At 60.8% G+C, this 129603-nt stretch overlaps 13 protein-coding genes across 18 annotated transcripts in view; 4 read left to right on the forward strand and 9 right to left on the reverse strand.

The window, feature by feature from the left end:
- The window catches only part of LOC116500088 (LIM homeobox transcription factor 1-alpha-like), a 4436-nt gene extending 470 nt beyond the window's left edge, over positions 1 to 3966 (reverse strand). Inside the window, exons 1-6 of the mRNA XM_032204996.1 lie at positions 3792 to 3966; positions 3131 to 3288; positions 2960 to 3037; positions 2174 to 2306; positions 1625 to 1783; positions 1 to 1269 (exon numbers count right to left, since the gene is read on the reverse strand). The exon at positions 1 to 1269 is cut by the window's left edge and continues 470 nt beyond it. Of these exons, the coding sequence (XP_032060887.1) occupies positions 1115 to 1269; positions 1625 to 1783; positions 2174 to 2306; positions 2960 to 3037; positions 3131 to 3288; positions 3792 to 3966 (858 nt within the window). The 3' untranslated portion in view covers positions 1 to 1114. The remainder of the gene's footprint in view (positions 1270 to 1624; positions 1784 to 2173; positions 2307 to 2959; positions 3038 to 3130; positions 3289 to 3791) is intronic.
- A 19341-nt stretch (positions 3967 to 23307) lies between these two features.
- LOC116500056 (hepatic lectin-like) lies at positions 23308 to 25866 on the reverse strand. Its single transcript, XM_032204951.1, has 7 exons — positions 25824 to 25866; positions 25261 to 25274; positions 24867 to 24957; positions 24531 to 24605; positions 24084 to 24235; positions 23651 to 23763; positions 23308 to 23443 (listed from the first exon to the last, which is right to left on the reverse strand). Exons 1-7 carry the CDS (start codon positions 25864 to 25866, stop codon positions 23308 to 23310), a joined length of 624 nt encoding a protein of 207 aa, XP_032060842.1.
- A 103-nt stretch (positions 25867 to 25969) lies between these two features.
- On the reverse strand, positions 25970 to 30104 carry FBXL12 (F-box and leucine rich repeat protein 12). Its single transcript, XM_032204952.1, has 5 exons — positions 29998 to 30104; positions 29722 to 29794; positions 28706 to 29429; positions 26725 to 26846; positions 25970 to 26116 (listed from the first exon to the last, which is right to left on the reverse strand). The coding sequence occupies exons 1-5, from the start codon at positions 30102 to 30104 to the stop codon at positions 25970 to 25972; spliced, it is 1173 nt and encodes a 390-aa protein (XP_032060843.1).
- An 81-nt stretch (positions 30105 to 30185) lies between these two features.
- Positions 30186 to 32162, forward strand: UBL5 (ubiquitin like 5). Its single transcript, XM_032204970.1, has 5 exons — positions 30186 to 30210; positions 30583 to 30643; positions 31059 to 31142; positions 31253 to 31290; positions 31932 to 32162. The coding sequence occupies exons 2-5, from the start codon at positions 30588 to 30590 to the stop codon at positions 31973 to 31975; spliced, it is 222 nt and encodes a 73-aa protein (XP_032060861.1). The 5' UTR covers positions 30186 to 30210; positions 30583 to 30587; the 3' UTR covers positions 31976 to 32162.
- A 285-nt stretch (positions 32163 to 32447) lies between these two features.
- Positions 32448 to 43373, forward strand: PIN1 (peptidylprolyl cis/trans isomerase, NIMA-interacting 1). The gene is made up of 4 exons (XM_032204969.1): positions 32448 to 32539; positions 33884 to 34084; positions 39916 to 40026; positions 43170 to 43373. Exons 1-4 carry the CDS (start codon positions 32452 to 32454, stop codon positions 43277 to 43279), a joined length of 510 nt encoding a protein of 169 aa, XP_032060860.1. The 5' UTR covers positions 32448 to 32451; the 3' UTR covers positions 43280 to 43373.
- Positions 43374 to 57074: 13701 nt separating this feature from the next.
- LOC116500058 (microtubule-associated proteins 1A/1B light chain 3C-like) lies at positions 57075 to 58260 on the reverse strand. Its single transcript, XM_032204953.1, has 4 exons — positions 58209 to 58260; positions 58058 to 58113; positions 57707 to 57813; positions 57075 to 57294 (listed from the first exon to the last, which is right to left on the reverse strand). Exons 1-4 carry the CDS (start codon positions 58258 to 58260, stop codon positions 57075 to 57077), a joined length of 435 nt encoding a protein of 144 aa, XP_032060844.1.
- Positions 58261 to 65341: 7081 nt separating this feature from the next.
- OLFM2 (olfactomedin 2) lies at positions 65342 to 77032 on the reverse strand. 3 transcript variants are annotated; one of them, XM_032204966.1, is made up of 6 exons: positions 76997 to 77032; positions 69765 to 69914; positions 68796 to 68951; positions 67434 to 67656; positions 67038 to 67144; positions 65342 to 66105 (listed from the first exon to the last, which is right to left on the reverse strand). In XM_032204966.1, the coding sequence occupies exons 1-6, from the start codon at positions 77000 to 77002 to the stop codon at positions 65428 to 65430; spliced, it is 1320 nt and encodes a 439-aa protein (XP_032060857.1). In that variant the 5' UTR covers positions 77003 to 77032; the 3' UTR covers positions 65342 to 65427. The 3 variants fall into 3 exon arrangements, with proteins under 3 accessions (XP_032060857.1, XP_032060856.1, XP_032060855.1); XM_032204965.1 differs by lacking the exon at positions 76997 to 77032 and adding an exon at positions 73217 to 73375 and having other exon boundaries at positions 67434 to 67653; XM_032204964.1 differs by lacking the exon at positions 76997 to 77032 and adding an exon at positions 73217 to 73375.
- A 572-nt stretch (positions 77033 to 77604) lies between these two features.
- COL5A3 (collagen type V alpha 3 chain) lies at positions 77605 to 95393 on the reverse strand. Of its 2 annotated transcripts, none has more exons than XM_032204959.1 (67): positions 95274 to 95393; positions 93673 to 93840; positions 93352 to 93565; positions 93117 to 93279; positions 92536 to 92658; positions 92292 to 92438; positions 91411 to 91524; positions 91169 to 91330; positions 90967 to 91014; positions 90805 to 90846; positions 90663 to 90725; positions 90407 to 90481; positions 90254 to 90337; positions 90116 to 90172; positions 89946 to 89999; positions 89806 to 89859; positions 89613 to 89666; positions 89480 to 89533; positions 89351 to 89404; positions 89220 to 89264; positions 88989 to 89042; positions 88828 to 88872; positions 88650 to 88703; positions 88527 to 88571; positions 88399 to 88452; positions 88244 to 88288; positions 88102 to 88155; positions 87935 to 87979; positions 87655 to 87708; positions 87350 to 87457; positions 87204 to 87257; positions 87065 to 87118; positions 86896 to 86940; positions 85855 to 85908; positions 85728 to 85772; positions 85515 to 85568; positions 85367 to 85420; positions 85199 to 85252; positions 84987 to 85094; positions 84768 to 84857; positions 84619 to 84672; positions 84380 to 84487; positions 84160 to 84267; positions 83776 to 83829; positions 83577 to 83630; positions 83305 to 83412; positions 83144 to 83197; positions 82960 to 83013; positions 82822 to 82875; positions 82635 to 82688; positions 82401 to 82508; positions 82213 to 82266; positions 81969 to 82022; positions 81781 to 81834; positions 81617 to 81670; positions 81399 to 81506; positions 80426 to 80479; positions 80282 to 80335; positions 80089 to 80196; positions 79923 to 79976; positions 79666 to 79701; positions 79478 to 79531; positions 79162 to 79405; positions 78958 to 79070; positions 78727 to 78795; positions 78364 to 78600; positions 77605 to 78274 (listed from the first exon to the last, which is right to left on the reverse strand). In XM_032204959.1, exons 1-67 carry the CDS (start codon positions 95338 to 95340, stop codon positions 78128 to 78130), a joined length of 5316 nt encoding a protein of 1771 aa, XP_032060850.1. In that variant the 5' UTR covers positions 95341 to 95393; the 3' UTR covers positions 77605 to 78127. The 2 variants fall into 2 exon arrangements, with proteins under 2 accessions (XP_032060850.1, XP_032060849.1); XM_032204958.1 differs by having other exon boundaries at positions 92283 to 92438.
- A 1840-nt stretch (positions 95394 to 97233) lies between these two features.
- Positions 97234 to 99033, forward strand: RDH8 (retinol dehydrogenase 8). The gene is made up of 6 exons (XM_032204954.1): positions 97234 to 97339; positions 97829 to 97990; positions 98077 to 98256; positions 98340 to 98433; positions 98521 to 98704; positions 98809 to 99033. The coding sequence occupies exons 1-6, from the start codon at positions 97234 to 97236 to the stop codon at positions 99031 to 99033; spliced, it is 951 nt and encodes a 316-aa protein (XP_032060845.1).
- Positions 99034 to 100354: 1321 nt separating this feature from the next.
- On the forward strand, positions 100355 to 105401 carry LOC116500060 (suppressor of SWI4 1 homolog). Its single transcript, XM_032204955.1, has 14 exons — positions 100355 to 100381; positions 101182 to 101352; positions 101449 to 101550; positions 101764 to 101814; positions 101890 to 102060; positions 102137 to 102213; positions 102312 to 102419; positions 102491 to 102614; positions 102715 to 102793; positions 102881 to 103010; positions 103096 to 103253; positions 103459 to 103758; positions 103951 to 104005; positions 104342 to 105401. Exons 1-14 carry the CDS (start codon positions 100364 to 100366, stop codon positions 105399 to 105401), a joined length of 2604 nt encoding a protein of 867 aa, XP_032060846.1. The 5' UTR covers positions 100355 to 100363.
- A 106-nt stretch (positions 105402 to 105507) lies between these two features.
- Positions 105508 to 108115, reverse strand: EIF3G (eukaryotic translation initiation factor 3 subunit G). Its single transcript, XM_032204968.1, has 11 exons — positions 108039 to 108115; positions 107752 to 107801; positions 107218 to 107310; positions 107036 to 107124; positions 106896 to 106955; positions 106616 to 106720; positions 106341 to 106530; positions 106124 to 106231; positions 105907 to 106043; positions 105698 to 105804; positions 105508 to 105580 (listed from the first exon to the last, which is right to left on the reverse strand). Exons 1-11 carry the CDS (start codon positions 108056 to 108058, stop codon positions 105565 to 105567), a joined length of 975 nt encoding a protein of 324 aa, XP_032060859.1. The 5' UTR covers positions 108059 to 108115; the 3' UTR covers positions 105508 to 105564.
- A 580-nt stretch (positions 108116 to 108695) lies between these two features.
- DNMT1 (DNA methyltransferase 1) lies at positions 108696 to 121197 on the reverse strand. 3 transcript variants are annotated; one of them, XM_032204963.1, is made up of 34 exons: positions 121162 to 121197; positions 120721 to 120763; positions 120132 to 120194; positions 119762 to 120026; positions 119432 to 119504; positions 119155 to 119245; positions 118992 to 119032; positions 118635 to 118686; positions 118241 to 118324; positions 118046 to 118155; positions 117818 to 117936; positions 117611 to 117703; positions 116949 to 117100; positions 116648 to 116835; positions 116188 to 116377; positions 115688 to 115785; positions 115409 to 115556; positions 115208 to 115323; positions 114873 to 115074; positions 114633 to 114769; positions 114360 to 114533; positions 113694 to 113915; positions 112880 to 113072; positions 112662 to 112752; positions 111926 to 112060; positions 111504 to 111786; positions 111276 to 111417; positions 110884 to 111050; positions 110624 to 110801; positions 110115 to 110310; positions 109330 to 109493; positions 109126 to 109242; positions 108954 to 109044; positions 108696 to 108785 (listed from the first exon to the last, which is right to left on the reverse strand). In XM_032204963.1, the coding sequence occupies exons 1-34, from the start codon at positions 121179 to 121181 to the stop codon at positions 108739 to 108741; spliced, it is 4485 nt and encodes a 1494-aa protein (XP_032060854.1). In that variant the 5' UTR covers positions 121182 to 121197; the 3' UTR covers positions 108696 to 108738. The 3 variants fall into 3 exon arrangements, with proteins under 3 accessions (XP_032060854.1, XP_032060852.1, XP_032060851.1); XM_032204961.1 differs by having other exon boundaries at positions 114633 to 114766; positions 120132 to 120239; XM_032204960.1 differs by having other exon boundaries at positions 120132 to 120239.
- A 6311-nt stretch (positions 121198 to 127508) lies between these two features.
- On the reverse strand, positions 127509 to 128653 carry S1PR2 (sphingosine-1-phosphate receptor 2). Its single transcript, XM_032204967.1, has one exon. It carries the CDS (start codon positions 128608 to 128610, stop codon positions 127558 to 127560), a length of 1053 nt encoding a protein of 350 aa, XP_032060858.1. The 5' UTR covers positions 128611 to 128653; the 3' UTR covers positions 127509 to 127557.
- Positions 128654 to 129603: the final 950 nt, after the last annotated feature.

Here is a 129603-nt window from a genome sequence, read left to right on the forward strand (position 1 = left end):
GCAGGAGGGCATTGTGGTGAAAGAAATTGATTCTTTCATGAGAAAAAATGGGAGAAAATGGATTTCTGCTTGCTATCCACAGCAGAGACACGCTTTTCTCTTGACTGAGTCCTGCTGTCACCGTCCTCAAAGCAACAACCAGATGTAGCCTGCTGGAGGTAAGTGAGATAATGCAACGCTATTTCTTTCTTGTCGGAGGGAAGCAGGGCGTTAGGATGCCTGAAAGAGGAGCCAGAGTGGGAAATCCTGCTATAGAGAAGAGGCTTTCTAGCAGGAATATTTTTAGAGTAAAACCATTTTGCTTTGCTGTTTTAAAAAGGAAACAAACAGAAGATAGTCTCTGTTCCGCCCATAAAGGGAGTAGAAGTGCCCCTTTAGAGAAAGAAAGACAGACGTAAAGGCAACAGAAAGCTCGCTGTGGATGTGTTACACTTCTCTTGGCATCCTTGAGCATGACAGAGCACGAGTACTCCTGTTTCTTGAAGCAGATACCCGAGCACAGCCGTTTCATTCCAGGGCCAGGCTGTCATGCATTTCTGAAATGTCAACCATTAAAAAACCGTACTGTGCCAACCCGTCGACAGCCACGAAGAGAATCTCTGAAGCAGCAGTGGCATCCCTTAGAGATGCCTCAGGACCTTGGCTTTTGCTGTTGAAAATTAACCTTGTCCCATAGGCTGGGAAATGAGGCAAAACAGCCCGGCGGGCAGCTCAGCTGCAACCAGGGCTTAAATAAACAGAGTTTGTGTGGGAAGGGCACCTGCTACTTCAGGGGGCCGCCCTGGTTAGCTTGGCCAGTCTTTGTTTGAAGGACATAACGCTCAAAAGCTTAAACACTGGACAAACTGCTAAAGGTACAGCTAAACAACATCATACCATTGATCTACTCGTGGCTAGAAAAAAGGGAGAGAGGCAATCCAAAGTCCTTCAGGCTGTGAAAGGTCCCCGTGGGTTGGTGCTCGTGTGTGGCGGCCCCAGCTGCCTCCTCCGCTGTGCAGTGCTCGAGGAATGTCTCTGACGGTCTCAGTCTGGTTTCTCCTCCCTCACCCCCACTTCTGAATTTGGAGCAGCATCCACCCGAGATCCTCGCGAAGAGCCGGGAGCTTTTCTATGGTCAGGAGGTGAAGTAGGAGCTCTGCATGGAGTAGAGTCGGTCGATGGGATTGCCCACGCGGGCCTGGAGGAGGTTGGCCTCAGCCGTGGACAGCAGGCAGTCTCCCAGGTGGCTGATGCTGTCGCTGTCCATGTCGTGGAAAACTCCTTCTGAGTCTGGAAGAGGAAAGAGAGGGAGATAAGTGGGGATGTGGCACAGGCACATTGTACGGGGGGAGCTGGTGTGTGGCTGCAACACAAAGATAAACCACTGTGAGCACGAGGGGACCCCACACCGGGACCAGCACCGGGCACAGCTCTTTCCTCCCTCACCCAAATGTCTCTCCTTGGAGAGAAGACCCCAGGCTCACTCCCCAGACCCCAGCAGAGCTCAGCCCGAGGCTGTGGCCTCGCCAAACTTCCTCTGAGCTACGTCCAAGTCCCGTGGACCATTGGCAGGGTTGGATTCGTGGCTTGGGCAGCTTTGGTGCAGGGACACGGCTTCGGTGCAAGCTCCCCGGTGCTCTCCTACCGTAGGGGTGCAGATGGTCTCCTGGCAGCTGGGGCGGTGTGAGCCCTTGTCTGTACAAGTCTGTGCTGTAGCCGTTCTGATCCAGGGGCAGCAGCTGCTGCTGGGGGATGCGAGGATAGGGAACCATCAGCCCGTCCAGGCCGTGAACGCTTGCACCGTCTAAAGACACAAGCAGTGGGATGGGTTGGAGAAGGGGCGCGCAGCATGGGTACAAAAACGTGACCCCAAGTGGAGTCAGCACTGCACGAGGCTCAGGGCATCCCTGCAACACGGATGTAAGGTTATAAACATCCATGCAAAGTTATAAAAAGGATCCTCTTCCCAGGAAGAGGACAGGCATGCTGCATCACGAGTACCCCTGAGTCCCACCAAGCATTTCCCAGCACCATTCCACCGTTGGGGTCACTGACAACTTGCACACCAACTCAGCCACAACCTGCCTGCTCCCTGCTAATCCCCGTGTGCATTCCCTCTTCGATCTGTTCGAGCCGATCCCCCCGCCCCAGCCTGCAGCCCCCGGTGCTGTCGACGTGCCCCCCAGCTCCTCACCTTCGCTGTCGTCGTTGCTCTGCCTGCTGTTGCGGCCGGTCCCCCTCCCGCTCCCCAGGCGAGGGTTGCCCAGCTGGTCTTGCTCCTGCTGTTGCTGCTGCTGCTGCTGCTGCCTGCGAGCAATCTTCTTCATCTGCAAGGAGACCGAGACCCCAGATTTGAGGCTCTGAGCAGGGGGGAGAGGCAGCAGATGACTGCCACCTGCCTTTCGTCGCCACCGAGCATTGCCATGGTATATCCCTGCCAGGCTGCTCGGGGTGACTCCCCTGCAGTCACCATCCTCTATACCCAGCCAAGACAAGCCCTATGAGCAGCAGGGCTGGCAGGAAGGGCTGTAGAATCTTTCTGGGAGATGCCACGCACAATTTAAAAAGCAAAGGGCTTCGGTTTACTGCAAGGTCAGGTTCTGCTTTCACCCTGTGCATTCTGCACCACTGGAAAAGTTTTCCCTGCAACTTCTAGAGGGAAGAAGTGGGAAATCCTTCCAGTCTTCCCAATCTCACCGTGAGGGGGGAAAGTAGCATGTAGCAAAAGAATAATAAAAAAACAAAAGGGAGAACAGTTAAGCTTTGCAAATGTCTATAGGTTTCTTACATTCCTCTCCAGGCTTTTGCTATTATTAGATCCCTGTTGCACAACGAGGTGGACCCGTGGTTTGGTCCCGTGTAGCTGTTCTGTTCTGACCAATTTTCTCTTTTCCTGTTCTGTATTTCCTTTGAATTGGATGAGTGTGTGATATCCCAGGTGTGTCGGGAACACTTCTGTGGGGCAGGGACCATTGCTCACCTTGGCTCTTTGGTTCTGGAACCAGACCTGCACCACCCGCACGGTCAGGCCCGTCTCAGCTGCCAGGGTCTCCCTCACCTGTCCGCAAAATGAAGGGAAGGAGAGCAGAATCAGAAATTAATTGCGCTTAAAAGGGTCCAGGCCTGCAACTGTGTAACGGCCCCGTCATACCTTCCTGCAAGGCTTGGAGGAAACCTCGAAGGAAGCCTTGAAGGCCCGCCGCTGCTGCGTGGTGAGGATGGTGCGCGGGCGCTTGGAGCGCTTGTGGTCTTTGCTCTCCTCGCCGCCCTTGCCGTGCGAGTGGCTGCCGTCTTCATCCTCACTTTTCACTGCAAAAGAAGGTCGGGAGCTGTGGCTCAGCAGAGAGCGGCCTTTCTAGGCCATCTCCCAGGGCAAGGATTCAGAGAAACGGTCAGTTTTGCTCCTCACGAGGAGCAACTTGGGTCAGAAGTGCAGAATGAAGCCAGGAGAACTCGCAGGCTGAGTTGTGGCTCAGAGGAACACGGTCAATAAGAGGTGGTGCTGAGGGACCAGCCTGGCCCCTCACCTTCCATCCCATAATGTCTCAAATCAGCCCAGCCAACGCTCTCCAGACACACCAAATAGATCGAGGTACCCCCTGGGCTGCCCCTCTGCCCTCACCGAGGGGACAAGGTGCCACAACCTCCACCCACCTCCTCCTCCTCTGGAGCCTCCCCTGGAGTTAATTAGGGACTGGCAGCAGAATGAAGAGCTCACAGGGATGAGCTCACCCCTTCCAAAAACCACCGTAGCCTACAAACCCACCCTGCCTGCCCCGCTCCCCACCCTCGGTGCTGCTCCAGCCCCTCACCAGACTCGGTGGGAGCGGGGCTGATAGCGCTCAGCATCTCCTTCTCCTTCTCGTAGTCGCTGCGGCACAGCAGCTGCCCCTCCTTGAGCACAAACTCATCCCCCCGCTGCAGGCGCCGCTCGCACTCGCAGCAGTAGAAGCAGTGGACGTGGTAGACGTTCTCCAGCACCCTCATGATGAGCTCGGATGGGGCGATCGCTTTCAGGCAGCTGCTGCACTTGGTCTGGAACAGCCTGCGGGGAAGGTCCTGGGGTTAGGCACTTGCACGGGGCTGCTGGGGCAGAATCACATAACCACAGAATATCCCCGGGGTGTGAGGGACCCCAAAAGCTCACCCAGGTCCAAGCTTTTGGTGGGAAAAGGGAGCCTGGATGAGATTATCCAGCGCCCTGCCCAACTGCACCTTGAAATCCTCCGGTGATGGGGACGCCACCACACCCCTGGGGAGGTTCCTCCAGGGATTGTTCTCATTGTAAACCGTTTCCTTCCTGCATTAAGATGAAATCTGCCATGGTACAGCTTGTACCCATGGCTCTTTGTCTTCTCCACATGGCTCCTCGTGGAGACAGAGCTGTCATCCACTTCGTAGCCACCTTTAAGTACCAGAACACCATGATGAGGTCCCCCTGAGCCTGCTCTTCTCCAGGGTGAAAACACCCAACTCCTTCCATCCCTGAGGGGCTCAGGAACCAAGGAAGGAAGCGGGTGGATGTGTGGAGCCGCACATCCACCAAAAAGTGTCCTTCTCAGGGGCTTCCTGACCACCTATAACCCCAGGGAGGAACGCAAACGTGCTTGGCCCATCAGGACAGAGCTGGGTGTCCCCTTTTCCTCTCCAGGGCTGTTGGCTGCCTGGCTTCACCAGGTTCGTGGCAGATTTCACTGTGGACCCCCCCGGGACAGTCCCCAGGGCTTGGCAGAGCCTGGCGCGGGGAGTCCCACCGGGAGGTGTTTGTGCCCCACTCCATGTCCAGAGAGAGGAATAAACAACTGCGAGCGCCCCGCGCACCGAGCAGATGGTTCTGATGAAGTAATTTGGGATCTAAACAAATGTGAGCGGCGGTGGCTGCCGGCTGACAGCTTCTATTTAGCCACTTGACAAGAGAAAGTAATAAAATAGGGATTAATTAGGCTGTTGTTTAAACACACAGGATCTTCCCCACCAGCAGGGAACTCATAAACTGGGATTGAGAACAAGACTAGGTTAATCCTCCTGGCAAACTCTGTGGAGCAGGATGAAGAGGCTTACAGGGGTGGGCTCATCCCTTCCAAATACCACCATGGATTTGTGCTGTGCGGTGGCTTTCGGCTGCGGTGTCTGGGACATTCCAACTGGAATGGTGTGGGATTTCTCTCTCCTTTGTGTGAGTGCGTTTGCACGCATGTTCCTCGCCTTGCCTCTCCCTCTCCCTCTCTCCCTTTCCTCTTTGTCTTTCCATAATTCACACTTGAAAAATAATAACTGAATTTGAGACGAATTGCGGGGAGTAAAGAGCAGCCTTTTAGCCATAGCCTCAGTGTCTTACGGAAGGAGCAAGCTGGGAGCGTGTTCCGGGCACAAGCCCAGCCCAAATCTGGGCTGAGTTCAAACCTGTCCCTTTCCTAACACCGACATCCTTCTGTAACAGCAGAAGTGAAATAGTAAAAAGAAAAAAATAAAAAAATAAAAAAAAAAAAGGAAAAAAAAAAAAAAACACAACTCAACAAAAAAACAACCCAACCCATCAAGAGAGCCAATCTGCAGTCGTGGCTTTCTGGGACCGGTCAGGAACAAGTGACATGCGACCAACTATTCAGTTATTAATGTTCCTGGACTTCAAGCCCGGCTGGAGCGTAACGATCGTGTAGCTGGAGCCCTTGCCTGCTGTGTTCTCACCCAGGGGTTCCCACCTTGATCCTGCCCGCTGGCCGTGGCACCAACCAGCCACAGGTGGAGGGCTCCAGGTGGAGAAGGATCTGCCCACGTCACTGGCAGGGGCTCCAGAGGCTGACCACGTCCTCAGCCCCCATTTCCAACTTGAATCTGCCTTGAATCAGTGGCTAGACTTTGTCACGTCTTTGTTTTCTTGAGAGCCACTTATAATTTGTTATGCCAGTTGTGGGAAATCACACCGTTCTTTCAAAGTTCCTGTCCCTTATCCCGCAAACAACCAGTTTAGGAGCAAGCGTTGTATTTCAGAACTGCTGTCCCCAAAGAAAGCTCTGCCATGCCTCGTTGTGTGCTGCTGTGTAGCTGAATCTGCAGCCACACATATAATCTGACTTTGAGACAAGCTGGCCCCACGCTCCCACCCGGTCCTGCTGAATTTTTCAGAGGTTTTCTCCTGTAGGGAGCCCAGGTTCAGCCCAAGAGCCCCAAATCCAGAGAACGGAGGTGGTAAGACCACAGGCCCGTCAAACCAAAGCTTTACATCAACGTCTTGGCCTGCCTCCAAGCAAAGAAGGGGAGAGTTTGGGAAGACACCGATGGAAAACTCTCTATGTGGATCCACGCTTGCCTTTCCTCAATTATTTGTACCCAGTTAGGTGCCCAGCACTCCTGGGGCCTTTCATATCTCCACCCTCAGTGACATTGCTGGTTGCTTGGGCAAAATGTCCAGAAAATTGCCCGGAAACAGCAAATAAAGGAAAGCTTTGAACCTGGGTGCAGTGGGATGTGTGGAGCAGAGCAAGGAGATGGAGGTACAGAAGTTGGGGCTGGGAAAGGAGACCCATTCCCCCGCAAGGCAACAAACCCATTCTCCCCACCGCTGTCGGGACCAGGCAGTTAGCAAGCCTCATGTGAAGATCTTGTCATGTGCCAGATTTCCCCGAAAAGGGTTTTTTTTTTTTTTTGTGCAGCTACCAGGTGAGGGAAGTGCCGTTACTGCAGCGTAACTCAATAATGCTTTTGGCACTGCGAGGCTCGCACACTCCATCTCCCAGCTAAGCCCCGAAAACAAATCCACTCTGCTTTGTACTAATTGAAGAAAACATTCAGCAAGCAGCTCATAAACACGGTGTCAGCTCGCATTACACAAAATTAAAATTCTCAGCCCCTCCAACACCAGGAATTCCTAAAGAGGCTGGTTTTAATATTGCCTGAATCCGTTTAAGTCAAGGTAATATTGTTTAGGTTGCCATAGGAACAAAACACATCTCCGTGGCTGGCAGTGGGTTCCGAGGAGGCTGGGGAGGCTGAGTGGCGAACGCGGCTGCCCGATGTCTGGGAGCGGCTGCCTGGAGAAACCACGCCGAGGGATGGTCCAAAACCAAAGCGGGTTCCTGGGTTCGTAATGAAAAGCGCGTTGAGGAGCAGCAGCGACACGAGCAGGATGTCTGCGAGGAGAGGGAGCAGCAGCAGGAGCCCTTCCGAGGGCTCGTAGCTCGCTGCTGCCTCATCCCGTTTTCTGAGAGGACCCTTGTGCAGTCTCAGCCTCGTGGTCCATGTGCGTCTGTGTTTGTCCTAAAATGCCCCTGCTGACCCCACTTTTTGGCTGGGTCTCCACATTCCCAGGTCCTCAACGCCTATGTTTCCTCAAGAAGCTGTGTCTGATAAGATTTCTTACTGGAGCTGTGATAACGCTATAAATTTTTATTCCTGGGGATGTTCAGAAACCATCCAGCAAGCAGAGGCACGTGCCTGCACACAGCATTCACAGTATGCATACAGACACATGTCCCACATCCTTACCTGCTTGCCTCAGATTAATTTTACCTTTGCAAAAGATAAGATTGGATTTTCCTGCTGGGGAAAGGCTCACCTTGATGGAAAAACCATCCGGAGCTGGGAGGCGGATGGGTTTATAAGCCTGAATGTCTTTGGGGATTGCAAGCTGCACGGCTGCTCACAGGTCAGCATCGTGAGGGAGAATTGGGGCTACAGGGATAGATTTTGGCAGCCAGTTCCTGAAGCTGGTGGATGCTGGATGCAAGAAGAGCAGTGTGGGGAGAAGAGCAGCGTGCGGCGACCACGCGATGTAGGGCATCGACCTGTACTGCTCTATGGCTCGGAGGCAGCGTGTCTGTCACCCAACAAGGGTGGAGATACAGCACATCTTAGGAGCTTTGCTGCTGGAGGCCAAATTCACCAGCTGCCAACGCTGTTTCTGCAGGGAGCTCTTGGAGACCAGCAGCAGGGCTGCATGGCTGGCACAGCTGCAGAAAACCCCAAACGCTGCGTGCAGGAGCACACGCAGCAGCTCACTGATTCACAGTCTGGAAGTCCCAGTTCTGTTGCTCTACGGCTCCTTTCATGCCTGGGCATTCGAGCAATGCCCAGCACGTTTTTGAAGCTGAAATCTTGCTCAGCATCAGGAGTTATGCGATATGGAAAACAGTTTCTTTCCACTATTCAATTCCCTTGCTCTGCTGACACTTTCAAACGAGCGTCCTCACTCTTTATTTACCACTAATTTGCTTTTCTTTTAATAACAGAAACCGGCCAAACAGCTGGTCAGACGAGCACGTTGTTCATTTTCCCTTGGAAGTTCAGTAAAGTTTCTAAGCGTTGAGCCCAGGCACGAGGCATCACAGCGAAGCATCCTCTGCGTCCACCCCTGCATATTGCCAAGGAGCTGCAAACTGCTTTGGGGACTTCCCACCTCTTTTCAGACATTTCATGGACTGTGTTTATCAGATTCCAGTCCTGGTAAACCACCCCAGTGCCTGGCTGTCTGTTAATCCTCGCCGAGCATCCCCGTTGCGGTGCAGGATGAGAGCCTCTGACCTGCAGCAGCAGCACAGGGGATGCTGACCCAGGCCTGGGAAGGGTAATTTGGAGCGCGTACGATTGCATCGCTGGGATTAAAAGGTGTTAATGAAGCAAGGAGTAAGCTGGAAGGCCTGTGCTTCATGGAACTAGCTTATTTAGTTAGGGTTTAGTCAAAATGAAGCAGTCCAGGCTTAAGCAAGGTCTGTTTACTTAACACTGAGCTGCAAAATCCATTGTAGCTGGCTGAAATATTGAAGTGGAGCTTGCAAAGCCGCAGGCCAGATTTCGGGCTGGGGCTGGGGGCTAGGGGCGTGACGGGGACGGGGACACACAGGGGAAACAAGGAGGCAATGACAGCACAATATGTTCTTTCATTCCCTCCTGCACCAGCCACATCCCCTGGCTCGGCCATACAGAGTGGCACCGGGGCACGGTGGGGAAAAAAATTCCTTGTGCTGAATCTCTGGCTTCTTGCAGCAACGTTTGGGGCAGAGAGAGGGGAAATTGGGGGACAACAAGCTGCCCTCGGCTACCTCCAAAGCTCTTTGTGGGCTAGGTGAGTAGATTTACCCCCAGAAGGGCACTTTGTGCACAGAATTGTGCAAGGCACACTCAAACCTGACCCTCGCCATCCATCGCTGGGAACACAACTTGGAAGGATGAGGGCAACGCCACGGCCACGGAGAATGGAAGGATTTGGGGATGTTGGTTATGAAAAGCAACCAGTCCACAGCATCTCACAGGTGTGGTCTGGCTTGTCCCGACCCCGTGAGTGCACCCAGCATCCATCCAGGAGCCAAGAGGTGTTAGGAGCCCTGCTCCCGGGGCTTGGTTCTGTTCATGTCAGAGATGGAAACCGATGCTGGGAAAAGATCCGAACCAGAAGCAAAACAAAACAAAACAACAACAAAAAAAAGCAAAACAACACCAAAGAGGTTCCCAAAGCCGGAGAGATTCATAAATATTAAAGTGACACGAGTGAAATGCTACTGAAAGATTTAATACTGTGCTGCTGCTCTGTCCCTCAAGGGGTTAACCCCCCCACTGCGAGGATATTACTGCCAGCACGGTGGCACCGAGCCATCACCATATAATCTGATGAACTCTTTTATTAAATTTCACAGGCCTGTCTTCTTTATTAAAATCTCCCAGAATTCATAGGGCGCCTGTCATATCACTGCTGAATGCTAACAAAAAATGCGTGTTTCTTCTTTTATTATTTTTTTTTTCTCCCCCCCCCCTCCGAGGACCGCCGGGGAGGGTTGCGTTGCGGTGGCTCTGCCAGGTGAAGGGGAGGTGGCAGGGGAAGGCGGTGGGAAAGGCGAAGGGAAACCTTCTCCCTCTGCACCCCATGGGTGCTCCCCGTGGGCACGGCTTGATGGCAAGGAAAACCGGTCCCAAAATTGAGTTTTGCCTGCAAAAGCCATCTCCATGCAGGCACCCCATGGTGGGAGGAGCGGGGTAGGACCACACTTTGAAAACAGGTCCAGAAGAGAGGGATGGCAGCGGGACCGTGCCTGGAGCTGCTGCCCCCTGCCCCTAACACCCTGCTGGACATCCGAGCTGCCCTGAGAGCGCCCTGCAAAGCTGGGGATGCTCTGGGTGATGTGTGCAGCAAATTTGGCAGCTCTCGAGCTTCTGTGATCACCCTCACCTCTACCATGCTGTGGCAAAAAGGTTCCTTCCCGGCTAGGATCCCATACCAAGCCATCCCTGAGCTATGGGAAGGTGGGATGCACACCTGGGCTGCTCTGGCACTAGGCTTCAGCTTTGCTTTCGGGTCCTCTGGAGCACGCTTTAATGCTTTTTTTTTTTTAAATACAGATCATGGGGGTCCCATCTTGGGCTGACCAGGGGCAGGCAGAGCGGGCTGCGGGATGCCCAGAGCTTGGGCGCAGCGTTTATTTTTCTGTAGCTCGTTGAAAGTTGCTGCTGCAGCTCGGAAGCTCTGGTGGGGCCTTGCACTCGGTGCATATTTTTATCACTTGGTGCATATTTTTATCGCTTGGTGTGTATTTTTATCACTCGGTGATGTTCTGCCAGCTGCCTAAAGAACAGAGCAGAGCCCGATGCTGCTGCAGCACAGAAGAGGTGAGCCCAGCCCCCTGCCTGCATGCCCAGGAAGGGGGGTGCTTTCCTCTCCCTTTGCAAACCAGCTCCTCTTCCAAGTGTAAAGCTTGACATTTGTACTCAGCCTGGTTCCTGCTTCTCACCGAGCTCTGAGGAAGCTCCAAAAAACAGGCACCGCACCTCTGACGGATGCTTCAAAGCCCCGCACGGCGAGACACCCCCTCGAGGATGCTCCTCTCCCGTTCCCCTCTCTCCAGCCAACAAGACACGACCCGAGAGCTCGCCCAGGCTACGAGGGCTCGACGCCGGAGTTATCAATTCCTATTGATTTTGTCCTGCCTTATTGCGGGGCGGCGGGCAGCTCCATTAGTATGCCCGGCAGGAGAAGGGCTCCTGCGCTAGTAGCTAGGGGTGATATTACCCACCCCGATAGTATCCCGGCTCAATATCCTGTTTCTCCTTTTCTCATTTCCTGTTTGCAGGTCTGAATGCGAGCGTTGTCACAGCGCGAGGGGGGCTGGCAGGGGTGGGGGGAGACAGCAGGACAGTGTGTGCCGGGGAGGGGAGGGGGGGGCATTAACAGGGGGAGCTGGGGAAAGGGGGGGGGGGGGGGGGGGGAGGCAGAAGGGCTGCCGACACTTTTATTACAGATTTAATAATGACAAAAGAACATCATTAAACATTCATTAGAATTATTTAATTAAATTTTACTTTGGAGGGGGAAGAGGGGAGAGAGAAAGAAAGAAGAAAAAAAAAAAAAAAGAGAGAGAGAGATTAGATATGATGTAAAAAGCAATATTGATTGAGAAAAGAACAAGCTGGGGAGATGTGATTTAAATTAAACTCCGGGCTCTCTCCCTCTCCTCTCTGTTTTAAGCGAGGAAGGGGCTGTGCAGCAGCAGGGGGGGAGGCTCGAAAGCCAGCAGCAGCACCAGGACACACGTCCCTGGCAGGGCCACCGCGGGTGACACCGAGCTTCACCGGGCTGCCACCAGCAAAACGCCCCCGGTGCCATCAAGGGTGCTTGGATGTGACCGTGCCCTGTGGGGTTTTTACACGTCCCACAAGCTCCCTGCGTGGGTCAGGAGGAACGGAGATCCCCGCAGCGAGGGCACCAACACCCCCTGAAAGTCCTTTAAAGCAGGACTCGTTTTGGAAATGATGCAAATGCCCCCCACGGCATGACCATGACCCCAAAATATTTCAGCACTGTGTTAAGGATGGAGGATGGAGAAGGTGAGAGTCTGCGAGCAGCCACCTTAGGAAAGGTTTTTGAAGGAAAATTGCCTTAATGAGTGGTCTGTGAGAGAGAGCACACCAAGCCAGTGTGGTCAGCTTCTGACCCCCTCTGTGGGGATGCCCTTAAGCAGCAGATGTGAGTTGAACAGAGTGCAGCTCGTATCAGGCACCTAAAAGAGATTTTTTAAACAGCAAAAGCTGTCCCGTAACAGGAACCCAGCCTTTAGCCTGAGGGAGATTTCCCCCAGCCTGTGATACGGGGTAAAAAGGAAGAGAAGTGAAGTTCAAAGTGGTGGGAAAAAAGAGTAAGAAGAGGTTAAAGTGGTGCATTGATTTTACAGGAATTGGGAAAAAGGCTCGGGATGGGGTTTCTGCAGGGCTGACCGCGGCTGTATCAGGGGGATCCCAGCAATGTGGGAACAGGCAGAGGTGCGGAGCTGCCACCGAGATAGTTAGGGTAAGCTGCAATTAGCCACATGGAAGCCTAATTGTTAAAGGGGGCGAGGGAAAGGAAAGTGGAAGCACTCGATGGCTCTGGGTTGTAATTCGTTTTGGGAAGCTGCGAGGAAAGCAGGGGCCATGAGGAAAGAAGGGGGCACGAGGAAAGAAGGGGCCACGAGGAAAGAGGAAAGAAAGAGAGGATGAAGAAATGGGATGAAGGATTGCAAGCGCTGCCCTTCCAGTGCTAGCCAGGCTTGGAAGTGAGAGAACAACGACCATGGAAATGTGGGGACGGTAGCAGAAGGAAGGGAAGGGAAGGGAAGGGAAGGGAAGGGAAGGGAAGGGAAGGGAAGGGAAGGGAAGGGAAGGGAAGGGAAGGGAAGGGAAGGGAAGGAAGGGAAGGGAAGGGAAGGGAAGGGAAGGAAGGGAAGGGAAGGGAAGGGAAGGGAAGGGAAGGGAAGGGAAGGGAAGGGAAGGGAAGGGAAGGGAAGGGAAGGGAAGGAAATGGGATATTTCAGTTGAAGGGACCTACAAAGACCACCAAGTCCAACTGCCCGAGCACTTCAGGGCTAACCACAAGCAACCTTTCCATAAGTCACCTTCCCTTCAGCCCTTGCAGTCTCACCAGCCGTGGGCTCTGCACCTTGGTGCAAAACTTTCACCTGCTCACACGTCCTCCCCAAACTGCCACCGATCCCCTTGCCACTCTCTCCACCACTTCTGGAAGCACTAATCCCAGAGAAATCGCTAATCCTGGAAGCACCGAGGACCCAAAGCATTTGCAAGCACTTGATTGTTAATTTACATCTGTATTCTCTGCTGCAGGGGGCTGTCACCTTGACCCGTGGTAGTTTACTTTGATTTCCAAGTCCTTTGGGGGTTCATATTTTCCTTTTCCTCATCAGGCACAAGAGAAAGCAAAAGATTTTAGAGGCAAGCCTGGCTGCTATCGGACCGCGGTAAGAAAGCTGTGCCCACTCACGGCGTGGAATTTGGTGACGTGGGTCTAAGGGAGGCTCAAAGCCACGGGACACAAGGCAAGGAAGGAAAATTCAGGCCAAAAGAGAGAGAAATCTATCAGAGTAAATTACATTTAATTAAACCAGAAAAATAATGTGCGGCACAAGGAAAAAAAAAAAAAAATCTCTTCCTCCCCTATGTATTCCCCCATTAGAAAAACAATCCAACAGCGATGGGGAACAGACAGCACGTGGTGGCTGGTTTCTTAATCATGCTCAAGGCGCATCTGCATATTTCTTTCATTTTGCGGTGATTATAGAGTTAGTGTTTAATTTCCTGGGCCCTGTGAACAAACCAAGGCGAGGAACAGTGAGAACTGGGGTAGGAATAGCTTTGTGTAATTAACGTCATTAATCATGATGCTCGCGGTGGGAGACGGGGCTCAGCCACCCACCCGACGAGGAGAGAGGGAAGGCTTGGGACGGGGAAAAGATCGCGGCGAGCCCATGGCTTGGCCGTGCCCTAAGCTTTGGGGAGCTGCTTTACTCCACATAAACCATGGATGTAAGGCTGCAAATTGTGTGTCTGGCTCCTTCCCAGCTTCTTCCCAGTTTCTTCCCATCTCCTTCCATCCCAGCTCCTTTCCAGCTCCTTCCCAGCTCCTTCCATCACAGTTCCTTCCATCCCAGCTCCTTCCATCACAGTTCCTTCCATCCCAGCTCCTTCCCAGCTCCTTCCCAGCTCCTTCTTCCTTCCCAGCTCCTTCCATCCCAGCTCCTTCCCAGCTCTTTCCCATCTCCTTCCATCCCAGCTCCTTCCATCCCAGCTCCTTCTTTCCCATCTCCTTCCATCCCAGCTCCACCCTTGCTGCAGACCCCAAGCACTGGCACAATCGGGACAGTGGCAACCACCCGTGACCATCACGGGCTGCTTGGGAGCAGAAAGGGGGCTTGAAACATCAGGTGCACCTCGCACCACCCTCTCTCCCTGCCCTTTGGGGCTGGAAGGAGCTGTGGGACGTTCCCTTTCCTCCTCCTTCATCTCCCGTTGTCCTCACGGAGGCACCCGCAGGGTCCGCTCGCTGGGCGCGCGGCCCCCCATTCATCACTGCCTTGTCGCGGGGCTCATTATCTCGTTTATTTGCTCACTTCTCGGAGCGCTGTCACTTCTCGTTACCTGCCCCATGGGCGGCAGGGGCCAGGAGGAGACACGGGGGGACCCCGATGGAGAAGCTGGATGTGGCCGAGCAGGGCTGATGTCCTCGCCCGCAGCCTTTGGGGGAAAATCAGCACCTTTGGGAGCTTCAACGCTCCGCAAAGCAGAGCTGGGCCAAGCAGGGGGCAGCCAGAAGCCCTTTCCCGAGAGCAGCGCCTGTCAGCAGCTCTTGCAATCCATCACGTTTTGTCCTTGAGTCCCCGCTCGTCAGGTTCTGGCATTTCAGGCGCATCTCAAGCATCATTTTTGAAATTCCTCGGGCCTAGGAAGCGCGCTGATAATTTCGGAGCTGGCTGTAACCAAACGTCCCGAACAGGGCAAAGTTTTTTATGCTCAAAAGCCAAAAAAAAAAAAAAAAAAAAAGAGCCCGTCACAAGCAAAAATCCCAAATCCTTCTGCTTTCAACACCAATTTCATCATTTTTAGGGCCTGACTCCCGCGCCTGGAATGTGTGCGGTTTGCAGACAGCGCCTGGGCTCATTCTGCTCTCAAATCCCTGTCCCGGCGTCTGCCCCCCAGGGGATCCGTGCCCGGGGGGAGCCCTCCCGCAGGGCTTTAAGCACGACCCAGCCCGCTCAGCAGAACTCCCTCTGGGTCCCCTCTGCCCCCCCTTCACTTGCCAGCCTGGATTTGCAGCCTGGGTCCCCCCCCGCGAAGGAACAAGGCAGCTCGCTGCCACCTTTGCCTCCCCATCTCCCATTTCTCACCTCCAACCCCAGCTCCTGGACTTCTCCCAGCCTGCTCCACCCAGAAAATTAGCCCAAACCAGGTCGGTGCTGGATACCAGTATAGGTACTGGATACCAGTATGGGTGCTGGATGCCACCCTGCGCTACGGGACACAGCAGGACGATGCCGGGTGTCCCTGCAGTGCACCTCCATCACTATTTTGGAGGTGTGTGCCCAGCCTGCTGCTCTCAGACAGGTTTTTGCAAGGCTCCCTGCCTCTGACCATCCCTACCTGCTGCTCAGGGGTGCCTGAGGCTTCAAAAGGTGAAGCAAGCTGCTGCTGCTCTTGGTTCAGGATCTGACCGAGCAGGGAAAAAAAAACACCACTTTTTGGCTGTGGATATGATCTCCGAGCGCAGCAATAGGTGGGGAGGAGGCTGCTTAAGGTGGGCTCGAGGTCAGCTTGGGCTGTATGTGATGCCTGGTCGGGAAGCTAACAACCCAAAGGCACCCGTGGGGGGCTGACGGACGGATTGTGCCGCTCGCCCCCTCCTCATCCCTTAGCATCCAGCCGGAGAAGCCGCGGGGATTCGCGCAAAAACGGGGAGCACGAGGGCACACGGAGCCCGCGCTCGATCACGTGGCGGCAGCGCGGCGATGGGGAGCCGGCGAGCCAGGTTCGAGCCGAGTTCACCCCGTATCTCCAGCGAGGACGAGCAAAATCATCTCCACATGGGCAAGAGGAGAGCGCGGAGGAGAGGGGGACGGCTGCCAGCGCGCGGCCGCGGTTCAGATCCCTCCCGACAGCTCCCCGGCAGCCCCCGCGTTGCCTGTCATTCCACAAAACAAACTTCAAAGTAAACAAGGCGCCCGGGACGGGGCCGTTGCAGCCACTCTATCATCCTTCAGGAGTATTTTCCTTCCTCCCCCCTCCGTCCCGGCCCGAGCCGTTGCTGTTTGATAGCATTTACGCGAGCTGCCCGGAGCGGGATTTACAGGGCAGGTGCCTGAGCAAAGCACAGGAGAGCTGGCGGGGCCCCAGGCGAGAGGGGAAGAGGAAAGCTTCCCAAAAGCCTTCAGATTGTGGTTTTATATGATAGGGACTGCAGAACAACATCCATCTTCGGGCTTAACATTTCATCTCTAGATCAACAGCCCGTTCCTTCCCCCACGTTCAGCTGCAGCTGCTGGCTTATCTCGCCATTAAAGCATTTTCCTCTTATTGCGCAGCTCGCATGAGGGGGAATAAATGCCAGATGGGTCTCCCCTCCAGGTCACCCTGCTGCAGCCACGGTCTGCGCTGCGGCCCCGGGGCGACGCTGGGTCCTGCAGCTTGGGATTAATCGCTGGCCAAACCCGGGAACTTTTTGGAGAGTCAAGGCCAAGAATGCGGACTCTGGGGGGAGCGGATTTCCAAACAGCAGGACTGAGAGTTTGCCTCCCTGGAAATTCCCATGCTGGGAGCACAAAGGTGCTGAGCAGACGCCGTCGGAAGCGCCCGGAGGACCGACTTTCAGGGCTTGCAGACCCTAAAGGTGTCTTTGCAAATCGGGCTGAGGTCCTTCGAGCGCTGCAGCAAGGTGGAGCAGACTGGGTCCAGCACTGAGCAGCGGCAGCGTGGTCAAATTCAGTGCAGGGCGAGGGGAAATGGCACGGCCACGCTGTCCTGAGGACGCACAGCCTCCCTTTTTGGCCAAAAGCAGCGTGGAGCCTGGGGTCTCCACGATACCCCATGGAAACCCCATCACAAATCAGGCACCCAGCTCCTCGGAGGGACGAGGGGCTCTGCGCAGACGGGTTTTGCCAACACATTTGTGTCTGATTACGCACAACCACAGCCACCAAACCCCCTCCAGCCACCAGCTCCTCCTAGCCAAAGCAGAGACCTGGCGGAGGCCCATCCTGCTCAGATCCAAGCAGCCCTTGGTGCTCACCTTTTTTGTGGCTGAAGGGTGAGGGAGAAGCCTCCTCGTGCCTGCCCGGCTCTCCCAGCCACCCCGGGGAAGCGGGCAAGCCCCGGTGTTTTTATTGCCATCCCCATCGCTGCCAAGCGCCTGCGTCACTGGCGGGGAGGAGGCTGCACTCTCTGATGAAGCACGGAGGAGATAAGATCAGGCCGGTCAGAAAAGCCTTTAGAGGACGCTGCCAAACTCCAGCAACCCTGCAATGCCGTGGAGTGTCCGTGCGGCCTGCCACCACCTCCCCGGCCAACACCAAACACCCCAAAATTACGCCCATGTTCACATCTTTGAGTTTTGCAGACAAGGCTGAGCTGGGGATAAACACGGTTTTCTTGGAAATATGTGCGAGACGGAGGCCCTGACTCGCTAACTGCATCGATGCCACCCTGCCCGCAGCCCCATTTCTCTCATTTCTGCTTCCACACTCTCATGACAAAGCACGACCTCCACCATCCCACTCTAGCTTTTGCCCCTGCTGACGAAATCAAGCTAAAAAACAGATTTTTTTTTTTTTTTCCAAATAATCCCACACGCAGCACTGGCTGTGTTTTATCCAACGCACAGGGCAGAGCCCAGCAGTAGAGGGAAGCCACAGGTTAATGTCGGGGTGCCTGCTTCCATGCTGCACCTCCAGATTCCCACTTTAACACCTTGTTTGATCCACACCATTAAAACAAAGCAACAAGCAGAGAAAGGCAGCAGTCCTTCTACTCTCGGAAGCCCTGGCAAGTTGTTCCAAAAGGAGAACTTGGTGGTGGCCTCCCTGCAACAAGCCCAGCAACAGCAAAAAAAACAGCACAGCCCCATGGCACATCCTTTGGGACAGGCAACTCTGCACCAAGGAGTGGGGTCCAGCTCCTGCCCCATCACCAGGACGCAAAGCATCCAGCTGGGACCATGTCTCCGAGGCTCAGCCTCCCTCCTTCCATCCCAGCAGCCGAGGAGAGCGTTTGATCCCAATATCGTGGCGGAAAATCAAGACAGCCAGCACACCTCCGTGCCCCTGCTCACCTCACCTGCTGCTCGCCACCCTGCGTGCCACCGGTGGCCACGCTTCCAAGACCCCACTTTGCACCAGCTCCCTCCCCGCCTGGAGACGGTCAGCACCGAGCCCGACCCCCCCCAAAAAAAATCACTTACTTCTCGTAGTCGTGCTTGCAGTAGAGCTGCCGGTTGCGGCAGTAGCAGGTGCCGGAGAGGGGCTGCAGGCAGACGGCGCATTTCACGCAGCCTTCGTGCCAGGAGCGCTCGTTGACGCGCAGGAGGAAGCGGTCGGAGATGGGGGTGTCGCAGCCGGCGCACACCTCCCGCATCTTGGGGTCAGAACCTGGGCAGCGGGGAGAAGGTGGCGTGAGAAGGAGCTGGGCTCTGCCCCGGGGCGCATGTTCCGTGCAGGGGGTGTCTGGCTTTTGGGAAGGGGCGATGCTAAGCCTCGCACAACTGTTTGCTTGCACGATTACCTACTGGTTTGGGTGTTGTTTTTTTTTTTTTTTAAAAAAAAACACCACGTGGTGTTGGTGTCAGCGGCTGAGCACGCACAGGAGGGCGAGAAGGGAGGCTCGGCATGGAGCTCAGCCTTGAAAATGAAGGCAGAAGTTGGCCCTGTGAAAGCAGCAGCAAAGCTGCTCCTGCGAAAGCAGAGGAAAGGGTTTCTGAGCGGTGACTTCCAGGGGAATCGTGCTCCTGGCATCGCACGAGCTGGATGTGGGGAACACGCACAATGGAACCAGGGAGCCGACGTGGAGCAGATCCACGCAGGAGGTGGTGGGGCTGCAAACCTTGACCCAGGCCAACGCACAGCCCCGGGGGTGAATTTTGCCCACTTTCACCCCACGCTCAGTGCTGAGCTGCTTAAAAGAGGAAAGGCTGCAGAGATTTGGGATATATATATATTTTTTTTTCCCCTCAGCGTTATCAACATGCAAATCTATGGCTGCTCTTCAAAGGCTTCGTCATGATAGCTTCAAGGTAGAGGAGTGAGCAATAAATGCGCTATCTGCCGCGCTGGATCTGGGCTGCAGGCTGAGCCAGGCAGAGACGCCCCCTCCGATGCGCACAGCCTCCACGGTGCCAAGCTCCTTGGCTTTTACGAGTGTTTATCGCCATCCTCTCCCTCCCCAGCCTGGGAACACCTGCCCCAGCAGAGCTGGAGGGGGACGGTGGCTTCACGGGGATGAAGATGCCGAGGGGAAACAAGGTCTAGGAGGAGCGGGGGGCTCGGAGGGCTCGAGCCCTTGGCGAGCAGCAGGACCAGATGCAGGTCACTGCTCCGGGGCGAGGAGTGGAGAGGGGTTGTGCTGGCCAAAGAGGGATTTGCACCAAAACTGGGCTGGGACACACGGAGGAGCCCTGACCCAGCCCCTCGGCAGCTGGCTTTCCAGATTTGTGGGCATCAAAGCTGGAAATTGTGTGCCCCGGGTGCAGAGGGGGCATGGAGCAGGCAGGGCTGCTGCAGGGACAAAATGCGGGCAGGCAGAAAGTGTCTGCATGCAGGAAGCTTTCCGAGCCCTCGCTCTGCCCAAGTTTAGCTGCAGCCAGAGACGGCGAAGCCACAATGTCCTGAAATCATCTGAAACCGCAGCAAATGTGAGGGTGGCTCTGGGAAATTTGGGTAAAGGCAGGTGACCCTCTTTGCATTTTGGGCACTGCTGCCATTACACCAAGGCAGGAGGAAATGTCGGCAGGGAGTGAATTTGAGGAATTTGGGTTTGCTACACCCACAAGGACCTCCAAAAAAGGGGGTGTGGTGGGCAACCGCAGCTTCTGCCACGTTTCCTGGGGTCCTGCACCACTGGCATCCCATCCCAGCTGACTTCAGCTGCTTGCCCAAGCCCCTCATGGCTCCTGGGCTCAGCACAGCTTCTTAATCGAGTGCTGGGGCTTGGAAACGGGACAGCAGCTCCTGTGGGAGGGGGACAGACCCTGAAAGCTTGTGCTTCTTGCTGCCACCCTGAACGGCTGGGGACAGAGCCGGTGTCGGGGCTCTTGGTGCTGCAGCGAGCCCAAAATGCGTTCCTCAAGGGCAGAGGCACGGCTCTGTCCTTGCTGCAGCCCCTGGAAATGGGGATTTGAGCTCAGGAAGGTGACAAATGAATGTGTGCCGTGCTGGAGCAGCAGCACAACGGCACCGGGGCCGTGAGGAGGGCTGTGATGGCGCAGCACCGGCACAGTGGGACCGTGGGTGCTCATCAAACCTCCGTCCAGCTTCCCCTTTTCCCTCCGCTAGCAACTCCTGCAGTCAAACATTTCCACCCTTCTTGCGTCCCGAGGGGCCAAACCGCCAGTGGGTTACGGTCTGTGGCCGACAACCCCGAACTCCTCTTTAATTTTTGGGGAAAAAGCAGGGAATCGTTTCACGCCAAATTAGCCCAGGGCGGATATTTAAACAGCCGGGGAGCGTTTCATAGCAAAGGGGGGAGCGCTGTGAAAGGGAGAGGGAGAAAACTTGGGAGTGGAGGGGGTGGGCAAGGAGGCTGCTGGGGGGAGGAAGGGTCGGGATGCAGGGGCAGGGACAGCAGCGCAGCTCTGCCAGGCTGTGATTCCCACCAGAGCCTCGCTCGGTGCAAAGGCACGAAGGTGAACGATGCCCTTAGCACAAGGCGAGCGGTGTCGAGCTCGGGGGGGCAGAGGGGATGTGAAAAGTCCCGGGAGAACGCCGGCTGCCTCCATTCCCCAGCGGGAACCGAAAGCAGAGGAGGTTCTGCCCTTTTCTGCCCCAAAGACCTCAGCTTTTTACGAGCAGCCGTAGAAATGCAACAGTTTGGCCCAGCCGCTGATGCTAACGAAGAGCAATTTCCACCCACCCTGCCGCAGCTCTGCGAGATGGGGCGAAGGCATCGGCGTGCCCGGGGGGGCAGCTCTCGGGTGCCTCGGTCTAAATCGTGTCCCTCCCGGCCAGGCCTTTCTGGGGTGGCCGGATCCGGCCTCGCTCCGTTGGGGAGCGGCGAACCCCATGCGGGGTGCGGGTGCGCAGCTGGGTTGTGCGTAAAATCAGCGAGGAAATGGGGGGGAGAGGGGCTCGGAGGAGGCGAAGGGGCTTTTTTGGGGTCAGGGCAGGTAAGGAAAGGTCGGATGCTGGGGCTGTCCCCATCCATCCCGCGCTCGGTGCCTCGCTGGAGTCACCGAACGCCCTAAGGACAGCAGCAGCCCCCCGGAGCTGTTTTGGGGTCGCAGGGGAAGGGGGTCGGGGGGGACATTTCGCAGCTTTCCCGGGGCTTGGGCTGTCTCCAAAGCATCAAACCGCAAAACCGGGCTGAGCCCGGGGCCGCTCCCGTTCCCTGCGCACCGGCACCGGAGCCGGTAGGGACGGAGGAGCGGGGACAGCGGGAGGGGGGGGGCACGGGACGGGACGGGACGGGACGGGACGGGACGGGACGGGAGGGTCGGGGCCGGGCTCTGCTCGTTCCCCGCCGCCCCCGGCACTCACCGAAGCCCAGAACCGGCGTCGCCTGCTGCAGGCAGGACGGAGCCTCCTCCGTCTTCATCCCGGCGGCTGCGGGCGGAGAGCAGCGTTAGGACCGGCCGGGGGGGACCGAGCCCAAAGCCCCCACCCAGCCCTGGCTGGGTTCCGTCGGCCCCCGGCGTTCTCCGCGTCCCGGTAAACGAACGGCAACGAAATCCCGGCGACGGCGCCGCGCACCCGCCCCGGTCCTCCCGGTCCCGTTGGGGCAAACCCCGACCTTGCCCCCGGGATCCCCGGGAGCCTCCCCGCCCGCTCCGGTTCCCGGAGATGCCGCGGCGGTGGTCGCTCCCCCCCCCATCCCCAGCTCCGCGTCCGTGAGACCCGACGGGACCCCCCCCCAGACCCGCGGGCCGGCTCCCGGTGCCCGGTTCCCGGTTCCCGGTGTCCGGTGCCCGGTTCCCGGTTCCCGGTGCTGGGCTCTCCGCGCCCGGACGGGGCGCACCGGGAGCGCGTCCCCGGGGTTGCCGTCAACCGGGTACCGGCTCCCCGCGACCCCCCCCCCCCCCGTGCTCGGCACCTACCGGGGCACCGGAGGCACCGGCACCGGTACCGGCACCGGCGCTTTTCGGGGAGCGGAGCGGGGCGCGAGTGTGCGCGGGGCAGAGCGCGCAGCCCCCGCTCGTGTCCGCGCCCGTGCCCGTGAGCGCCGCCGCCCCCCGCCTCCCCCGGGAGCGCGCCTGAGCCGGGAGCGCGTCGGGGGCCCCATCCCGCCGGGCCCCCCGAGCTGGAGCCCGCTGCGCGCAGAGCCCCGTCGGCGACTGTCGCGATAGAGGCGGCGCTCCCCGTTGGCGCCGAGGTGGGGGTTCCGTGGGAATAGGGCCGTCGTGGGGCTCCGCGCAGCCGGGCGCGTTAAGCCGCCGCTTTACCGCTCCCCGAAGGGCTGCCGGTTCTGTCGCGACAGCCGTGTCGCCGACAGGGAAGGCGGCGGCGCGTCCTCCCGCCGTCGGGGCGGTCGCGGTGCCCGGGCTCGGTCCGTTTCGATGGCCCCGGCCCTCCCTTGGCTTCCAAACGAATCCGCCGCCGGCGCCGTCCCGGCAGCGGGGAGAGGGGGGCGACGGTGGGGACCCCCCCGGGGGCTGCCCGGCCCGGCCGCCCCCTGAACCCCGAGGGCTCCCCCGGGGCGAGAAGGAGGCGGAGACCCCCAGGATGGGGTGCGACGGGGGGGTGCCCTTGTAGGGGGGGTGTCCTTGTAGGGGGGGGTGTCCCTATAGGGAGGGGGTATCCTTAGGGGAGGGGGCGCTATGGCAGGGGGACGCCATGGTAGGGGGAGGGTGCCGTGGCAGGGGGGGGCGCCCACCCTTTGGTGCCAGCAGCCCCTCTTGGCACAGCGCAAAGCTGGGCTCATCCGACGCCAAGCTGGGGCCGGGCAGTTTCGCAAAGTGGAATACAAATTTAAAAAAAAAAAAAAAAAAAAAAAGAAAAAAAGAAAGAAAAAAAAAAGGAAAAGTTCCCCAAATTACGATTTTTTTCCCTGATAGGAAAACGGAGCTGGCAGCAGCTCCCCAGACACAGCGCTCGACCCGCACCCTGCGTCCCCTTCGTGCCCGCCACCGCCCCAGCTCGGCCTCCCCGGAGCAGGGAGGCCACGTTAACCATTGCTCCTGAGCAATAATCCTCCTTTATTCGGCCGAGCTCCCCATGGAGAAGCTGGATTCCTGCTTAGGACCATGGAAGTCCATCCCCATCCCCAGCAGGACAGGGCGGTCGAGAGGAACCGGCAGGAAACGGGCAGGATAGTATAAATTAAGAAGAGAAAGGAAACTTTTGGGGTGCCAGGGCACGGGCACGCCGCTTTGCTCGGCACCGCTCAGTTGGGCACAGGCTTTTCGCAGAGGTAGTAGCACTCGAAGGTGCAGTAGACGTCGTTCCACTGCCCGGAGGTCCAGACGTGGGCGCAGTCCTCGTTGTTGCCGCTGTTGTTGGGCTCGCCTTCCTTCCAGAATCTGGGCAGAGAAATGCCAAATCAGGCGAGGGAAATGCGGGGAGCGTGGGGTGGGGGCTAGCGACGCCTGGCTTGGGTAATTTCGGATGATTTTGGGTGCCTTTAGGTGCTGTGCTTGGCTCTGCTACTGTGTTAGACCTGATGCGAAACAGGGGTGCGCCAGCAGGCTGCGGTTTTGGGGTGCCCAGAGGGGCAGGCTGGCACTCACGTGAACGTGCTCTTGTAGTCGGTGCCGTCGATCCATTCCCACTCCCCTTCCGAGTTCCCGTCCGTCAGCCCAATCCAGAAGCGCTCATTCCTTGTCCTGAACATGACAAAATTCTGCAGCGGGGAGAGGGATCAGGAGGGAAAGCACCAGGAAAGGGGCTCCCGGAGCGAGGGGGCTCGGGGCACAGCCGAGCCCTGCTCTTGGCTGCTCCTTGGGGTCGCGGAGGAGTGGGATGGGGACCAGAGCATCCCGCAGAGCCACGGAGCCCGGGCTGGCGGGCAGGCAGCGCGAGTTCTGCCTGCTCTCTGCTGGCTGCTGCCGAGGACAACAGCAGGCTCTGGGACGCTCCGGCATCCCAAAGTTGGGGTGTGAGGCATGGAGCAAAGGATGCAGAGAGGAGCTGGGGCTAACTGGTGGCTGCTGGGGTCTTTACCTGCTTGGCGAAGCTGTTAATGATGGCCAGGCGCGAGTGCATCTCCTCGCACTGGGTCTTTGCCTTGTACCAGCTCATTCTGTCGATGGAGAAGTAGTAGCATTTGCCATCGAAATATTCCCACTCCCTGGCTTCGGGTCCGCAGGGAAACACTGGGGGAAGAAGGATGGGGGGAAGTCAGGAGGGATTCCCCAGCAGTGCTCCAGTGCCAAACTGGTACGGGCACAATCCTGCAGCCGTATGTTGGCTTCCCACAAAAGCACCTTAAAGATGCCTCTACTACAAGGTGGATTTTTATTTCCAATGGAAAAAAACTTGTCAGAAGGCAGGAGAGCAGACCCCGCTGGACCACCCAGCCCTCCTGGGGCCCTGTCTGTGCAGGTGCCAGCTTAGGGAAAGCACAGAGGGGGTACAAAGCCATGGGTCTGGGCAGCACATGGGACTTACAGAGGGAATCCCTGTTGGAAAAGTTCTGTTTCTTCTCCGTGTGCACCTCGTTGAGTTTAGAAGAGATGGCAGAAACTGCATTGAGAGAGGGAGAGAGACACGGTGGTGTACTGGTTGTACTGGTATTGGCCAAGGATGAGGATGAGCTCTGTTCTGCTGCATTTAACCCCCTCCCTGCTCCACGCCTCATCCTTTGGAGGTCTCCGTGGAGGTCCGAGCCCCCAGTATGGTGCCAGCCCCCAGCCCCACAACCTCATGCATCTCTTGGTCCTACCCGCCTAATTAATTAGCATGAATTAACATGAAACCTCTACCCACTCAGAGGGGCTTTGGTACCTCTGGATAGCGACACCGCGAACAAGGTGATCATCAGCAAGAAGGAGAGCGCCAGCAGAAGGTAAATGGTGAGAAAGGACCTCAGCTTCTGCTGGAAGAAGCTTCTGTCTTTAAAATAAAACACAAGAGATGTGAAAAACGGTTCCCCTCTGGCCACCGGATTAATTTGAGTTTCATAGCTCCTCGGGCTCCATTGATAGAAGGGTTAATGAATAACCTGGAATGGTTAACTTTTTGCTACAGGAGGCAAAATTTGGATGGTAACTGCTGTCCCAACCCCTCTGGGGCACAGCGATGGGCACAACGGCTGTCACGCCGCTGCCTTGTGCTAGCATTGCCCCGTGTTATGGGGCAGGGCAGGTGATTTTTTTGCCAGGTATCACACAAACGGCACAAAACTGGTGCCTCCTCCGCAGAAATGATGATTTTACACTGTGTATTTTGGGATATGACATGTTCTAGACCCTCTTGGCTGCCTGGTGGAAAAGCAAAATGGGTTCCCCTAGTGACAGTCCTCTGGGGGGGCTTTGCTGTCCCTTACTGCTGCTGGGGAGCTCGGAGGGGGTCAGAGCCACCCTTGGGAGGTCTTTGAGGGTGCTGGGAGCCCATTTTGGGACCCTGGGACCATTGCAAGTTGAATGAATCCACTCTCGGGTGCTGCTGCGTGGGCACCCAGCTCTTCCCCAGCACCCACAGCCCCTCGCTGCCCCCCTTGCCCATCCTCCAGCTGAGCCTCAACTCAGGGAGCAGCTTCTTAGGGCCGAGTTCCTCACCCCAACCAATCAATCCCGTTAGATCCAATTAGCCAAGCTCCCTAACGGGTGCCCTGAAGCCCAGACCTTCCTCTTCCTCACCAACCAGGCACGTTGGCAGGGGAAGAGAAGGCCAGGAGATCGGGGCTCGGTGCCCCTCTCCGTGAAGCAGCAGATCAAAGGGCTTAGCAGGGCTGAGGTTTACCTTTAAAGATGTGCAGGTCATCGTGGAGATGTTCCTCATCCATCGCCACGAGCTTTGGCTGGCCCTAGGAGCTCGGTAGGAGCTTGGTCATCAGCGTGTTTGGGGGAGAGGACGCGCAGTGCCTGTGGGGACGTTCGGTCCAAAGGTTAGCATTCAACCAGCAGGTTTTCGAGCTGCCTCTTATTGGCTCCTGCTCTCAAAATAGCAGCTTGGATCACGTCCACTTCCAATAACCCGCCCGTCTGGGGGCTCTCGGCCAGCCGAGCTGGGCGCCCGTTTGGGTTGAACATCCCCTTTGGAGTGAAAAGGGCAAATTGTCGGCTTTCTGAGGCGGTTCCCTCGAGTGGAAGGGAGCGAACGCGCCGCTTCCAGAGCAGGCCTGGAAAACAGATTTTGGTTTGGGAAGGAGCTGCTTGGGAACGTCAGCCTTCTGATGAAACGCTGCTCCCCAAATTCATCAATAACCTGGACTTTAGGGCCTCTCTTTGGTGAATTCTTTTCATTTTGGTGGCCGTGGCCTTCACCCCCCTCAGCCCTGACACAACCCCGTCTCCTGTTCCGTACACCGGCTTGGCTGGGGTTGTAGCTGGCTTTCTGCAAGTCTTTGGGCCTGCATTTAGGAAGTGTAGGGGGTTGATTCTGTGATGAGGTGGGCTTGGGGGAAGAACCGTGCAAGCTCAAGGAGTTATGTGATGGCCAAAGGTGAAATGGAGACCGGACCCCTCCGAGTTTGGGACTGAGAAGAAATGAGGCCCTGGAAGAGCTCCCCAAAGCTTGTGAGGAGAAGATGCTTCAGCTGATGGGTGAAGAGGGGCAATGCTGTGCTGCAGGGGCATCAATGGATGACTTCAGAGGACCCTTCCAGTCCTTTACTCCTACATTTTGCCTCTGCTCACCCAACATTCACAGTTCCCCTCATGCGATAGCCAGCAGCCAAAACTTCATGCAGTGGGAGGGCTGCTCTGAGGCGCGTGGACTTGCGATTGCTGTTTTGTGCTATTCCACGCTCAGAAATTGTGCATTCTGCAGAGACAACGGAAAACGGGCGAATTGGGACCGTCAGATATTAAATTACGTTGTTTGGTGCACTGTGCCATCAGGCTCGCAAACATCCCACTGCAAACATCGGGAGAACATTTAGGTTCTCCCGGCATCAGGCTGCACGTTGACTGACTGACAAATTTGGCTGGTTTTAATTTTCCCTTTTGCTGTTTTACCTTCGCTCTCCGAGCCCAGAGAGTGCTGGGACAGATAGTGCTGAAGTTTTAATAACGCTAATTACTCCAGCGTAAATCTCTGGGCCTGCGATAAACACGTAGCAGCGGTTATTAAGCTGGCAGCCTTGGGATGCTTTCCAAAGCAGAGCTGGGGCATTTACCACTGTTTATTTGCCCCAAAGCTACAGCGAGATTGTTTGTGTATAGGAACGGGAAAGCAGAATGAGGCCAGGGCACAAAGACCGGCGGCTAGCGAGGTGCACAGCAACGAGGGTTTCGTCACAGGGGTCACTGCCACCCAGGGCTGGCCGAAATCTAGCAGCTCGTTGCACAACCCACAGCTGAATGGAGGGGAGGGGGTGTGGGGGGTGAAAAGAGCCGCATCTCGAAGCAGTACCTGGTAGGAGAGAGGCTCAGCTGAGCCGTTAATGCTTCCTCCCACTGCATTTCCTAGGAAATCTCTCTCTCATCTCTCCTGGCTCCCAGTGGGGAAAACAATTGAGGCACTTGTGTTCTGCAGGAAACTGGTTCCTATCAGAGGGGATGTGAACGTCCAAAAGAATCTCTTAGAAGATCCTGGACCTGGACATTTGCTCGAGCTCTCTCCGAGCGTTGTCCCCACCATAAAGGAAAATATTCCCTAGGACTGGAGGGGTGGCTGAAGTGGGAGACAAATCCCCGGGTGTCCCCGAGGCACCTTGTCTCACTGCAGCTTTGTTAATACCCGAGTGCTTGGTGTCAGGAGCCGCCTGACTTCTTTATTTTATTTAGTTCAGTTAAAACCTTACACCAGGAAGGAGACATAAGTCAAAATATATATTTATTTATTTAATAAATACAATATTTGATTTAAAAATGCCCTTGGCTGACTCCGGGATCCAAGAACAGCAATGTCACAGCGCTACAGCCGCAACGTCTGTTATCTGGGGTTAAAACACTGCAGGTAGGAGGAGATCGGGGGCAATAAAAAGTGACAGGGCAACGTGGCTGCTCCCAGGACAGCCAAGAGAGGTGACGGCAGCCTCAACGATGCCTGCAAGCCTGCAGCAGTCCGCCTGTGGCCACGTGTTGTTCTTAGCACCATTTAGGAAGCCCCAGGACCAAAACTTCCTGGAGAACAGCTTCAAACACCAGTCCTGGAGGAAGGCACGAGTGCGATGACAGCCCAGTCTGCGACAGTGCTGCCTGGGCAGATCACCCCAGCTCTTCCCAGAACACAGCCCTGGCACGTGTGGCTGAAATATTTCTTCCTCAGCACAGCTTGTAGCCTACGTGCGGGGCGGTGAGGCAATCGGGTTAGGCATTAACTGGACGTCTGGGCTCTGGGCTCTGCAGCAGGAGGGCGCCTGGCTTCACTCCTGCAATTCGGCAGGGGTTAAGCTGCTGCCTGATGCTCAGCAGCAGGGGGAAGAGGAGCAAACAGAGCTTTAGCTTGTAAACCGGCCACACACACCCTCTAAACTCAGCCAGCCCAGCTTGGCTCACTGTTTCAGCCCCTAAATAATTCTGTTCCCTGAAAGGTGAACAGCAGCTCCTAGGTAATAAGGTTTTACCCCCAAAAAGGGGAATTGGAAGCTCGGTGATGAATGGCGAACGCCCTCCTGCTTTGGGCTGTTCAAGGAGTGTGTGAGAAGCTACAGCTGGGCAAGCTCGCCTGAATTTTACCCATGGCCTCATCTCCAAAGTCAGCCCCATCCAGTTTCAGGTTCCTCAGCCGGGGAAGCGCTCGGCACAAAGCGGCGATGGCGTCGGGGGAAAACTTATCGCAGTGGTCAAGGTGCAGCGTCTCCAGGCCCTCCAGGGCTGCTAAACAAGCCAGGCCCGCGTTCGTCAGGGAGTCAGCGCTGCTGATCTCCAGGAACCGGAGACGTTTCATGTGGCGCCCGATGAAGTGCAGGGCCGAGTCGGTAACGACGCAGTGACACAGCACCAGGCACTCCAGCTCCTCCAGGTGCGGAGCCGCGCTCTGAATCCCCGCGTCTGTTACGCGGTAGGTCCCCGACAGGGTCAGCGTCTTCAGGCGGCAGCGGGAGGAGACGTTCAGCAGGTGCTGGTTGGAAAACGCAGGGACTTTGCGGACCACGAGGTGCTGCAGCCGGGGCAGGGCTCGGGCTGCCGAGCCGCAGAACCAGGCAGCAGGGATTTCGCAGCGGCTCAGCTCCAGGGCCGTGATGGAAGCGGGGAAGCTCTCATAGGGCAGCGGGCGCAGGTCGGCTTCGGCCAGGCAGAGCCGGGAGAGCCGCGGGCAGCGTTTTGCCAGGGCGGCCAGCAGCGCGGGGCTCAGCAGCCGCTGCCTGCCCCCGGCGAGCAGCGCGCCCCGAACCCGCAGAGTCCTCAGGCTGTCGCCCAGGCGGTGCCGCACCAGCTGCCACAGGGTCTTGGAGCTGAGCTGGGGGGAGAAAAATAATAAAAAATAATGAAAAATAATGAAAAATAATGAAAAATAATAAATAATAATAAAAATTAATAGAAATAATAAAAATTAATAAAAATAAAACAATCAAATAATAATAAAAATAATGAAATAATAATAAAATAATAATAATAAATTAAAAATAATTAAAAATAACAAAAAATAATAAAAATAATAAAAAGTAATAAAAAATAATAAAAAGAGGGGGACAATCACACAAGGGGGGGGCGAGGAGGGGTGCGGACCCCAGCCCCAGGGTGAAGCCCACCTTGTGCGGGCTCAGGTCCACGTCTGCCCACAGCACCCGGTCCTGCACCAGCCGCCTCCAACGCCGGCAGACCCTGCAAGGAGGACACAAAGGAGTCACGGAGGAGCCCGGGGGAGCGGGGAGGAGGCGGCCGAGCCCCGAGGAGACCGGGGAGGAGGCGGCGGGGGGAACGGGGACCCGCGGGGAAGGAGGCAGGCGGGGCTTGGAGACCGAAGGGAGCGGCCAGAGCTCCGCAGGAGGCCGCGGGAGAGGCCTGGCCGCCGGTGCCGGCCCCACCTGGCCGCTCGGAGCCGGTCCCGCAGCGGCAGCAGCCCCAGGACCCGCAGCAGCACCGGGTCGGGCAGCGCGGCCGCCATCTTGGCGGCCATCTTGGGCGCCGCCATGACAGGGCGCTGCGGCGCTTCCGGCCCCGCGCACTTCCGCTTCCGGTGCGGCGGCGGCGGAGGAGGAGGCGGCGGCGGAGCTGCGCAGGGAACGGCGGCGGCGGCGGTGAGTGCCGGGACCCCCCCGTGAGGCCCCCGTTAGCCCCAATAAACCCTCCCGGGGTCTCTCCCGTCACTCTCAGCCATCCCTCCGCTTCCCGGTACCCCCCGTTCCCGGTAATCCTCGCCTCCGGTAACCCCCTCCCCCGGTAACGCCGCCTCCGGTAGGCCCCGCTCCCGGTAATCCCCGTTCCCGGTACCCCCCGCCACCGGTAACCCCCAATCCTCCGTAAATCCCACCCCCGGTAACCCTCAGCCCCGGTAACCCCCCGTCCGGTAGCCTCACCCATTCCCGGTAACCCCCTGCCCCTTCCCCCCCCACCACCCTTTTCGCCGCCGTTCCCCCGAGCACCCCCCGGTGACTCCTCCTTTTCCCCAGCAACCATGATCGAAGTCGTTTGCAACGACCGCTTGGGCAAGAAGGTGCGGGTGAAATGCAAGTATCCTTTGGGACCGGGACTGGGACCGGGGGGGGGGGCACCGGGGGACCGGGAAGGCACCGGGGGACCGAGAGAACACCGGGGAGGAGACCGGGGGGGTGCCAGGGGACCAGGAGAGTACTGGGAGGGCACTGGCGGTCTGGGAGGGGGCTGCGAGGGCACCAGAGGGAGGACTGGGGGGCACTGGGAAAGCACTGGGGGGGACTGGGGGGCACCGGGGGACCAGGAGAGCACTGGGGGGAGACTGGGGGGCACTGGGAAGGGACCAGGAAAGCACCAGGAGGGTACTGGGGACCAGGAGGGCACCAAGGAGCACCTGGAGGGTGATGGGGGGGCAATGGAGGGTACTGGGGGAACACTGGGGGGTACTGGGGGGGGCTCCTCCCGCTTCTGCTTTCCTTAACGGGGCCGCCAGCACCGAGGACTCCATCCGCGACCTGAAGAAGCTGATCGCAGCGCAGACGGGGACCCGCTGGGACAAGATCGTGCTCAAGAAATGGTGAGGGGCCGGGGAGGGGCTGGATGCGGGGCACCCACCGCGTCCCCCGGGGGCATTTTGGGACGGGGCCGTGCCAACCAGCCCGCGCCTCACTGTCCCGTTCCCTACAGGTACACCATCTTCAAGGACCACGTCACGCTCGGGGACTGTATCCTTCCCGCAGGGTGTCTCGGTGGCTTCCCTCCGGGGCCGCGTTCCCGTTAAAGAGGGGGTGAGGGTGGGCGCCTGGCTCCGTGCCGTTAGCAGGCGGGGATTTGGGGGTGTTGTCGCCCCCGTCACAGCCACCTCGTAGAGTTATTAAGGTTGGGGAAGCTCTTCGAGGTCCAACTGTCCCCCTAGCACCGATGGCACCACTAAACCATGTCCCCAAGCACCCCGTCCAACCTTTCCTTGAACACCCCCAGGCACGGTGACTCCACCACCTCCCTGGGCAACCCATCCCAACGCTTGACTGCTCTTTTTGAGCAGAAATTCCTCAAAATTTCCAACCTGAACCTCCCCTGGTGCAATTTGGGACCATTCCCTCTGGTGTCCTCTTGTGTCCCAGTCCCTTCCCCAGCCTCGTAGGCCTTCTCTGGACACTTTCCAGCCCCTCGATGTCCTTCTGGCAGTGAGGGGCCCAAAAAACTCGAGGTGCAGCCTCACCAGAGCTGAGTACAGGGGGGCGATCACCCCCCTGCTCCTGGTGGCCACACTCCCCCTGACACTAGCCACGATGCCGTTGGCCACCGGGACACGCGGCCGGCTCACGTTCCATTCCTTCCCCCTCTCCTTAACTCCAGCCTGCAGATGAGATCCACGACGGCATGAACCTGGAGCTGTACTACCAGTAGCCAGGCCACCAGCGGCCCCCTCATCCCTTCCCAGTGCTCCCAGTTCCCCCCCACCAGTAGAACCAGTGTTCCCCCGTGGAATCTCCCATTCCTTTCCCCCGGCACAGCTGGGCTCCGGCCCCGCTGAGGCTCTGAACGTCCCCACGGGTGTTTTTTTCTAGTTTCTAATAAACTCCTCTCCCCACTCGCTGCTCTCTGCGTGCTTTTGGGAGCGGGGGCCGCGATCGGTGCCCCCCGGGACCACGATGGAAGCGCCGGGGGGGGGCGGGGGCAGAATGAGCACATTTACCCTTATTGACCCTCGTCGGCCACCGTCCTCTCCTTGATCACGTGCCGGGGTCCCGCCGCGCTTCACCGCACCCCCCTTTCCCGTATCCACCGGAGCGACGCGCGCGTCCACCAATGGCGAAGCGGGTGGGCGGCGCCTGGTGGCTGAACGAACCAATGGGAAGAGCGAGAGGGGAGGAAAGGGACCAATGAGGGCCGGGAGGCGCAGGAGAGGGAAGATGGCGGAGGAGGAGAAGCTGCCCGCGGGCTGGGAGAAGCGAATGAGCCGCAGCTCCGGTACGGGGGGGACTGGGGAGGGGGCGACGGGGACCGGAGGAGGCCCCGAGGCACCGGGGGAGGCTTTGAAGGAGCTGGGGAGGCCCCGAGGTACCGGGAGAGGCCCCGAAGGACCGGGGAAGGCCCCGAGGCCTGCGCCCGGGCGGTTTCTCCCCTCAGCCGAGCCCCGCGGAGGGCCCCGGGGCTGGGTGCTGGAGGCCGCAGGGCCCGGAGGGGCCGGGTCCGTGCTCCCGGCACCCGTGCGGGGCGGTGCCGGCGGCTGCAGGGCCTGGGGAGGGTTGAAGGGGGTGGGTGCGGGGCCTGGGAACTGGGGGAGCCGCCGTTTGGTCCCGGGGGGGGGGCCCGAAGCGGCCGAGGTTGGAAGGGAGCCGTGGGGGACACCGGCAGCATGGATCCGAGCACCTCGTACAGGAGCCGGGTGTGGGTTTGGGTGTCTGTGGGGATGGAGGCTCTAAATGCCCTCAGAGCAACCGATTCCTGTGCTCCGTCACCCTCAGAAGAAGGTAAATAATAGCAGAAAGCGCTCCCAGTAAAGCAAAAAATGGTCCCAGTAAAGCAAAAAGCACTCCCAGTAAAGAATGTGCTAAGACAGAGCATGGCTGGGAGAAGTTTGGGGCCAGGGCGGCATTTCCAGCACGGTTTGCTGTGTTGCAGCGAGAGCTTCTAGGGTTTTAGGGCTTGAAAATGGGCTCCGAGCAGGTCGTGAGCAGTTTTATCCTTCGTTTGGCTGCGGGGGGGATGAGGGAGGGGAAAAAAGGACCTGCGTGGCCCTGCTTTGCTAGAAGCGTTGTGGCTGCTTGGAATTACCAGCTCGTTAGCTGTGGATTCATTAGGAAATCACACGTCTTGCTGTTAGATCCTGGTTTTCTGCTCCGCTGTGAGGTGCAGTTGCTGCTGTGATCCCTCGCTGTGCTTCCCTCGCCTCTTTTCTCGACCCCTGGTGTCAGCAGAGCGAGCTTTCTGCCCCAGAAAGGTCACATTTTTGGGTCAAAAACTGACTTCAAAAGGAAAACTTTATGCTTCCTGAGGCCAGCACCACGGCGCCGTCCACCAGGGAGCTGCCTGCGAGCGTTTGTGGGCCTGGCTGTGTCCGTGGGTGCTCAGCCACCGCTCTGTGGCACCAGGAAAGGCAGCTGGAGCCGCTCCTGCGTGGAGCTTTTGCTCTGACTCAACCCAGGCTCGTTCCTGACTCGTGTAGGAACCAACCCGGCGCTGTCAGGCGTCGTTCCCTCCGTCTGTGCTCGAGCTGATGGGGCCGGCTGCTTGTGCCAGCGCAGCTCGTGGTGCCCGACGTGGTTTTTCAGGAGGTTTTCGTGCTAACCCCAGCCCTCTCTCTGTCCACAGGCCGCGTTTATTACTTCAACCACATCACCAATGCCAGCCAGTGGGAGCGCCCCAGCGGCAGCGGGAAGAACGGCCAAGGGGAGCCCAGCAAGGTGCGGTGTTCGCACCTCTTGGTGAAGCACAACCAGTCCAGAAGGCCCTCGTCGTGGAGGCAGGAAAAGATCACGCGGACCAAAGATGAGGCACTGGAGCTTATAAATGGCAAGTAAATGCAAGAGAGAGAGAGAACGGTTCCGTTGTCGGGGAAAAGTCCTTTTAAGGCTAGACTTAGCCCCGAGCTGAGTGGCTCAGTGTGTCGTGGGCTCACTGAGGCAGTGTTTAAGCCAAGAGGCTTGAACGTGGACTTTTCACGTGGCTTAGCCACTTGGAAGAAACCCTTTTTGCCCTGTGCTTTGCTCGGCACGATTAAATGATGTAAAGATAGGTCCCAGCCCTTCCATCTTCCCTTTTTTTTTTTTTTTTTTTTTTTGTGATGTTTCCTCAGGTTTGTTTGTATTTTCTTTGTAAATGTGTACTTCTCCATCAAAAAGAAAATAAAATTATTTAAAGCTAAAACCAAATGTCCTTTAAACATTTTCTTTTTCTTTAATGTCACTCGACTCCTTGCCCTGAGAGCAGCCAAGTTCCCGTTAACCTCTGCTTGAAACCGAGTTGCTTGCAGGAGGCACTCAGCCCTGCAGCTGATTTTGTCAGGCCAGGCTTTTCCCGATGCCTTCTGGCTCGTGGCGTGCTCTAGGAGCAAGGATCCTGCACGTTTTCTGCAGCTGGTGGCGTTGATCCTCGCAGCCTGGCTCTTCCCTTGCAGCTCTGGCAGTTGATGTTGTGTTTCTTCCGTGCTGAGGTTTTGCTTCCTCTGGAAGCGCGCTGCAAGCGCTGCTCTTCCTGCTGGCTTTTTCCTCTCGGGGTGAGAAACGCAGGGCTCGAGGTGAGGATTAAATCACACCCGCTGATTAATTTAAGAAATGAGCCCGTGCTCTCTAGTGGGCGGTGCTGTCTTCAAAGGCTGGGGGCTGTCCAGACCCTACGAGCCCACAGATGGGTTCTGCAGTCCTAGAGCTGCCTCATTTATCTTCTATTTTGGCTTCAGCAGCGAGGGAAAGGAGATAGGGAGCATGCTTTTCTTACTGACTTGATCTTGACCAGCAAGAAATGGAAGGATTGTGTCATTTGAAAGCCCTGGGTGGGGAAAAAATCTCTCTCTGCTGCATAATTGGAAGCAGGGAGGCAGTGACCAGCAGGTGGTGTGCAGCCCTTCTGGAAAGGGAGCTGAAATAGCTGGCACAGATGGGAATTTTCTCAGGGAATCGTTTCCCTCGGGTTAGGGTGGCTGAGGAAGCGTGGCCGGGGGCGACGGAGCAGGATGTGTGCCTGGCGTGCAGCTCTGTGCCAAGGGCGCTGAGAGTGGTGTAAAGATAAACAGGTTGAAGGATGGCAGCCAAGCTGCACGCCTGCAGTTCTTTTCTCTCTCTCTCTCTCTTCCTTTTTGTGTTTGAAGAACAGAACTGCTTTAGTCCCCTCTCTTTTTGGCGTGGCTGAACTTGGTTCGACAGCAGAGGGAATTGGTGTTGGTTAAGAAGAAAAAGGTCTCAGGAGGTGTTTCAGGAGCTCGTGAGCAGGTTGGCTTTTTGGTAGCTCGAATTCTTCAAACTGGCTGTCTTTAGGAGCCCGGGTAGCATTATTTGGGCTCAACAGTTGTCACTGTTTTTATTTCCTTTAGGTGCTTTTCTCTCCCTGAGGTGCCGCGGTTCTTTGCTACCTGTAAGGCGATGCCAGAAAAACCCCAAACAGCTTCATCTTCCCTCAGTGCCAAAGGATGCCACGAATCTCAGCAGCTCCCGAGCCCCGTTGCTCGCTGATTTTACATTTCCCAGCCTCTCCGTGGTGCCTGGAGAGGGAAAAGTTGTGCTTAAAACTGTGTGAACACCCAGTTTGCCTCCCCGCTGACAGCCATGAGGCAATTCGTTCCTAAATCTGGGAAACAGGCATGGAAAGGAGTCTTTTTGCTCTGTGTCTGTCCCCAGTAAACGTTACTGGTGGGAAGGTCGTAGGGAACATCAGCTCTGCAGCTTCTCGCAAGCGTTCAGAGCTTCTAGAACAGCTGAAACCCGCTGCGAGGAGGCACAGCTTAGCTCTGCCACGGCTTTCGTCAGTCAGGCATCGGCGAACTTCCCCGAGCAGATGCGCTGTTACCTGCTGGCTGTAATTATAGCGTGGAATTGTCTAAGTAGCTCTCAGGGGAGGAATTTGTTTGACAGGCAGGGTACCGCGCGTCGCCGTGTTTTTGTTGGGAGATGGCTTATTGTCTGGGATATCCAGGGCTGGCGTTAATGCTTTACGCAACAAAAACCCGAGAAGGTAATTTGATTAGGGAGCTGTCCGCTCCCGCAGGAGAGGGGACGGTGCTAAAGATAAATGTTTTAGGTGGGTGAGCTCAATTAACGTCAAATACTCCGTTTGACAGCTTTTCTCCGGTAAAAACAGAGCGGAGCGAGAGAGCTGGAGGAGCGTGGTGGCCACAGATGGTTTTTCATCCATTAAAGAAGGTGCAGCAGGGGATGAAATGTAGGTTAGCCCTCGCCTTGCCAGAGCTGGAGGACCTGCCTCTTGCCAGGTGCTTTCTGATAGGCACCGACAGCAAGAAATTGGCGACTTGAGGCTGGGCCTTCCTGGTAAGGGGGAGGAAATCTTCTGGTCCCTCTCACAAGCTTGATCAGTCACCACTTGAGGGTTTTTTGTTTCTCCTCTCTGTGTTTGCTCTGAAGGTTATTCCAGAACGTCTCCGCTCCGATGCGTGGAAGCCCGGTTTCCAGCTCATAATCACTTTCTCTCCGTTGTTTCTTGCATTTAGAGCTGCTTTATTACTTAATTAAATTGAGTTTCTTCCTGATGTTGACCTCCCAGTGGATTTATAGCATCCTGCTCTTTTTACCAGCCCGTTCCTGCCCGCGAAGCCAGCCAGGCTTTTAGTTGCTGGTAATGTAGGTCACCCCTTCTGCTGTTTCTACTCTTAGCCCTTTTTCGCACTTCACTTTCAATTAATCTTCCTTGAGCACGGGTTCATCGTGGGATGCAGCACTCCGCATTAGCTCTTGGCGGTGCCTTCTCCCGTGGCATTTACTGTTCTATTACCCTCCTCTCGTGGAGATGCCGCGACTTCAGAGCGTTGTTCTCTCCGTTAAAGCCCTGCTGCCCGATTCCTGCTGGTTTTTGACTCCGTACTTGACGTCCTCCTCCTGCTCGAGCTCTCGGCCCCCAGCAGAAATCGTGGCTGCGTTTTTGTCGCTTCGCTTGGCGCCGATGAATCTTGCTTGGTCATTCAGGGCACGTTTAGCATTCCGGTCCTCCTTTCTGCTGACAGTGCTTCCCCACCCTCCAGCTCGCTTTTTGCGTGTTCTCTTAGCCTGGCCCTCCTTCATGCCGCGGAATCAGGTCATGAAACGCCAGGATTCACCCCAAAATTTCTCCGTTTCATTTCAGCATGATCCTTCATCTTGCTCTTCTTGCGTTGGTCTCCTGCTGTTTCACTTCACTGACACCCAAGGGATTTTTCGGGGGGATTTATTCAAAGCTGGGCAGTGCCTTTTTTTTCTGGGTGATTTCTTTTAAACAGCTGAGATCACCTGGGGAGACGGCTCACGAATCCCTCCTCACAGAGCCAGAGTTCAGACACGATGCAAGGGGGGGACGTGAAGCAGCCCTGTCAGCTTTAGCTTTTACCCAGGAAAACCCTCATCTCCTTGAGAGGCAGATTTTGCTCTTAGGCTGGTTGCTCGTGTGAAATTAGGAAGTTTTAATGACCAAATTCCCTTTCAATGGGTTATCAACTGCTTCCTCTGCAAGCTTGGGAGAGGTTCTACCACTAGGACCCAGCTGATGCGACCGGCGTGGGTGCTTTTAAGAGATAAATGCTTAAATGTAGACCCTCAGATCCTTAATTTGGGTGCTTTGTTGCTTTAAAGCGTAATTCCTGACTCTTCGGGACGTGCCGTGCCCTGGTATGATGGGAGCTTGCTGGGGACTGGCAGCTTTATGCAATTAGATGTGTATTTACGGTGGTGCAAATATGTATTTTAGGATAAACTCTGTTTTGTCAGCAAGTAGGCTGTTCATGCTCAAGCAGCTTAGTTTAATAGGATGAGCAGTGCCCGGTGCCTTCCCCGAGCATCCCTGCGTGCCTGCTGGGAGCTGCCAGCCACCCGGATAAATAATCCTGCTGCTTTCCCCATCGCAGGATGTGGAGCTGTCGCCTGAAGCCTTGTAGTTGCAGATTTTGGGGATCTCCTGCCTTTCTCCGCCTGTACGCGTGGGGCGGGTGGGATAAGCTCACTTTGGTTAAAATTCCGGTGGTTTCCGTTAAAGCAGGTTGGGTGCTTCAGGGATGAAGGTAACTCGCTTTGCTGTTTCAGCTGCTAAGAGGCAACCTCCACTCCCGTTTTCTGGCTGCCCTCCCAGCTATTTCCTCAGCTTTATGGCATCAAATCGAGCTGGGAAATACGAATTTCTTCATCTTTTGCAGCAAAAACTCCAGAGAGCATCCCTCCAGGTCCCTCCTTAACAGCTTCAGTGTTTGGGGTCGCGTTCCTTTTCTCTTGATTCCTTGTTGAGGAACACGAGCTGCTCTTACTGCCCTGTTCCAGCCTCGTTTTGCTTTGAATTCAGCCAAAATTTTAGACAAGCGGCGCTGCTGCCGCCGCCGACTTCTTCGTGTTTCTTTCCGAAGGTGGAAGACTGCCTTGGTCTGACACGGAAGATGGCTTTGCCAGTTCTTTTGGAAGCTGAGAGGAGGTTTCTGCAAGGAGGGGTTTAAAACCTAAGCAAAGCTCTCCGGAGAAATTGGTTTAGCCAGGTTTTAGCCCGGTTTCACCAGCCCCGGTCTGGGGCTGTTCCTCTGGGGTAGGGACCTGTGGCTCCGTTGCTTCCTGGCTTCCTCTTGGAGATGTTCCCCCGCTTAAAATGTGAACGAATTATTTTTTTTTCAGCGTGGCTTCGTCTTAATTCCTCACCTATGGGCCGAGGCACAGAAATCAGGCCCTTCCAGCAGGAGCAGGCTGTGCTGGGAAGGCAGAAGGCTTCCCAAAATCCCACCTTAGGCAGCTGTCCTCACACAAAAACGTTTCCTGTGGCCGCTGCTGAGTCACATTTGGGAAAGGGGTGGCTGCAAGTCAGCTGGACCCACGCTGGCTTGGGCTTTGGCTCCTGATGGAGCCAAAGTCAGTCGAGTCGCAGGAATCTGCACGGGGTTTTCTCATCTCAGCCATCCGTGAAAGGCTGAGGGATGCGGCGGCGGCATCTGAGCTTCGCTCATGGCTGCACACGCTCAGCTTCTGTAATTACCGGCTCCCCAGCCCTGCTGGCACGCCGGGAACTGGAAAATGTGTTCTGCCAGGTGAACCAGCTCCTGGATTGTCTCGTGAGCTACCACGGGGGTTTCTGTGGGTCTGGCTCAGTGAGGCAGGGCTCTCGGTTAAGGCTACGGATGTTTCTTTACTGACCTTTTAAAAAGCTGGCTTTGCAAATAACTCGCTCCTTGGGGCTTCTTCGTGCTTGGTCTTCCACCGAGGCGAGCCCTTCTGAAGTCGAAAGCTCATCTATTCCGAAGCCCAATAATAAATTCCCGTGCTTTAGGGGTAGCAGTTGGTGGAATTAACTTTTTTTTTTTTCTTTTTTTTCTTTTAACAGAAGCTTAAATAGAAACGGACCCTGGGGTAAAGGTGGAAACGTGCTCGGCAGAATAAAAACTCTGTGCCAATTGCTTTTGGGGTGTTAGGGAAGTTTGGGCTGTCTCTGTTCGGGCTTGAAAGGCTTTGTGGGAGGGGGAACATCGAGTGCTGTGCAGATGTGGTTCTCTGCACCCCTTTTCTTGTGGGATGCAATGCTTCAGGCACCTCCAAAAACCGACGATGGCCCCTTCTTTGCTGGGAATGTTTCTCTTGCACTGTCCCTGGTCAGGTTTGGGGGTGGAGGTGTTGATTTTTGTCTTTTTTCCCCCCCTGTTTTCCCTCTCCTGACCGAATTATTCCCTGTATCTACAGGCTACATCCAGAAGATAAAATCAGGAGAAGAGGACTTTGAATCCCTCGCTTCCCAGTTCAGCGACTGCAGCTCGGCGAAAGCGGGCGGCGACCTGGGCGCCTTCGGACGAGGTGAGTCGAGCTCGGAGCAGCACCACCAGCACCAGCTTCCCGAGGGGTTGCTGAGCTCCCTGGCAGGGAGCAAATTTGGGTAACTGCAGGGGAAGAGACACCAAAATGGATCTGTGTGCTCGGCAGCCTGCTGGGCAGGAAATGTAGCTTGCTGCCTAGACGTTAAACCAATTAGCAGTGCAACCATAATGCTATTCCAGGCAGAGAGGGGATGTTGGAATTGGCTTTTCCCTCTAGGGAAGGATTTCTCTGGTTGTGCTGAGTGGAAATCCAGTTGCCCAATGTAACAGGCCACGGGTAAGGAAGAAGTGGTTAAGCCTCGCGAAGGACATGCCGGGTAAATGATTTGGCATCCCAGTCTTAAATGAGAGAGCTATTAACAAATTGTGGAAATGGGAACAGTTTGCAGCCCACCAAAATAATGTGGCTGGCGAGGGAATTCGTTCCAGGGCTATCGATTGGCGCAGTCAGGGAGCAATAACAAAAAGCTCGTGGATGTGTCCTCGTTAATGAGATTTGCGAGGGCAGGAGGACTGATCTTAGGGATGGAAAAGAGGAGCGCTGAAACCTGTCTGGCTTTATCTCACCAGCGCTTTTTGCAGTAATTTCCGCTAGGAGCAAAAGATAAAAGCAATGATGTCACGAGTGCGGCTGCAGTATTTAAAGAACAACCCCAAATCTTTGCAGCGAGGGTGTCCGTGCAGATTTTCTTTGGAGAAGGTCAAGAAAGGTACCCGTCAAAGAGAGAAAATGCTATATTTGTCATTCTAATCCGTGCCCCGGAGTCGCAGGAACTTGCAGCAATCCCAGAGGAGGATCTGTAGTAAGAGCTGCCCACGTCTGAAGCAGCAAGCAGCGCGTCGAAGCCTGCTGTCATTTTGGTGGAAGTGTTTTCTAGCCCCAGCTCACGCTTGGGGCTGGTGGGAAGCAGGCTGGAGCGCTCAGAAGCTCGTCCCAGGCTCTTAACCCTGCGGTGAGCGCACGAACCTGGCAGGAGGAGCCTGCACAGCTGCCCCGAGGCTGTCACCCACGCAGGCAGGGTGCCCCGAAATATTTCAGGCACCGGTGGGCGTGCTGCTGCTGCAGGGGTGATGCTGGAAGGGGCTCCAGAGCTGCTGCTTCAGCCCCTGCTGCCCGAAGCCCACCTGGTTTTGGCAGGTGAAACTGTATTCAGGAGTGTAGGTTCTGGTTTCTTTCTTTATTATTCTTTTTTGGCCAGTATGCTGTATTTAATCACTGCTTCTTTTTAGGGTCTTGTTTCTTTAGGGACTTGTTTCTGCAGTCACAGGGCAAGACGATGATATTTTCTGGGTTCCTATACAACAAAACATCCGCCCTAGGAGGCCGGGTTCAGTAGCACCTCTCAGCTCCCTGTGGTCTGTGGAGGAGTGCAGGAAAACAAAAATACATTTTTTATTTATTTATTATTTTTTTTTCTGGCTGCAGCAAAACCTAAAGGAATGTTGCAAGAGGCAGTCTCCACTAGATGACACTAGAGCTATGAGCGGTGGCCAAACTCAGCTGTCACGCTGTCCCTGTCTCTGCCGCTTTTCTTCCAGGGCTGCAAATGTAATTTGTTAGAACTTGGAACACTGGTTTCTTCAGAGGTGAAGTTATTAAAACATTTCCATTTATCTTCCTGAAACCCTTCAAATGAGTCTTGCTTCTGCTCGACTGAGCGCCGCAGGGTAGCGGCGAGGCCGTTACTTGAGCTGAAGGAAAGATTTCAGGTCTTAGGAGAAAAGAACCGAAAACCTGAGGTGCCAAGGTGGTTTTTATCTGATGGTGATTGACGCTGGCTTTGTAACTGGAGCCTGGGAGCCAGGCAAGCTGTTTGCCTCCCCTAGCAATTTAAATGCTGAAGAGAGAGAATTGAAACTGGAAAGTCAGGGGCATCGGATCGCTTCAGTAATCAAATGTTTTTTCAGATGGGGAAAACACCAAGCCGAAGCTGTTCGGGCTAATCCTGAAAGGGAGGAGCTGAGCTTTTGTGGCATCTTAGCAGCCTCGCTAGAGAAACGGGTACAGCTGGGTGTAGGACCCAAAATAAAACCTAAATTCTGGCGATGCTGCTTGGCTACACACGGTGCCTCTCGGATGTGTGGCCGCCGAGCGGGCTGGGAAGCTTTAATTTCCAAAAAACACAGTATTTTGGTGAAACGCCTGCTGATGATCCAGCCTGTAAGCTTTCCGCAGCCCTCTCCTCGTGTGTAGCAGAATCCAAAGCCACAGCGTCGCCTTGAAGCTTGGAGACAGGGGTCGCAAACCTTCAGGAGATTTATGCTGCGTTTTTGGCAAGGCACCGGGCTGTAACTCTCCGCAGGCAAGTGTCACGAATGTGGCCAGCGCTGCGAGCAGACAGCGAGGGTTTCCTCTGCGCTGTCACCTCGCAGGCATCTCCTTTTGCTGCTTAAGCTTTTGCCAAGAGTCCCCCCAACGAGATTTTGGCCTTTTGGTAATGCCAGAGCCTCGTTATTTTGGCCGGGGGTTGCCGGTTTCCTCGCCTTAACTTCTGTTACAGGAGACCAGGCACAAATCCCATCCCCGTGCCGCTTATTCTCTCTGCTTCCCCTCAGAACCGCGCTCGTTCTGCTCGTTATTCCCCTCGTGGGGAACTTCCTCTGGCTTTCCTGAGCCCAGGTTGCTGAACCTCCTGGAAGCCAGGGCCTCGGAGCCCTACCAGCAGCTCTTATCTAGGTCATGACATTAGCCACGTGTGCCTTGTAAATTATTTAGCGCAGCTTGTAATGCACACCGTGTCCGCGCTCCCTGCGCACCTCGAGGCTGGAAGACAAAAACAGCCCCTTGTGCCGGTGAGTCTGCAGAGCAGATTTCCTCTGCCTTCCGAGTCTGCAGCTCTCCGAATATCCCCCCTTGCTGCAGTGATGTCTGCAGGATCTGAAAATCTCTGTTCAAGGAGGAAAAAACAACCAAAAAAAAAAAGAAGTGTGTACACGCATGTGTGAATGAGTTGTTTTGGATCATCTTCTGGGAGTGTACAAAAACAAACACCCCCTGCAAGTTATTAATTGGTGACTTTGTTGTTTGCCTGGAAGCTGTCTTCATTTGAAGCTTGCTTGCTCAGAAAGCTTTTCCAGTCTTTGCCGGGCTTAATTGAACTTTCTCGTTGCTGCTCTCTGCAGGTCAGATGCAGAAACCTTTTGAAGATGCCTCATTTGCGCTGAGGGCGGGCGAGATGAGCGGACCAGTTTTCACAGAATCAGGGATCCACATCATCCTACGCACAGAGTGAAGTGCCTTGGTGACACGTAGAAAGGAAAGGGCGAGGGGAAGAAAGGAAAAAAAAAAAACCTACTCCAACCCTGCACTCTCCCAGATGAACTTCATATCCAGTTTAAAAACAAAACAAAACAAAAAAAAAAAAGCTCATTTCATATCTCAATATCTCCTGTGGCACCTGACACAATGTTTTTCACCTGCAGAGATGCATGGTTAGCCAAGGGTGAGAACGCAATCAAAATGAGACAGTAGCATCTTTCATGAGCAGAGAGAATGTTAAAAACAACAGTTCTGGCATGCCACAGCTGCTTGAGTTATATTGACAGGTCTCCTAAGCCGAGGAATTGTCAATGCTAAAGGTCACACTTCAGTGCTTCCCACCTCCTCCCCGTTAGAGACACAGAGTATTTATTGCAGCCCAGCACTGACGATGGTGAAGCTGACTCGTGAACTCTGGTGCTATGACGGAATGAACTCCCCGCCCCTCTGCATGTTTGTTCAAACACATTTTTTAACCAGAATAAACTGTGTTTGCTCTGCAGTCCAGCCCGGCGGTTTGTAGAAGCGATTTTACTCCGGCCGCTTGGAAATTGACCCTAAGCTAGCGAGCCGTGAGCCAGCTGGCGTGGGGCACCCGCGCCTTCTCCCCCAGCTTCCCTCGCTGCAGCTCTCCCCGTGAGGATCGTCCCTCTGTCCCGTCCCGTGGTGGCCCCTGGAGCTTCCCCCCGCTCCCGCCGCCGCTTTGGACTAAAACTTGAAGATGCCTTTTGGTCCTGAAAGCAACCGAGAGAGGTTCACGGCCAGTAGTTTCCCGCGGCAGGGAGAGCAGTAGGCAGCCCGAGCTGCATCGCGGTCCCTAGGGTGCTGCCCCTTCCAGCCCGAGGTCGCTCCATTCGTCAGGCAGTGCCATGCTGTAGGGCGGACTGTATTGTGGATTTTCAGTTTTTAGCTAGAAGGCTGTTTTTTTGGTTGTTTTTTTTTTTTTTTTTTTTTTTTTTCTCGAGTTGCTCTCGATCCACTTGTGGTTTAGACACTGTTAAGTCATCGTTTTCCGGTTCCACCGCATTGCTTATGTTTAGCAAAATAAAAACAGGAAAGAAAAAATGAAATCCCAGCTTTGGTCCGATGCAAACCGGCTGTAAAGTTCCAGTTCTCGTAAGCAGAAAATAAAGCCCTCTCCAATGAAACATTTCAGGAGCTCTGGTATTGATTATTTCTCCTCCTCTGTCTGTAGAGATCTCGCCGCTCCCACTGCAAATGAAAACCTCTGCAATATCTGCTGAGTTGGCTGATGCTGATTGTTTTAATCCTTCAAATGGAAATGTGGCTTGCGTGGTATTAAGAAAAACTTCTCAACATTTCTGTCTTAAGCTGTAAGCTAATATCCTTTATTCCCTCTTGGCGTTGGGTTCACGCGCTTCGCGTCGAGTCGCTGTCTCGTTTTGTAAGAACTGCTCAAATCCTGCCGTAAGCTGCTAATTCGGGTGGAAAAAAAAGTACTAAAAGTGCAATTTGATAACTGATCCTTCCCTCCCGAGTTCTGCAAACGTAGGTGTCCCCTTCAAAACCAGCCGCGACGGCTCCTTGGTGTGCTTTTTTCCTAAGAGCTCCCATTTTAGAGCTGGGGAAAGGCAACGTCTCCTCCCGACTCTCTGCAATTATCGTGCTCACCTAAAACGAACACGCGAGTATCACCGGCGTTTCTGCTTTTGCTTTTACCCTCACTGGTTATGCCGGGGAAATTGAAGGTTTTTGTGCTTCAGATAAAAGTTGGTTTCCATAGCAACGCATCGATTTCAAAAAAAAAAAAAAAAACCACCACCCAGCACAGGGTGACAAGCAGGTGAGGACTTAAAAAGGGAAATTACCTCAAATAACCGCGCGGTATCATGAAAGCAGGATCAAAGGTAAATGAATGAGAGCGGAGGTGGCAGTTCTGTCTGGAAACGCACCAGGCGAGTGCCTTTCTGCTGCTGCAGGGGTTTTTGCTTCCCAGTTGGTGCTGGTGCTGTGCTGGTCCCAGCACAGGCTTCCAACTGGGAGCAGTGGCCATAAGAGAGAGAGGGGGGAAGCTTTTTGGGGTGAGGGTGAAGATGCTACTGATGGGTTGTAGTGGGGCAGGAGCTCTGTGAGGTTGTGCAAGAGGGAGCTGGCCTCTAAAAAGTGCCTGGTGGGGGGGTTTTCTCATGCAGGCAGCAGCTGTGGGGTATTTCCTACTGCTGGGAGCTCCCTAAAAGCATTACGCTACTGGGGCTCTGCTGTCCAACGGTGTCCAAGCAGCAAGAGACAATAAATGTCCTTGGGATTTATGCCACGAGGGATAAATCCTTGAAAACATGGTTTGGACTGCCATATATACGCTTGAAAACAAAGCAAATGTCAAAGCCAAAGAGGTTCGGGGCGGGATCTGGTCAATACCTCGCTAACGGGCTGCTGGCCTGCAGCTCCAGGTGGGGATTGGCATTTCTGCTCGGCGAGGCCCTTCCTCTGCAGGTTGTCGTTGTTTTCGCCAGCGATTCCTCTCCGTCTGCACATCTCTTGGATCTTTGGAGCAGGAGATGGAGAGGTGAGGGCAGGGAACAACCGTTCCTGCGCTGGGGTGGCCGTGGAGCAGCTTGGAGGGGCTGGGACAGGCTCGGGATGACCAAAGGGACATGCCAGGAGCAGCAGCGACGTTTCCAAAAGCCCTGTGGCAAAACCCCTGGCTCCTCCATCCCAAAACAGCCACGTCCTCGTCTCGTTTGTGCCCGCTCTCCTCTTCGCAGGGGTGACAGACCACGAGCTGCTTTGGTCTCCTGCCTTTTCCCCGGGGAACCCGCGCTTGTTGCTGCGCTCGGCGAGCATCTGTGATACAGTAACCCGATTTGGCACGCCGTCGTGGCCTGGATTCGGGGCTCTTCCCTTCCTAGCATCGTTCCTGGGGGAGTCACGGGTGAGCGGCGCGGCTCCTGGGCCTGCAGGGGCTCTGGCTCCGTCCTCCGAGCGCGTGTGAGCCCTTGGATGCCGGCACCGGGGCGGTGACGCTGACGGTAACCGCTTGTGACTGTGCCGCGTTTGAAGCCTTCACTTCTCCAGCAGGATCATTTGAGGGATTTCTTCTGGTTGCTCTCCAGGAGGAGGCTGTCACATCCCAGGAGATCGGGAGCTGGGTTGGAGGCAGAGCAGGCACTTCGTATCCAGTATTAAAGCGGGGCTGCCCGGCTCAGGGATCCCCGCTTCCAACCTTGGAGAGGGGTTTGGGGAGGGAATCGGGCTTGGATCAACCCAAAATTTGCCCTGGGAATGCAGAGAGCACACCACGGAGCGCGGTCCAGGCTCGTGGCTCCAAGTCTTGAGGGGATAACGGCCACGTTGGGGTGAGGTTCTGGTGGTGGCTGTGTTGAAACGGCGCTCGTTGCTTGTGCTGCTGAGTGGTTTGATCCCAAAGAGTTTGTTTTTTACGAAGGCTTGACAAAAATCGCCTTTTCTGGATAAAAGCAGTAGGGCTGTGTGCTCGGGGGCTCGATTCGGTGCCTCTGCTCCCAGGGCTTCGCTGGCACATCGCTGGGTTTTCCGTAACAACCGAGGGGCAGAGGAGCTCTGCTGAGGCGTGCACGTTTTCTGGTTGTTTGTGCTGGGCTCCATCTAATCCCTTTTCCCGAATACCTTGATCCTTCGGATCCTTTTCCCCAGGAATGTCACAAGTGCAGCAAAATCCTCTTCTTCGCATCCACAGAAGCCCGCTCCTCCCCTTCCTCAGCTGCCCTGGTGCTGCTCTGCATTCAGTTAACAAATCTGCTAGGTTTCCTGGCTAATCCCTTACATTCAGGTCGCTCCTTCCCCTCCTGGCACCACACCTTTTTCCTTCAACCCCAACAAAGGAAATGGTGCAAGGACTTTTGGGGGAGGCAAAGTCTGGCCCGGAGAGGACCTGCGTGTGCTCAGGCTCGTTCGCCTGCTGCGTGCGCTCGCGTTTTGCTTACGTGAGCTGTTATATCTGTTACAGATGAGGAAACGTGCTGCTCGGACTGCAAATCTTCCAGCAAGGAGCCATCGCCCTCGTTAGCCGGCCGCGGTTTTCGGCTCGGAGGGCGCCCGGACCTCTGGGTGCAGCTGTTGCAACGAATAAGAAGCGAGAGGCCTCTCCCTGCAGGGCCATTTTGTGCAAGCTGCCTCTCAGCGTGGCGTCCGCCCAGGGAGCGTCTTTTGCTTCCGATAGTTCTGCAAACATAACCCTTAATTGGATCATCAACTGGATCTAATTTGCCGAGCGCGCCTCCCCCCCGCGCTTCATTACGGGTCTGGGCAGCCGAGCGGCGTGCGCGCCCGCTGCCAGCTGCAGGAGAGCTGCTGGCAGCTTCCAAGGACGCCACCGGAGCATTTAGCCCTGCTGTAATGAACTTTTCCTGCTAATTATTTTTAGGGAGCTTAAAGGACAGCCAGCTCTCGTTGGCTGTCCAGGCTGGAGGGCACGGGACAGGGAGCGTGCACGGGTACAGCGTGGAGGGACACGATGTTCTGCACCGGGCTCTTCCTCCAAAAGGGGCTAGAGAGAACCAAGGTGTTTGTTTTTGTTTTTTTTTTTTTTTCCCTATATTTTAGCCCAAAACACACAGACCGCAGCCCAGCCAGGCTCGCAGGGCGTTACCAGGCTTGCAAACTCATGCTGGAAGGGTGGGAGCCGTGCCTGCAGCGGTGAATTATTAGAGAGCAGCAAGTCGCAGGGGGCTGCTGCTTGCTTGGAGAGCAGGGGAGGGAAATCTGGCCTTCAAAACGCAGCTGAGGCCGAATTCCTCGGGGCATTCATCACCTCTGGTCTCTGCCCACGTGAGCAGCAGGGAAGGACCCGAGCGGGGAGCCGGCGGCGCCGCGTGCCGCCCGGCTGCTCTATAATGGATGGGGAGCATGCTTTATTCATGTTCAGCAGCACGGGCGAGGATTCAGGTCGCTGTTTCCACGAAAGGGCTTGAAGAATGTTTAAATGTGACAAAGACTCCGGTGGCTTCAGTGGAGTGAGGGCTCCTTGTCCCCCTCCTGCCTCCCCATGGGCACCCAGCCGTGAGCGTAGGGAGCCTTTTGCCCTTGCGCGATGCCAAACTTCCCCTTTTGCTTTTAAAAGTGTTGCTTTGTTTTCTTTCATTATTACTGTCCTTAAAAGCAACCGTTTTTCCACCCCAAATGCGTCACAGCTGCTTTCCTTCTCGTAGTTCTGCTTCCTATAGGCTTTGGGCAGGGAACTGAGCATCACTGTTGTTATTTGGATCCAGCCCAACGTGCTTCGAAGGCGTGTGTGGCCACGGTGCTGGTAAATCCCGTGGCAGGGCCGAGGATTTTCTTCCCTGTGGCTGGAAATCAGGCACGTGGGGCCAGCAGGACCCGGTGTTTGCGTGCTGGGATGGTGGGAGCCTGGGACAGCTGCTCAGCTTTGGAATTTACACAGGGATGCTTTGGGGTGGGGTAGCGCTGCCCGGCTCCCGTGCACGGTTCCAGGCTCCTGCATTAAACCTCCTTCCTCCAAAAGGTTTGGGCATGGATAGGAGCCGGGCTCTGCTCCTGCAGATTGCTGCCTCCTCGCCCTGCTGGGAGCTGCTGCGGGGAAGCCACGAGCCGGAGAAACGGCCCCGGAGGTGGGAGCAGCTTTGCACAAACCTGTCCCAGCGCAGCAGGCAGCGCCGCCGCCGTTCCTCGTCATTCCAGATGAGTCAGAAACTTCCCCAGCTTGCAGCAGGTTTGCCCAGTGGGCTGTTTGTTTGTTTTTCCTCCTTCTCACAGCCCCGGCTGCAATGATGAATCACGCTGCACCTTGTCAGCCCCGGCGAGTGACAGGAGTGATGGGAGCTGCAGAACGGCCGGAGCTCGGCTTTTCGCCGAGCCAATTAGTGCCTGGTTTTATGCTCTTCAGTTGGCCCATTAAACACGGTCCCTTCAAACAAATATTTGGAAACCTGCAGCGCCGGGAGGGATCGTTCTTTTGGGGGAGGAAAAGGAGATTTCTCCAGCCGCTGGGCAAGCATCCCTGTGGCTCTGAGGCCAGCAGAGAAAAGCCAGGGTGAGAAGCAAGGGCTGGAAGCTGGAGTGAGAGAAATGCAAAGCAGAGACGGTTTGCACGCCTGCTGTTCGCTGCAGTAACACACCCTGGGATGCATCCAGCCCTGGACGTGCCCCAGTCTGCTGCTTCTCACCCTTCATGACCTCGTTATGCAGAGCTCACGATTTATTTCAGCGCCTTTGGTGTTTGGGTGCAGTAAATCAAGCACGACGCTGATAACCTGCTGTAGCTCACCCCCCTGACATGAAAAGCCAGCGGCTGAGGCTGAAGTTGGACAAACAGACCCCAAGTAAGCGGCCGTCCCGGCACGTCGTGCTGCCTCAGCTCCCTCCCCGTGGGCCCGGCAGCGGGGCTGTCTTGCCATAATTCACTTACGGGCTTTAATCTCTGAGCCCTTGTTTGCCTCCACTGAGCCAGCAGAGCTGGAAAATCCTATTACTCCTTCCTGAGCCGCGAGTTTCTGCCCTGCTGGGACCTGTCACCCAGCCTGCTCCCATCGGCTGTTTCGGGGTTGTCCAGGAGCAGCACCCCAGGGCTGCGAGCCCTGCCTAATGAGCTCATTTCAGCCCCGTTAATGAGCAGGGAGTGAAGCCCGGTGGGCGAGGCGGGGAACGGCTTTCCCCCCCTGTTTGCAGGGAGCACCGCTGCCCGAATCCCTGCTGAGTTTGGGGCTGCAGCCCTCCGCGCCCCACTGCACCGTCCCACCCCGTGAGGATGCTCAGCTGCATCCCAAAGCTCCCGGGTTTCCATGGCAACTCCCCGAGCATCCAGCCTGCTGCTGCGGTGCTGGGAGGGGGGCTCAGCATCTCCCGCGCTGGGGAGGGACCTTTTGGCATTGCTTCCCTGCCCCGTGTAATTTGGGGCAGCCCTTTCGGGGGGCGGGGGGGGCTTTGCCCGGAGCGGGTTCAGCTTTTGGGCACGGCGCGGTGCCCGCGGCTCCGTCTGCAGCTCGGGGTGCCCTGCGGTTTGCGTGCCTTCCCTCTGGTTTAGTCAAGCGTGCGAGGATGCCCTCGTGGCTCCTGCAAGCTAAGGGGAAAAAAAATAAAAATATTTTTCCGCCCGTCTCCGTCCCCTTCGCGGCTCGGTTCTCAAAATCTGCCCCTTTCCTCAGGACGCGCGGTCCCTTCTGCTTCCCAGCGGCCAGCCCGCGCCCGAAGCAGGGGTGGTAAATCAGAGCGAGGAGTGGAAAGAGCTGCAATTAGCTCGCAGGCAGCCTGCGGCGAGGCACCCGAGCCTTTTGTTGGGAGCTGGGGGTCTGGCGCAGAAACTCGCGAGCAGCCACCTGGCTTCCCCGGCAGAGCCGAGCCCTCTCCTGCTGAATGGCTCTCAAAGGCAGATGATGACCATTATCCCAATCCACAGCGGCAAATGATGCATTTCCAGCCCTCCAAGTGCAGCCGCAATTAATCAGCGTCTATTTATGGCAGGCTATTCATCACAAGGGAAGAAATCATCAACATTGTAATGGGGAAGCTTTAATGTCCACGCATTCAGAGGCGAAGCTCAGCAAGCTGCTCCCAATCTGCACAAACATCTCGCTGCCGTGGAGCGGGAATACATTTCCATATTAATGACCTGAGGGGCTGCTATTACTTCCAGGGAATGTGCTGCTAATGCAGAACGAGCGCGCTTGCACCGGCAGGATGAGGCCCTGGTGGGCAGAAGCAGCTTTGCCTCTGGCCAGGTGCCTCTCTCCCCTTGTCCCCTTCCAATTTTAGTGCATTTAATGCTTTTATTTTATATTTTATTTTATTATTTTATTTTATTTTATTATTTTATTTTATTTTATTATTTTATTTTATTATTTTATTTTATTTTATTTTATTTATTTCATTTCATTTCATTTCATTTTTTGAGGTCTCTTCCAACCTAGGAATTCTGTGATTCTGTGATTTTGCAACGCCACGAAGCGTGGTTTCAACTGGGGGATTCACAGCGTGATTGCATCCCCCCCCCTCGACGAATGGGGGAAAAAAAAAAAAAAGTCACGACCTTGATTCTCCACTCAGCCCCGGCGGATTCGGTGGACGGATTTCCCCTTTTTTTTGCTGGATTCGGGCAGGGGCAATTCAGGTTGTTCCCCAGGCTCCTGCCTCCTCGCATCGGAGGAATTTATTTATTTTGCTGGAGTTTTGTCTGGCTGCTTTGCCTGCAGATAAGCGGGAGGCGACGGCGGAGAGAGGGCGAGCTTCGCGGCCGTCCAGCTGTTGCCAAGATCTGTTCCTCCCACCTGGCCTCGCTGCGGGGCTGCTTGGTGGAGGGAATCCCCTTCCCTCCCTTCTTCTTCCCCCGCTCCGACGCTGGGTAAGAAGGTAAAAGTCCTCCCTTGCTCTCTGCGAATTTATTATGCCAAGTGCAGAAGGAAGGGGCCCCTCGTGCCCGGATAACGAAATTACCCAGACATCAAGGAGTCCTACCGGGAGCACTTGCCACCAAAAAAAAAAAAAAGCACATTTTTTTATCCCTTTCCAGCAGCTGTAAATCTGCAAAGCAGGAGCCAGGTTGCGGTCCCGGGGGAAATCTTTAATTTGAACAAAGCAGCGCTGCCGGTTTCGGGGGACGGACGGGGAAAGCGGTGAATTATTTGAAGCTTCAGGGCCAGGCAGGGTTTCCATCTTCACGCACGAGGCTGTGATGGAGCTCGCGGTGGAGCTGAGCAGGTTTGAGGCAGCCTGGTCCTTGGGAAGAGCCTCCTCTTCCTCTCCAGCTCCCCTTCCTCCTCCTTTTTCTCGCTTTGTCTTTTTTTCGTGTGCTTTTTGGGATGGGTCAGAGGCAGCCCCCAGGTGCTCCTCTGGGTGGGTGCTGGCGTTTGGGTGTCCTCGTGTCCCCTCTCCGGCCTCTGCTCCATCACCGGGCACCAAGGGGACCCCTGCCGATGGGGAGAATTCAGGCAAAGCCGGGATCGTGGAGCAAAATAGCGATTTTTTCTATGTATTTGTGGTTTTTGGCTGCTCTCGCGCTGCACAGCAGGAACGCAATTAGCAGCGGTGTTAATGGAGCTGCTCCCCTCCTGCTCTGCCCTCCTGCGCCTCCTTTCTCACCTCTGCAAAAAAACAACCCCCTGGGGGTTCACACAACCCCCCCCCGGTCACATCCAAGGCTTTATTTTGAGAGGCAGCCTGCCGATCGGTGCTAATAGAGCAGCCAGAGACGAGGCTGGGTTCCTGGAAGGTTTTTTTTTCATAAACGAGCGTCGATTAGAGAAGTTCGTCGCATTAACGCCACCGAGGTGCCTTCAGCATCGCCCCCCCTCGATCCTAAAAACCTGCTGGGGCTGGGAAGCGGAGGGATTAGCGAGGGATCCCCCCCCTTGCACGCCTGGAGCATCCTTTTGGGGGTGGCGCTGGGGTCCTGCAGCCCCTGCCTCTCGCAGCCCTTCCCTAATTGCCAACCCCCCCCCCCTCAAAGGGCTGTGCTGAGAGGGCAGCGCTGCGCTTCCTATTTCTCTCTTTCATTTCTTCCTTCTGCCCGGGAGCGAGCCAGGACAGCTCATTAGCTGCAGACCTGGTGCTAATTGCCTGATCGGGAAGGTGAATCATTGCCCTTCCTCATCCCGCTGGGGAGCCAGCGCCGGCCAAAACCCAGCTCTGAGGTGGCCGAGGGCGAGCAAAATCCTGCGATCCCCCAAAGGCTCCGTGCCTTACGATGCTCAGGGTGCAGGCGAGGAGCCAGGCTGGGTGCAGCCAGCTCGGCTCTGAAATATTTCCCTCCTGCGGGTTACAAATAGGGCGGGATGTGACTGCGGCGAAACCGCTTTTAATATCGAGTAATGAGGAGGGGAGGAATGCAGGCAGGAAATATCACCGCTGCCGGATCAACCTGGATTTAGCGCTGAAATTAAAGAGCCTTGGGGGATCCCGGGATAAATAAAGGGGAATAAATGGCTCCGAAGAAGTGAAAACGTTGAGGCTGGGCTCGCTGAGCACTTCAAAGCCGTTCAAGCCCTGCAAAATGCACAGAGGTGCCACGTCCCACCGGGCAGCAAACCCTCTTCTGGGGGGTTGGGGTTTCATTTTTTTCCATTTGGGGTTATTTTGATGCATCAAGTGGCCTCACCCCCACCCCAGTGACAGCAGGAAAAATGGGTTTGGGGGGGCAGTGGATGGTGCAGGAGCCTTTGAGCCTTCTCCATCGCTTTGTGGCCACAGGGTTGAAACCCAAGGCAGATGCTCCATGGAAGGAGCCCCCAGATTTTGGATGGGGACTGAAAGCAGGCAGAGGAAGCGGGTGTAAGCGAGGGCTTAATCACCTCAATGTGGAGATGGCTTCATTATCCCGGCTGGGATGGAAAACATCTATTCAAGGGTGAGACAAAAGGAACTGAGTATAATCAGGAGCCAGTGTGCTGAGCAGTGTTTGTCACACAAACAGCGTCTTCAGAGATGAAAGACAGATTTATAAACCCAAGGCACGCCACTTCTCCCACCCCATAGAGCCCAAGCAGGGATGTTGCCCTGCTGATGAAGCCACACACCAGCTGTGAAGGGAGCTTGATGAGGAGCAAGGGGCAAAATCCTGCCCAGCTGGTGCAGGTGGGACCTGGTGCTTGGCCTCAGGACACAGCCACCAGCTTACTCTCGCCTTTTTTTGAGGGATTTGAGCCCAAAAAGGGCATTGGTGGCCCACGTTTCTCTCGCTCTGTTTTAGGAACTTGAGTAACTTGCGTTGTGTGTAAGAAACGGGGAGGAGAAGTGCTCGGCGTTACAGCTGGCTCCTTCACACCCAAACATTGCAAGGCCCTGCTGAGAAAATTAGTTGCCTTATAATTAACTCAGAATTGTCTTGGCAATAAATATGTGATTATATTTGCGCGAGGAGGGACAGCTTACGATTACAAATGGCATTCAGCAACATAAACGAAGCAGCCGAAAAGTCCATCAGCAGCCCCTTCCGAGCTGGTTGCTTTATTTTATTTTCCTGACGGCCCAAGCAGAAGGCAGGTGGCATCTTTTAGCATCGCCACATCTGCACGGGGCAGAGCTGGCCCCCATCCATCACCCCCCCCCCGGGGACAAGCTGCCCTCTCCTTGCAGGATGTGATGGAGCTGGACCCGAGTTCCCCCACCTCCTGCACCCATGCTCCTTGGGTGCCCTTTGAGGCCACCCAGAGCAGCCAAACTGTCTTAAAAATGCTCATTTTGCAGCTCCTCATCCCATGGGGCACATCAGTTGCCTCCCATTGGCCCTAAAAATGCCTTTTTTCCCCAGGAAAACCCACCATAGGGTTTTTCCCTGGGGACCCCATCTCCCAGCTGCTTCCATTCAGGGATTTGTAAATGGGAAGAAGTCAAGCGCCTGTGTGCCGCGTTCCCCGAGCTGCTCCATCCCTCCGAGGAGCCTTTTTATAGGATAAACAGCCACTTTTGGGTAATCCTCACTGGGCTCCTCAGCGCTTTATGTCTCTGCTTGGATCTGGAGCGAGCAGAGAGCCCAAAGCCCCCCATCCTCCTCCCCATGGTGCGTATCCTGAGGCATCTCCTCCACGTGTGCTTTGCTCCCTGGAAGGATTTCCCCAGTTAAGGGGCTGGCAGCAGCTTTGCACCGAGCACACCAGGACCAAAAAAAGCTCCAAACACACAGGGAAAAGCAATTAAACCACAGGAGAGTTTTTGTAACGGGGAGGTTGGCACAGCTCGGGGCCAGAGCGAGGGATTTGCCATCAGCTGTGAAGGAAGAAGTGGGAAGGGAGCGTGGGGGCGATGGAGCTGGAGCCTGGGATTGCTCTGGGAAGGGAAACGGGATCCCAGGCAGCTTTTTCCCTTAAAATGCCCCTTCGTTTTGAGCAGAACTGCCCATCTTCCCCAACCCCATCCTTTTCCTGAAGCCAGGACAAGAGGGTTAAAGGGGCCGGGGGCTCCTCTCAGCAAGCAGCAGGGCGTGGGACAAGCAGCTGCCGTGCTCTGAAACCCCTTCCCCAAATCAAACTGGGGATGCTGGGGGTAGCACCACATCCCGCATGGTGGGAAGGGGCTGGTGGCCAGCAGTGGGACCCCCCCAAGGTGTCAGTGCTCTGGCCCTGAGCTCCCTCCTGGCTGCACCCATCAATAATTGCAAGCAGCAATTAGTGCAAAAATCAAACAGCAATTAGTGCAAAAAGTGCACAAGCAGCTTGCATCCAGGACACCGTGCAGCCCTGCAGGAGGGTTTGGAGGCTTCCCAGGGTGCTGGATTTAACTGAGCACCGGCTCCACCTGGATAACGGAGAGTTTTTCCTGGCAGGGAAGGGCTCTGCATCCCTCTGCAACCACTACAAAACACGGTGAGGAGGGGATGGATGCGTTGGGGGAGGATTTGCAGGGGAGCACAGCTGCAAGGCAGCTCAGGTCCTCCCTGCTTTCAGCCTCTGCTGGCTGCAGACGCTTTCTGGGAAGCAATTCTCCCCGCTAGCGGTGAAGAATGCGCTTTCATCTCCCAAATGCCAGCTCCATCCATCCTGCTCTGATGAGGGGAAGGAAGGAGAGGATGGATGGAAAAGGGGGGTCTCTCCCCAGCCCCCTCGTACCACACGTGGTGCTTTTCTGCTCTGCTCCTAGCCTGAAAGCTTCCAGGCAGGTCTCAGGTGTCAGAGGGATGCTGCTGGTGAAAAAAGCAGCGTGCTCACACGAGGTGGTTCGGCACGGAGCTGCTGGGGTGCTCCGAGCCAGCCCCGTGGAGCTACACACGTGGGTAAAGCAGACTCCTCGCCCTGACGAGCTCCCGGCCTTAATTACAGGATGCCAAGAGCTAACGGGAGTGTGCAAACACTGCGAGGTGCGCCAGCCCCTTCCCTATTCAGCAGGGTTTGGGGCTGGGCTGGATCAGCTGCGGGCTGACAGATTAAATACCTGTTTGCAACAAAAACGCCCCGCGCCAGCTTCCTGAAGCAATTCAGGAGGCAAACCGTGCCCCAAAATACTTCCCCAGCTGCTGGCATCCATGGAAATGCCTCGTCCCATCCCAAAACCTCGGGTGCTGCACTGCTGGGGGGGGGGCAGAGATGGCTTTGAGGGACCTGGGTGGCACCAAGGGGCAGCCCCCAGCCCCTTCTCTCCATCCTTGTGCAGGAGGAGGGGGGGGGAAACCTGACTCACCCCCCACCACATCAGGGACCCAGCTCCTGCTGCTGGCGGCGGCTAATTTTAGAGCTTATTTATTAACGTTTTCCACCGTAAAACGTGCATGAAATACTCACCCAGGGTGACGAGGCACTTTCTCGCCAGGGAAGCCTTAAATATTTAAGCAGCGCTTTGCAGCACCGGCGGTGCCTGACTCACAGCACGACACCAAGATTTGAGCCCAGTTTGAAGCTCTGCTGCAGCTTTTTGCCCCGTGCCCTCTCGGGGGGGGATGATGGGGGGCTCAACCCCAGGCTCTGAGCAGGGAAGGGACATGGGGAGCTGCTCCAGGGGCTGCTTGTGCCCCATATCCAATGGGGGGAGCAAAATCCTTGCCCCTTTCTGTGTTTTCTCCCCAATAAAGACAGGGATGAAGCCAGGTTGATGACCGGGGGAACCAGCCCGCTCTCATTCTCTTTTATTCCAGCAGCAGCTTAGCACAAAACCCCCACAACCCATCCAGCTCCTCAGCCCCGATCCTATTAGGAGAGCAAAGTGGCTTAGAGAAGCCCAAGGTTTCCACGTGGCTCTTGGGCTGCAAAGCCTTGCACAAAACCCCCCCCCAAAAAAGAAAAACCTCTGCGTGGCCCCGAGCGAGCCAGCACCAGCCCCTGCTGCACCAGGGGAGCGATTTGGGCCTAAATCCCAAAGATTAAGGGGTTGGGACCGGGACAGAGCCACAGCCATCAAAGCACGGCCGGGGAGGGGGTGAGGTCGGGGCTGGATGGGGTCTGCGGGGGAAGGAGCCCCCCAAACATCTCCTGGGAGGCATAGGTGAGGTAGAGGAAGCCGTCCTCGTCCTTGTTGTCGCGATACAGCTCCTGCATCGTGACGGTCATGTTGGGCAGCCCCCTGTTGTTCACCAGCAGGTAGAGGGTCTGCGAGGAGGCCAGGCAGAGACGCGACCTGGCAAGGGGAGGGGAGGCACGGGGTGAGTTTTGCGGGGGATTGGCGGGGGCAGGACCCCAAAAAACCACCCGGAGGAGAGGTGCAGAGCTCACCCGCATCCTCCCCCAGCCTCCTAGAGCCCGAGCAGATGGGACACAGCACAGGGGGGGTCCCAAACTCGTGGCCAGATGCTGCTCGCTTGCAGGGCTGGGGCAGGTTGGAGACGTCGGCGAGCAAACGCTCTCAGCTAATTGCAAGAGGCTAATTGCATCAGGCTGAGGCTAATCAAGGCCTGCCCGCTGGGGCAAATGCCTGAAGCAGCAGCTTCCAATTTGGGTTTTGCAGGATCAGCTGCATCCAGACGGGGGTGTCGATGCCCCCCCCACACCCAAATAAGCCCCCAGACCCCTCCGTGTCCCTCGCCGCTTACCGCAGGGTGACGGCGAACTGGGCCAGGGGCAGGTCCTGGGACACCAGGAATTTGGTCCTGCTCAAGGGGGGGAGGTTCTTCTCCTTCTGGTAGCGCTCCACAACCACCTGCAGCAGGGAGAAGAGGCTGGGGGGGACGAGACAGGGGCTGGGGGGCTCAGGGGCTTGCAGAGGGGGCGCAGGGAAGCAGAGCTGGTCTTTGAAGCTGCTCCTGGGGGGAGAAGGTGCCACCCTTGGGGGTGCCCAAGGTCCTGGAGGGGGACACTGGGGACTCATTTGGGATGCTGAGGTTTGGGGAAGAGCCCCCAGGCTCATTTTGGGGGGTGGGGAGGGAGCGGGGCGCAGCCCTCACCGGGATCTTGTTGGGGTACTTGATGCGGATCTCCGTCACCTCGTGCATCCTGGTGGCTGCGGGAGAGAAAAGGGGGGAGCAGTGAGCACAGCACCACCCACCCCCATCCTTCATCCTCCTCATCCTCATCCTCCACCCCCCAGGGACCCACCCAGGCTCTTCCTCTGCTTGAAGGGACGAGCGCTGCTCTCGGCCTGCTGCATTTTGGGGCTGGAGGGGCAGTGGGGGCAAGCAGGGGCTGCTGGAGGGGGGCAGCTGCTGCTGATATAGGGCTGGGGCTGCCCCAGCTGCGGGGGGGTAGGAGGGGCCGGGGGGGTGATTAGGGGGGTCTGGGCTCTGCTGGGCAGGCAGGGAGTGATGGATGGAAGGAAGGAGGAAAGGAAGAAAGAAAAGGGAGAAAGGGAGAAAGGGAGAAAGGGAGAAAGGGAGAAAGGGAGAAAGGAAGAAAGAAAGAAAGAAAGAAAAGGGAGAAGGAGAGAGGAATGGATGGAGGAAGGAAAGGAGGGAAGGAAGGAGGGATGGAAAGAGATGGAAGGAGTAAAGGAGGAAGGGAAGGAAGGAAGGAGAGATGGATAGAAGGAAAGAGGGAGAGATGGATGGAGGGAAGGATGGATAGAAGAAGGAGGGAGGGAAGGATGGGAGGAGGAAGGGAAGGCAGGAAGGAAAGAAATGGAGGAGGGAGGGATGGAGGAAGGAAAGGAGGGAAGGAGGGATGGAAAGAGATGGAAGGAGGAAAGGAGGAAGGGGAGAAGGAGAGAGGGATGAATGGAAGGAAGGACAGATGGAAAGAGAAAATGAAGGATGGATGGAAGGAGGGAGGGAGGGAGGAATAGAAGAAGGGAAGGAGGAAAGGAAGGAGGGAAGGATGGATGCAGGATGGAAGGAAAGAGGGATGGAAGGAGGGAGGGAAGGGAAGGGAAGGGAGAAGGAGGGAGGGAGGGAGGAGGAAGGCCGTGTGGCTGGGAGGCTGCAAGCAGGCGAGAGCTCAGTGCTGGGGTCAGCAGCCTCCCCCTAGCACCCAGCCTCGCACCTTTGGGTGCTGCTGGTGCCGCCAGGAGGAGACGCTGAAGCGCGGTCCCCACGGGAGAGCACGCTGCTGGTGTTGTTCAGGCAATGCCAATTCCTTGGGTCAGGCGAGAGGCGGCTTTTGGAAACCAATTAGCCCTCATTACGCCAATTAGACCCTGTTTGTCTTTTTTTTCTCTTTCCTCCTTTTTTTCTTTTTTCTTTTTTTTTTTTTTTTTTTTTTTTTTTTTTCCAGAGTCACTCATGCGCGCTAACCTTGGGAAGCGAGGAGGAGAGGGAAGCAGCCCAGCTCATTTAGACATGCCAGGGACTGAAATTGGCCTCGCTTAAATGAGCTCCTTGGCATAACGAGGCCATTTCGGGCTGCGGGAGGAAGGCGCTGGCATCGGAGGAGCAGCAGGAGGGAGGCAGAAAGCCAGGGGCTGAGGTTTGGGGGTCCCGGGACACTTTAGGGACCACTCGGGATCCTGGGGGGGGGGATCAGCATCTCCCCCACCCCGTGCTTTGGCTGCTGCTGTCCCCACGCTGTCCCCGTGGGCGCCGAGCATCTCAGCCAAGCAGCATCCCCGGCACTTTGGGTGCAGCACAGCACAATCCATCATCCCTTTTTTTTTTTTTTTGGATGTGTTTCATATACATATCTAATATATTTTGCTGTTCTGCAATATATTAGACTGTATTACTTTGCCGTAAAAAATCCCTCAGACACGCTCATCACTGGTTTGGAAAATTACATTAGCGATATATATTCCATCTGTGTAGCGAGTTAAGCCATTATAAATTTATACCCCTAATAAATTTAATTCTCGAAACTTTGCGTGGGATTCAGAGGGGGAGAGGGGCATTTTCCTCCCAGATGATTCCCGAACAATAAGCCAATAAATATTAAAGCGCCTCGCAATTTGCTAATAAAAGGAATCGATTACTGCTCTCCGACTTAATTCTGCTCCCAGGCAGGTGCTAATGACTTTCCTGAGAGCAGAAAAGTCACGAATTTAAAATAAATAAATAAATAAAGGATCTCCATTTAAAAATCAGTTCATTAACGGTGAGCATCTATTATTTATCAGTTTAATTTCCAAATATTGCTGCGATGCCGGGCTGGACCCTGGGATCCGGGGTCTTTGTGGAAATGCGATGCTTTCATTAGCTCGAGCTAATTAATTAAAGGTGGAAGTAAATTGGTTTTCCTGATTGGGGGGGGGGGCATGCTCAGCCTTGGGGTGCTCATCCTGTGAGGATGGGGGGCTCGATTTGGGGGAAATGGGGGAAAAAAACCCATTGTGGAGGTGGCTTTTACCCTGTGGGGGCACGAGGAGCATCCACGAGGAGCCCCCAAGCTTCCCGACTGTAATTTCCTCGGAGAGCAAACAGCGCCGGAATAATCCAAATAAAAGACAAAAAGCAGGCGTCGGGGCCGGGATATGGGGAGGGAGGGAGGAAGGCGGAGGTAAAATTTATACCTGCAGCTTCCCCAGCTGCTGGCTGGCATTGCTGGAAGCAGGAGCTCATCTGTATTCCTGCCTGCTCCGCTCGGGGCCCTGGCGGAGCAAATTTCAGCTGAAACTCATAAATAAATCCTCTTCTGCCCAAGTTAAGTTTTATTCATAGCTCATTTCGTGATACACTGGAATTAAAAAAAAAAAAAAAATCCCCCTAGGTTTGGATTTAATCTCACATTAAATATTAAAGGGGCAGGCTGGCCAAGGGTTGGGGGGCGGGAGGTTTTGGGGGGCTCTGGGGTGTGTTGATGGGGTGTTGGGGTAAGAGGTAGATGCTGGCTGCTCCATGGCATCCCCACCCCTTTCCCAATCCCAATCCTCATCCCTATCTCCATCCTAGCTACATCTCCATTCCCAGCCCTATTCCCATCCCAACCCCATCCCTGTCCCTATTCCCATCCCATTCCCATCCCATCCCCAACACAACCCTATCCCCATCTCAACCCCACCCCAAACCCCATCCTAACCCCATCTCCATCCCCATTCGCACCCCAATCCCAACGCCATCCTGATCCCATCCCAATCCCAACCTCAACTTCATCCCCAACCCATTCCAATCCCATCCCCATCCCAACTCCATCCCAAACCCAACTCCATCCCCATCCCATCCCAATCCCAATCCTATCCCCATCCCATCCCCATCTCATCCCAACCCCAACTCCATTCCCATCCCAACCCCATCCCCATCCCATCCCAACCCCAACTCCATCCCCATCCCATCCCAATCCCAATCCTATCCCCATCCCATCCCCATCTCATCCCAACCCCAACTCCATCCCTATCCCATCCCAACCCCAATCCCAACCTCAACCCCAACTCCATCCCTATCCTATCCCAACCCCATCCCAACCCCATTCCCAACCCCAACCCCAACCCATCCCAATTCCTCCTCCATCCCCACCCCATCCCCATCCCCATCTAACGACACAATTTAGGCTGCAGCTCCGTGCATTATGGACAAAATGTCCGTGCGCACTACACTTGGGCTCGCTGCCTGTTTGAGCCACGGCGCCCAGCCCCGACCAGTCGCCCACCAGCGGGGTGGTGCTGGTGGGAGGCCCGGCCTCACCCGGGGAGGATGGAGGCTGCTGATGGATGGCTTCCTCCAGCAGCAGCCCCCGACCTCGCCGCTATCTCCAGCGGCCATAAATCCACCCGGGGCCGCATCTCCCGCTCCCGATGGATGCTAAAAGCCCGGAGCGGGGAGCGGGGAGGTCCCGTGGGGAGGCTGAGGTGTAAATCTCAACGCGCCGGAGGCTGGCGGAGCGGAGCCCGGCGCTCGTTTTTTTTTTTCGGTGGCCGGTTTTAGCTCCCGCTGCTCCCCGCTTCCCTTCCATAAATAAGCCTCAATTATCGAGCTCCCGCTGCCTTTCGTTTCGGGGGAAAGTCCCCGGCGGGCCGTGACGGGAGCGGCGGCTGCGAACACAACAATAAGTCTCTGCAGTAAACATGATTAGCGCCGAATCCCCGGCTCGGGCGGGCGCGGGGGTGTGGATCTGCTGACGCTTAATGACGAAGCTCGTTAGTAACGGGAGGGCTGGTGCCTGGCGAGCCTTGGGACGCCACCTTCGCATCCCTCATAGCCATTCTGGGGAGGTTTTCGTGGTTTTGGGGCACTTTTTGTATGCATTGGAGGGGGGGAGTGAAGAAACCATCCTATTATTGGGGGAAATATCGGGGGAAAATGCCCAGCGTGGTGCTGAGTCCCCAGCTGGGATGGGAGCGGAATAACCAATGCGCCTCCCGGCCGGGCTGCGCCTTCGCAGGAATCACAATCGGCTGGAAAAACCCAGCCTGCAGGATGAGTGATTTCGGGCAGGGCGTCAGGCTGCTTTCCAGCAGGCTTTCTCCACGTGTCAGGTTATTAAACACCCTGCGTTCGGTTTATTTATTTTTTTTTTTCATTTTTTTTTTTTTTACCCCCCCCCCCCCCCCCTTCTTCCCCATTCGCAGCCGTTCCGACGGCGCGGAGGCAAGGCAGCGTTTTTCTCCCCGAGCCAAGGCGCCGTCACCGGCAGCTGCACTGCAGCACTCGCCGCGTCGCCTCCGCTCCCACGGGGCCACCGGCTCGGCCCCGAGTGCTGGGGGGGGCACACGCGATGCTGAGTGATTCAGGATGCGTGCCCCCAGGTGCTGGTGGTGGGGATAAGGGATCGCTGCCCTCGCTGTCCCCCAGAGCTTTCGCTCACCCCGTTAATCTTCGTTAGCGAGCCGTCGGGCTCGGGGGCGTTTTGTGGCCTCGGAGGAGGAGAATCTGTGCTGGGTTTGGAGGTTGGGGGGTGGTCATGGGGAAGGGGAAGGGAATTTGGGGAGAAGGGGTGGGATAGAATGGGATGGGATGGGATGGGATGGGATGGGATGGGGATGGGGATGGGATGGGGATGGGATGGGGATGGGATGGGGATGGGGATGGGATGGGGATGGGATTGAGATGGGATGGGGATGGGATTGGGATGGGATGAGGATGAGATGGGTTAGGATGGGATGGGATTGGGATGAGGATGGGGATGGGATGGGGATGGGATTGGGATGGGATGGGATGAGGATGAGATGGGGTAGGATGGGATGGGATGGGATGGGATGGGCAAGGGCATTGGGATGGGGATGGGATGGGCATAGGAATGGGATGGGGGTGAGGATAGGGATAGGGATGATGATACAATGGGGATGGGAATGTCTATGGGGTGGGGATAGGGAAAGAGATGGGGATGGAGACAGGGACGAGATGTGGATATGGGAGAGGATGGGGATTACAGACGGAATAGGATGGGATGGGGTGTCGATGGGATGGGACGGAGGTAGGGATGAGGATTGAATTGAGATGGGATGGGCAGGGGATGGGAATGGGGATAGGGAGGAAGGGATGGAATGGATATGGGATGGGGACGGTGAGAGGAATGGGGTCAAGATAAGGATGGGAATGGGATGAGGAGGGGAAGGGGAAGGCAATTGGGATGGGATGGGGCTTGCACGCCTTGCTGAGCCCCGCTCTCAGCAGCCTGGAGAAAAGCCCCCGGCGCTGCTGGAAGCTGCTGCTGCCAAACGAGGGCTCCTCGCAGCAGCCGTGCTGCAGCCCGGCCCCGCATTGATGTCTGCGGCCCGCGGGTCGCTTGGATACGGCCTCACCGAGGCGGGGAGCCTTGCTCAGGCATTAATTGCTAAATCACCCTTGCAGGGGATTTGCCATCCGCTGCCTGGAGCCAGCAGCCGGGCGCTTGTGCATCGCACACGGGGCTGAGCCCCGTCCTCCTCCTCCTCCTCCTCCTCCTCCTCCTCCTCTTCCTCCTCCTCCTCCTCCTCCCCTGGCTCTGCTCGATGCCCGCCCTGCCCGTGCCAGGGTTGTGCCTCGCTCTTGGCCGCCGGCCCCGGCAGCAAATTAAAGTCCCTGCATGAGCGAGCCTCGAGCCACGGCGCCAAATGGGGCTGGAGGGGGGCTTGGCTGAGCCCCCGCTCGCATCCCCATCACTGGGGCTGGGGCAGAGGCGCTGTTGGGGGGCAGCCCCCAGACCCGGAGCACCCCGGTGCCAATGATGCGCTGCAGAAGGGGTGCACAAGGGGGGGGTCTGCCCACCTCCGAACCCCTTGGTCGCCCCAATTTCGTTATGTGAAGCTCCCAGGGCTGCTGGTTCCCCCCGCCCAAGCTGGTTCCCCCCTGCCCAAGCTGCAGCCCCCGCACAACAAACTGATCATCGAGGCTGGAGCGGGCTGGGCTGTGCCCGAATCCACCCCTGGAGGTTTGCCAGGTTGGGGGGATTCCTGCCAAGGCCTGGTGCCAGCGCCGGCCCCTCTGCCACCTCCACCCACAGGTCCTCCTGTCCCCCACCCCTTTGGCCTCGCTGTCACCACCACCCCCTCTGTCCCACCTCCTCCGTCCTCTCCATCCTTTCCTTCCTTCCACCCACTCTGTCTCCTCCATCTTCTTCCTCCCCTTCCTCCTCTCCATCTCCACCATCCTCACCATCATTTCCATCCCCTCCATCCCCAACTCCTCCAGCCCTTCATCTTCTCCATCCCCTCCATTCCTTCATCTTCTCCATCCCCTCATCTCTTCATCTTCTCCACCTCCTCCATCCCCCGAGCCCCTCCATCCCCTGAACCCCTCCATCCCCTCTGTCCCTTCATCCCCTGAACCTCTCCATCCCCTGAACCCCCTCCATCCCTCTCCATCCCCTCATCTTCCCCATCCCCTCCATCCCCTGAACCTCTCCATCCCCTGAACCTCTCCATCCCATCCCCTCCATCCTTCCCCCCCACCCAGGGGCCAGGTTCCTGCCGCCCCGACCCCTCTGGGTGCCCGTTTTGGGGCTCGCTGCCCTTGCAGCGCCTGCTCCAGCCGCTCGCCGCAGCTGTGCTGCATTTTCCCTTCCTCTTGCCTTGCTCGGCTCTGCTGTCATTTCCCCGGCGCCGCACCCGCATGCATTAAACATGCCCGTAAACAACGGCTCCGGCACATCTGGAGGAGCGCAGCCGGCTGCAGAGGGGACGCAGGAGAGACAACCGAGCTGCTGAGCGCCAGATCATAAAAAGAGCGGGGGAAAAAAAAAAATAATAATAATAAAAGCACGAGCCTCGTCAAATGTCAAAGAGACTGCTTTTATTTGCCGTCAAAATAAAGAAAATCGGGGAAAAAAAAACAAAACAGAACCAACCAAGGCGAGCTCAAATGAAGGCAGACGAGATCCATGCGCCATGAACCGCGGGGAGAAACCAAAGAAATGTAAAAAAAAAAAAAAAAAAAAAATCATCGAAGAAGAGGAGGAGGAGGAGGAAGGCTCCATCCCCGAGAGAGGCGTAGAAAAATAAAGAGCAGGAACGGGGCGAGCGGAGGAGTCCGGCGCGGGGTCACAGCTCGCCCGACGTCTTTATGACGTGGAAGAGCGTGACGTTGTAGATGACCTGGTGGCCGTTGTTCCAGGTGTAGAGCACCCTCTCCCGCGGGTTGTAGTCCAGCATGGATATGTGGGAGTACTGGTTGTGGAAGGGAATATCCGTGTACTCGTAGCTGGAAGTGTTTGTGTAGTAGGCAAAGTAAATCTTGGCGCCGGCCAGGTGGGAGTTGGTGACGTAGAGCGTGCCGCAGATGATGAAGGACTCGCCGGCGCTGCGCTTGGGGTACCCCGTGTCCCAGCTGCGCAGCACCTCCAGCGTCTGCGGGTCCACGCGGCTCACCACGATGTTGCCGGCGTTCTGGTTGGTGGTGTAGACGGCCCAGAGCCCGCTCTCGTCCACCATGAAGTCGATGTCGGAGAAGCCCCCCCAGGAGTAGGGGAAGGTGTTGTTGTAGCCGGCGCCGGCCAGGCTGCGCTGCACCAGCACGCTGCGCGAGCGGAAATGGTACTTGACGGCCACGTTGCTCTGGTATTTGTTGTAGTAGAGGGACCCGTTGAAGACCACGTGGCCCGTGCCGGCCCAGGGGTGCGGCAGGAGGTGCTGCACGAAGTTCTGCCCCGTGACGAAGTCGTTCAGCGTCCGAAACTCCAGCACGCGCCGGCCCTTGTAGTAGCCGTCCATGTACCAGACCTGCAGCGGGAGAGGGTGAGGGGTGAGCGGCCCGAACGCCTGGCCTCGAGACGATGGGGTGGGCTGTAGGATGTGCATGGACACCCCTGCACCTTGCATGGCCCCTCTGCACCTTGCACGGACCCCCTGCACCTTGCACGGACCCTCTGCACCTTGCACAGACCCCCTGCACCTTGCACAGACCCCCTGCACTTTGCACAGACCCCCTGCACTTTGCACGGCCCTCCTGCACCTTGCATGGCCCCTCTGCACCTTGCACGGACCCCCTGCATCTTGCACGGACCCCCTGCACCTTGCACGGCCCCTCTGCACCTTGCACGGACCCCCTGCACTTTGCACGGACCCCCTGCACCTTGCACGGCCCCGTTCCCTGCATTAGCACTTAGTGGCGATCCGTGGAGGCAGCACGTGTCCTGCAAGCAACGTTGCAGAGGGCTTGTGCCCTGAAGAGCATGCAACAGAGGGCGTGCACCCCTGAGAGCATGCACCAGGGGGAATGCGTCCCAGAGAGTGGGGGCATGCAGGTGTACCCCAGGTAGCATGCAGCTTGGAGAGCTTGTGTGCACCCCAGAGAGCGTGCACCACAGGTGTGCACCCCAAAAAGCATGCACAACCCAAAAAGCGTGTATCCTGAGTGCACGGGCAGCGTGCACCCCAGAGAGCATGCACCGAGGGGTGTTGCACACCAGGCAGCTCGCACCACGGGCGCACAGGCAGCGTGCACCCCAAATTGCGTGCAGGAGTTCTGCAAAACTTCAACTCCAACCCTGCCGAGCTGGAGGCTGACCACTTCGAAACCCCCCTCTGCTTGGGCTGGGAGGGTTTTTGGGGTAAGACACCCACAAAAGACCCCTGCTGGAGCCACGGGAAGCCTGGGCAGGGCTGTCCCCGCTGTCCCCGGGGATGTCCCCGGGGGTGTCCCCGGCACTCACCCGGCTGTCGGCGCTGGGCGTCATCGTGTCGGTCATCCACGACCCGAAGCGGGAGCCCGACGCGCGGATGGTGATGGGGTTGCTGACGCCCGTCAGCTTCCCGCAGCCTGGGGAGGGGGACAGGGAGCGGGGTTATGAGGGAGGGACACGTGGGGGCTGCGGCTTCCCCAGGTTCCCAGGGCATCCCGCAGCAGGAACCGGAGCTCGGCAGGGATACAGGGATGGGGCAGAGGGATGGGAAGCTGCCAAAAGGGGGAGCTGGATATGGGATGAACCAGGAAAGGGACACTGCTGTCACCGGGGCTGGGAGAACCCCCCCACCCAAAATTCCCCCTAGGAAACCCCCCCAAGCAGGAGCATCCCATGGGACTGTTGAGCTCTGGGATGCCGCCGTACCCAGTTTCTGCATGCAGGCGTGCAGCCGCGCCTCCAGCATCAGCACCCGCTGCTGCAGCTCCTCGTAGTCGTAGGCGCCCATCTCCTCCTGGATGGCCAGCAGGCTCCCGGAGAGGTTCCTCACCTCCTCCTTCAGGTGCACGATCAGCCGCGTGTCCGCCTTGTACTGGTCCAGCACGGGCAGCAGCGGCAGCAGCTCCGTCATCTTGTCCTTGAGCTCCTGCTTAGGGGGACAAAAAAACAATAAAATAAAGAGAAACACTCCTTAAATTAAGGCTGTGCTTGCCCCGTGATGTCTGGCTGTCGGGACAGCCCCCGGTTCACCCCAAAAATTCGCCTGGGTGGGTGGAAATTAATTGTCACTTCACGCACAGGGTGGGAGCACGCACAGATGCTGTGCGCAGCGAGGGATGCGGGAATGGGAGCAGAATTTCCCCCCTCCACCAGGTCAGAGATGTAAAAAAATCTGCTTATTTTAGCCCAAGGAGAAGGTTGAGGGCGCTTTGACCTCGGCCAGGCAATGACTTGATTTCCCTGTGCCTTTTCTCCCTCCTTGCCTGTCATTTTAGGGCAGGATCGCATCCCGGTCCGGGGGCCAACACCTCCTGCAGCAATTAAACCGGCGAGCTTTGCTGCAGCCCCGGTGTTTAATCAATGCCTCGCCCCTGCAACTGGCAGGGCCCCGAGCCTCCTCCGGCCGCATTCAGTGCCAAGAAGCAGCCGCTCCCGAGGCAGAAACACGCCTTAGCTGTCAGGATGAAGCCGAGAGGTTCCCAAAATAAACCCAAATAATCCCAAAATGGGATTTGGAGGGGCGCGGGGCCGGCGGCATCGGCGTGTGGGCTGCAGCTGTTGGCACCCGGTGCTCACAGCTGCCCCTCGCCAGGTGGGAATCGGGCCTTGGCTGGGGAAGAGCAGCGTTGCATTTAATTAAAGGTGGCCGTTTAATTAAAGGTGACTCGTTGCGGCTGGCTGGGCTGGGAGTTGGCCGTCACGGCCGTCCTGGCCACGTGGCATCGCGGCATCACCACGGGGATGCTCGGTTTGGGATCACCGCAGGGATGCTCGGCTATGGGACCACCAGGAGGATGCTCAGTTTCGGGACCACCACGGGGATGCTCGGTTCTGGGATCCCTGCAGGGATGCTCGGTTTGGGATCGCCAAAGGGATGCTCACTTTTGGGACCCCCACGGGGATGCTGACACACCCGGACCCCCACGAGGATGCTCGTGCTGGCCTCTGCGCTCACAATCTGAGCCCACCACCATCGACGACCCACCCCAGGCCACGCACCCACCCCGCAGCGCCGTGCACTCAGCCCCTGCAGCCACCCCCAGCAGCACCCAAGGGTGTCGGGCTCACCTGGAAGCTCTTGGCGTTGAGGCTCTTCTGGCTCTCAGCGGCCACGCGCAGCCTGGAGTCCAAGCCCTTCATCAGCGCCTCGGTGTTGCGCACGTACTGCAGGTCCCGGTAGGTCCTCAGGTCCAGCACCTCCATGGACTGGGAGATGTTCTGCACCTGCATGGCGGGACGGGGAGTTAATTACCAGGGACCCAATCCACCTTGCTAATTAGGGTAATTCAACTCGGTGCCCGTATGCACCCGAATCTTCCCATGGACATCAGCCTGGTGTCCCCATCCCTGCTCCCACTCCACTGCTCGCGCAAACGTTTGCAAAACCAATTTTCCCTCTGCAGCTCGAATGCATAAAGCAATACCTTTTACTCATCCCGCTTCAGCTGATATTTGTGTGTTTTTTTTTTTTAAAAAAAAAACACCCGAGCCCACGTTTCCCAGCCCGCCCTACGAGCTTTCATTCTTTAATTTGATCCGCCGCAGCCGGCGAAGTTATTCCATTTCCACGCTTTCAAACGCCGCGGCCGTGGCCGTGTTCCTCAAACGCTTATTTATTTATTAGCGCTGGCATTTACGGGGGCCGCCTCTGATGGGAGCCGCTCGGGAGGCGTTTCGCAGCGAGCTGTGATCAAACTTTAATCGGGCTGGTGGCGCGCGCGGCCCCAGTCCCACCGCACGGGGTCGGTTTGGGGAGAGAGGAGCTGATTGATGGCTTCTGCTGCTTTTTTTTTTTTTTTTTTCCTTTTTTTTTTTTTGGATGATTCCTCCTTGGAAGTCCCTCCCAGCCACCCTACGACTGCGCCTGGCTGCCTGGAGGAGCACCAAGGATGCCAAGGGCGAGCATCACCGCCAGCATCCTTGCTCCAGGGGAAGGGATGCGCCCACCGCAGCCCACCCCACACCCTGGTGCTGTTCCAGGGCAGCAAATCCCCACCCCAAAAAGAAACCCCATGTAACGACGGGGAATTTTTTTACCTTCTCGGTCAGCTGGCGGAGCTGGTGGCTGCGCAGGTCGCGGGAGCAGGAGCCCTGCACGGGGATGACGGCGGTGCAGAGGCATTTGCCATCGGGGGCTTGTGCCGAGGTGTAGACCTGCCAGCCCTCGTCGGGGCTCTGGAATAGGGTCTGCGGGACAGAGGGGGGGGTCAGCAGCTCGCCCTCCTGCTCTTGGCCTTCCAGCCAGGGCGTTTATTCCCTTTTCTTCCCTCCCCCTCCCAATTTTAAGGCAGGAAGCCGAAGGGGGAGATTCCCCTGATTTATTCACGCCACAAAGCGGCGTTTCGTCGTGCCGGGCCATTTCGCGTTTCATGCGTAAATCAGAATTATTAATTATGAACATCGGCTGCGAGCTCAGCTCTCTCTCTCCAAAGCGGCTTCCTCCTCGCCGAGCCGGGCGGAGATAAATGACCCCGTCGCCTGCAACAAGCCGAGGGACGCTGCCTGGCTTCTCACGCAGTGCTTTGAGCTCGGGGGCTCCCCCAGGAAGGGATTTATCGGGCACGGCCGTGGCCAAATCCCGGGGAGAGGGCAGCCGGCGGCGCTGTGAAGTCGCCCCGATCCCGAACAGCAACAGAAGGAGGCGAAGGGAGCGCTTGGCTGGCACCCATGGGCGAGCAGCGGCCCCGCGGAGCATCCCCGAGCAGGGAGCATCCCCGAAAAGCATCCATCTCCCCCCAAAAAATGCCCCGGGGCGTGCCGTGACGCACTTCATAAAACCTGATGCCACAAGAAACATCCACAACCCACGTTCCCCGGGACCCCCCCCTCGCTCCTAAATTCTTCACGGAGGGCTCGGGGCGTAATTCAGCCGCCGAGCCCCAAATTGGCAGCGATGCTCCCACCGCCACCCCAGGCTTCGTGTGGTGCTGTGAGCACCCCCAAAAGCCAAAAAGCTGCCGGGGGGGGGGTCCGTGAGGATGCTTCGTGCCCCGTGGGGGGCAGCGGGGGGGGGGGTTGGATCGTGGCAGCGGCGGTGGGATTAGGGGGTTAAACGCGGCCTGGCCGAAGGCCTGTGCAATCTGTCACGGGGTTATTAATTAGAGCTCCTCGGGCAAGCTGCCTGCTCGCTGCTGACACCCTCGGCCGGGGGGGGGGGTGTTGGGGGGGCCGCCAGCCCCTCTCCATCTTTTTGGGGACACCGTGGGGGGGGGTCCCCGAGCATCAGCGGTCCCCTCTCAACCCCCTAGGGAGGACGAGCGGCCTCGCCGCCTCCTACCCCGGCCTGGCCGAAAGCCTCGACCTCCAACCTCCGCTTTTATGATTTAATCCCTTCGCGCCCCCCCCCCCCCAAAAAAAAAAAAAAGAAAAAAATAATAAATAAAAAAAGAAAAAATCACCCCAAAAAAACAATGTTTTCTAGAAAAACCTCCCGGCACTTTGCGACTCCCAGCCTGACCCCGTGAGCAGCGCTCCCGGTCCCCCCCCCCCCCCACCAAAGAGTGCCTAATGATTAACTAATTAACGCCGCGTACCCCCCAGCGCCGCTAATTGCCCTGCGACATGCTGGGAGGCTGGGGGGGGGGCTGCAGTGACGAAGGCCACCGCGCTCATCCTCGGCCACCGCAGACGCTCGGCCGGGGGGGGCACCCAAGGGAGCCCCCGCCCCATAGCGGCTGTGGGGTGGGGGCTATGGGGAGAGACCCTTTTGGATGGGGGGGGTGCAAAGGGGATGGAAAGGGGGTGCCCGAAGCACCCGCAGCACCCAGCGGGATTTCCCCCGCAGTGGGGTGCAGCACGGGGAGGGGCAGGATGCTTTTTTTTGGGGGGGGGGTTATGGCAAGAAGGGTCGTGGGGGGGGGGACAGGAGGGTCGTGTCCCCACCCCCCCGCGTCACCAGGGTCCCCCCCTGCAGCATCACCAGCCCTGGCGCTGCGGTTGCAGCCCCCCCCCCCAAAAAAATGTTTTCTGTCCCCCCCCCCCCGCTTTGCTCCCAACTTATTCTCATGCTCCTCACGCAGGTTTTAATGCCATAAATTTTTTTTTGGGGGGGACACAACACACGTGGGGGGGTCCCAGCTTGGGGACTTGAAAATGAAGGGGGGGTCACCCACTTCCCTTGGCCAGAAACCCCCCCCTTGGAGCCACCCCCCCAGCTGCAGGGAGCAGGGGGGTCCTGTGGGGGGGCTGCTTTGTGTCTGGGGGGGGACAGGACACCCCATAGGGGGCCAGGACTCCCCCCCCCCCCAAAAAAAAAAATATATTAAAAATTGGGGATTCTTTCCCTGAGTGGGCTCCGGGCTTCTTTTTGGGGAGGGGGGGTCCTGGAGTGCACTGCCCAAGAGGGGGGAGGGCTGGGGGCTCTGTGCCCAAAGGGGGGGGTTCCTCATACCTGGGGGGGGTCCCCCCATACCTGGGGGGGGGGGGCCATACCCAGAGGGGGTCCCTATAATGGGGGGGGGACTCCCCATGATTGGGGGGGGTCCCTGTGATCAGAGGGGGCTCCTCTTATCTAAGGGATGTCCCCATACCTGGGGGGGTTCACACGCCCGCGGGGGGGTCCCCAAATTCGGGGAATCCCCAGTGCTCCCTACCCGGGGGGGGGGAAATATGGGGGGGCACCCAGTTCCTTGGGGTCCCATGAATATGGGGGGGTTCCCAGCACTCCCTGCATGGGGTGGGGGGGGTTCTGGTGCTTTGGGGTCCCCATTAATGGGGGGGGGTCCCACTGCACCTGACCGGGGGGGGGGGCAGTGGGGTCCCTGCACATTTGGAGGTGGGGAGGGGATCCCCGTTCCTTGGGGTCCCAGGAATGGAGGGGGGGGGTCCCAGTGCTCCCTAATCGGGGGGGGTCCCCGATGTTTTGGGGTCCCCATGAAGGAGATGTGGGGGGTCCCTCCCTAACCGGGGGGGGGTCCCAATGTTTTGGGATCCCAATAAAGAAGATGGGGGGGGTCCCGATGTTTTGGGGTCCCCATGAAGGAGATGGGGGGGGTCCCGATGCTTTCTATTTAGGGGGGGTCCCGATGCTTTGGGGTCCCCATGAAGGGGATGGGGGGGGGGTCCTGGTGCTCCCTAACCGGGGGAGGGGGGTCCCTATATTTTGGTGTCCCCATGAAGAAGATGGGGGGGGCTCCCGATGCTTTGGGGTTCCCATGAAGGGAACGGGGGGGGGGTCCCAATGCTTTGGGGTCCCAATGAAGAAGATGGGGGGGGGGCTCCCGATGCTTTGGGATCCCTATAAACACGCTGCGGGTGCGTGTGTGTGTGTGTGGGGGGGGTCCCACCTCTCCCTCCTCCCATTTATTACCAGGGGGGGGAAATATTACCGTGGGGGGGGGAAGAAAATGTTGGACCTCTGCATCCCACACCCTGCCCATCACCAAGGGCAGCTCCTCACCCCCGTCCCCATCCCCAAACCCCATCCGTACCCCCTTTTTACCCCCCCCCCCAAAAAAAAAAAAACAAAACACCCCCAAAAACCCACTCACGATCTTCTCCGAGGTCCCCGCCCGCGACACGGCGGTGCCGTTGAGCCCCACCAGGGAGGGCAGGGTTTGGGACATCCAGTTGGTGACCATGGCCATGGTGCTCAGCACGGCCCCGATCTTCAGCAGCGGCACCGTCATCTCGCCGCCGCCGCCGCCCCCCCCCCCCAAAAGCCGCCGCATGCCCCCCCCCACCCCCCCCCTTTCCCCTCTTTTTCCCCCTCCCTCCCCAAATTCGGGGGCGCCGCCGCCGCCCGGTACCGGGTACGGGGGGGGGGGGCTCAGCCCCGCACCGGCCCCCGCCGCTTGCGGAGCCCAAGAGCGGCGCTCGGCGCCCTTATAGCGCCGCCGTGACGTCGGCACGGGGTGGTCCCGGGCTTTTTTTTGGGGTTTTTTTGAAAGATTTTTTATTTATTTAATTATTTTTTTAATTTATTTTTTAATTTTTTAATTTTTGGGGTAGGGGTTATCCCGCCCCCGGAGGGTGGGATGGGATGGGAAAGGGGTTAAGGGATGGGAAAGGATGGGAAGGGGGTGGGTGGGGGGGGGTTAGGGGAAGGAAAACTTCCCCCCCCCCCCGAAAAAGGAGCCTCGTTTGGGATGGGAGAAGGACCCCCCCCCCTCCCTAGAGATAATGGTTTTGGGGGCTGGACACACGGAGATAATGGTTGGGGGGGAGCAGGAACCCGAGGGACCCTCATTTTGGGGGGGGGAGCAGGATCCTCAGGGACCCTCACCTGGGAGAGGGGCAGGACCCTTTTCCCCCCCCCCAGACAATGGTTTGGGGGGAGCAGGACCCCCAGAGCCCCTTGCTTGGGGGCAGCAGAACATCCAGAGCCCCTTGTTTTGGGGAACAAGAAGCCCAGAGACCCCTCATTATTTTTTTTGGGGGGGGGCAGGATCCCCTACAGCCAACAGTTTGGGGTGAGCAGGACCTCCAGGGACCCCCGGGTTGGGGGGAGCAGCCCCCCCAAAGACCCTGCTTTGGGGAACAGGACCCCCAGGTCCTGATTTGAGGAGCAAGACCCCCAGAGCCCCCCAACTTGGGGAGCAGGACCCCCGGCCCCCTTGCCCCCCCCCCCCAACTGTGATAGCAGTGACCTCTGCACCCCAACCTGCTTTGAGGCTGCAGCCACCCCCGAGCTCCAGACCCTCTCAGACCCCCCCCAAATCCTCACCTCCTCCTTGTGCCTGTCCCCTCACCCTCTGCAGGGTGCAGAGCCCCGACCCGCTCGGTGCAGCGATGCAGAGACCTGAACAGCTCAGTGCAGCGATGCAGAGACCTGAACCACTTGATGCAGCGATGCAGAGACCTGAAGAGCTCAGTGCAGTGATGCAGAGCCCCGAGCTGCTCCGTGCAATGCTGCAGAGACCCGACCTGCTCGGTGCAGCAATGCAGAGACCTGACCCGCTCAGTGCAGCAATGCAGAGTCCCAACCTGCTCCATGCAATGGTGCAGAGACCTGACCCGCTCAGTGCCGCGATGCAGAGCCCCAACCTGCTCTGTGCATCACTGCAGAGACCTGACCTGCTCAGTGCAGTGATGCAGAGCCCCGATCTGCTCCGTGCATTGGTGTTGAGACCTGACTCACTCGGTGCAGCGATGCAGAGCCCCAAGCTGCTCCATGCATTGGTGCAGAGACCTGACCTGCTCAGTGCAGTGATGCAGAGCCCAGATCTGCTCAGCACAGCGATGCAGAGCCCGACACATCGAGTGCAGCAATGCAGAGACCTGACCCTGCTCGGTGCAGCAATGCAGAGCCCCAACACGCTCAGTGCAGCAATGCAGAGACCCGACACACTCAGCACAGTGATGCAGAGACCCGACACACTCAGCACAGTGATGCAGAGCCCTGACACACTCAGCGCAGCGATGCAGTGCCCGACACATTGAATGCAGCAATGCAGAGCCCTGACACACTCAGTGCAGTGATGCAGAGCCCCGACACACTCAGCACACTGTCGCAGAGCCCCGACCCTCTCGGTGCAGGGGCTCCACCGAGGCTCTGAGCCCGTTTTAGGGCCTCCGGCTCCGGCCCTCGCCACGGTCACGCAGTGCCCCCGCGTGGGGACGGCCACGCACAGCACAGGCTCCCCCGCGCTGGCACCCATGGGTGGGATAACCAAAAAAAAAAAAGCCCCACCTGCTACCAACGGGGAGGGGGGGGGTTGGGGTTTTGTGCTGCAAACATGGAGGGATTGGGGCAGTGTCTGTAGGGCCGGCTGTCCCCATGTCCCCGTGTCCCCATGTCCCCGTGTCCCCTGGGTATGGGGACAAGGCCCCGGTGCTGGCAGACGCCCAGGATTGGGGGGGGGGGGGCTTCACCTCTGGGGTGGCAGCTTCCCCCCGGGGGCATCACGCAGCCAGGGGATGGGGAGACCCCATAGTGGCCCCCCCAAATTCCTCCTCACTTTATTACCCCGCTGCAGCGTCCCCATCCAGCGCGGAGCAGGAACAAAAAGCTCGTTAAGCCCCGCTCGTTACCGAGAACACCCCAAACCCAACCCCAAAAGGGGCGGCGGGGGGGGCATTTTTTGGGGAGGGGCACATTTTGGGGACATGGCTGAGAACCCTCCGCAGCCCCCTCCCACCCTTGGGTCCCCACATCCCATCCCTGCCCCGTTGCCCCCCCGGATGGACCCCGAGGTTGCTTTGGGGCCCCCCCAGCCCCATCCCCACACAGGGGCCACAAATGGGGACGGAGACGCCGAATCCCACCTGGAACCAGCCCCGTTTCCACCGGGCATCGCCCCGGCATCCCACAAAAGCACCCCCCCCCCCCCTTTTTGGGATGCGGCTGCGGCCCCCCACCCACGCAAGCCGGGCTCATGCATATTCAACAGGCTGCACAACCGCCGCCGAATATCGAGCAGCTCATAACGAAGAGCCTAATTGCAGGCCCGGCACGAGGCTCCGGCCGCCCACCCGTGGGCCTGGGGGTTCTTTTTTTTTTGGGGGGGTGACAGGTAGGGACACCCCCGACCCCCATTTTTCCAGGAAAACCCCGGTCCCTTCCCGCAGCAGCCGTGCTGAGCTGGGCCAGGGTGGGTCGGAGGGTGGTGCGGGTGGCACAGCGGGGACGTGGGGGACACGGGGACAATTTAAAGACCCCCCCCCCCCTCGTGTCTTTGTCCCCTCGGGGATGGTGGCACTGCCATTGGCACAAGGCCGAGCGGCACATGGGGACATCGGCGGGGTGATGGCACGTGGTCCTGTGCCACCCCGGGGCCACCCAGGGGACCCGAGCCACCCACGCCCGTCCCCAAACCCCACTGGGGAGCACCCATGGGTGTCACCCCCCTGCCACCACCCCCGGCTCCATCCCCAGGGGACGTTCACACCCCCTCGGTGTCCCCAAGCTGGGGACAACCTGGGGACCCCCCCCTTGCACCCAGATCCAGGCCGCCGCCGTGTCCCTCGTGCTCGGCGGCCACGTGTGAAGGCGCGTCCCCACGTGGCCCCCGCCTCGTCCCTGCTGCCACCCCACGGGGGTCCCAAACCCGGGGCTCACCCCCAGGGAGGGGACGCGGAGCCGTCCCTGTGTCCCCACGTCCCCAGACCCCCGAGGCGGGGCGGGTGGGGGGACATTGGGGCGACGCTCGGCACCCACCCCGTGCGCCCCCGCACCTTGGGGTGCCCGGTGGCGCGCCCCCCACCCCTTTCGGGGACACCCCGGGGGCAGGCGCTGGGGGATTCCCCGGTGCCAAACCGGGCATCCTGATGATGGGGGGGGGGTCGGACAGCTCCCGGTTCCCCCCCCCCCTTCCCCTCCCCGCCCTTACCTGCATCGCGGGGGACCCGGCGGAGAGCAGCAGGAGGAGGCCGGGGAAGAGGCGCATGGTGGAGGCGCGGACTCCGCCGTTACCGGAGCCTCCGCCGGGGAACCGGGAGCGGAGCGGGGAGCGGAGCCGCGCCCGTTTCAGCGCCGCAGCCGCATCCCCGCGGCCGGGCCCCGCCGCCACCGCCGCCGCCGCCGCCACCGGCTGCAGCCGCGGCACCGGCCCGGTGCAGGGCGCGGCGCGCCCGGTAGGGGAGGCTGGAGGCACCGGGCCGGGGCCGTGCTGGGCGGAACCGAAACGTTTTGAGCTGGGTGGAACGGCACCGGGACCGGGAGGGGGGGCTGCCGTGTGTGGGGGGGTGGGGGGGTGTCCTCTTGTCCCCCCCCCGGGATGCTCGGGGTGCGCGCGGGCACCGGGATGCGGTAGCGGGACACCGGGTGGGCGCTGCGCCGTGGCCACGGGGGGCGCACGAAGCCTTCCCCGACCCCCCCACCTCGTCCCCTCAGGGATACCCGAGGTAAATCCCCCCCCCCGAAGTGGGGGGGCCCCCTCCTCCTCCCCAGCTGCCCCATTTGGGTGGAAATCGGGAAGGATTTGGGGGGGCAGCCAGCTTCCATACAGTCGCTTTATCGTACAGTAACGGCACCGGGACCGGCACCGAGCTTCCCCAGCTCTGCCCCACGGTGAAACGGGGAGACCCCCCCCCCAAAAAAAAAAAAAAAAAAATGGGCAGGGGGCTCCCCACGCAGGAGACCACGGTAAAATCGTATCCCCAGCGATGGCACCGGGAGGGGGGCCGCGGATCCGGTGCCCCCCCGGTCCCTGCACGCCGGTGTCGCCGTGCCGAGGGCACGTCCAGTGCTTCACTAAGGGAGCGTTGTAGCACCACGGGGAGGGGGCTCGGGCCCCCCCTCCCTACCATCTGGGGTGCCCTGCCCCAGCTTTGCCCCCCTCCTGCCTCGAGGAGCCGGCAGTATAAATAAGGGGGGGCCCCCGAGGGCAGGAGGGGACGGCGCTGCGGCGGCTCCGAGTCCTGAGAATGCCAGAGCAGAGCCTGGGGCACTGTCCCTGGCGCAGGGGGTGGCGGGGGGGGGGGCACGGAGACCCCCGCCCGCCCGTGTCCGGGGGCCGTGCTCAGCCCACGAAGCAGACGGGGCCCAGCTCGAAGCCGAATTTCTGGTTGGCCTCTCCGAAATCGGCCACGGCCACGTCCATCAGCGGCAGCCGCTCGACGCGGGACGAGGACACCTCCAGCACCGTCCGCTCCTGGCCACGGCGTTCCTGCGGGGACGGGAGCGGGTCGAGGGGCTGGGAACACCCCCCCAAAAAAAAAAGAAAAACCAGCAAACGGGGGTGCTGCGGGGCCTCACCTGGCAGCCGTCGTGGAGGGCACGGATGGGGGCGGCCGGGTGGTCGTGGCCCAGCTCCTCGTCGTTGGCCCCGCGGAAGCGCAGGGCGCGGGCGAAGGAGGCGGCGCGGGCGTCGTACCAGGCGGCGGCGTGCTGGCACGTCAGGGTGAAATTCTGGCGGGCGCTGGAGCTCAGGAGGCGCAGGAAGGTGAGCTGGGGCACGGCCACCGGGTTCCCGTCCGCGTCCACGTAGGAGAACTGCGGGGATGGGGGTGGGGGGGGGGGGGGACACGGCGCGGGGTTGAGGACCCCCGCGGGGTTGAGGTCCCCATCGGGGGGGACCGTGCGCCCTGCCTCGAGGAGCCTCGTGCCCGTGGCTCCTACCTTCTTGCCCCTCCTGAAGGTGCTGTACCACGTCCCCGGCTTCTCCCTGTTCCAGGCAGCGAGACGGACCTGGGGGAGGCGGGGTGGGGGGGGGGGGGGTGACAGAGGAGGCAAAACCTCGAACCCGCGGCCCCTCGGGGAAAAGCGAGCCCCGAAACGCCCCCCCTCCGCTTTCCCGGCTGGCGGAGAGGATTTTTGGACCCCCCCCCCATCCTCCCCTCTCGAACTCACGGCCTCGAATTTCTTCTCGGGGAAGAGGCAGGTCTCGCCGCCGGCCGTGAAGTTGCAGAAAACCCTGAAGGCGTCGCGGGAGCAGCCCTGGTTGGGGTCGATCCAGTACTCGCCTGGGGAGGAGGGCAAGAAGGACAGACGGACGGACGGGGCCGGTCCAGCACCCCGCTTTTGTCACCCCCCCTCGCCCTCCCGAGCCCTCACCGTCCTGCAGGTGGGGGTGGCAGAGCTGCAGCTCCTTGCAGACGCGCGCGGGGCTCTCAGGGGTGCCCAGGGGTCGCCGCAGCTGCTCGACCTCGGTGCGCAGGGAGCTGAGCGAGGCGTACACCTCCTCCAGCCCCTCGTAGTCCTGGGGGGGTCCCCGCTCGCCCCGAGCCCCCTGGGCTGCCCGCCGGTGCCTCCCGCTCCGGCTCGAGGGCAGCGGCTCGAGCAGCTCAGCCGGGCGGCCCTGGGGAGGGCAGGGAAAAAGGGGTCAATAGCAGAGCCCCCCCGTTGTCCCTGCGCCCAAAACGTCCCTTACCGGTGGTCCTGGGGGGCCTGGGGGGCCGGTGTCACCTCGGGGACCCAGAGCGCCCTGCAAAAGGATTCGGCCACGCGGTGCTCGCCCCCTGCTGCCACCCAGCTTTGGGGAGTGGGGGGGGGGTCCCATGGGAGCACACGATGGGAGCCCCCACCCTGTCCCCATCCCCGTCCCTCCCCAGCACTCACCGGGGAGCCTTTGGAGCCCTTCTGGCCCAAGGGACCCTGCGGGGAAGAGAAAAGAGGGGAGCGGCGGGGGCTGGGAGCAACCCTGGGCATGCAGCTGCCCCTGACCCCCCCACGGGGCTCGTGCCCCCCCCCTGCCCCTTTCCCATCCTGGGGACAAAGCCCCCAGGTCCTTTAGGGGTGTTAAAGGCAGGCAGGAGAGGCGCAGGAGGCTCAGGAGGAGGCTTGGAGCACCCCCAAAAGCGCAGGCAAATACTCACCGACAACCCGGGGGGGCCGGGGGGGCCGGTGGGGCCGATGGGGCCGGCCAAACCCTGCGGGGAGTCAGCATCAGCCCCGTGCTCGCCCTACCTGTGCCTCGTCTCCCCCCCCCCCCACGAGCTGCGCAGCTCCCCCTGAAGCTCGGGGGAGACCCCAAACACTCACGGGGTCTCCTTTGGGTCCTGGGGGGCCCTGGATGCCCGGGAGCCCCTGGTCTCCCTTCTCCCCCATCTCCCCCGGCGGTCCGATGAGCCCAATCAAACCGGCGTGGCCCTGGGGACAAAAGGGACGGTGAGGCAGCCACCTCCCCAAGGAGCAGCCCCCCAGCCCCCTCCCCAAAAAAAAAAACCCGTCCCACCTTCTCTCCCTTGTGGCCGGGGTCTCCTTTGAGGCCGGGCAATCCCACGGGACCCTAAAAGAGGCAAAGTGGGGGCGGGGGGGGGGGGGTCACGGTGCCCGCGCTGCGCCCGGCCGGGATGGCTACGGGATGGCCCTGCCTTACCAGGGGGCCCGGTGGTCCCGTTTGTCCCGGTGCCCCCAAGAGGCCTTGTTCGCCCTGGAAGAGATTTGGGGTGGGAGAGGGGCACGGGGGTGAGCCCCCCGCCCCCAAAAAATGCCCCTCCGAGCTGCCGTCGCCTCCAGCTGCAGCGGTGGGGGCCGAGGGGACGTCTCCAAGCCATGGTTTTGGGGCCGCATGGGAATGTCCCCACTGCCCCCGATGCCCCTGTCCCTGCTGACCCCATCCTTGTCACCCATCTCCAGTGTCCCTGTCCCTGCTGTCCCCATCCCTGTAGCTCATCCCCAATGTCCCCACTGTCCCCATCCCCTTTGTCCCCATCCCCAATGCCCCTGTCCCTGCTGTCCCCATCCCTGTAGCTCATCCCCAATGTCCCCACTGTCCTGTCCCCACTGTCCCCATTCCTACTGTCCTCATCCCTGAAGCTCATCCCCAATGTCCCCACTGTCCCCATCCCCATATCCCATCCCTGATTACCCTGTCCCCATTGTCCCCATCCCCATATCCCATCCCCATTGTCCAGTCCCCACTGTCCCCATCCCAATGTCCCCATCCCAATGTTCCCATCCCCACTGTCCCCATCCCTGTAGCTCATCCCCACTGTCCCCACTGTCCCCATCCCAATGTCCCCATCCCAATGTTCCCATCCCCACTGTCCCCATCCCTGTAGCTCACCCCCACTGTCCCCATCCCAATGTCCCCTACCCCGATGCCCCTGTCCCCACTGTCCCCATCCCACTGTCCCCATCCCTACTCTCCCCATCCCAATGTCCCCGTCCCCACTGTCCCCATCCCCACTGTCCCCATCCCTGTAGCTCACCCCCACTGTCCCCATCCCAGCTGTCCCCATCCCAGCTGCCCCCATCCCTGTAGCTCACCCCCACTGTCCCCACTGTCCCCATCCCAATGTCCCCATCCCAATGTCCCCAACCCCTCTGTCCCCGTCCCCAGCACTCACCGCGGGGCCGGGGATCCCCCGCAGCCCTTCGGATCCCGGTCTCCCCGGGGGTCCCTGCGCCCCCACGGGTCCCGTCTTCCCGGGTGGCCCCTCGGTGCCAGGCTGCCCCTGGGGACACGGGGGGGGGACACGGGGAGCTGAGGCTGGCCCCACACCGTGTCCTGCCCTGGGCTGGCGGGGGCAGTGAGTTTTGGGGGGGGTCGGGGGGGGCCACCTACCTTGGCACCCTTCTCGCCCTGACGGCCCTCGCGCCCCACGGGTCCCACGGGTCCCTGAAAAAAGGGGGGGGGGGGGGGGCACCAGGAGCTGTGGCTGGCCCCGTTTGCAGCCCCACTGTGCTGTGCCCCCCCCCCCAAAATCCTTCTGCTCATCCCCTACTCACCCTCCGCCCGGGGGGGCCCGGGGGGCCCGGTTCCCCTGATGCACCCGGCGGACCCTAAAACAAAACCGGGGAGGGTGGGGGGGGATTTTGGGGTGAAAATGGCCCCAAAGCGGGGACTGGGGGGGCGCACGGATGTGCAAGACCCCCGGGGAGGGGGGTTTAAGCCCCCCCCCTGCTGCCCCACTCACCGGCAGGCCGGGGTCCCCGCTGTCACCCTTCTCTCCAACAGCCCCGTCCAGACCCTGCGACACGGGGCAGGGGGGGAGCTTTTGTGCTGCCCCCCCCCCCCCCCCCCGAGCCCCCTCCCCAAGGTTTTTGGGGTGCCTCGAGGGGGAGAGAACCGCGGTGTCCCCCCCACCCCCCCCAAAGCCCGGGGTGGGGACATGGGGTGACATTGGGGCACGGTGTGGGGGGGGTGGGGGGCAAACTCACCGGCGGGCCGGGGTCTCCGGGGGGGCCGGGATCCCCTGGGAAGCCGATGGGACCCTGGAAAAAAAGGGGGGGGGGAAATGGGGGGGGGGCTGGGAGGGAGCCCCAGAGCTTGGGCCAGCGGGAAGGGGCACGGGTTCGGTGTTTGTGGGGTGGGGGGGGAGCTGGGGGCGTCTCGCTCCTCCCTTTACCAGGTTGCCTTTGGCTCCATCCTCTCCGGGGGGGCCTTTTTTGCCGGGGGGGCCGGCTGCCCCCGACGGCCCCGCGTCTCCCTTCTCCCCCACGTCTCCTTTCACACCCTGCGGAGGGAGGGGGAGCGATCATATTGGGGGGGTTCGGGGCATTTTGGGCAGGAAAACGTTCGCCAGGTTCTGCCCCCCCCCCCCCCAAAAAAGGGACACCCCCCTTTGGGGTGCAATACTCACGGGGGGGCCAGGCTCTCCAGGGGCTCCGGGGTCCCCAGCTTCACCGGGCTCACCCTACCCAAGAAAAAAGCGAGGAGAGAGACCCCCCTGGGCACAGGGAGGTGCACGTGGCCCCCCCCCAACCCCCTGGCTCCCCCCAGACCTCGAGACCCCCGTCGCCCCCCCCCGACCCCAGCCACATCCTTACCTTTTCTCCCACGGCCCCCGGCTGTCCCACGCCGCCCGGCATTCCCTGGGGACCCTAAAAGCAAGAGGATGGGGGGGGGGGGACACCCGTCGGCACCCCAAATTCCAGCCGAGCCCCCCCCCCACGAGCTGCACTCACCTCGGCACCGCTGGGTCCCTGCGGCCCACGGGGTCCTGGCGCTCCAGGGGGTCCCTGGCGGGGAGGGGGGGGGGGCACAGAGCGGGGTCAGACCCCAAAGAGCCACGGGGGCTGCGTGGGGAGCTGGAGATGGGGGTGAGGGACTCGGAGGGGGGTCCGAATTCGGGGGGGGGGGGGTCCTCACCATGGGGCCAACGTCGCCGTTTTCGCCCTTTTCGCCCGGGGGGCCCGGCATGCCCTGTGGTGGAGCTGGGGTTAGCTGGGGGTCCCTCGTGTCCCTTGTCCCCAAACCGTGGTGTCCCCAATGACCCAGCAGGCCCCCCCCCCAGCTGGGGGTCTCCTTACTTGCAGGCCGGGGGGGCCGCTCAGGCCGGGGTGACCCCGCGATCCCTCGTCTCCTTTCTGCCCAAACATCCCCTGCTGCCCGCGGCGCCCCGGCTCCCCATCAGCTCCCTGCCAAGAGAGGGGTCGGGGTCAGGACCCTGCAGACCCCATTGGGGGGGGTCCAGGGGGGGCAAGGGATGGAGCTGAGATGCGAAGCGGCGCGGGCAAGCGCTCGGTTGTAGGATCGGGGGAAGAAATGGGGTGGGAAGGGTCCCCAAAAAAAAACAACTCACCGCAGGGCCGGGGTGCCCAACGGGTCCCTGGATTCCTGGCGGTCCCGGAGGGCCCTGCGGGGACAGCAGCACCCCCGTGGGGTTCGGGGGGGGGCCCCAAAACCTTTCTCCCCTCGCTCCTCCCCACCTTGCCCCGTTCCTGGAGCTGCTTTGCCCCTCCGGGACCCCTCTGGGGGCAGAGCAGCCCCTCGGCACTCACCGCCTCGCCCTTGTCTCCTTTGCTGCCCTTCTGTCCGGGAAGCCCCATCTCGCCCTGGCCAGAGGGACACGGTGACAAGGTGACAAACTCCTGTGTGTGTCCCCCCCCCAGCTGTCCCCCCCCCCCATGTCACCCACACGCGAGCCAGGAGCGCTGGAGGCCAGGGAAAGTTGGCACGGCTGGGGAAGCAGGGGCCAAGGAAAATCCCCCCCGCTCCCGGGGAAGCCACAAACCCATCGGGGGGGGGGTCCCCGGACCCCTGGATGCATCCCCGAGCCCCCCCCCCAGGTGATATCAACAGCAAAACGTGGGAAAAATCAAAATAAAATTAAAAAAAATGCTGCTGGAGGGGCTGAGGTGCACCCCCCTCCCGCGACGACTCACCTTGTCCCCATCCTCTCCAGCGGGGCCGGGGGGGCCGGGGGGTCCCGGCAGCCCCAGGGGGCCCTGGATCCCGTCGTGCCCGGCCGGCCCCATGGGACCCCGCTCACCCTACGGGGAGGAAGAGGAAGGGATGAGGAAGAGGCCAACTGGGCCCCCCCAGCTCATCCCGGAGCTGCCCCAAACCCCCCCGCCTCGCCCCCCTGCGCCCTGCGGCACCTACCGGGGACCCCTTCTCGCCCAGGGGGCCGGGGGGGCCCTGTGCACCCCCCCGGCCGGGCAAACCGATGCCTCCCGCGGCCCCCGTGGGGCCTCGCTCGCCGGGGGAACCCTGGGGAGAAAGGAGAGGCAGGGGTGGAGGGGGAGAGAAAGGCTCAGCAGCCTTCCTCCCCCCCCCCCCAGTCACCTTCCTCCTCCTCCCCGAATTGCGCACGAGGGAAACCCCAAAAGCTTTGTACTCACCGTGGGGCCGGGGGGGCCGGGGGGCCCTTCGCCACCCTTCAGGCCGGGAGGACCCTACAGGAGGGCAGGGGGGGTTAGGATGGAGCCCGCTCCCCCTCTCCCGGGGGGGCTGTTTTGGGTTGTGCCCCCCCCCCCGGAGCAGCACTCACCGTCTCTCCGGGTGCCCCCCGTGCGCCGGGGAAGCCGTGGATGCCGGGGGGGCCGCTCTTCCCTGCAGCACCAGCCGGGCCGGGGTCTCCCTGCGGGGGGGGGGGACAGGAGGAGCAGAGAGCTTTGCTCTGACCCCAAAGAGCTGGGGGAGAGCCCCCGAGACCCCCCCAGAGCTCACAAAATGGGTGGGCGTGCGGCCCCCCCAGCCCCGCTCCTACCTTGGCTCCTTCTCGGCCAGCAGCTCCGGGCAGACCCTGCTCCCCGGGGGGGCCGGGGGGGCCTGGGTGCCCCCTCTCGCCCACCGGCCCCGTTTCGCCCAATTTACCCTGCGGGTAGAAAACAGGGTCAGCATTTTTTTTTTTTGGGGGGGGGGTCTCTCCATCCATCCAGGCTCACTTCCACACCGAGCTCTGCCGATTTTCCCCCTCACCTGGGGTCCCACCACCCCCGTGGGGCCGGGGGGGCCGGTTTTGCCGTGAAATCCCTGCGGAGGAGAAAGGAAAAAAAAAGAAAAAAAAAAAAAATTGGTTAAAATTGGGTTTCTCCTGCTGTCCCCTGGGGGGGCCGTGGGTCTGGGGGTCTCGGGGGGGGGTCTCACCGGCTCGCCACGCTGCCCTGGGTGTCCCGGCAAGCCGTCCTTCCCGGGGGGGCCCTAGGTAGGAGCAGGGGGTTGTGGAGGGGAGGGCAGGGGGACACGCCAAAACCCCATTCCTCTCCCCACGCTGCCCCCCCCCCAAAAAACTTACAGGGGGCCCTTTGGTGCCCGGGAAGCCGTGGGGACCCTGTGGACCTTGAGGGCCCTGTGGGAAGAAGGAAAAATTTTGGCGGTGGAGCTGGAGCTTCCCCCAAAAGCTCTGGTGCCCCCCCCCCTTCGAGCCTGGCACCCCGTTACCCCCGTGCTCGGCCCCGTTCCTTTTTGGGGTGGCTTTGTAGGGGCGCACCCCGTGCAGCGTCTTTACCTTCTCCCCCACCACGCCGGGGGCCCCATCGTGGCCAGGATCTCCCTGGGGAGACAGAAAGAGGGTGGCAGCAAGGGGGGGGGGACAGTGGGGACAAGGAGGACCCCAAAACCAAGCTCCTACCAACCTTTGGGCCGGGTTTCCCTGTAGGGCCGGGCAGCCCTCGCTCCCCCGGCAGGCCCTGTGGGGGGGCAAAGAGCAGGGTGAGGAGTTGTGGGGTTGGGAGGGGGACAGGGGACAAGAGGGGGGTGGCACACGGCTGTCCCCAAAGCAGCTCCTGTAGGACGCAGATGGAAGTTTGGGGCTGGCTGCTGTGGGAAATGAGAGCCCCCCACCCCGATCCTAAATGCCATGGGATGTGGGTGGGACGCAGGGCATGGGGTTGTGGGGTAGGCCAGGAGCCAAGGAAGGCCCCAGGATGGGTGCCGTGGGCCATAAATGGCTTTGGGATGGTCGCCACGGGGTTGAATTGGCCTTGGGGATGGCTGCTGTAGGGTAAAATCGGTCCCGGGGTGGTGGCTGTGGGGTACAGCCGGCCCCGTGATGGTTGTTGTGGGGTACAACCAGCCCCATGATGGTCACTGTGGGATAAAACCGACCCCACGATGGTCACTGTGGGATAAAACCGACCCCACGATGGTCACTGTGGGATAAAAATGACCCCATAATGGTCACTGTGGGGTATAACCAGCCCCATGGTGGTCACTGTGGGATAAAACCGACCTCATAATGGTCACTGTGGGATAAAACCGACCCCATAATGGTCTCTGTGGGGTATAACCAGCCCCACTATGGTCACTGTGGGGTATAACTGACCCCACAATGATCCCTGTGGGATAAAAACGACCCCATAATGGTCACTGTGGGGTATAACTGGCCCCACAATGGTCCCTGTGGGATAAAACCGACCCCACAATGGTCTCTGTGGGGTAAAACCAGCCCCATGGTGGTCACTGTGGGGTATAACCGACCCCACAATGGTCCCTGTGGGATAAAAACGACCCCATAATGGTCCCTGTGGGATATAACCAACCCCATAATGGTCCCTGTGGGGTACAACCACCCCCACCAGGCTTCCCGACGGCACCCAGGGGTGCCCCCCCCATCAACACCACCCCGGGGTGCCCCCCATCACCCCCAGCTCGGGGTTGGGGCCGCGGCCGCTCACCGGGGGCCCTCGCTGTCCCGTCTGCCCGGCCTGGCCAGCCTTGCCCTGTGGGGAGAGACGAGGTGGGGGGGGGACAGCAGCACACGGGGGGTGTCCCCCCCACCCCAGAAGGACGTGGGGGACGGGGAACGTCCCAACGGGGTGCTGTGGCGTGCTGTAGGGCACTCACCCTCTTCCCTTTCTCTCCCGCCAGCCCCACGGGACCCGGGAAGCCAGCGGATCCCTGAGGACAGAGAGCACGGGTCACAACCCGGGGACACCTTGGGGACACCTTGGGGACACCCCAAATGCCACCCCCCTTTGCTCACCTTAGGGCCCTGGCGCCCGGGGTAGCCTGGGAGGCCTGGCACCCCCAGCTTGCCCTATAAAGGAGAGAGCAGGGTTGAGGTGTGGGCTACTGGGGGGACACGGGGACACGGGGATGGGGACATGGGGACATGGGGACAGTTCTCACCTTCTCCCCCGCGGGGCCAGCGGCACCCGGCTCCCCCATGGGACCCGTTTGCCCCTTCAGCCCCTCGGGGCCGTCCTCTCCACGGGGTCCCAACGAGCCCTGGTCACCCTAAAAGCAAGGCAAAGGTGCAGGGAGCACGCTGCCAGCTGGTCCCCAGCTCCCCCTCCCCAAAATATCTCCCCCTCCCCAAAATATCTCCCCCTCCCCAAATTATCTCCCCCTCCGGCTCCATCCCACTCCGTACGACCCCAAATCCTGCAGCCCCGTGGGGAGGAGCCCCCCCCGGACCCCAGCACCCCGCTTACCCTGTCGCCCTTGGGACCCATGTCACCCTTGAAGCCAGGGAATCCATCTTCACCCTGAGGGGGGGGGGCAGCAGGTTTTAAGGGGATGGGGCCGTGCGGATGGGGTCGCAGCATGGGGCCAAGCCCCAAATCCCAATGCAGAGCTGCCTCCAGCCGCAGCCCTCACCCCCCCAACCCCAAGGCTACCCCAGGGCAGGGGCGAGTGCCCCCCAAAACCTGGGGCTACCACGGGACCAAGACCCCCCCACCCCGCTGACCCCCTCGCCACCCCACCCCTTACCTTCTCCCCTTTGCTGCCCTTCAGGCCCCGCACCCCAAAAGCTCCCTGCAGAGACAAAAAGGGGGCCGAGGGAGGACCCCAACCCCAAGGGACACCCCCCCCGGGCCCCCCACCTCGTCCCTCAGCAGGGCCACGCAGCGCGTGGGGTGGGGGGGAGCTGAGCTTACCTTCACCCCACGGGGTCCCGGATAGCCGACGGGACCCGGGGCACCCACGGGACCCTGGGGACAGGCTGAACATCAGCAAAAAACCCACAGGGGAGACCCCACAGCCGTGCCTGGGACACGGGGTTGGGACCCGTCCCCTTACCTGGAGGCCCTTTTCTCCGGCCGGCCCTTCTCGGCCAGGGTGACCCTGCAGGGACACCCCAAAAATGAGCCCCAAAACGGGGAGGTGACGGCGTCCCCGTTGTCGCCGCGGTGCCGGGGATCAGCCCGACCCCAAATCCCCTCGCCGCTACTCACCGGGGGCCCGTCGGCCCCAGCCACCCCTTGGATTCCCGGCTTCCCCGGAGGGCCCTGGGCGAGAGGAGGACGTGAGGGGGGGGGACACGGTGGGACCACCCCCTCGCCCGTGCCAGCTCCAGACTCACCTTATCCCCCGGCAGCCCAACGGGGCCCTGGGGGCCGGGCAGACCCTGTGAGAAAACAGTGGGGTGCTGAGAAGGGCCCCCCAGCCCCATGGGGACACCCCCTTGGCCCCCCCCATCCCTTACCTGAGGACCGGGGTTTCCTTGCTGGCCCGGGGGGCCCGGCTCCCCTTGGATTCCCTGGGTGGGGGGCAGAGGAAATCCATCAGCACGGCCCCAAAAAAAAAAAACCCTGCGGGCACCCTCCCGTGCCTCCCCACCCTTGGGGTTAATTTGGGGTGGGGGCTCCCAGCAGGGCACCCACCACGTTGCCCTTGGGTCCCGGCGCGCCGTCGATGCCGCTGGCACCCTGCAGGGGGGGGGGCGGGAAGGAGGGAGCCTCAGGGCGCTGCACCCCAAGGCGACGCCCCGCAGAAAAAGCCCGGACGGACAGACGGGGACGGACAGACGGACGCTGCCCCTTACCGGTGGTCCCGGGGGGCCGGGGGAACCCCGGGAGCCGATGAGCCCCCGCATGCCCTAGGGCCAAGGAACGGAGGCGTTAGCAGGGGGCCAGAGCCCGAATCTCCCCTCCAAAAAGCTGCGGGGGGGCCAAAACCCCCCAAACGTGGCTGTCCTGGTTCTTCGTGCCCCCCAAAACCTCCTGGGGCTGGGGGACAACCGAGGCCACCCCCCCCCCCCCCCACGGATACTCACGGGTTCCCCCGGTTGTCCCCGCGGTCCCGGCAAGCCGTCGGAGCCCTGGGGGGGGACGGAGAGGAGCTGAGCGTGTCCTGCCCGCACCACCAGGGCCTGATCCTTCCCCAGCCCCCCCCCAGGATCCTCACCCTGGCTCCTTTCTCCCCGGGGGTGCCCGCGGGTCCTGGCTTCCCCACGTCACCCTACGGGACGGAGAGGAGGTGAGGGGACACCGGGACGGGTGGCGGCAGGAGGGGACGCGGCGCGGTGGCACTTACCCTGTGGCCTTTCTCCCCCGGCAGCCCCGGCAAACCATCGAAGCCCCGGTCACCCTACGGGGCACAAGATGAGCCCACGGCCCCCTCCCCAAAAAAAAAAAGGGGGCCGTGGGCGTCCTGGCACCCCAAGCACCTTGGGTCCGGTGTCCCCCGGGAGTCCCCTGGCACCGTCAGCTCCAGCGCGACCCTGCGAGAAGGGGGTGAGGAAGGGGCAAAAAGCTCCGTGCCCCCCCCCCCCCAGGGGTGAGGGGGCAAGTTTGGGGGCGTGTGGCAGCAGGGTAAGGCGTTTTGGGGGGGGGGCTGCAATTAAAACCCACAGCGCTTACCCGTCTGCCCAGCTTCCCCGGTGGTCCCGGGGGTCCCTGCAGTCCCCGGGGACCCTGATGGAGAAGAGGAAGAGGAGTGAGAGGAGAGGAAGGCTTCCAACAGCCCCCCCCCCCCCCAACCCCAACCTTACGAGACTCACCCGCGGCCCCATGTCCCCCGCGTCCCCTTTCAGGCCCGGGTGTCCTGGCAGACCCTAAAAAAAAAACGGAGAGCGTGGAGCCCCCGCCATGGGGGGGTGCCCAAAGACCCCAGTGTGAGGTGGGCGCCCCAAGGGGGTCCCGCAGCAGCCCCCACGCCAGCAGCACTCACCAGGGGACCCGGGCGGCCGGTGAGCCCCATGGGGCCGGGGGGGCCCTTCATGGCAAGCTGGGGAGGGAAAGGAGGAGAGGGGTGAGGCGGGAGGGGGGAGGTTGAGCCGCGGGGGTGGGCGCGGGGGGGGGTCCTGACCTTCGCCTGCTGTAGGATCGCCTGGGCTTGGGCTTCTTGGAAGGAGACAGTGGGGCCCTTGAGGGAGTCCCCCCCAAACTGGAACTGGGAGAGGAGCGGGGTGAGGGCAGGGGGGAGCCAGTTGCCCCCCCAGCCTCACATCCCAGCACCTACCGGCAGCATGATCATGGTCCCGGCGGGGCCGCGGATCCCATCGGCTCCTGGCAGCCCCGGCCGTCCCGCCGGGCCCTTTTTTTTGGGGGAGGGGGAAAGGGGGGGTGCTCGTCACCGTCACGCCAGCAGAAGCCGAGCTGTCAGGTCAGGGCCTGCAGCTCCATCGCCCCGCACGCCCCGGCACGCAGCCGAAACGCCTGCGGCCCCACAGCCGGCCCCGTTGCGGGGCAGCTCTCCCTCCCCGTCTGCTCCATACCTGCTCTCCGGGGTCCCCGGGCAGCCCTGGGAGCCCCGGTGGTCCCAAGGGTCCCGTTTCCCCCTGCGGAGGACATGGAGGAGTGTTAATGCTTGGGCTTCTGCAAGCCCTCCCCGCAGCAGCACCCCCCCCTGCTCCTTACCGCAGGGCCCGGGGGTCCCGGCGGCCCCTCGAATCGCCGACCCTAAAAGAGAAAGGAGTGAGCACGGCGCGTCCCTGCGCCCCGTCCTGCAAGCCACCACCCACAGGTGACCCACAAGAGGGCTCTAAGTGTCCCCGGGGGGCCACATGCCCCCCTTCTCACCGGTTCCACGACGGCCGGCTCGCCCTTGTCCCCTTTCAGGCTGGGTTCCTGCGGGACGCAGCGCGGCGCCGGGGTCAGGGACCGCGGCCACGAGCTCGGGGCTGAGCTCCGAACCGCCTGCAGGACCCCCGGACCCCATACCGTGGCCCCAGCTCGTCCGGCCGTGCCTGGAGGGGGTCCCGGTCCTCGTCCCCAGCGTTACCTGGGGAGCCCGGATCACCGTCTCCTCCCGCTCGGCGGGGCCGAAGCGCTCCGGGCTCGCGGGGTCCCCGTCGTAGTAGTCCTCGTAGCCCGGTGGCTCCCCGCTGGCAACCCCAGCGGCTCCGTCCTCCCCGGATTCCAGCACGAGCTCCTCGCCAGCGTCCTGAGGGACAGGGTTTGATGCTGGGGATGCGCAGATTTTGGGGATCCCCTGCCCGCTACTGCTCCCGGCCCCGGCGGTACCTCGAAGGGCTCGGTGAGGTTCAGGGCGACGCTCACGGTGGTGGCCAAGCTGGAGGTGACCGGTGGCGAGGAGCTGTCCTCCGGGGACGGCGGCGTCGGGGTGGGTGTGCTGCCCTTGGGTGATGCGCAAAAGGGCACGGGGTGAGGATCTCAGCACTACAGCAAAAGGAGGCGCTGGCCCCTTTTGGGGAGGACCCCTCACGGGGTCCCACAGCGACGCCGCGGTTTTGGGGTGTCCCCAAAGCCGCAGCCCAGCTTCGGGACGCCGGAGCCGTTGGTCTCTTGGGTTTGGGGAGGGCGAGGCAGGGCTGGGCAGCCGGGGCTGCCGTTCCCTTGCACGTCGGGGCCGTGCAGCCCCTGGCTCCGAGCAGCACCTGGAGCTCGGCCACCCCTCGCCGGGGCTCTCCCACCCGGCCAAGGCTGAGTCATCGGCAGGAGGGACCGCGGCCCTTGGCCAGCCTCCGGCCTCCAGCTGCAGCCCCGACCCACTTCCAGAGCCAAGGGAGGACGAAGGCGAAGAGGGGGCTGCCCCCAGGGGACCCCCAGCGGGTCCTGGGACCAGGCCAGGAGCCGTGGGGACGGCTCAGCCCCAGGTGCAATCGGCACCGGCGTCCCTGCAGGCACGGGGAGGAGCCGGCACGGCCAGCGCCCTGCCAAAATCGCATCCAACAGACCCAAAGGTCTGGCTCCGCCGGGGCCAGCGCTGCCGGAGCCGGCCCGTTTTGCCCCAAATTGCACAAAGACGAGGCGGGGAAGCTGCTCTGGAGGCAAAGCACCGTGCCGAGGCACTGCCAGCTCGGAGACGCATCCGGGTCCCTCGGGCCACGCACACCGCTCCGTATTTAAACCAGATTCGGGGCTCGGCTGCTCACCCTCACTACCTGGCTGGCCACGGCGGAGGGCTCGGGGGCCTCGTGCTGCTCCTGCAGCTCCTTGTTCCTCCTCTTCTTGCCCTTGCCCTTGCGCTTGCCTTTCCCCTTGCCCTTCTTGCCCTTCCTACGCGGGGCGGCGCTGGGCTCCGGGCCGCTCTGCAAGGGGCAACGCAGAGAAAAACGTGGGCATCGGGGGGTGTCGGCAGGAGGGGAGCACCCGAGGGTCCCCCCCCGAGCTTGGTCGGGTGCCCACCTCCTCCGGGAAGGGGGCCAGGAGCGGGTAGAGCAGGGGCTGGTGGCAGGCTGGCATGTAGAGCTGGCAGTAGGAGTGGGCGGTCGCGGGGTCCGGCACGATCAGCAGCTGCTGGATGTCACCCTGCGGCGAAGAAGGAGAGGGCGAAGAGGGTGGCAGCAGGGTGGGAGGGGGGGGAAATTGTTCTTTTTTTTTGTTTTTTTTTTTTTTTAATTCCCCCTCCCAAGACGCCCCGGATGCGTGCCCTGTCCCTGCACAGCTCGGGACAGCCAGCACGGACACCCCCTCGGCCCTGGCTTGCAGGCACAGGGGGGGGGGCGAGCGGACAAAGGCAGCCTTGTCTGCTCCCTGGGGGGAAAAATAAGCGGGGGGGGGACAGCAGCTCCATCGCCTCGCTGCCTCAAAGCGTCCTCTTTGCCCGTGGCCCCTGACATTTGCAGCGGGAGGGAATGCGAGGAGGGGAACGGGGACAGGGAGCAGCCCCCAGCGGGAGCGACCCCCAAGGCGTCACCCCATTTTCCTGTGACAGCCGGGACGACGGCACGGGGATTTTTTGGGGTGTGTGTGGGGGGGACCCTCACCTCGAACACCTCCTCATCCAGCAGGCGCGCCCCGAAAAGCGTCACCCCCTCGGTGCTGACGACGGGCCGGGGTCCTCGCTCCAGCGGCAGCGTGGCGAGGAGGTGGCAGTCCACCAGCAGGGACACGTTGGTGCCCTCCACGGCCAGCGCCACGCGGTGCCACCTGCGGAGACGGGGCTGGTTTGGGGCGAAAGAAGGCAGAATCCGGCCTCCCCCCCGTGGCTCTGACGCTCACCTGCCGTCGGCCAGGTTCACCTTGCGGAAGACGGGGTAGCGCTCGGGGGCCGGGTGCCCGTCCTGGTCCTCGTAGAGGAAAACGGGCGAGCGCCCGACCTCCAGCCCCAGCTGCTGCACCCCGCGCTCGTCGTAGATGGAGAGCAGGAAAGCTTGGCCGCCGCGCCGGGCACGCACCGTGGCCAGGATGGAGAAATCCTCGGGGAAGGAGGAATCTGCAGCAGGGGTGGAACCGGGGGGGCGTTCAACCCGAGCCCTAGGGATGCTCGCGGTCCCCCCCCCAAAAAAAGAAAAAGGGTGGTGGTGGGAGGGGGGGGGGTACCGGGGAAGAGCTGGCGGGTGGGCGCGCTGAGCTGCGTGCGGTTGTCCACGCGGAAAGCCAAATCGGGGTCCTCGGTGCCGGGGCGCTGGGTGCAGATCCCGGCGGTGACGGCGACGCCGTCCCGGCCGTCCTTCATGCCCAGAGTCTGCAGCACGTCCACGGGCACGGCTGCGGGGCGAGAAGAGACCCCCCCCCACCCCCCCCGCAGGGTTATTAGGACCCCCCCCCAACCCGAAAAGCCCCGAATCACCTTCGGCGGTGATTTTCGCCCCGCGTCCCCATCCCCCTGCCTGCGTCCTGCCAAAACGGGGCCGGTGCCAGGCAGCTGTGTGGGCCCAAGGTCCGGTCCGCGGCCGCCAGATTCCTCCGGCGCATTCCTCCGCCCCCGCGGCACGGGAGCACCCCAAGGGGCTGGAGACCCCCCCCCTTTTTTTTTTTTTTTACCCTTTTACCCCCCCCCCACGCGCGCACGCGCTCCCCCTGAGCGCCCCGTTTGGCTGGGCGACGAGGGGATCCCGCAGGGTTTAGGGCGTGCTGAGGGTTAATCCCGGCACGGCCAGGTGTGTGGGGACGGGGGGGGGGGACATAGGATTTGGGGTGGGGGGGGTGAATGCAGCCACATCAGACAGCACCGGGCCCCCCGCCCCAGGGTGCCAGATGCACGGAGGAGCCTGTCCGGGCAAGCTGGGGAGGGGGAAGCGGGTGCAGGAGGTTGAGTGGGGGGGGGAAAAATTCCTCCTGGGGCTCCCCACGCTGTGCCCCCCCCCCATCTGGGGCACCCTAAGTGACAGCGGGGACACGGCCGGGGCTGGGAACGGGCTGACCCCGTGGCGGCCGTGCCGAATCTCAGGCCCTCCTGACCCCGGCACATGGGGCTGGTTTCCTGCCCGTGCTCCCCGGGGAGGGCTCGTGGCGTGCCGGGACCCCCCCCCAGCAAGCCAGGACCCCCCCCCAAAAACCACCACCACCACCACCCACCCCTTTCCCGGCACAGCGGTCGTGGGTGGCCCCGGACCCAGAAATGCCTGGCCTGGGTGTTTTGGGGTGGGGGCGTGGGAATGCCGAAGGTGAATCCCCGTTATTGGCACCAAAATGCCCCCCCCCACCCCAAAAGCCCCCCCAAGTGACCCGGCTTCGTGTCCCACCTGCTCCGAGCCACGCACCGTGGAGGGGACACGGGTGCCTTTGGGGACACCGAGCCCTTGGGCTGCACGGGGGGGCCCTTAACCAGGGTGGGGGGCACCCCTTCATTGGGTGGGGGGGGGGCACCCTTAACCCTGGGGGCACGACCCCCACGCGGTGACCCCCCCACCCTCACCGCTCCCTCTCCCAGCCCAGGGGGACCCCCGCAGCCACCTCCGGGCGGGTGCCCCCCAAAAATGGGTGCTTGCCTGCCGCCCCCCCCGGGGTGGGGTGGGGTGGGGGGGGGGCACCTCCCCCCCTCCCCACCCCTGTCCGTGGTGCTGAAGTCACCGAGCCCCCCCCCAGACCCCAAGAGGGGACCCCCACGCGTGCCCACGGCAGGGGGGCGCGCAGCACGGGACACGCGTGGGCGAGGGGAACCCCCCCCCCAAAATACCCCCCCCCGCCCCGTGGGGTACCTGCGGTGGCCGCTGGCAGCAGGGCGAGGAGGGCGAGGAGGGCGGCGGGGCGCGGGGGGGGCTCCATGCCCCCGGTACCGGAGCGCACAGCTCGGCCCTGCCGCCGCCGTGCTGAGCCCAGCGGGGCGTGGGGGGGGGGGGGGGGGAAGCCCCGGCCCGCCCAAAGCCCCCGCCTCCAGCCCGGCCCAGCCCCCCGGGCGGAGCCCCCCCACCCCCCCCGGTTAATTTAACCCCCCCCCCCCCGGTTCGGGAACACGGCCCCCAAAAAGAGGGGCTGGGGGGGAGAGACGCAAAATCCCATATGAGGAGGTTTGGGGGTGCCGAAGTGCCCCCCTCATGGGGAGGTTTTGGGGTGCACTGCCCCCCCCCGGGGTGGATTTGGGGGTACAAGACCCCCCCACAGAGGTAGGTTTAGAGGCACTTGTCCCCCACCCCACTCTCAGCCCCACAAGCAGGTTTGGGGCACACAAAAACCTATAAGGAGGTTTGGGGGTGCAGAAGTGCCCCCCCATGGGGAGGTTTTGGGGTGCACTGCCCCCCCTGGGGCAGATTTGGGGGTACAAGACCCCCCCACAGAGGTAGGTTTAGAGGCACTTGTCCCCCACCCCACTCCCAGCCCCACAAGCAGGTTTGGGGGCACACAAAACCCCAAATGAGGAGGTTTGGAGGTGCAGAAGTGCCCCCCCATGGGTAGGTTTGGGGGTTCACTGCCCCCCCCGGGGTAGATTTGGGGGTACAAGACCCCCCCACAGGTAGGTTTAGAGGCACTTGTCCCCCACCCCACTCCCAGCCCCACAAGCAGGTTTGGGGCACACAAAACCCCAAATGAGGAGGTTTTGGGGGTGCAGAACTGCCCCCCAGGAGTAGGTTTGGGGGTGCACTGCCCCCTCCCAGGCAGATTTGGGGGTACAAGACCCCCCCCCAAGTAGGTTTAGAGGCACATGTTCCCCACCCCACTCCCAGCCCCACAGGCAAGTTTGGGGGCACGCAAAACCCCAAATGAGGAGGTTTGGGGGTGCAAAATTGCCCCCCATGGGGAGGTTTGGGGGTGCACTGCCCCCTCCCGGGCAGATTTGGGGGTGCAGGACCCCCCCATGGGCATATTTGGGGGTACAAGATCCCCCCCACAGGCAGGTTTAGAGGTGCTGAGCCCCTCATCCTACTCTGACCCCATGGGCAGGTTTAGGGGTTCAAAAAAAAAAACCCACAAAAGAGCAGCTTTGGGGGTGCAAGACACCCCCCCCCGCCAGGTTTGGGGGTGCACCCCCCCCTGAAATAGCCAAATTTAGGGCCGCAAGACCCCAAATCACTTCCAGCCCCCCAGCGAGGACGGCAGGATCGGGAACGCGCACCCCCCAACCCCACTGCCAGCCCCACAGCGAGGTTTTGGGGTGCACAGCCCCCCCCCTATTGTGCTCCCAACCCCACAGCAAAGCCTGGAGGGTTAAAGGGGGGGGGGGATTTGGGGGCGCCCGGCCCCACACCACAGCTGCCGCTCGCCCGTGCTGGCCCCCGGGGCCCGGCTGGCCGCAGCCACCCCATTGCCTCATCGCCTGAGTCACGGCCCCGCTGACCCCATTTTCCCATTTCCTGGCAAATATTTACCACGGTTTCTGCAGTAACAGGGCCCCCCCCGGACGCCCCCCGGCCTTTGAGCCGAGCCCCCCGACCCCATATGGCACCGCAGCCCCCTCCCCAACCCCATGGGCACCTTGTGGCAGCGCCCCTAAACCGCCCCGGGGGGGGATATGGGGTCCCCGTGGCAGCACCTCGCTATAGGGCCGCAGCGCCGCGTGCCCCCGTTTGGGGTTTTTATTTGTTTTTTGGGGGGGGCTATGGGCAAAGGATGGGGGCTGGAGGCTGTGGGACCCCGCTATGGGCTCGGGGAGGCTGATCCCACCGCCACGTGACGCCGGGTCCTGATCCCATAAGAGCCTTTGGACTCGAGGCCAGCGCAGCCATGGCCGGCCCCGCGCCCCGCACCGTCCTCGTCACCGGCTGCTCCTCCGGCATCGGCCTGGCCGTGGCCGTGAGGCTGGCGCAGGACCCCCAGCGCCGCTTCCAGGGTGAGGAGGGCGACCCTCGGCCCTAGAAATCCTTTTGGGGTCGGGAGGGCGAAGGGTTTGGGGTCCCACCTTGCTGCGCTCACCCCAACGAGGGCACTTTCGGGGTTTCTTCCTCCGCGTAGCGCCCCAAAAAATTTCACGCCCCCTTTCACCCAGGTGTCCCCCATGTGCTTGGGGACACGAGGACACGGGGACGGGGACAGGGACGGGGTCGGGGACGGCACCTGCAGCACACATCACGCTCGGGGCCGGTGTTTGCAGCACCCAAGCAGACCCACGCGGGGTCCCCGCACCCTATCCTCGACCCCATGCCCCCTGCTCACCGCGTCCCCTCTCCCCGTGCACCCCGTGGCCGACCCTACAGCGGGGATTAGTCTCCGGGAGAAGGATTTAGAGGCTTTAGAGTGTTACCAAAGCAGCTTAGGGGAAAAAGGCCGCCCGGGTTTGGCTCTCCAACCCTCGGCCCTACAACTGCGGGGTTCCCCGCAGTCATCGCCACCATGCGGGACCTGAGCAAGAAGGGGAAGCTGGAGGAGGCGGCGGGGTCGGCGCTGGGCAAGACGCTGAGCATCCAACGCCTCGATGTCTGCAGCGACAGCTCGGTGGCCGAGTGCCTCAGCAGCATCCCCGGGGGCCGGGTGGACGTGCTGGGTGAGGACAGCGGGGTTAAGAGGGGGTGTGTATGGGGGAAATGGGGACCAGGATTGGGTTCTGAGCCCCCTCGGGTGCCGCCGCAGTGAACAACGCCGGCGTGGGGCACGTGGGCCCCGTGGAGAGCATCAGCGTGGAGGAGATGAAGCGCGTCTTCGAGACCAATTTCTTCGGGGCGGTGAGGATGATCAAGGCCGTCCTGCCCGAGATGAAGCGGCGCCGCAGCGGCCACATCGTGGTGGTCAGCAGCGTCATGGGGCTGCAGGGTGAGGCCCCGAAGAGGGGGACGATGATGACGATGGTGGTTTTGGGGGGGGCTTCGCCCACCCCAGCCCCTCTTTTCCTTCAGGGATCGTCTTCAACGACGTCTACGCCGCCTCCAAGTTCGCCGTGGAGGGGTTTTGCGAGAGCCTGGCCGTGCAGCTGCTGCAGTTCAACGTCTTGTGAGCACCAGGAGACCTCAGGGAGGGGGGAGAATAGGATTGGGGGGACCCCACAGAGCCCCCCCTGAGCTCCCCAAACCCCCACAGCGTCTCCATGGTGGAGCCGGGCCCCGTCAACACCGACTTCGAGCTGAAGCTGATGGAGGAGGTGGCGCGCTCCGAATTCCCCGGCGCCGACGAGGCCACGGTGCGGTACTTCAAGGACGTCTACCTGCCGGCCTCCCACGAGATCTTCGCCACGCTGGGGCAGAGCCCGGCGGCCGTGGCCGAGGTGCGAGGAGGACGGGGTGGGAAGGGAGGGGGACAAGATTTGGGGCCATGCCTTTGGGGAGACCCTCACCACCTCGAGGCTTAGGCGGCTTCATCCGTCCCCAGGCTATGGTGAGCGTCATCGGGGCGCGGCGGCCGGCGTTCCGCACGCAGACCAACGGGCTCTACACGCCGCTGGTGGCCCTCAAATACGCCGACCCCTCGGGGGACCTGTCGGTGGGCACCTACTACCGCCTCCTCTTCCACTACGGGACCCTCTTCCACCTCAGCATGGCCGTGCTGCGGTGCCTCACCTGCGGCTGCTTCCGCCGCAGGATCGCCCCGCTCTGAGCGCAGCGGGGGTCTTGCCGGGGAAAAAAAAAGGTGGGGGGGGGGTCTTCGGACCAACGGCGGCCCCCCCCCCTTTGTTGGGATTGGGGTTGGGGAGGTGGTGGGGGCGCTGCCCTGAGCACCCCGGTTGCGGGCAGGGGGGTGAAGGGATGGGAGAGGGGTGGGGGTCCCGTGGGGCTCAGCCCTCTGAGGTGTGGGGAGGGGGTCGGGGAGGCTCGGGGGGCAGCGAGGAGGTGGGGGGGGGGCTTGGGGACCGGTGGGGGGAGGTTTTGGGGGGCCTCAAAGGGTTACAGGGCTTGGGGGGGCGGAAACTGGAGGTATTGGGGCATTTCTGTGGGTTTTAGGGTGTTTGGGGGGCAGCTCTGAGGGGCTTTAGGTTCAGGGAACCCTAGGGCAACCCCAGGGGGGGCTTTGTTTTTTGGGGGGGGAAGCTTTGGGGGTTTTTAGGGGTGTTGGGGAGCCCTGAGATGGCACGGGGGGGGGGGGGTCTGGGGTTGTTGGGTGTTTGGGGTAGTGCCAAAGGGAGGCCTGAGGGAGCTTGAGGGGGGCTTGGGGGGCGCTGAAGGGGCTCTGGAGGGGTTTTAGGGAGTTCTGAGGGGGTTCTGAGGAGGTTGGGGAGCTCTGGGGGGTGTCTGGGGGTGTTGGGGACCCCTGGGGGGGGCTCTGAGGATGTGGGGAAGGGGCTCTGGGGGCATTGGGGGAGTCCTGGGGGGACTTGGGGGATGTTGTGGAGTCCTGAGGGGGGCTCTGAGGGTGTTGGGAAGCCCTGGGGGGGCTTTGGGGGTTTTGGGGTGTTTGGAGTAGTGTCAGGGGGAGATCTGGGGGGGTTCTGAGGGTATTGGGGAGCCCTGGGGGGGCTTTGGGGAGCCCTGAGGGGGGGTCTGAGGTTGTTGGGAAGCCCTGGGGGGGCTTCAGGTGGCTCTGAGGAGGGGGGGCTGAGGATGTTGCTGGCTCTGGGGGTATTGGGGAGCCCCCAGGGGGGCTCTGAGGACATTGGGGGGCTCCATTAAAGCTGTGACTTCACCCCCCCACTGCACTGAGCTTTGTGCTGGCGGCTACACGGGGGGGGGGCTCGGAGCTGGGCCGGGGACCGGCTGAGAAACCCCCCCCGGTACCCCCGGGCCTCGGAGGCCTCCGGGGGGGATTGTTGGGGGGGGGGGGGGCCGCGTAACCATGGCAACAGGGGGGGCGGAACGCGAGGAGCGGGCTCGGGGGCGCGTCGGAGCGGGGGACCGGCCGGAAGTGACGCAACGGGGGAACGCTTCAAGGGTGGCACCGGAAGTGGCGGCGGCCGCATGGTGGCGGCGGCGGCGGAGGAGGCGGCGGGGAGATGGGGAGGCCCAGCAAGGTCGGGGGGGGGGGGGAAACGGGAACGGGATGGGGGGCACGGAACCGGGGAGGGGGTCGGGAACGGGACCGGGAGCGGGATTTGGGGGTCACGGGGCCGGGGGGAACCGGGGAAGGGGCTCGGGACACCGGGACCGGGACCAGGCCTCGGGGAGGCGCTGGGCCTGGGGGGCTGGGGGGAGCGGGGGGGGTCGGGGTTGGGGCTGGGGGAAGCGGAGAGGGGGCCGGGAACGGGTCTGGGGGAGCGGGGAGGGGCTGGGAGCAGGATCGGGGAAAGGACCGGGCCTCGGGGAAGCGGGGAGGGAACCGGGAGCCGGCCTCGGGGGCTGGGAAGCGGGAAAGGGGCCTTGGGGAACGGAAAAGGGGCCGGGAGCCAGCTTCAGGGAGCGGGGAGGGGCTGGAATGGGGTGAAGGGACCCAAAATGGGCTGAAAGGGGGCAGGGAAAGGGCCAGGAGCGGGTCATGGGGGCCGTGGGGTAAGGGAAGGGACCGGGACCGGGCTTCAGGGAACGGGGAAAGGGCCGGGGGAACGGGAAGGGGCCAGGAGCAGGGAACCGGGGCAGGAACCGGGACCAGAACTCAGGGAACGGGCCAGGAACGGGCTTCACGAAATGGGGAAGGGGCAAGGCCATGCCTTAAAGAACGGGAAACCCAGAACCAGGCACCCCCCGGGGCACAGCACCCCCAGAACCGAGGCTCCATCCTTCCCGGGGGGGGGAACACAGCATGGATTGGGGGGTCCCGGGGAGGGCTGCACCCCCTTTCCTGCCCCTTCCCGGTCCTGACCAGTTGCCCCCACAGACCAAGAACCAGAAGAAGGAGCGGGCGGCGGCGGTGCAGCAGGCGCAGCAGGACTTCGGCACCGTCCCCCACTCCTTCGTCTTCCACCGCGGCCGCGTGGGCAAGAACGTGCGCCAGCTCATCCTGGACGTGCGCAAGGTGATGGAGCCTTACACCGCCCGGGCCCTCAAGGTGAGCACGGGGACGGATCCTGCCCCGGTGACCGGGCTCACCGGGAACCTCCCGGGGGAAGGATTTCAAGGGTTTGCCCCTTTCCCCCCGCTGCAGGTGCGGAAAAAAAACTCGATGAAAGATTTCGTGGCCGTGGCCGGGCCGCTGGGGGTGACGCATTTTTTGGTCTTCAGCAAATCCACCTCCAGCATCAACTTCGTGAGTGGCTGCGGGTCTGTTTTTTGGGGTGGGAGGGGACGATTTTGGGGGTGGATTTCATCCCTCTGCTGGCAGCTGCAGCTGATGACAAACTCCAGCTGAGCCTCGGCGCTGATTTTGTGCAAAGTAAACGCACTGATGCGGCTGCGGTGCTCGCTCCGGGGGGTTGAAAGTCGCCTCCCCCCCTGCTCATCGTTCCCTTTTTCCCCACAGAAGCTGTTTCGGCTGCCCGGGGGCCCGACGCTGACGTTCAAAGTGATGCAGGTGGGTGTCCCCGTGCGCTGATTCCACCCCTGTTGGGTCGTGGAGCAGCTCCTCACCGCCCCGTTGCCCCCGCAGTACTCGCTGATCAAGGACGTGGTCTCGTCCCTCAAACGGCACCGCATGCACGAGCAGCAGTTCACCCAGCACCCGCTGCTGGTGCTCAGCAACTTCGGCCTCCAGCAGATCCACGTCAAGCTGATGGCCAGCATGTTCCAGAACATGTTTCCCTCCATCAACGTCCACAAGGTGAGGCGGGTCCGACTCCGGGATCCCCCCGCGGGGCTCGTTTCTCCTCCTAAAACTCCTCCTCCTCTGCCCGCAGGTCAACCTCAACAACATCAAGAGGTGTTTGCTCATCAGCTACGACGCCGAGACGCAGCTCCTGGATTTCCGACACTAGTAAGCACGGTGCTGTGTGCCTGGAAATCCTTTTTTCCCCCTCTTTTCCCTCGCTGCCTGGACCTGCTCACCTCCTCCTCCTCTTCCTCGCCCCGCAGCAGCGTGAAGGTGGTGCCCGTGGGCGTGAGCAAGGGCCTGAAGAAGCTGCTGCAGGAGAAATTCCCCAACATGAGCCGCTTGGAGGACATCAGCGAGCTGCTGGTGAAGTGCGTGCGGGGCCAGAAGGGCTCGGAGGCGCCTTCCTCCCGGCCCCAACGCTCCTCTTCCTCCCGGGCAGAGACATCAACCTGTCGGAGAGCGAGGCCGAGCAGGACGGGACCCACAACACCCTGGAGCTGCCTCAAGCCTACGCCGGCCGGGGCAACATGAAGGCTCAGCAGAGCGCCGTGCGCCTCACCGAGGTGCGTGGGGAGGACCCCGGCCTCCCGACGGCGCCGTGGAGGCCGCGATCGTCCCGGGGAGCTCGGGGCTGAGCTGATTTTCTGCTCCCGCCTCGCCTAGATCGGGCCCCGCATGACGCTGCAGCTCGTGAAGGTGGAGGAGGGCTTGGCGCAGGGCAACGTGCTCTTCCACAGCTTCAGTGAGTGGCGCCGGGCTTCTCCCTGCTGAGCCTCCGCTGTTGGGGGGGTTGAGGTCGGCGCCTGGAGCTCGGTTTTCTCCCCGGCAGTTCACAAAACGGAGGAGGAGGTGCAGGAGATCCTGGCGAGGAAGGAGGCGAAGCTGAAGCTGAAGACGGAGCGGCGGCAGCAGCAGGAGGCGGCCGTGGAGCGCAAGCGGCAGCAGCGGGAGGCTCACCGGTGAGGCGGGAGGGCAGGGAAGGGAGGAGAGGAGGAGGAGGCAGCGGGATCGGAGGCTGGTTGAGCACCGACACCGCTTTGGCAGGGAGAAAAGCCTGGCGGGGATCCGGAGGAAACGGCAGCAGGACGGCGACAGCGACGCCGAGGACCCCGGGGCGCCGGAGCAGCAGGATGCGGCCGGGCAGTCGGACGAGAGCGACGCCGAATATTATCGGCAGGAGCTGGGCCAGGAGCCCGACGAAGGTGAGTCCACGAGGGGCTGAGGCTCAGCCTCTCTTTTTTTCCTCCCTGCGTGGCTGATGAAGCGAAAAACCCTGAGCTTGCCGTGATCTCGGTTGCAAGTAAACGCGCTGACACCTCCCTCCGGCGCCAACGCCGCCCGGCCAACCCCTCTGCCCCGCTAAACTTCCCCTTTTTGTGTTTTTATTTTCGGCATCCGCCCGCCCAGATCTCTTTCCCAACCGCGCCAAGAGGCCGCGAGGCCCCTCGGGCTCTGCCGTGCCGCGGAAACGCCGGCGGCGCAGCCAGCAGGAGCAGCCCGGAGCCCCAAAACCTCGCCCGGTGGCACGAAAAAGGGGCCCGGCGCGGACGGACTCCAAGCCCCAAGGAGCAGCCGGGCGAAAAACGGGACGAGGAAGCGAGCGGCCGGCCCGGGAGGGACAGAAGCACGGCCCCAAGAGGCAAGGGAAGCTGTTGGCCAGGGGAAAAATCATTTTCAGGCGGCCCGGGCACGGCAAGAAGGGGAAGCGCTGAGGCTGCAGCCGCCTGCCACGCGTGGAGACTGTGGGGGGAGAAGGAAGTGGGCACCGAGGGGGGGGGCCCTGCTCCTGCTCAATACACGCTTGGAACGAGCACGTGGTGCTGTGCTGGCCGTGGGGGGGGAGCGAAAACGCGGGGTCAGCTTAATTTAATTAAGGTGGGGCGTGATTTAATTGGGCAGAGCTCGAGCTGCCCGCTTGTGCCAGCGGGAAGGGGACGGGGCCGTCACGGCTGCGGTTTTGTGGTGGCTCGAGAAGGGGAAGCGCCCGTCCCTGCCCCGTTTCCTGAGCCTCGGTGCCCCGGGGTGGGGTGCTGGGAGGAAGAGGAGCACGGAGGGCACCGGGGACAGCGTGAGGAAGAGCACGGCTGCCACCTCGGAGGGGACGGTGAGCACTGGGAGCGGGCGCAGAGCCACAACGGGGTGAGTGGGACGAGTTTTGGGGCTGCAGGGGACGAAGCACAGTCCTCGGGGTGCTCAGCGGGACAGAGGGACGCATCCTACCCCCCAAAAAACCCCAAAGGGGCTCGCTAATCCTCCCCAATCCGCCTCCAACCACCCCACGCTGAATCAGCGACCCTAAAACCACCCCCGGCATGGCCAACACCACCTCGGGCAGCCCCTGCGCCAACTTCAGCCGCTCGCAGGAGGCGCTGTGGCCGGTGCTGGCGGCCCAATTCCCCCTGGCCCTGCTGGGCAACGCCTTGGCCGTGTTCCGCTTGGCCCGCGAACGCCCGTGGCCGGCGCCCGTGGTTTATTCCTTCCACCTCTCCGTCAGCGGCGCCCTCTACTCGCTCTCCCTGCCCGCCTTGGCGGCTTATTACCGGCCTCCCAAACGCTGGAGCTACGGCGCCGCGCTCTGCAAGCTCGAACGTTTCCTCTTCAACTGCAACCTCTACGGCAGCACCTTCTTCGTCGCCTGCATCAGCCTCAACCGCTACCTGGGCATCGTTTACCCGCTGCGGCTCCACGGGCGGCTGCGTTCCCGGCACGCCCAAGCGCTGAGCGCGGCCGTCTGGGTGCTGGCCGCGGGGCTCTCGGCCCCCACCTTTGTTTTTTCGGAGCTGCAGGAGGAGGAGGGGACGGTGGAGTGCTTGGGGAGCGCGGCGCGGGAGCGCCTGCCCCGTTACATCCCCTACAGCCTGCTGCTGGCGACGCTGGGCTGCGCGCTGCCCTTCCTGCTCACCGCCTTCTGCTACGGCGCCGTGGCCCGCGTGGTTTTTCGCAACCCGCACCTCAGCCCGCTGGAAAAACGCAGGATCGGGGTGCTGGTGGGGGCCAGCGTGGCCCTTTACGCCTTCTCCTACCTGCCCTACCACGTCTTCCGCAACCTCAACCTGTGGAGGCGCCGCCTGAGGCCGGCCCTGGAGGACTGCGGCGTCTCGCGGGCCGTCCACGCCGCCGCCCAGCTCGGCAAAATCCTCGTCAACTTCAACATCTGCCTGCACCCGCTGCTCTACGCCGCGCTGGCCGACAGCGTGCGCTGCTGCTGCTGCTGCTGCAAGGAGCAAGGGGAGAGCCTGGAGCTGCAGCCCCGGAGCGCGGCGGGAGCACGGAACGGGGACACGGCCCCGCCGCAGGGCGCCGCGAGGCCCCCGGGTGAACGTTTTCCACCCGGAGAGGTGGGGGAGTAAAGGTTAAAACGTCAGCGTTGTGTCGTGGTGCGATTTTTGGGGTGAAATTGCTTGTTTTTTTTAGGCTAAAAAGCTTAGGAAGGTAGGAAGAGAGGACGCGGCGGCGTAGTGCTGTAGTATTTTTATTTCGAGGGGCCTGCTGCGCAGAGGGGAGGCAGCGGGGTCAGTTGGTGGAGGGTCTGCGGAGGAAAAAAAAATGATGGGGTGAGGATGGGAGCAGCCAGAGGCAAGCCCCCAGCACCCCTAGGTGCCCCCCCAGCACCCTTGGGTGCCCCCCAGCACCCTCCCGTACTCACTTGGCCCATTCCACGTTGAGGATCAGGTGGTCGTAGCCGAAACCAGACACCCCGGCGATGGCACGGGCCGCGTCCTCGCGGCGGTGGAAGCTGATGAAGGCAAAACCCTTGGGGAAAAAAAACGAGGGAGAGGGGTGAGGAGGAGGAAGAGGAGGTGTGGAGGAAGAACAGGGAGGTGGCGCCCCCCCAAAAATCCCTCCTGACCCCACCTTGGACTGCCCCGTGGCCTTGTCCTTGGCCAGGTAGATCCTGGAGATGGAGCCGAAGGGGCGGAAGAGCTCCTGCAGGTCGGTCTCACGCGTGTCCTCGGACAGGTTGGTGACGCGGATGGTGGCGTTGTCGTCGGCTGGGGGGACAGGGGAGGCTCAGGGGGGAGCAGGGGACACTCGGGGGGGGGGACAGGAGGCCGAGGAGGCTGAGCCTTACCCCTGCGGTTGGGCTGCATGGACTCCCCGCGGCGGCTGGCGCCGTCCCTCAGGCTGGGCGGCACGTACTTGCCCGTCTTGCTCTGCTGAGCCTGCACCGGCTCCGGCTCTGCGGGCAAAAAAAAAACAAAAAAACAACAGGAGGCCTGATAAAACCCCAACCGCCCCAAAATTCGGGCAGGGGAGAGCCCCAAGAGGAAGGATTCGGGGTGCCGTACCTCCGGGCAGCTTCTCCTTCTCGCCCGTGGACAGCCCCAGCTGCTCGGCCAGCTCCTTCTGCATGGGGCCCAGCGTGTCCTTGTAGGGGCAGCGCGTGGTCCAGTGGTCGCCCTTGCAGATGCGGCACGAGACGATCTTCTGGCCCTTCAGCTTGTTCATCGGGTCCTCCTCCTCTTGGCAGTTGAGGTCCTGGGCGCAAGAAGAGGGCTCAGCACCTTTTGGGGCCGTTTAGGGGCTCCCCGTGGTGTCCCCCCGCCTCGTCCCCCAGCCTCACCTCCTTGCTCGTGATGAACGTCATGAAGACGTCGTCGCTCACGGTGGTGGTGGCCACGTTCGGGCCGGGGGCGTCGAACTCCGAGTTGCCAAATTTTTTCCAGTTCTGGGGAAAAACGAGGCAGATTGGGAAGTTTTCCTCACTCACGCTCCCTTCCCAAACCGTTCCAAACGCAGACCGGGTAAAAAGCAGCAGCTCCTGGAGCGCTGCCTTCTGCTTTTCCCTTTTTCTACGGAAGAAAATCCATCCTGCTGCTACCCTCACCACAAAAAACTCTCACCTTCCGACGTGCCACCGCCTTGGAGGCCTTCCTGGTTTCGATGCGGAAGGTGCGGATGATCTGGGGAAGGGTAAGAGAGACAATTAACGTCCCCAAAAGCAACAAGGGGGAGAGAGACAGCAAGGAGAGGCCCCACTCACCTTCACCTTCCTCCCATCCTCCTCCTCGCGGTACTCCGTGATGGTCTTGATGTTGCCATTGATGAGCTCCTTCGGGGAGGGCAGCGGGCCTGCGGGGTGGGGAGCAGTGACTGGGCTGCCCGGGGGGGGTTTAAGGGCAGGGGAAGAGCCCTCCCCCCCCGGGGATTTTAGGCAGCTCTTACCTCCCTTCAGCAGCTCGGCCTCAGCGCTCAGGCTCCCCCCGAGCACCCCTGTCAGGGGGATGTCCTTCAGCAGCTCGCTGGTGATGCATTTGTCTGCAGGAAGAGAAGTGGAAAATCATCGCTGCCAGGGTTTGGAGTGAGCAAAGCAAAGGGGGAAAGCACCCTGCTGCTTTTGTGGGGTCTGGTCGCTGGTTTTATGGGATCGTGGCAAGCAGAGCCTCTCCCAGTAGGGAGGAGAGGAGCCCCACGCTCTCTTCTTGGCACAAAAAAAGCCGAAATGCTTTAAAATTGCAACAATCAGGCTTCCTCCGCCCCTAAAATGGGCGACATATGGGTGGTGAGAGGAGCGCCGCTCCCTGTCACGGCTCACACACAGCCCGCTCCCTCTCTGTCCTAGAAATCAAGGTTTGGAGCCCCGAACCGAGCCCTGCGGGGGATTTGAGGGGGATTTGAGCTTTTTTTTGAGAAAAAAAATCCGGGGGGCGGCGGGGGGAGGGCAGGGAAGCCGCCCCCCCCCCCCCCCCGATCACTCACCGTCTTCTCCTCCCTCCTCTTCCACCTGGTCGGCCCAGCTGGGCTTCGAGCTGCGGACACAGCACAGCGTCAGGCGCCGGCCCCGCTCCCCCCTCCGCCATTTTGAGGCCCCCAAACCCCCCCCCCACCCCGGGCTCCGTCCCTGGGCCCCGACTCCCCGCCGCTTCCCTTCAATGCCCCCCCACGGGCCCCGATTGCCTCCCCCGGCCCCCGATTCCGCTTCCCGAGCCCCGATCCCCCCCTTCAGGCCCCCTCCCGCCGTCCCGGGCCCGGCCCCGCTCCCTCACTCGTAGTCGCCCGTCGGCATCGCCCCGCCGCCTCCCTCACGCGTCCCCACCGGAAGGGAAGCGCTTCACTTCCGGCCAGCCGGGCCTCACTTCCGGTGCCGGGAGCCGGCCGCGCGGTGCATGCCGGGAAGCGGTTGCTAAGCAACGGCCCTCGGGGGGGGGGGGGGCATTGAGGCCTACTGCGCCCCCCCGAAGCCTGAGAAAGGCGTGGGGGGAGGGGGCTATAATTTATAGGAGAGATTTATTTGAAGAAATATTACAACATATAAAAACTACATAAAGTATCAATTCCCACTTGTACAAAGCGGCCGATTATTTTCAATACATTGCGGCGTAAAAACGGGAGATGGGAGGGTGGGGGGGGGAGGGAGGGGGGCCAGGGCAGGGCCGGGACCTGGGGGGGGTCCCGCCGGAGGTGCTGGGGGCCCCATGGGCACCCTGCCGGGGCCGGGGGGGCTGCACCGGGGGGGGGAACCGGGGCGGTAGTGGAGTTCGACCATCACAGACAGCGGCGGAGGGCAGAGACGTGGGCACGAGCACAGCCGCAGGGAAGGTCCCACGGACCGAGAATTTTAAAAACAAACCAAAAAAAAAAACAAACAAAAAAAACAAACCAAAAAAAAAATCAAAACAAAACCAAAAAATAAAAGGGGATAAAATAAATCAGTGCATGTTTGGGAGTCCTGGTGCCGGAGGCGCGTCAGTCAGCCGGTTCCACCGTTTCCATCTTCTCCGGGGCGCTGGGCGCTGTGGGGAGAGGAGGGGGGCGATGGCGGCAGCGCTCCCCGAGCCCCCGTTATTGCCCTCATTAATTCTCCACCTCCCTCATCTCCTGCTTTAATGGAGCAGAAACGCCAATCCCAATCCCCTGAGCCCCTTCTGGTGAGGTGTAGGGACCGCTGGCCCCGCACCTACCCGCGGTGTCTTCCCTCAGCTTCGCCAACACGCACGATTTGATCTCCAGCCCGATGGCTTTGGCTAGAGGAGGAGGCACTGCGTTACCGACCTGCGACAGAGGTAGGGTTACGTTGGCGCGGGCTCGGCAGCGGCGGTGCCGCGGGGCTGCGCGCGAGCTGCCGCGCTTCACCTGTCTGTGCTTGTCGAGGATGTTCCCGAAGAGCCGGTAGGTATCGGGGAAGCCCTGGGAGCGGGCGCACTCCCTCACGCTCACTACCCGGTGCTGCTCGGGGTGCAGAACCCGGCCCTGCGGCGACAAATGAAGCAGCTGAAGAAAAGAGAGAGGGGGGGGGACACCCTTCGTTTTGGGGGGGAGAGATCCGGCGGCACCCACCTGCTTGCCCATGGGTTCGGGGTTGGTGACGGTGGTGCTGAAGAAGCCGTCCCACTCCAGCCGCCCGTAGAGCCCGGCCCAGTGGTTGTGCCGGTTGCCGGTGTGGGGCAGGCACCAGGGGATGAGGGTGTTGAACTGCCGGTCCGCGGGGTCGCAGGGCTTCCCTGGGGGAGACGGGAAGCAATTATCCAAACATTAAAAAAAAAAGCAGCAAAAGCTATCAATCCGCTGCTCTCTCCCCAGACTGACCCTGTGGGGCCGCGCGCGCCACCAGCCCGATTAAACTTGATCACAGCTCGCTGTGAATCGCCTCTCGAGTGGCTCCCATCAGAGGCAGCTCCGTAAATGCCAGCAATAATAAAAAAGCATTTGAGGAACACGGCCTCATCTGTGTCACTGGAAAGCGTGGAAATGAAATAACTTTGCCAGCCACAGCAGATGAAATTAAAGAATGAAGCTCATAGAGCAGGCTGGGAAATTCACACTCGGGAGGTTTAAAAGAGCAAATATCAGCTGAAGCGGGGCGAGTAGAAGATATTATTTTATACGTTTGAGCTGCAGAGGGAAAATTGGTTTTGCAAGCGTTTATGTCAATGGTGAAGGGAGCAGCTTGTCCTGCGGGGATGAGGACACCAGGACGATGTCCGCGGGAAGGAATGGGCGTAAGGGGTGCTGGGCTGAATTACCTAACCCTAATTAGCAAGGTTAGAAGTGGATTTGACCCCGTCCCACCACACAAGGTGCAGGAAATCTCCCAGTCCACGGGCTGGGGTGCTGACGCCTACCTTCTGCGCAGGAGCAGACTCCCCGCAGCGCTCCTGAGCTGCTGCGGCCGTTCTTCTTCTCGTGGTGCGTGTACCGCAGCTTGCGCGTGGTCGTGCCGTCCGACAGCCGCACCTCGATGTTGGGCAGGTCGCGCCAGTCGGAGCCGGGGGCCAGGGGGATGTGTCTCATCCGCGCCGCGACCAAGGCGCTCATGTCCTGCAAACGCCAAGCCTGCTGTCACCTCCCACCGCCCCAGCGCTCGGTGGCAGGGCAAAGGGGCTCGGAGGGACGCCGGTCAGCCCAGCACCAGGTCTGCGGCCCCATTGCTATCACTGTGGGAGAGGGAGAGATCCCAGCAGCTCCACCAGCCTCGTCTTTGCCTCTCAAATTGCCCCAAGTTTTGGGATAAACACACAGGGACTGCTCGGGGATGATCTCACCACGTTTGCTCAGCACCCACAAAACATCCCTGCCCTAATCTCTGGGTCTGGTGGGTGCTAACGCAGCGTCACCCCCCCCCGCCACGTACCTTGCAGATGTGATCCCTGAGGATGGGCTGGTACTGGGAGCCCCGGATCTGCCGCTGGAACCAGGACTGGGGCTCCCCGTTGTAGGAGATCTCCAGGGCAGAGGCACCGTTCCGGATTTCGGGCAGGTCGGACATGGTGTCCCGCACCGTGATGGTGCGGAAGGGGCCGGAGTACGTCCTGGGAGCACGGGGCAAGCCGTGAGCAGCTAAACCCTACGAGCTAAACCCTCGACGAGCCACGCGGCGCTCCCAAGGCTCACCGGGTGATGTTGCTGACGAACTTCTTGTCGTCCACCACCACGCTCAGCTGGCAGGCACGGGGCGCAAACACGTGCAAGGGCTCGGGGAACATGGGCAGCTTCTCACCGGGAGCCGCAGCAAGGACGATGGCTCTCCGCCGCGTCTGGGCCACGCCGTACTGGCCAGCCTGGGAAGGAAGGGACCCTCCTGAGCAACGGGGTCTGGCAATCCCTGTCTAGTTTCCCCCCTAAAAAGCTGGGAAGCTCCCTCGAAAGCAGAGGAGTGAAGGAAACCAAAGAGCTCAAACGGCACCGCTTTGGAGGGGACGGTTCAGAGCAGAGCCAGGCTGGAGTCAAAGGGGTTTTGCTCTCGTGAACCGCCTCGGGGTGCCGTGCTCGTGCCCCGAACCCACCTGCAGGACCCCGAAGGTGCACTGGTAACCCATGCGGACAAGGCAGCGCAGGGTGAGCTTCAGCACCATGGAGCGCTTGAAGGACACGAAGTTCCTGACGTTCTCCAGCAGGAAGAACCGCGGCCGGTAGTAGTCGCAGTAGCTGCCAGGAGGGAGAGGGACCACGAACGAGGATGGAGCAGCGGTCGAGGCTCCCGGGGACGTGCCCGCACCCCGCCACCTCCTTACCTGAGGAAGGAGACCACCAGGGAGTTCTTGAACTTGGAGTAGGTGCGGGAGTTGAAGCGATTCATGCCGCTGAAGCCCTGGCACGGGGGGCCTCCGCACAGCATCTCCACGTCCCCCTTCTGCGGCAGCTTCTGCCCCAGCGAGTTGGTTTTCTCGCCGGACATGACCAGCTTCAGCAGGACGTTGCAGTCCTCCGTGAAGACGGTGGTGCCAGGGTTGTTCAGCCGGAAAGCCTGGGCGGCCGGCTCCCACATCTCGATGGCCCACAGCGTCTCCGACACGCCTGGGGAGACGAGGCAGAGCGTCCTGGGCTTGCTCGGATGAGCAGAGCGCCGCTTCGTGCTCCCCGATCCAGCTCGGGGCTCCTAAGATAAGGGCTGGAGGAAGCGAGCAGCGAGATTTCCCCCCCCTCTGCCGCTCACCTGCCTGGTGGAAGCCCTCGGAGAGCCCCCCGCAGCCAGAGAACACGTCCAAGGTCCGCAGTTTGGGCAGCTTCAGCTCAGCAGGCTCCTGCTCGCTCTGCTCGCAGGTGACGGACGACTTCCCTTTGCCTTTGCCTGCAAGCAGAGCCCAGCTCACATCAAAAGGCAAAGTCATTTCCTCCGCTCAGAGCTTACAAGGCGAATTTTTCTGCCCTCCTCCTCCGCAGCAGCAGCTAAACCATCGGCTTAAAGCACCTTTCTACCCGTAATTCTTCTGCCACTGCCAGAATACGCCCCTGCACTTGGAAGGAAAGCCTCTCCTCTTCCCCCCCGTGATCCCTTTCCACCCAACAGCCCGTGGATGCAGTCAGACAGCTTCAGGCTCAGACCAGAGCCGCAGGAGCTCGCGGAGCAGCTCCTCGCCTTGGCAGGGTTCAAAACCCTACGCTAGAGAGCGGCCAGCCCCAGCAGAGGGCTGCCAGCAAGGAAAAAAAAAAACTTCAAGAGGGGCCAGATGCCGTTGCCGAGAGGTTTATTTCAAAGAGGTGAGGTCCTTGCACAGCTGTCCCTTAAGAACAGAGCCACAGACCGCAGAGCTGCATCCTGTGAGAGCACCGGAGCGGGAGAAGAGCCCAGCAACATCTGGCTGGTGGCAAATCTTATCTCGGCTCCGCAGCACCCAACGGCAGGCGCGAACGGGTTTCCCACGCCGCCACCCACCCCCTTAGGCACTCACCTTTCCCTTTGCCTTTCCCCTTCCCTTTATTCCCGGAGCTCCGCGCGTGGTTGGGAGGATCTTCGAAGCTCTTGGTTTTTGCGTTGTAAGCCTTGGGGTGGGGGGGAGAAGGAGTTGGGGAAGCTGGAACACAACGAGCTTTCCTCGCCAAGATGCGAGGCGCGGGCTGGCAGAGCTCAGCGCGTGTTTTCAGGTCCCCTTGGGGCCGTGCCCCTCACCTCTAAGAAGTAGAAGCGGTCGAGGCCGCCCGCGGAATAGTCCTGGATGCTCTCGGTCAGGTCCTCGCCGTACACCACCGTGCAGCGGCCCTGCACAGCACGGAAATCGACGGTCGTCTCCTCGTCGCTCCAGTACAGGAGGTTGATGTCTGCGTGGTAGCTGGCTTTCATGGACTTGTGCGTGTTCTCGGGTCTGCAGAAAGAGCTCCTGCTTAGGGGAAACGCTCGGGGGCAAACCCTAACCCCCCGGTCCGGCCCAGGTTGTGGTGCTCCCCCCCCCCCCACTGCTGCACGGCTCCATCTCCGCGGAGAGAAGCGGGTTTATTTCCTCCCGCAGCACGTCTGCTAGCATGAGCTGGGTGCAGCACCGAAGGGCTGACTCGTTTTGTACCCAAAGGACCTTTTGGGGTTTGCTGGGGGGAAGGAGAGGAAGCCAGCGCCGCGCAGCGAAGCAAATTTAAAGACGGAGAGATCTGGAAGCGAGGCCTCAAACACGTGGCCTGAGCGTTAGCACGCTCCTCTCCGCTGCCAAGGCTCCTCGCACACATCTCCCCGTGGTGCACGGGGGATGACTAAGAGCCTGCAAATGTTTGGGTAAACACCCACACCCCGGGACGGCGCTGACAGCACGCTGCAGCAGAGGCTCCAGCGGCCCCAAACCCCTTCGGGCAGTGCCCACGCTGCTCCCCAAGGCCCTACAGAGGTGCCCGAAGTACCAGCGGGCTCCGCAGAGACCTTGTGCCGATGCCACCGAGCTCTTCCCGGCACCCGAAACACCGGGCAGCCCCGGTGGGAACCTCCCGGCCCCGCTCACCTGTAAAACTTGAAGATGCGCAGCTTGATGTCAGCCTCGTTGGGCTTGCCGTTGCTGCGGATGTTGCAGAAGATCTCCTTGATGCGGCCCACGCGGTAAGGGTCGGGGGCATCCAGGTTGCTGCCCTTGATGTACTCCGAGTACTTGCGGTAGTGCTCCGGGTGCAGCTCCTCGTCCACCGCCTCCTTCTTGGGGCGCTTGGCCGGGCTGGCGGGTTTCATGCTGGGGAGCGGGGAGAGAAAACACGTTGGGGAGCCCCTTTCCAGCACCCCAAATAAAATAACGCAGCCCGGAGCATCCTCCTTCCACCTCCCTGCTTGCTTCCACCTCTTCTGCCCCCCTCGCTGCTGCACGGGCACCGAGCCACTCCGGAATAGGGCACGCACGAGGTGCCTGCACGCTGCAGCCCTCTTCCTAAAGGGCTTTGCTATTTCTCTTCCCCTAATTACAGGGCAGCAGGCAGGGTCTGGATCCCTCTTTCATCCACCCAAGCTCTTTCTTTTGAAGGGAAACGATCCGGCTCTCGGAGCGAAGTCGCTCCGTTCAATAACGGGAGGTGAAATCAGGGTTAAAGCTCTCGGAAATCAGGGCGCCGGGTGCTTATAGCTTGTGGGATCGACAGGACGGCATCCCTAGAAGTGCTTCCAGCCCCCTGCAAGCACCAACCTGAAGGAAAAGGCATCGGGCAGCAGGTAGACGCCGTCTCCCACCCTGTACTGCACTCCGTTCTTGGTGGCCAGGGCGTAGAACATCTTCCCATCCCCTTCCTCCAGGGGCTCGGCCACTTTGGGTATCTCCTTGTGCCTCACCTCGTCCAGACGCGTGCAGCTCATGCAGAACCTGCGGGACAGGGACAGGAGAGCGGTGACGGGGCCGCGGGGAGGCTCCAGCGGCTCTGGCGAGGAGCGGTTCCCCCGCGCCGCCCCGCTCGCGGCTCACTTGTACTTGTTGTCTTCCGTGGGCTCGGTCTTGGGCGGCGACTCGAAGCGGGCGTACTCCTGGTCGTACCACATCTGGTAGAAGTACGTCCTCCCGTCGTCCTCCACCATCTTGATCTCCATGTCCAGCCCGCCCTGCTGGGAGAGAGGTGTTGGCAGGGAGCGGCGCCGCCGCCTCTCCGCTGCCGCCGCGCGCCGCCGCGCGCCGAATCCAGCCGGAGTTCGCGGGGCTCTCCCCCACCTCCATGGACCAGTTCTCCGAGGGCGCCTTGTAGATGACGTTGACTTTGCCGTGGATGTAGGACAGCTGCATGTCCTCGCATTCGTCCACCAGGAAGAGCTCCAAGGGGTCGGAGGTGGCCCCCAGGACGGTGTCCGAGCCCGGGCAGAACCAGTGCGCGTGGAACATCTGCCCGCTGCTGTCCTCCCACATGGCCGTCACCCTGCAGGCGAGGAGCCAGGGTTATGCCCTTCCTGGGACACCAGGAAGGGGCTGCATTGCTCTGAGCCTCACCAGAGCAATTAGGAGAGCAATTAGGGCTCCCTAATTGGCAAGAACCACGTGCAGGGACCGACCTGGCGAGGTAGAGGGGCTTGGTGGGATCGTCGGGGCTGACGGAGACGCAGTCTCCCACCTCCAGGGTCTCCGAGTCGATGCACACCCTCTGGTAGTAGTCCTTCTTCCCATCGCTCTGAGGAGGCACGGGACGGTCGGGGAGAGCTTTAAATCCCCACGGGAGACACGGCCCCGCTGCGGCCCCGTGCGCCCAGCCTCACCTTGACCGGCTCGCCCACCCAGGAGATGCGGCTCTTGTTCTGCTTCTTCTTCCTGCCCTGCAGCATCTTTTTGGGCGACGGCATTTCGGGGATGTTATCGTCCACTTCTTCATCCTCGTCAGCTTCCCGGACAGCCAGGTTGGGGCACCTGGGGTCACAAAAGGACCGTGGCTGCAGCCCCGTTGTGCGGGGACCAGGACGGACCTGGCGCTTTGCAGACCCCGTCCCCTCTCTCCGGAGGGGGACAAATGGCACCAGGGTGGCTCGGTGGGGGCGCACCTCCTCTGCAAACAGGCCTGCTTGCTCCGTCCGCTGCCCCCAAACTTCACCATGTTCTGGCAAGCCTTGCACTTGCCACACTCGGGCTGCTGGCACACCTGCGGCGGGGAGAAATCAGCTTGAGCACGGGCAGGAGCAGCAGGGACCCCGCAGGCAGGAGGGGCAGGGGCTACGGGACGGCCTCAGGAACTGCTCCTCTTTGGATTTCAGGCAGAAATCCTTCACCATCAGGGTGCTGAGGCACTGGAACAGCTTTTGCCTGGAGAAGCTGCGGATGCCCCAGCGTTGGAAGCGTTTGGAATTGGGTTGGACGAGGCTTTGAGCAACCTGAGCTACTGGAAGCCGTCCCTGGCCAGAAGGGATCTTTCCAACCCAAACCCCTCCGCGCTTCTCCGTCCCGAGGGACCCAGCGAACTCGTGATGCGGGAACCCCAAATGGGGCTGGGGGGGCGTTCGGGGTGGGGACGGCACTGTTTCGCCTGGCCCCACGCGCCCGTTACCTCGCAGACGCCGCAGCGCCGGCGCTTCATGGCGTTCTCCTTGTCGTCCTCCTTCTCGTCCTTCTCGATCTGCTCCGAGAAGAAGGTGTCGAAGATGAGGTACACCAGCTTGGTGGTGGTGGCCTTGGTGGGGCCCTTGTCCTTGTCTATTTTGGTGGGGTGCCGGATGGCCTGCCGCCGGACGGCTCGCCTGCGGGCAAGGTGAGAGCCGTGAGCCCAACGCCTCGGACCCCCGCCACGCGCTCAGCACCCACGGAGCAAAGGGATTCCCTCTGGGCCAGTTTTGGGAGGATTTCTGCACCCATCTCCCGCTGCTATGAAAGCACCCGGGTTAAATCCCTCGAGTTCTCCCAGCTGGGAGCAAGCACCGGGCTTCATCCTGGGAGGATCCCATCCGCAAAGCCGACGGGGAGCAAACTTTCGGGTTTCCACGGCCGTGAGGGGAAGGATGGGGGCTCACCTCTTCCCCAGGGTGACCCCAGCCAGCTTGATCAGGTCTCTCATGCAGGGCGTGATGAGGACGGGGGGCTCGTCGCTGTCCCCGGCTTCGTCGTAGCTTTCCACCTGCTCCACCACGAACTGAGCGTGCCGCAGGAGCGAGTCCTCTGTGAAGCGGTTGAAGTTCAGCCCCGCGGGAGGCACGGTGGTCTGCGAGGACGGGCAGGTTAGGGGTGGGGAAGAGGACGGGCGGAGCAAAACCCCCTCCACCGTCCCCAAATCTCCCCGCGGCCCGGCGCAATCCTGGGGGTCGCTCCGCTCACCTCGATCTTGTTGAGCAGATCCTCGTAGCTGACGTCGCGGTTGTTCTGCAGGAACTCCACCACGATCTTGCTCATGTAGATCTTCTCCTGCATCAGGGCGAAGATGGGCGCGTACTCCTCGCTGGGCTCCATCAGGATGTAGTCGGCGAAGGCTGCGGCCGAGAGCGGGAGGTAAAGAACCGGGGAACCGGGCGGTCAGGACCGAGCTAGGACTGCAGGAGATGTTTTGTTTTGTTTTTTTTTTTTTTGGGGGGGGGGGGAAGCCAGCCCGTCCACACGGCTACAAGGGACCTCAGCACACGTGGTAGTGGCACCCTGCCCGGGGACTTGTCTTTTATTCTTGGCGTGCTGCTACCTCAGGAGAAAGCCAAGACAACCCCAGGTTGCTTTGCCACTGCAAACTCCGTTTGCTGCTGCCCAGGGGAGCTACGTCCTCCTCTGACACCACCTCTGTTTGGAACAGAACAGGTTCCTGGAAGGGTGCCGTTCCTGCTCCTTGCAGGAAACGGGAAGGGAAACGCTTTCAAACCCCAAAAACTCAGCTTCTTCCCCTAGTTAGGGCCAGGAACAAATGGAAAAGCCTCTCCGGGAGTGACCCTGATTGAAGCAAGGACTTTAAAACACCGACACAGGCGCCGAGCTCGCCGCCCTGGCTCGCCCACCTGTGGTGAAGCCGATCAGGGCTTTCTCCCCGCCGTCGAAGCCCGTGATCCACCAGGCATTTATGGGCCCCAGCTTCTTGGCTCTCACCCCTCCTGCAAGAGAGAAGCCGCAGACGTCAGCCCAAAACCCAAGGAGCTGAGTCCAACGGGGGGGGGGGGGGGTCGCCGGCCCCGCAGACCCCCCGGGCTCCTCCGCACCACGCTCACCGTCCAGGCAAGGGTTGTCGTCGTAAATGGGCTTCACAGCTCCGCTGAAATACAGCTCGATGTTCCTCTCGATCAGGCCGGTGTCAAAGGGGCACAGGTGACCTCGCTTGTCGTAGACGCTGGTGGGGACGGAGGCAGGTTGCGTTTCGTGTTGGTTTTGTTTCTTTTTTCCACCAGGTTTGCGAATCCGGGGGGGGGTTTTCCTAGCCTGCTCCCCCCAGACCTCACCTAAAAGAGGTGACTTTGTGCTGGGGAAGGTCCTCGTAGCTTTCAAAGCCGTCTTCGTTCGCGTCGAAGAGGGACAAGCGCTCATCCGTCAGCATTTCGGGCTCCTCCAGCTGGGCGAGACACAGAGAGGAGGGCGTTGGAGGAGCGCTCCCCGCCCGGCAGCACCCCGTGCCCCAAAAAGGGCCGATTCCTTACGGCATCGTCGGGATCCCCTTGGAAGAATTTGAGGTCAGGGTCATCGAGGTACTGTCTGCAGTCGACACACTTGGGAGGGGTGGTCTGCAAGACACGGGGGGGGCGGCGTGAGCTCTTCTCTCCCCGCTCCTCCACCAGCCTCGGGCTCCGAGCTCCTTTCCCCGAGCGGCCCCGTGCTCTCGTTCCCAAAGCATCCAGGCTCTTTGAAAGCAGCCAAGGCAGCTCTCGCGGGCCGTGCTGCTCCCCAGCTCGCTGGGGTTTTATTTTTGGGCAGCTGTGCGTGCTTGGAAAGGGCTTCCCCCTTCCCTCCGAGAACCCCAGGCACCACGTGGAAGAGCCGCAGGAATAAAAAAGCCCCAAAAACGCCGGGGTGCGGGCTGGGAAAGCGACTTACTTTAGCAGGTGTTGTAGTTTTAACCTGAGTAATTTCATCTTTTATCTCAGACCTGGGAGTGAGAAAACACAAAGAGGGGGAGGGGGATGAAGGCACAGAGCGGAGAAATGTCCCCAGTGGCCCCTAAAGGTGGCGCGAGCGTGGTGCAGGCTGGATCCCCTGCTTCCCCCCGAGATCCCCTGCTTCCCCCCGAAATCCCCTGCTTCCTCCCCAAAACCCCCTGCTTCCCCCTGCTCCTCCCCGTGCCGATGGGGCCGAACGGCCCCGACCCTGCAGCCCCAAGGGGGCCGGAACCGACGCTGCGGGGTCCCCAGGGTCCGCTCAGAAAACGCTCGAACGGCAGGCTCTGCTCCTCACCCTTCTTTGGTTTCGATTTTAATCCTCTTCTCGTCTTGTTCCTTGAGGGAGAAACGAAGGGGTGTACGAGGATGAGGACGGAGCGCCCGGCGGCCTCGGGAACAACGCGGACGCACGAGCAACCCCGGCCACGAGCTCACCCCCCGCCGGCACCGCCACGCACCTTCTCCTCCAGCTCCTCCTCATCCTCCTTCTCCGCGCTCACCTCCTGCTTCACCTCCCCGTTCACCTCCTCCGATTTCCGTTTGTTGGACCTGGTGGTTTCAAACGCCGGGGGGTCAGCCCCCGGGGGTTCCACGCCGGGCGTAACGAGCGCTTCGGGGGCGCCGAGGGGCTCCGGCTCCTCGCGGGAAGCCGGCGGGTTTGGGGAGCGAGGGAGGAGGGTGAAGGCTCCCCGGGGACCCCCCGAAGGAGCCAGGGGTCCCACCCCGCGTACTGACCCTTTGGAAAACATGCTCAGGATGCTCGGCTGCCGGCCGGAGCTGCGGGTGACCCGGGAGCTGGCAGGAGACCCTGTTGGGATGACAGCCAGGGTCGGCGGCGTTAGCGGCGTGGGACGCACTGCCCTGCACCTTCCCCAGCCCCCAGGCAGCCAACAGCCCCCTCCCTGCCCCCCCCCAGCCCCCAGCAAGGCAAAGAGACCCCAAAACCCCATCCGGAGGGGCTCCGATTTCCACCCCACGGGGAACCACCGCGCTCCCGCTCCGTGTTGAATGGCGGCGGGCGATTCCCCGCTGCTTTTTACGCGGCTGCGAGAGCGGAGCCGTTACTTTTGCTCTCCCCGTTGGATCTGCTCCTCCTGGCCTTGCGGGCCCGCGGCACGGGGGTTGAGGAAGAGGAAGAGGCGGCCGCTTCCTCCATCTCCATCGCACTGTCCTCTTCCCCGTCGGGCCCTGCCCGCTCCGAGTCCTCGTCGCTGCCGTAGGCGCCGTTCTTGGAGCACCCGTTGGACGCCCGCAGCAGCGGCGCCGCGTCCCCATTCTCCGCCGAGAGCTCTTGGTGGAGCAGGGCTTTCACCTTGGCCAGGTACCTCTCCTGCAGGGAAGGGGGAAGAGGATCAGCGTGGGTTTGAACGGGGCAGGAGCAAAATGCAGCTGAGCTCTCCACCCCCCTCCGAGGAAACCGGGCGCTGGGTCTCACCTCCGACAGCTCCTCGCAGCGCAGTTTGGCTTCGAGCTCGCTCAGCTGGTCCTGCACATCCGCCTGCAAGAAGCCCTGGATGAGGCTGAGCTTCTCCTGCACGCTCTCCTGCGGGGACGGAGGGGACAGCGTGGGCCGGGGGCGGACGCGGCTTCCTCCCCGCGGGGGCTCGGCTCCGAACCCGGGCGCCGCTCACCCAGCTGCCGGGGGACCTCCTGACATGACATGATGGCGAGCTCCGTGACAACGGGGACGCGGGGACATACGGACCGCAGCGGGACCGCGACCTCACCGCAGGGCACGTGTCCGGGGAAAAAGCTGGGCCAGCAAGGGGAGACGGGCTCTCACTTGGCCTGCCCGCCCTGCCCGTCCCCATCCCGCCCTGCCCGGGGTGAGCCCCGAACCGGAGCCTCGCGAGCGCTCCCTTCCCGTGCCACGCCGATGAATCACCGCGCGCCAAAGAGGCACCGAGAGCCCGACCGCGAGCTGAGCCGAGGGCGCGCGCTTTTTTTTTTTTGGGGGGGAGTGTGTGTGGGGGGGAGCCCCGGAAAGGCGTTTCCCGCCGGCGGCGGCAGCACCCGGCACCCACCTTCTCGCTCAGGCTCTCTTCATCCCGCTCCAAAGCTTGCAGCCTGCCAGAGGAGAGGGGCAGGGGGTCAAGGGGAATCCGCGGCGGGGAGGAACGCCGGGCGGCTGCGCCCCGAAATCACTCGCGTGTGTCCGTGAGCCTGGGTGTCCCCCCCCACCACCAAACCGCACGCACCCCAGGGAAGGTCGCCGCTGCGTGCACGAGCAGAAAACGGCGCCGTACCCCAAAATCTACACCCCGAAACGGCGCCGGGGATGGGGAATAAAGCGCAAGGATGGGCACGGGGCACGGCCGAAACGCCGGGGGAGCAGCCACGTGTCGCCGTCCCGCGGGCGCACAAAGCGGCGCCGGGACGCCCCCCGACCCCTTCTTTTGGGGATCCCCAAAAGCGTTCCCAGCCCCCCCAAGACCCTCTAACCCCGGGCAGGACGTGTCCCTCACCGGCAGCCGGGGCCGGCCATGCAGCCGGGACGCGGGGAGCCGGATGCGGCGTGCCCGGAAGAGCGGCGGCCGAACCGGAGAGCGAAGCGGCACTCGCGGGGCGGTTTGGGGTGGTGGTGGGGAAAAGGGGTGGGTTTTGGGGTGGGGGGGGGGGGACACGGGACACGGGGAGGGGCACGCACACACACACACACACACGGGGTGAACGCTGGGGGCCCCCCCCTCGCCGCCGGCCGGGGGGATGCCGGGAGGAGAGCGGAAGGGACAATAGCGGCCGGGGAGCGCGGCACAGGAAGCGCCAGCCCCTCCGGGCGCCCTCCCCGTGGACGGGGCGAGACGGTTGGCGGGGATTTTTTGGGGGTGTGGGGGGGGGCACGCGCATTACGAAGCCCCCCCCGCCTCCCTCCCCAATATCCACGCGCACCCCGCAAGAGAGCGGGAGCGGGCGCCAAAGCCGTGGCACCCGGAGGAAGGCGGGCGTCCCGCTTCCGCAAGCACCCCCTCCGGGGGCAATTGAGGCAGGAATTTCGGTGCCCCCCCCTCCCCGCCACGCTGCCACCCCACGAGGGGATGGGGTTGAGCGTGGTGTGCGTGTTGTCCCCCCCCCAAAAAATAAAAAACAACAAAACTAACCCCAACAAACCTTTCTTCCTGCCCCGGGTGGCAGCGCGGGGACCAAGCCACGTGGGGGCACGGGCGGGCGCCCCCATCGCCACGTGGGGCCCGGCCGTGGGGCAGGCGTTGGGCCCCCCCAGTCCTCAGTGACCCCCCCAGATTCTGGGGGTCGTGGCTGCCCCATGCAGAGGAAGAGGGGGCGACGGGGGGAGTGGGCACAGCGTGGGGAACCGTGCCCCGTGGCGGTGCTTGGGGCTGGGGGTGCGGAGCGGTGGTGGGGGGGTCAGGGCAAGAACTGGGGGGGTCAGAACAAGAATTGGGGGGGTTTACGGCAGTCCTGGGGGGTCAGGGCGAGAATTGGGAGGGTTATTGCAGTGCTGGGGGGTATTATTACAGCACCAGGGGGCATTGCACTGCACGGGGGACTTCAGGGCAGTGCAGGGGGGAAATGCAGTGCGGGGGGGGGCAAAGAGGGGGGCTGTGCAGTGCATCGGGATCCTTGCACTGCCTGGGGGTGATGCTCTGCATGGGGGGGGGGGAGCACAGTGCTGTGGGTCAGTGCCCGGCCTAGAGCTGTCGGATCCATGCAGCGAGATGCAGTGCAATGAGGGGGGTGGCAGTGCAGTGCAGTGCAACACGGAGGTGTCTTTGCAGTGCAATGCAACTCAAAGCAGAGCTGTCAGTGCAGTGCAAGGCAATGCAAAGCATGGGGGCTGTCAGCACGGTGCAACGAGGGGGCTGTCAGTGCAGTGCGATGCAACACAGGGTGGCTGTCAGTGCAGGGCAAGGCAGGGTGTTGTCACCACACCATACCACGCTGCTGGGCCCTATCAGTACCACACAGCAAGGTGCAGGGCGCTGCCAGGCATCAAGGCTGTGCCCAGGGTGGGCTGCAAAGCACAGAGCAGTGGAGGGGGTCACTCTGTTGCATTGCATTGCATTGCATTGCATTGCATTGCATTGCATTGCATTGCATTGCATTGTGTTGCAGCATGTTGCATTGCATTGCAGTACATTGCCTTGTGGTGTGTTGCATTTTGTTGCATTACATTGCATGCAGCGCATACATGCTATTGCATCACATTGCATTATATCATATTGCATAGCAATAGGTTGCATTGCATTATGTTGCATTACATTGCATGGCCTTGCACTGCGTTGCATTGCATTCTGTTATGTCGTACCACATTGCATTAGGTTGCATTGCATGGCATGGCACTGCACTGAGTTGCATTGCATTGCATTGCATCACATTACATTGCAAGGCATTGCATTATGTCACATTACATCACACTACGATGCATCGCATCACACTGTAGACTGTTGCGTTGCATTGCACTGCACAGCATTGTGTTACATTGCATGACATTGCATTGCATGACATCACAGTGCAGCGTGCTGCAGCACATTGCATTACATTCAATTGCATCGCACTGTGCCATATTGCATTGCATTACGTTGCAGCCTGCTGAATTGCATTACGTTACACCACGTTGCATTGCAACGCAGCCTGTTACATTGCACTGCATTACGTAGCGCCATGTTGCATTGTGTTCCATTGCATCTACTTCCATTGAATTGCATCCCATTCTGTTGCAGTGTTGCATCGTGTTGTGCTGTGCTGCATTGCATTGCATCCCATTGCATTACATCGCGTCGTGTTGCATTGCACTGCAGCCCAGTGCATTGCACACTGCACTGCGCTGCATTAGAGCCTGTTGCAGTGCATTACGTTGCACCACGTTGCATTGCATTGCACCGCAGCCCATCACATCCCACCACACACTGCATTTCATTGCACCGTGTTGCATCGCAACCCGTTTCATTGCATTGCAACCCATCGTGTTGCATTGCAACCCGTCGTGTTGCACTGCACACTGCATTACACTGCATTGCATTACAGCCTGTCGTGTTACATTGCATTGCATTACGCTGCACCGTGTTGCATTGCACTGCACCGCAACCCACCGCGTTGCATTGCACGCTGCATCACGCTGCGTTGCATTACAGCCTGTAGCGCTACGTTGCATTGCATTACGCTGCACCGCGTTGCATTGCACTGCATCACGCTGCACCCTGTTGCACTGCATCGCACCGCAACCCACCGCGTTGCATTGCACACTGCATTACGCTGCACCCTGTTGCATTGCATTACGTTGCATCGCATCACGTTGCATCGCAATACGTTGCACTGCACCGCGTTGCATTGCATTGCACCGTGTTGCATTGCATCGCGCCGCCCCGCCGCAACCAGCCCTGCGCAGCGCCCCCGGGCCGTGCCCCGGCGGTGCCCCGGTGCTGCTCCCGGTGCTCCCGGTGCCGGTTCCCCCCCGGTGCCCCGGGGACTCACCGTCGGCGCAGCTCGGCGGGCAGCGGGGCCGGGGGCAGCGGCGCGGCCCGGGCCGGCATCGGGAGGGCGGCGGCGGGAGCGGGGCCGGGACGGGAGCGCGCGGAAAGCGGCGGGGGCGGGGCCGGGCGGGACCATTCCGGGGAGGGCGGGGGGGGGGGGAGGATTGGGGATGGGAGGGTCCATTCCCGTGGGGGGGGGGGGGGGGGAACTGAGTGGGGGTGGGAGGTACCATTGGAGGGATTGGGGGGGGGTATTTGGGGGGAATGTACCATTGGGGGATTTCGGGGGGGGTATTTGGAGGGGAATGTACCATTGTAGGGATTGGGGGGGGGGAAATTTGGGGGGGAATGTACCATTGGGGGGGCTTGGGGGGGATATTTGGGGGGGAGAATGTACCATTGGGGGATTTGGGGGGGTATTTGGGGGGGGAATGTACCATTGGGGGATTTGGGGGGATATTTGGGGGGGGAATGTACCATTGAGGGAGCTTGGGGGGGATATTTGGGGGGAATGTACCATTGGGGGATTTGGGGGGATATTTGGGGGGGGAATGTACCATTGGGGGATTTGGGGGGATATTTGGGGGGGGAATGTACCATTGTAGGGATTGGGGGGGAAATTTTGGGGGAATGTACCACTTGGGGGGCTTGGGGGGGTATTTGGGGGGAATGTACCATTGGGGGATTTGGGGGGATATTTGGGGGGGGGGGAATGTACCATTGAGGGAGCTTGGGGGGGATATTTGGGGGGAATGTACCATTGTCGGGATTGGGGGGTTATTTGGGGGGGAATGTACCATTGTAGGGATTGGGGGGGGATATTTTTGGGGGGGAATGTACCATTGGGGGATTTGGGGGGGGGATATTGGGGGGGGATGTACCATTGTAGGGATTGGGGGGGGAAATTTAGGGGGAATGTACCATTGGGGGGATTGGGGGGATATTTGGGGGGGGGGGGAATGTACCATTGAGGGAGCTTGGGGGGGATATTTGGGGGGAATGTACCATTGTCGGGATTGGGGGGGTATTTGGGGGGGAATGTACCATTGTAGGAATTGGGGGGGGTATTTTGGGGGGAATGTACCATTGGGGGAATTGGGGGGGGATTTGGGGGGGAATGTACCATTGGGGGGATTTGGGGGGACACGTAGGGGGTTGAACTATGGCGGGGGGGTGGGTGGGGGGAGTGGGGTGTACCACTGTGGGATTTGGGGGGGGGATATTTGGGGTGGGACATACCATTGTGGGGATTTAGGGGGTGATCCAGGGATGGGATGTACAATTGTGGGAGTTGGGGGGGGATATTTTGGGAGGAATGTACCAATGGGGGGATTTGGGGGGGGGATTGTGGGGGTGGGAGTCGTACCATTGTGGGTATGGGGGGGTTGGGCCGTACCACCGTGGGGATGGGGGGGATATGGGCTGAAACCCTGTGGGGTTGGGGGGCTCTGGGTCGTACCATTGCTGGGACCGGGGGGGGATCGAGGTCCTACCACCGTGGGGATGGGGGGGTGAGGCCCAACCCCAGGACCCCCCCCCTGAAGGGCCAGAGGCGGCTGTGGGGCAGCAGCGGCCTATGGGGCCTCGTCCGCCCTCGCACACGCGTGTGCACGGACGTAGATGTAAACACACACGCGTACACACGTGTGCACACTCACAGAGACCCGGACACGCTCGTGGACACGTGTACACACGTAAACACACACGTACAGGCTCAAAGACACGCGTAGACACGTGTGCACACACAGACACGCGTGTGCACACTCGGAGACACGTGTGTGCACACTCAGAGGCACACGTGTGCACGCTCATAGACACTCGTACACACTCGTACACCCACATACACACCCAAAAACACCCGTACACACCCGTACACACCCCTACACACGTGTGCACACTCACAGACAAGCACACACACGCACACAGCCCCGTCCACACCCCTACGCCCGCGCACGCACGTGCGCACAGGCCCGGCCGCCACCGGCCGCCTCCTTCCCCCCGGGGCCGTTCCCGTCTGGCCCCCGGGTCCCAGAGGAACAGAAAGCAGAAGGCGGCCGCCCCCGGCCCCCCCCCTCGGCACAGGAAAACCCCGGCTTCCCGTTCCCGCCACCGCACCGAGCCCCGGGGCTGCTTTCGGCACCGGTGACGGCACGACGCGGCCGGGGGGCACCGGGGACGTGTCCCCAGTGCGACCCCACACCCCCCACACCTCAAAGTCCCCATCCAAGCTCTGAGTGTCGCCCCCCTCTCCCCCCCCCCCAAAAAAAAAAAACACCCATCCCCACCCACAAAGGAGACGGAGGCGGGTGGAAAAGCCACGTTTTAATACAAACATCGCCCGTGGGCGGGTGCCGGGGTCGGGGGTCCGCGGCGGGGCCCCATCCGCGCGCCAGCACGCGGTGGGAGGACGCTGGTGTCCCCCTCCCTCACCCTCCCCCCCCCAAAAAAAAAATAATAAAAAAAAAAAATACCCCCCCTCCCTCACCTCCACCCCACGGCGTTTCCCACGGGGCTGGGTTTTTCCCGAGCTTGGGGAGCCCCACGGGGAAGGGAATTCGCCACCGGCGCCGGCGGTGCCGCGCCGACCCGTCCAACGGGTCCCGGCGGCGGCCCCGGGGCTCGGGCAGGGCGTGGGAAGGAGCACGCGTGGCCGTGCCCGCGCACACGCACGCGGCGCACGGGAGAGTGGGGAGACTGGGAGGGGGGTTGGGAGGGTGTTTGGGGGATCTGTCCGTCCGTCCGTACCTGGAAAGGGAAGCCCGGCCCCCGAAACGGCGCCCTTCGTACCGCTGTGCCCGCTGTGGGGTGTCTGTGGGGCCGTGGGGGGCCAGGGGTGGCCATGGGGTGGCCATGGGGTTTCCATGGGGGATCCTTGGGGTGGCCATGGGGTTTCCATGGGGTAGCCATGGGGTTTCCATGGGTATCCATGGGGTTTCCATGGTGTTTCCACGGGGTATCCATTGCATTTCCATGGGGTATCCATGGGACATCCACAGGACACCCATGGGGTATCCATGAGGTTTCCATGGGGTATCCATGGGGTATCCATAGGGTGTCCATGGGGGTATCCATGGGACATCCACAGGACACCCATGGGGTATCCATGAGGTTTCCATGGGGTATCCGTGAGGTTTCCATGGGGTGTCCTTGGGGCAACCCTGGGATATCCATGGAGCATCTCTGGGATATCCATGGGATATCCATGGGGCGTTCACGGGGCACCCACGGGGTGTCCCTGGGTGCCCACGGAGCATCCATGGGGTGTCCATGGGGGGGTCCACGGAGCATCTACGGGGTGTCCGTGGAGTATCCATGGGATGTCCATGGAGTATCCATGGGATGTCCATGGGATTTCCATGGAATATCCATGGGACATCTGTGACGTGTCCATGGGATGCCCAGGGGGTGTCCGTGGGGCGTCCGTGGGACCCCTCAGACGGAGGTGGTGCACTCGCGGGTGATGGGCGAGGTGGGCAGCTCGTGCTTCTGGGTGCAGCGCTCCAGCGAGCTGGAGCTGCGCAGCGGCAGCATGCAGCGCCCCGGGGGCTCGCTCCCCCGGCCGGCCCCGCAGCAGCACAGCACCCGCAGGAACTCCCGGCGCATGTCCTTGCTGCGCAGCGTGTAGATGATGGGGTTGGCGGCTGAGTTGAGGGTGGCGAAGGCGAAGAAATAGTTCGCCTTGTAGAGGATCCGGCACGCCCGGACGGGGCAGGAGGCGTCCATGAGGAGGATGATGAAGGCCGGCAGCCAGCAGACGATGAAGGCCCCCAGGACGATGGTGACCGTCTTGAGCAGGGCCAGGGTCTGGGCGCTGGCGATCTCGGCGTGGCTGGAGCGCACGATGCAGTAGATGCGGCTGTAGAGCCCCACGATGGTGAGGAGGATGAGGGTGAAGATGGTGATGACGAAGAGGATGTAGCGCTTGGAGTAGAGGGGCAGGACGGTGGAGCAGTCGTGCAGGTCGCTCATGCAGTTCCAGCCCATGATGGGCAAGCTGCCGATGGCGGCGGCGATCACCCAGCAGGCGCCGATGAGCAGCACCATGCGGCAGTTCTTGTCGCTGCTGTAGACCTTCACCTTGGTGATGGCCACGTGGCGCTCGATGGCGATGGCCAACAGGCTGAAGACGGAGGCGGCCAGCGTGGCGAAGGCCGTGCCCTCCCGCACGAACCACTGCACCGGCGTCAGGCGGAAAGTGGTGGCCCCGGAGAGCAGGATGTTGGCCATGAAGGCCAAGCCGGCCAGCAGGTCGGAGAAGGCCAGGTTGCCGATGAAGATGTACATGGCCGAGTGGAACTTCTTGTTGCGGCAGACGGAGATGAGCACCAGCAGGTTCTCCAGCACGATGAAGCAGCACAGCACGACGATGAGGATGGAGACCGCCCAGCGCGAGGCGCTGGGCGAGCCCTCCGAGTCCTCCTTGGTGAAGTTGTAGTGCTCCCGGATCTTCTCCGTGTTGAAGTACTCCTTGTAGATGCTCCCCATGGCTGCCCGCCCGGCCGCCGAGCCGGGACGCGGCGCCCGGCGGAGGAAGACCTGCGGGGAGGAAGGCACCGGGGGGGTTGGTGGCACCGGGGACGACGCGGCTGTGCGCGCCGAGCGTCACGGCGCGGGCACGCACACGGCGTCTCGCGCTCGGCACCGGGTGGCCGCAACGGAGCAGAAATGACTCAGAGAGGAAATCCGGATGGCAGCGATAAGAGATGAGCCTCCGAGCTGCCCGGGGTGCAGAGCGGGGCCACCGGATCCGTCCCCAACGCTGGGGACACGGTGGGTGGCCCCGTTGATGGAGGAGGTGACATTTTAGGGCCGGCACCAGGCACCGGCGCAGAGTGCCCAGAGGAACCAGAGCCCATGGGAGGGATGGGGACACCAGTAGGGACACTGGTGGGGACTGGGACACATGGGGATGAGGACAGGGGGCACCAATATTGGCCTCGAACCCCCCCACGCAGCACCCATCCCACAACAGGGACCCCGCGCTGGTCCCAGTTAGGGACTGGGGACCCAGCACCACCCCCCAGTTCCCACCAGTTTGGGACGGGGGGACCAGCACTGCGCCCCCCCAGTTAGGATGGGGACCGCCACCTCCCCGTGGGGACAGGGGGCACGGCGCTGCCCCCCCATCAGGATAAGGCCCACGCAGCCCCAAATGGCGACACCACACCCCCTTTTTTTCCCCTTTTTCTTTTTTTGGGGTGGGGCGGGGCTTTCTCAGCAACGTGGGGGGCTCCGGGGGCTGTGTCCCCGACCCCCCCCCCAAGGCTGGAACAACGCTGGGACCCCCAGACACGTTGCAAGACCCCCCCCCTCCCACCTTCATGCAGTCACTGCCGGGACCCCCCCAGCCGGTCCCGGGACCGCCCAACCTCTCCCGGGACCCCCCCTCGCAACCGCTCCCGGGACCCCCACGCCCGACATCGAAACCGATTCCGGGACCCCCCCCCTCGCAACCACCCCCGGGACCCCCTCCCCATG

The sequence above is a fragment of the Aythya fuligula genome, chromosome 30 (assembly GCF_009819795.1).
Source record: "Aythya fuligula isolate bAytFul2 chromosome 30, bAytFul2.pri, whole genome shotgun sequence".
Lineage (NCBI taxonomy): Eukaryota > Metazoa > Chordata > Aves > Anseriformes > Anatidae > Aythya > Aythya fuligula.

Excerpts from the sequence above, each read along its gene's own strand:
- LOC116500060 (XM_032204955.1), top strand. Across the intron at positions 101,551-101,763 it reads CCACCTCCAGCATCAACTTC|AAGCTGTTTCGGCTGCCCGG; the intron begins GTGAGTGGCTGC and ends TTTTCCCCACAG. Across the intron at positions 103,011-103,095 it reads CAGCAGCGGGAGGCTCACCG|GGAGAAAAGCCTGGCGGGGA; the intron begins GTGAGGCGGGAG and ends CCGCTTTGGCAG.
- RDH8 (XM_032204954.1), top strand. The coding sequence starts at position 97,234 with ATGGCCGGCCCCGCGCCCCGCACCGTCCTCGTCACCGGCTGCTCCTCC. Across the intron at positions 98,257-98,339 it reads CAGCGTCATGGGGCTGCAGG|GGATCGTCTTCAACGACGTC; the intron begins GTGAGGCCCCGA and ends CTTTTCCTTCAG. Across the intron at positions 98,434-98,520 it reads CTGCTGCAGTTCAACGTCTT|CGTCTCCATGGTGGAGCCGG; the intron begins GTGAGCACCAGG and ends AAACCCCCACAG.
- COL5A3 (XM_032204958.1), bottom strand. The coding sequence starts at position 95,340 with ATGGAGCCCCCCCCGCGCCCCGCCGCCCTCCTCGCCCTCCTCGCCCTG. Across the intron at positions 86,941-87,064 it reads CGGGAGAGAAAGGGAAGAGG|GGCAAGGCTGGCCAGGCCGG; the intron begins GTGAGTGCCCTA and ends CTCTCCCCACAG. Across the intron at positions 84,268-84,379 it reads TGGGCGAGAAGGGGTCCCCG|GGTGAGCGGGGTCCCATGGG; the intron begins GTAGGTGCCGCA and ends TCCTCCCCGTAG.
- LOC116500058 (XM_032204953.1), bottom strand. The coding sequence starts at position 58,260 with ATGCAGCAGGCCGAGAGCAGCGCTCGTCCCTTCAAGCAGAGGAAGAGC. Across the intron at positions 57,814-58,057 it reads AGTACCCCAACAAGATCCCG|GTGGTTGTGGAGCGCTACCA; the intron begins GTGAGGGCTGCG and ends TCCCTGCTGCAG. Across the intron at positions 57,295-57,706 it reads CAGTTCGCCGTCACCCTGCG|GTCGCGTCTCTGCCTGGCCT; the intron begins GTAAGCGGCGAG and ends TCCCCTTGCCAG.
- DNMT1 (XM_032204960.1), bottom strand. The coding sequence starts at position 121,181 with ATGGCCGGCCCCGGCTGCCG. Across the intron at positions 120,240-120,720 it reads AAGAGAGCCTGAGCGAGAAG|GAGAGCGTGCAGGAGAAGCT; the intron begins GTGGGTGCCGGG and ends CCGTCCCCGCAG. Across the intron at positions 110,802-110,883 it reads TTCGTCAGCAACATCACCCG|GACGTACTCCGGCCCCTTCC; the intron begins GTGAGCCTTGGG and ends CCGTGCTCCCAG.
- S1PR2 (XM_032204967.1), bottom strand. The coding sequence starts at position 128,610 with ATGGGGAGCATCTACAAGGAGTACTTCAACACGGAGAAGATCCGGGAG.
- UBL5 (XM_032204970.1), top strand. The coding sequence starts at position 30,588 with ATGATCGAAGTCGTTTGCAACGACCGCTTGGGCAAGAAGGTGCGGGTG. Across the intron at positions 31,143-31,252 it reads AAGATCGTGCTCAAGAAATG|GTACACCATCTTCAAGGACC; the intron begins GTGAGGGGCCGG and ends CGTTCCCTACAG. Across the intron at positions 31,291-31,931 it reads CCACGTCACGCTCGGGGACT|ATGAGATCCACGACGGCATG; the intron begins GTATCCTTCCCG and ends TCCAGCCTGCAG.
- PIN1 (XM_032204969.1), top strand. The coding sequence starts at position 32,452 with ATGAGGGCCGGGAGGCGCAGGAGAGGGAAGATGGCGGAGGAGGAGAAG. Across the intron at positions 32,540-33,883 it reads GCGAATGAGCCGCAGCTCCG|GCCGCGTTTATTACTTCAAC; the intron begins GTACGGGGGGGA and ends CTCTGTCCACAG. Across the intron at positions 34,085-39,915 it reads GGCACTGGAGCTTATAAATG|GCTACATCCAGAAGATAAAA; the intron begins GCAAGTAAATGC and ends CTGTATCTACAG.
- OLFM2 (XM_032204964.1), bottom strand. The coding sequence starts at position 73,354 with ATGACGGTGCCGCTGCTGAAGATCGGGGCCGTGCTGAGCACCATGGCC. Across the intron at positions 68,952-69,764 it reads TCCGCCAGCTGACCGAGAAG|GTGCAGAACATCTCCCAGTC; the intron begins GTAAAAAAATTC and ends CCCGCCATGCAG. Across the intron at positions 67,657-68,795 it reads TCAACGCCAAGAGCTTCCAG|CAGGAGCTCAAGGACAAGAT; the intron begins GTGAGCCCGACA and ends TGTCCCCCTAAG.
- FBXL12 (XM_032204952.1), bottom strand. The coding sequence starts at position 30,104 with ATGGCGGCGCCCAAGATGGCCGCCAAGATGGCGGCCGCGCTGCCCGAC. Across the intron at positions 29,795-29,997 it reads GACCGGCTCCGAGCGGCCAG|GGTCTGCCGGCGTTGGAGGC; the intron begins GTGGGGCCGGCA and ends TCCTCCTTGCAG. Across the intron at positions 29,430-29,721 it reads TGGACCTGAGCCCGCACAAG|CTCAGCTCCAAGACCCTGTG; the intron begins GTGGGCTTCACC and ends TTCTCCCCCCAG.
- EIF3G (XM_032204968.1), bottom strand. The coding sequence starts at position 108,058 with ATGCCGACGGGCGACTACGA. Across the intron at positions 107,311-107,751 it reads AGAGGAGGGAGGAGAAGACG|ACAAATGCATCACCAGCGAG; the intron begins GTGAGTGATCGG and ends CTCTTCCTGCAG. Across the intron at positions 107,125-107,217 it reads GGCCGAGCTGCTGAAGGGAG|GCCCGCTGCCCTCCCCGAAG; the intron begins GTAAGAGCTGCC and ends CCCACCCCGCAG.
- LOC116500056 (XM_032204951.1), bottom strand. The coding sequence starts at position 25,866 with ATGGATGAGGAACATCTCCACGATGACCTGCACATCTTTAAAG. Across the intron at positions 23,764-24,083 it reads TTAACAGCTTCGCCAAGCAG|AATTTTGTCATGTTCAGGAC; the intron begins GTAAAGACCCCA and ends TCCCCGCTGCAG. Across the intron at positions 23,444-23,650 it reads GACTACAAGAGCACGTTCAC|ATTCTGGAAGGAAGGCGAGC; the intron begins GTGAGTGCCAGC and ends TTCTCTGCCCAG.